This window comes from Pinus tabuliformis, chromosome 5_2, assembly GCF_031772625.1.
Source record: "Pinus tabuliformis cultivar Carrire ecotype Pingquan chromosome 5_2, CPIR1, whole genome shotgun sequence".
Taxonomy (NCBI): Eukaryota; Viridiplantae; Streptophyta; class Pinopsida; order Pinales; family Pinaceae; genus Pinus; species Pinus tabuliformis.
Genome location: NC_142306.1, coordinates 1,049,315,709 through 1,049,459,887, shown reverse-complemented (window position 1 = coordinate 1,049,459,887; position 144,179 = coordinate 1,049,315,709). Strand labels below are relative to the sequence as shown.

Sequence of the window (144,179 nt, the reverse complement as noted above, 5' to 3'; positions counted from 1 at the left end):
TTCCAAGAAATATACTTTTTGAACTGCTTCCAAGAAATTCTTTTGTCTTTAATATTATTTAATTGCTTCCCTACTTAGAAATGAGAGTTGTCTTTAATACGATTTAATTGAAAATGAGATTTGTGTTTCCCTTCAATTGAGAACAACCATAACAACCACAATTAACTCTTAGTGGCCTTATCAAATCCAATGATGAAAAAAGTGAAAAATGTCTTATAAGTTTCATTGTTGATTACTTTTGAAATTGAGATGGAGGGCGGGTGATCACACCTCCCCCCTGTGGAGTGGAGTGATGGAGATGGGCCTATCGCCCTTCCCCTCTCCATACCTCTAAAAATAATGCCTCTTGGGATCTAATTATATATATTTAATATTTTCACTTATAGTTTTTTATTTAAATTTAAATTAATTAGTTTATAATTTTACTGTTGTTAACATTCATATGCTACATTTCACTTTAATTTAGTAAATTTATTCGTTATTTTATTATTAATAATATTTAATATAATAAAATGAAAATTTCAAATCAAATTATCAATTAATTTTATATATGTTTTTATTTTCTTATAATTTCAAATGGAATTTAAAACATTTACGTAATTCTAAATTAATCTCACCTGTATCTTTCGAATGTGCTTATACTTATTAAAATTATTTATATAAAATTGTTTTCCCAAATGTTTTGGCATTAGCTTTCCATCTTTTCGTGCTTAAATAAAACTGGTGTCTGATAAGTTGAACAACAAAATATTTAATAATAAAAATAAAAACTATTTAATAAATTTTAATTTTATATTATTTATTTAGTAAACATTAATTTTATTAAGAAAAAATCATATCAATTATTAGAAAATTAATCATGATATGTCTGGCATGGCTAGATTTTAAAGTTTAAAGTCAACCTAATTCTAAATTAATCTCACCTGTATCTTTCGAATGTGCTTATACTTATTAAAATTATTTATATAAAATTGTTTTCCAAAATGTTTTGGCATTAGCTTTCCATCTTTTCGTGCTTAAATAAAATTGGTGTTTGATAAGTTGAACAACCAAATATTTAATAATAAAAATAAAAAATATTTAATAAATTTTAATTTTATATTATTTATTTAATAAACTTTAATTTTATAAAAAAATTAAAATCATATCCATTATTAGAAATTTAATCTGATGATATGTTTGGCATGGCTGGATTTTAAAGTTTAAAGTCAACCAAGTAAATTAAATAATTTAGAAAGGCATAAATTTGATTTGATTATTTGAAATGATATTTTTAATGATTATTTTACAAGATAAAATACATTTAATAACTAATAAATATTAATAAACAATTTTTTTTTTGAAATTTTTGTTGCGGTTGAACCCAGGAACCCTAGCGACTGTGCCATGGAATCCGGAGTGCCCTCATCTGCACTATACCTCAACCATGGAGGATGGGAGGCAACGAACAGAAACAATGACAGCGAAGAGGTTAAGCCCATCATAGAGTGGGCCAAAGCACGACATCTCCAGTGATTTGCAGCTAAACCAGTTTCTCTGAGCAACAAATACGGCGAGAGGAGGAATGGAGACATCGACAATGCTAGATCTGCTGGCCAATACAATATCGGATCTGAGGCCTTGGACAGTTTGTCCTACACGTACCTTCTCTACAAATCAGAATCTGATAGCGCAAATCCTGAAAGGCTTCTGCATGGACCCGGATTGATCTCTCTCACCACGGAAGGGCATATTAACCACAGAACTGCCAAGGATCCAACAGATCTGGCACACAACAGATAGAACATTCCGCATCAAACCCAGATCTGGAGGCATGTTCACTAAAAGCCTCCTTTCTGCCTTGGAACACAACACGCAGCTCAGATCTGGGGGCATGTAGCTGCCAAGATACCCCTCTGGCCTGAACCACAGACCCAATGCGCAAAAGAAGGCCAAAATGGCAAGCAGAATGGGTGTATAAACCACAGATCTGCCAGGAAACAAATAGATCTTGCGCTCAACAAACAAAACACCTACACCAAGCCCAGATCTGGAGGCCTACTCACATAAACTCTCCTCTCCGCCCTGGATCACAGCCCCACATCATAGATCGGAGTCGTAAATAGAGAGATGCGACGATTGTGCAGGAACAAGCAAACACCCCAACATTGGATCCTGAAGCATTTGCTCCTGATATGCTCGAAGGTAGACAAAGTACCCTCTTTATCAGATCTATGGAAGGGAACACAGTATGCATCAAGATAGGGAGATGGGAGGAGATAAAAACACTCAAACAGAGGATACAAGAAAGGATTGGAATCCCACCCTGCAAACAACTCCTGATCTACACAGGAAAAGTTTTGCAGGAGGAGCGCAAACTAAAAGAATACGACATAGGCAACGACTCAACCATCTGTCTTAGCACAAGACTCTGCGGAGGCTGTTCTGACACAAGCTCAAAAGGACCTATTTCCTTCAAAGATGCAGTAAAAGGGAAGATGGAATCTCAAGCACAAACAGAACAACAAGCTACAACTCCTGGTGTCTACATCATTGAGCAGACAACACATAACTCAACATTAACAATTGTTGTACCCGAGGTAAATGAAATACATGCTAATTATTTATCTAAAGTAGTGATATGCATGTTTAATGGTTTTTGGCCCAAACTAGAAGCCCTTCGTCAATGGATTTACTCCATATGGACAGAAAACTGCGATATCCATCTCTGTTCAAAAGGGTTTTTTATTGTCAAATTCGACACAGTAAATGACAAGGAATATGCATTGAATGAGGGACCGTGGTTCTGGGGTAATGCTGGCCTTTTTATGACATCTTGATTTTGGAATTTGACCCAAACACCATGGTGGTCTCCAAAATGCCCGTGTGGGTAAAGTTATATAACTTACCTCTGCACTTTTGGCACTTCAAAGTATTAGAAGGCATTGGCAATGCTTTGGGGAAATTCATAGAAGTAGACAATGCGCGCCTATCCAAGGATATCTATACATTTTCCAGGATCTGTGTGGAGGTTGATCTCAGTCAAGGATTACCAGATCACATCTTCTTACTCCACAACGAAAAGCAATGGGCCCAGCGAATTGATTATGAAAACACTGCCTTCAGATGCCATGTATGTCGTCAAACTGGTCATCTACAAAGTGCATGACCACAAAACAAAAAAGACAGGAAAAGAAGACAGCCACCAAAGCTGAAAGGATGGCAATTTTTAGCCACATGGGCAAATGACATAGAAGAGGGAAAAAACACAGAAACCACCAACATATTTCAAGAAGCAGAATATCCAGGAAATAATCCAGAACCTAGCAAAAAAAACACTCCACACAACCTACAGAATGAAGAAAATCAGATTGAATATGCAATAGATCCAAAGATAGCCAATCCACAGCAGCAAAGTGAGAAGCGCACCCCAGGGCAAGAAATTGGAGGCAGCAAGCGAGCATACTCTACAGAAAGCTCAGATTCTGAAAAAGAAATCCTGGCTGCCACAAACGAAGCACAAATGACTATTGTAACAACCACGCCCAACAATGATGGTTGGCAGAAAGTGGAAAAAAAGAAAGGTAGGAAAGCATAGATAGACAATAAATTATTTTAGATCTTGTTTCCAATAGGACAAGTTTTGATAAAGCATATGTTGTTTCAGCATCTACAACATGTAATTTTACTCAATATGAATAAAATTACGATTTTTCCATGAGAAAAAAAAAATATTAATAAACATTTATATATAATAAATATTAAATCAACATTTTAAATTACTAAAATTGAATTATTACACCTAACAATATTGTGATATAACATAAGACAAATAATATTATAATATTACTAAAAAATATTATTATGATATTAATAATATATTAATACTACATTCCTATTGTAATTATGTTATGTATTATTAATATTACATGACAATATTATAATGTTATTATATTTATCTTATAGTTTTGTTATTGTGTAATTAATGTTATATAGTAAATTAAAGAAATTGTAATGAAGTGAAAACGACATTTCCTTATTAACTTTATTGTAAGTAACAAGATGAGGTTCAACCAAGGGTAGGGCACGAACTACGTTACACAACCGATATGGCACCATGAGGAGGAGGCAGCTAACTTTATCACAAGTAAAAGTGTGGAGAATGTGGACAAGTTTCATAATCCCAATTATTAACGGGTAAAGGGTAAAGTTTCATAGGTTTCATAAGCCCATCCACATTGTTTATAAATGGCAATGGTTATCTAAAAGATTATGTGTATGAGTCAATCAAATAATTTGTAATTGTAAAATGAGAGTGGAGTTTTGACACCTAAACAAGTTTTAAAATCTTTGATTTCATTCAAAATATATAGGCGTCAAAATATTCTCAAATTATTTATTCATATTTTAATAAAATATTTATATTTTAAAAAATAAAAATTAGGAAAATTTTATTATAAATTTATTTTCAAATTATTTATCCCTATTTTTAATAAAATATTTATATTTAAAAAAATAAAAATTATGAGAATTCTATTATAAAATTGGGCACCCATGGTCTATGATCATAATCATGGGCAAGTTTCAACCATATATGAAGTGATTGTTAAAATGATGAACAAATCAACATAAATATTAGATCTGTGAAACAAATGATAAATATGTAATATAAATATGAGATCTATGAATAATGTGGTAGATTTATAAAATAATATCAGATTTATAAATAATTCAATATATCTCTAAAAGCATGTTAATTCAAAGTCTAGATTTGGAAAATAATCTAAAAGAAATTCACACAACCAAAATGAGCAAGAGCTGTAACTTTTCCATAAAATAAAAACTTACAACCATTAGCTCAACTCCAATCTTCTTTCTTTCTCACCCCACACACAATGTCTAACCAATATTACATATATATAATCTCTCATCGAATAATCTAGAGAAATATTATTGACACAATAGCATGTGCTATGAAAACCATGTGTCCAAAACCGCAAACCCAAAACCAGGGCTCTAAACCTTTTCAACTAGTCATAATATTACATTATGCTTTTATTTTATTTATTTATTTGATCTCACACACAACAATCTCAATCTTGAGACAAAATAAATGTATATCTCTTAGTTACAAATATTCCCCAATCCTCCTTTACCATCTTTGCAACACCTCAACCAGGGTTCTACACATATCCCGCCTATCCCTTGGACAAAGCTTTGTTAACATATGAATTGGATTGTCCTCTATGTTTATTTTCTCCAACTATAGTATCCCTTCATCTAAAACTTCACGGAGCTAATTATATCTAACACCAGTATGCTTTGTTTTGTAGTGAAAAGTGGGTTTTTGGGAAAGATGGAGTGCACTTTGATTGTCATAATTAAATACATATTTTTCTTATTGTAGGCCTAGTTCCTCTACGAACCTCTTCATCCAAATCATTTCCTTACATGAATTAGTCGTTTCCATATACTCATCTTCTCTCGTAGAAAGAGTCGTCAACCTTTACAATCTAGATACCCATGATATCGCAACCCCTGGAAAAGTATAGATGTAACATGTTGTAGATATACTATTATCCATGTCACCTGCGAAATCAATATCTATAAATAATTCCAACAAGATATTAGTACCTTGAAACAAGAAACAATAGTCAGGTGATCCTTTAATATATCTTAAGATCCACTTAACAACATTCAATTATTCCTTGCCTCGGTTTGCAAGAAACCTACTTACTACTCCCATTGAATGTGCAATGTCAAGGTGAGTGCATACCATAATATACATAAGACTTCCCACTGCAGAAAAATATGGAATATTTGACATTTCTTCTTTTTCTTCAGTAATAGTGGGGCATTGTTTAGATGTTATTTTGAAATGAGAAGCAAGTGGTGTACCTACATATTTTGCATTAGCCATATTGAATCATTTCTAATATTTTTCCAAGGTTTTGTTTTTGTGATAGCCATTGTTTCTTCCCTTTTTTGTCACATATAATATGCATTCCCTAAATCTTCCTTGTTGGTCTTAAATTATTCATTGCAAAGGCCTTGCTTAATTCTTCTTTTAACCTGTTAATCGGGATCTTATATTTCCCAACAATCAACATGTCATCAACATATAATAATAAGATAATGAAATCTCCTTTTTCATCTCTTTTAGTGTATACACAATGATCTCCATTTAGGCTTTTAAAATTATGATCAAGCATAAAAGAGTCAAATTTATTATACCATTGATGAGGGGCTTGTTTCGACCCATATAGAATATTCTTCAACCTGTAGACCAAGTTTTCTTTACCTTTTGCAATGAATCCTTCTAGTTACTCCATATATATCTTTTCTTCTAAATCTCCGAGTAGAAATGTTGTCTTGAAATATAATTGCTCCAATTCTAAATCTAGAGTAGCTACAAGACCAAGTACCACTCATATTGATGACATTTTCACAACTGGAGAGAATTTTTTTGTGAAATAAATACCTTCTTCTTGCCCAAAACTTTTAACGCGTCCCTCGGATTTGATTTCTCACTATAACACGTTTCTCCCCTGGTCAACTCCCATACAATGCTCCCACCCCATTGATAATACTGATTACCAATTCAACATCCCCTACATACAACCCCCCCTTATAACATCTAATATCCCTCTGCTACTAGAAGAATTAGCATTATTATTATGTTGCTAAACCTGAACTATGATGAAAGAAAAGTCATGAAATGTGATGACATAATTATATAAATATATGTTTTATTAATAAATAAATAATAAATTGGAAACACTTGCAGATGAGATTCTATATAAGATAACTTTTCCATGAAAATAATTTTAGAAAGAATTCTAGATAAACCGAAATGATGGGAGAGAAAGATCCATTGAATGCTTAGCTGGTGATAAATGATAAGCTGGGTTTGTCATTAAGCATCAGTAGAGATAAAAGCAAGATTTGATGAAAAAGAGCGTAGGCCAGTGGTTCAAAAAACCACAAAAATGGGATGCCGCTAGAGGAAAATCCCACATGGAAGGAAGGCATAAAACTGCTATTGAAAGGATCAAAAAGGGTTGTTGATGTCTTGGCAAATGAATCTCTGCTCGAGGTGAATTGAAGAGAAAAAATTTTAGGGTTGGGAGGAAAAAATGTTTATTTTCAAGTGTGTCTTCTCTGTAGCGCTATTTGTTAGATCGTTATTGTTACTGTTAAGGCTTGTTCTTATTTTTCAACACATTTAGAATCTGTAATGGGATGTGGAAATTGTTATTCACATGATGATTGGAGTTAAGTATGTATTGTGGCTTAAGAATGTTCTAGATCTATTGTAGAATATTTTGGAAAATAATAATTCATGAGGATTATCACAACTATGGTAATCTGCTTTAAATTTAGTACTCTGGATCAATGAATATATTACACTTTTATTAAAAGACTTTGGAATGTATCACGTCGAGATCTATAGACCTCACCCTTGTTATAATATTGCATCATTGAAAATGATATCCTTGTGTTGTTGTAGTTAGATGTTATAACTAAGTAATTTGTAAGGCATTTTAAATGCATTACAAGTACAAAAACTCTAGTCTATAGCATATTTATACCATGTTTTAATTGTAAATAATGGAGAGTATAATGACGCTAGAGTTGTGGTCAGTAAACAGTGAATTATGCATATTGGATGTGGAAAATTTATACTTATGTGCAACCTATAAGCATACTTGGTAGTCACCCTTAGGAGTGTTAATACTTGGTTTCTACAAGCACAATTCAATTAATAACGAAGAAGGTGGTAAAGTACGTAGATGTTGTAAAAATAGGCAGTGACAAAGTAGGTAGATGTTGTCAACATAGGCAGTGACAAAGTAGGTAGATGTTGTCAACATAGGCAGTGACAACTAATATACATATTAAGAATTTTAAAGGGTAGTGGCAAGACATATGGCAATTTAGATAAGACATCTAAAGCACACAGCTAGATCTTATGAATTAATTGATAAGAAGGGAGGTTGTTTCTCAAGCAGGAAATGAAACATAGAAATTAAATTAAGGGTGGGAGCCATTCTGCTCCATTTGCAGCATGTTGTAGGGAAATCCCATTAAATATGAAGAATTTTGAGAAAATAATTCGCATTTCATGAAGTGGATGCACAAAATAACCATAAGCTACAGTATACAATGATTATTCTAATTAAACAAGGTTATAATAAAACACACCAAGAAATTATTGTACAAGGAATTACACCGTGCCAGTGGAATCAGTACAAGGGTAGCACAAAAGAAAAATTACTCAATAATCCAACTATCCTATATGTCATCAAAAATCAATGTTCAATGTAATATTGAAAAGAGCGAGAAAACTAGAAAATAATTGATATGGTGGCCCAGTAAACTAGTGACAGAACAATTTTACTCCAGAACCCATAAACATAACAAAGTTGTAGAAAAATAAAAACTTGGTAAAAAACATTTCCATTAAATAAGTGAAATATATATAGATAACAAGTATGTCGATGACCTCATATCATGCATACATTAGAAAGCTAGGTATATAAACTTAAACGTAGTAATCTCTAGAGAACAAAGTCTACTAAAATTAGCCACCAACCCATAAAAGTTACATTGGCAGTTAATAGAAAGGCTTTTCCAATTAAATACAAGTAGAGAAGAGGTATCTGCTCTCTCTGTGGAGCCACCCAAGGAACAATGTTCTAGGAAAGGTGACCTAGTGTCGTGCATCAATGCAACATATGAAATTCAATAAAAGCTCACATGTATTCCAATATCGAAGTCCCATTGAAGTGGAGGATTTTCAACTGACCTAGAGATTAACACAACAATGTAACCAATTAATAGAAGAATGAAACCCTATGAGTAGAGAAATCAAACCATAGTGAAAAGAGTCTCTAGGTACATGTTGTAACTTATTTTGACACCTGGGAGTTACAAAAAATTTAAAATGAATTTGTCACCTTCCTACAATTTTACGCTTACCTGATAAATTCCTTCCTTTAAATATCCTTTTATCTAACCCTTTCCATTGCTAAACCATGAAGTTTATGAAGTTTTTATAAATGTATCTTAGTTATTTTTAAAAGGTTTTTATTTTAAATCAAATTCAATTTTATAAAATATATATTTTTATAAAATTATAAAATTATTTATTTAAAATATTAAAACTTGGTTTTAAAAAATAACAATACTAATCTCCAAACTATAGAAACCACATTTTATCTTATCCCAAATAAGTAAGTCACAAGTCAAATCGAAAAAAAGTAAAAATGAAATGTATGCCCCCACCCCGCACTTCACTATTAAACCACCCTAATCTTTCATGCCTTGAGATATGTGAAGAATTAACCAATGGTTATCAATGAATTTAGGGGGATTCTTATTAGACTTTTAACCTCCCCCTGAAAACCATTATCCATAATAATTCAAATTTTATAAAACGTGGCATGAGGGAAATTTCATATGTTTATGAAATAAATTTTATACGGATGGGAGGCTGAGTAAAATGTGACTCAGGTCATACATTTAAGTAAATGAATTTACAGGTGAAATTTATACATGATATATTTAAGTAAATGAATTTACAGGTGAAAGTTATACGTGATATATTTATGAAATGAGGTTATAGGTGAAAGCAAAAGGAGGCTAGTAAAAACAAGTTTCTTTACAAAGAATAAAGACTTTTTTTTATATGGTATAAAGAGGAGCATTGCATAGAAAATTTGATTTGGATAAATAATTATCCAAATATTTTACAGGAGTAAAAGGAAAAAGTAAAAAATACTTTATCAACCATGGCAAAACAAACCTGGTTTTTTAAAATCCATGGGGAGGAAATCAATCAATGGTTTTTATAAATATGTTTATGAATCCATTTATTCATCAATATATTAATTCATGACAAAACAACACATGGTTTTCAAAACCATAGGAAGGAAATCAGATGGTTTTATGAAATATGTTTATGAATTTTATTTATTCATAAATATATAAATTCATGGCAAAACAAGACATAGATTTCAAAACAAGACATGGATTTCAAACAATGGATGGATTTACAAGATACAATTATTTGAGGAGATATTTTGAGAATTTCATTTATGAAATTCATGAAAATAGAGAAATATGAAATTCATTTACAAAATATTTGAAAAACATTTATCAAAATATTTTCTTCCAAAATATTTTACGACAATGGTGAAGCATTTTTAAAAAGTGACATAAAATCATTGGTTAATTCAAGCATTGGAAATTCAAAGGACACCTAGAAAAACAAATCAGTCAACCAGATTATAGACATGATTTTAGCATTTGAAGAAGGAGGAATATCAACAATCATTCTTATTCAGATTTAGAGGCAGAGATATCAACATTCAAAGGACACCTAGCAACAAAAGATCAACAAGCTCGGATTAAAGTGCAGTTTTCTAGTAAATAGTTTAAGCAACTCTAGAGTTCAAGGCAAAAGGCTTGCAAACAGTTCAAAGTTTCCAGCAGATAAATTAGAGATATTATTTTATTTTTAGCTATTGTTTAGGATTTTATTCCAGAAATATTGTCACATTTTAGGAGAGATTTATTCTATATATTGTTTCACTTGTAATTTAAAAGGTTTTGTTTTTTATGCCAAAACCCTACCCCTTGGTAAAGATTTTATTATAGAAATCCTAATTGAAGTATTCTAGCTCCAGTTCTTGAAAGAAATTGTGTTTCATGTATGTTTTTCTAGTGTTTTCATACCTTATTTTTGCATGTGTTCAAAGTAACATAGGAGATCTGGGTAAGAATAGATTGAGTGTCAATCTCTTTGACATATCCTGCAAAGTTATAATCATTTATAGATCTTAATTTACTATATTGTTTGTTTTGGTTAATTCCCCTACATCTGTTAAGGGTTACCTTCTGTCATGTTTTGAATGTGTTCGTTTAGCTGTAGAAATATTCTACATGCATCCATTGTATTTTTTTGATTATGTATTCAGTATGACTTCTTAATTATCATTTATTCTCTTTCAAATTATTTAGAAATCATGTTATTATGTCAAATTGGATGTTGGAACTTTCACAAAGGTCTCTGTAAGAGACGGATTTATTCATAAACAGAGACTGGACAATCATAAGGAAACACCAACAATAAATTATAGATCTGACCATTGTGCTCCATAGGTTGTTGTCCAGTGACAGTGAACGACATTAAGTGACATTTGAGGGAATCCCCACTGGTTCAAGGGCCATCTTGAACCTAAAGACCGGTCGATTTGGTTTCTCTATGTAGTTTTGCAGCCAAGAACTACCTACGAGAAACAAGTACAACATTTAGCGTCGATGCCAAAGAACGAAGGGATAAAGAAATTTTTCCCTGGATCCCGATAACGATTAGATCTACTCTTTGCTAGTGAACAAAGACTAGACAATTGATATTGGTTGCATTTCTTTCACTTGGCGACTCCACTTTGTCATATGGTGATTCCACTAGTTTTTGGATTCAACTGGTTCAAAATGATAAGTGCATATCTGGCTGTGATAATAGCATGCAACTGCATGTTTTTCTTCTTCATAGTGATAGTTGCATTCAGTAACATATCTTTCTTCTTTTTGATGATGACCAGAAGTTTCAAACATCAAAAAATGATGCAATTTTATGAGTGTTGGTTGTGGAGTGTGATTATATTCTTTATACATAGGTATCACCACATTGGACCCAAGTTCGTAATGTGGAGGCAACATTGCCTGTAATATTTGTGCTACAAGGGGTGTCCACGTGGGGGTGACAGTGATCTTTAGGAGCCCCCCTAGTGGGGGATCGGGGGTAGTGCGCCCGAAGCTAAAATTAGAAGTAAAATTGTCTTGTAAAATATTGTAATTTTGTAGTCAATCTGGGCCATTCATTAGGTGGATATCTGACAGTAGAAGTTATGTTTAATTTAGGGTTTTTTGCCCTAGAAGGCAACCCCTCACTATATATGAGGGAATTGTATTGCGTCTATGTAGATTTGTATTATGAGCAAGAAAGAGAGAGGATATTGAACGAGAGAGAAGAGGGAATTACAGCGGATCTGTTGTAGGAAGTATCTCTTCAATTTGCTGGATAATATAAAAGGAAGGATTGGTTGTTTCTCCATGGACGTAGCCCAAATTGGGTGAACCAAATATATTTGTGTCTCTCTTATTTGATGTGTTTTCTATGTTTATATTTTTGCAATATATTTTATGTGTTCCATTGCTCTATAATATATAATTTTCTAACATTGAGTTCATATGTAAGTATTTTTTGCTTGTGGAGTTTGAAATTTTTATTGTAAATATGCTTCAAGTTTTTAGTTGTTGGCAAAGTAGTCTGTCAGTAAATCCACTCCTCACTTGGTTACATTGGAAAGAAAATTATACCTAACGGTGTAAAGTTTCAGTTCAGTAAAGGAGTGTGTGCAATAGATCAATGAGTTTGCAGTTTATGAATCAGGTGATTTCAGCAGTGTTAATATACAATAGAACAATTTACTTCAAATTTTCTTCCACAGTTAGTTTGGATTCTAGTTGTAGTATGTAGTTTGGTTTCAAGTGCACTAAGTTGTAGGAGATGGGAAGAAGAACAATGGTTGACTATTTACTCCACTAGCCCAATGGATTTGGTATACTGTTGATTTCTCAAATATATTGGTCCTTAGTATGCAGTAGTTTCAATGATGGAGGTATTTTAGCAAAGGACTAGTACAAATTGTTGGTTACATGTTTCAGATAAGAGTTGCAGATTGCAACATGAACTGTTTCAGTTTGAGCATAACAGGTTTCAGGCCATAGATTGTCGGTTTGATAGTGCAGATGATTAATTTTCTTATCACAGGACACCATGCCTGATGAGTTCAAGGTAGCTGGTCTACTAGGTTCTCTGTGTCCCACAAGGGGAAGCACTCCCCAGTTCGAGCCTATGTTGTAACTTATTTTGACAGCCTTGAAGTTACAATATTTTTAAAAATAATTTGTCAACTTCCTACAATTTTATCCTTACCTTGATAAATTCCTTCCTTTAAATATCATTTCATCTAACCCTTTTCATTGCTAAGCCATGAAGTTTAGGATTTTTTTATAAATGTCTCCGAGTTATTTTTAAAAGGTTGTTATTTTAAATAAAATTCAATTTTATAAAATTTATATTTATATTTATATAAAATTATTTATTTAAAATATTAAAACTTGGTTTAAAAAATAAAAAACCTAATCTCCAAACTATAGAAAACACATTTTATCTTATGCCAAATACATCAAGTCACAAGTCAAATCGAAAAAAGTCAAAATTAAATGTATGCAAGAGGGAAATTTCATATGTTTATGAAATAAATTTTATATGGATGGGAGGCTGAGTAAAATGTGACCGAGGTCATACATTTAAGTAAATGAATTTATAGGTGAAAGTTACAAGTGATGTATTTATGAAATGAGGTTATAGGTGGAAGCAAAAGGAGGGCAGAAAAAACAATTGTTTTACAAAGAATGAAGATGTTTTTTTTCCTACGGTATAAAGATGCGAAATGCATGGAAAATGAGATTTAGATAAATACTTATCCAAATATGGTTTTTAAAATCCATGGGGAGGAAATCAGTCAATGGTTTTTATAAATATGTTTATGAATCCATTTATTCATTAATATATTAATTCATGATAAGACAACACATGGTTTTCAAAACCATAGGAATGAAATTAGTTGATGGTTTTATGAAATATGTTTATGAATCTTGTTTATTCATAAATATATAAATTCAGGGAAAAACAAGACATGGATGTCAAAACAAGACATGGATTTCAAACAATGGATGGATTTACGAGATACCATTATTAGAGGAGATATTTTGAGAATTTCGTTTATGAAATTCATGAAAATAGAGAAATGTGAAATTCATTTACTATTTGAAAAACACTTATCAAAATATTTTTTTTCCAAAATATTTTACGAAAATGGTGAATCATTTTTAAAAAGTGACATAAAATCATTGGTTAATTCAAGCATTGGAAATTCAAAGGACACCTAGCAAAATAGATCAGTCAACTAGATTATAGGCATGCTTTTAGCATTTGAAGAAGGACGAAGATCAACAGTCATTCTTATTTAGATTTAGAGGTAGAGATATCAGCATTCAAAGGACACCTAGCAATAGATGATCAACAAATTGGGATCAAAGTGTAGTTTTCCAACAAACATTTTAAGTAGCTCAAGAGTTCAAGGTAGAAGACTTGCAAACAGTTCAAAGTTTCTAGCAGATAAATTAGAGATATTATTTTATTTTTAGTTATTGTTTGGGATTTTATTCCAGAAATATTGTAACAGTTTAGGAGAGATTTATTCTATATATTGTATCATTTGTAATGTAAAAGGATTGTATTTTGATGCCAAAACCTTGTCGCTTTGTAAAGATTTTATTATAGAAATCCTAATTGAAGTATTCTAGCTCTAGTTCTTGATATAAATTGTGTTTCCTGTATGCTTTTCTAGTGTTTTCATACCTTATTTCTGCACATGTTCAAAGTAACATAGGAGATCTGGTTAACAATAGATTGAGTGTCAATATCTATAAAATCCCTTGCAAAGTAATAATCATTTAAAGATATTAATTAACTATACTGCTTGTTTTGGTTAATTGCTCTACATATTTTAAGTATTTCCCTATGTCATCTTTTGAATGTGTTCTGTATAGATGTAGAAATATTCTACATGCATCCATTGTATTTGGTTTATTAAGTATTCAATATGACTTCTTAATTATCATGTATTCTCTTATATTCTTCTGTCAAATTCTTTAAAAATCGTGTTATTCTGTCAAATTGATGTTGACACTTTGACCAAGGACTGTGAAAGATAGGGATTTATTCATAAAGATAGATTGGACAATCATCAGCAACCACCAACAATAAATTATAGATCTGGCCATTGTGCTTCATAGGTTGTTGTCCAATGACAGTGAACAACATTAAAAAACACCTCGTGACATTTGAGGGAGCCGCCTCTAGTTCAAGGGCCAACTTGAACCTAAAGACTAGTCAAGTTGTTTTCTTGCATAGCTTTGCATCCAAGAACTTCCTATGAGAAACAAGTACAATAGTATCTGTGGTCAGGAAAAAAATAAAGAGCAGAGACACAAAATTAGTGGTGATAATGTTTGCTAGTTAAATAACCACTTAAGAAAATAAGCAGAGATTAAGGGAAAAAATTTACCTGCTCAGTAAAAGGAAAGTGGAGAGTAAGCCCTAGTACCTGTGTCAAATGAGAACATAGCACGCAAGGGAGAGATCTATTCCAAAGTGAAATTTCGCTAACGAAGCCACAAAAAAATTGAATTGTTTACCCGGAGACACCTAATGCAGAATTCATGTCGAATTCGAGAAATTTGGTATAAAGACATTGTAGTAGGGTACTTGTGAACCTGGAAACCCTACAGGCCATAGCAAAAACTTGAACTTTCATCCCTATACATGGAGAAATCAGATTGTTCAGTAAAAAAATAAAGCAACCTACTATAAACCAAAAGGGGATGAGAGACTAGGTAGAGTAAGTGCTTTACTTGAAGCTACCCATTGTGCCTAACACTATGCTACAATGGGAAGAAGCATCCCAAGGAAATGTTGCACCTCCACACAGGGTACACAATTTGAAATTAATCTTTAACATGGGAAGAATAGCAAACTGGATACATAGGTAAACCCTATGAATTGCAGAGATGTGTGTATATGAAATTCGAAGACAGAGGAAAGAGTTACCTGTGAGTGGTAGGTCACGCGAGATGTGGTTGTGGCCATGCTCAATAGAGAACACACAATGAGATGGGAAGGTTACAGGCCTAGTTCTCTCAAAAAATAGGAAAAGGAACTCTACGAACCCTCCAAACCCTGAAAACAATGAAAAAAGTGACAGAATGGGAGTTAGGTTAGGGAAAAATGAGTTTATAGTTTTCATAAACAAATCTAACCGTTGATTCCTTAGAGTTCATTCCCACCATTAAACACAAACTAAGAAATCTTGAGCACATCACATGAACAGCCCCCATCTCATCACGTGAAGAGAGCGATGTGGTAGGATGAGAATCGCATGTTCAGTAACTCCAAGCAGGACAGGAAGAGATCCATCAACGAACGTTAGGTGTAGGGTACATATGGATAAATCATATGACCATGATGGTGCATAAGCATACATAATACAACTATATTCAACCTTTAGAGTGCCATCCTCATAAGAATGACCAAGGTGGCTCTAGGTCCGGGTTAATAATATTTGAAGGGGTTCAAAAATTATAGAGCATATGTAATAATAGTTATTAAGATGTGCCTGAACCACAAAATCAAAATCAACGCATCAAGGTCCTAGCACTAACATGGAGTTATAGGAACACACATGGATCCAAGGTAAAGGTTAGGTAATTATAACAAAATTAAAAATATTCCAGAAACCTAATCCCAAAAATATGTTGTGGTACCCAACTATACACCCATAAAGCATATAGGTCAAGGATATTGTGATCTGAAAAATGTTAGAAGACGATGTTTATTGTAGTGACAGTAGTATAATTATTGCTAGAGATGAGCTTATTTATATCTCACTGATAATGTTGAAGGAAGTAAGTTAGGCTCTATAAATTAAAAAAAATAAAAAAGTAAAAAATAAAAAATAAAAAATAAAATGTTTGTTGTGTTTGTTACTTTCACAATGGGAGATAGGACATATGGTATCATAGCTCATCTTCTCCACTGGGCCTTAACAAACCATCACAAAAATACAAAAAAAATAATAATAAAACTAACAATTGATTTTTCTGTCTAAGTAGAAGGGTAATTAAGCTAGGGACACACTCAATAAGATTGTTGAAGAAACACATGGCATCCCAATAGGGGATGATCTATATGTGGAACTAGGGGAGGGATCTACCCCAACTACTAATCCATTGATGGAAGTCATACAAAATATGCAATGAGAATTATCATATTTAAGATAACAATGAATGTATGATACATGTCAGTGAGGAGCAAGAAAGGATGGTCAGAAGTTTGACAGAAAAATCAAGCCAAAAAATAGTGGAAGCATAGGTATTGAAGGAATCAGGGACAAAACCAGAAAAATTCGACAGTGAAGGGGAGTCAAACATAACTTATCCTTGAAAATCTAAGTGGAAGAGATAGATAGAACTCCAAGGAGAATTATGGAAGATCAAGCCCCCTACTTTTGATGGGGAGAAGGAGGAGTATGTGGAAGCCTGGTTATTGAATATGACCAAGTTTTTAGGTTTATGATTATGAAAGAAATTTGAAAGCCAAAGTAGTTATTTATCAATTACAAGGAAAAGATGCCCTATGGTGGGAAGAGGCGAAGAGTGTACATTTTCTCGAGGAAAAAATAGTATTATGGGATGAATTTTGTAAACAATTTAAGGATTGCTACTTAAGTGAGTGATATTATGATGGTTGTGCCAAAGAGTTTCATGAATTAAGATTAGGACAACTCACCATGGATGAGTTTGTAGAAAAAATTACAAACTTACTAAGATATGTCCCATATCTTAAGGAAGAAAAATCTAAAGTGCAGCAGTTCGTAAAATGCTTTCCTAGAGTTTACAAGGAACATATCGAGTTTGATAACCCAAAAACAATGGATGAGACTATGAGGAAAGAAAGGTCATGCTACCAATAGTTTAAAATCAAGGGGGAATATTCCAAGATTTCGCAGAATAAGGATAGGACGAAGACCAAAATGGGAGGTAGACGACAAAAACCAGGATATCTTAAGAACATTGGTAGGGATCATCAACGGAAAAAGTTTGATAAGGTGAATGTAAATTAGAAAACGCATTCTCAGGCGTGGTCAAAAACCATAGATTTGAATGTTAAAAGAAGAAATGGGGACAAGAAGAAGGGATCACTGAAATTTTGGGGGTGCAGCGAACCTCATTTGTTGAGGGATTGCCCACACAACCCCGACTTTGTGAAAAATATGCAAATTTCCCATGAAGCTACTACAGTGAATGACCTTGCTAGGAGTATTCTGAGAATAAGCACAACCTTGGAGGATAGACAAGCGGAACATCAATCCAGAATGATTGAGCTAGAAGATACTCTCATCAACCAATCTGTTTTTGTTTTAATTGGCATTGGGGCTAGTCTAAGTTATGTTTGACCAAAAATAGTGGAAAAATGTAAACTGAAAACTGAAAAATATAGAACAACTTGGCTAGTGCAATTAGCAATAGGTACCAAGAGAAGAGTCACTAGCCAAGTGAAACAATGCCAAATAAATTTAAATGGTTACTTAACAACAATAGACTTAAATGTACTTCCCCTTGGGTCTTATGATATATTAATTGGAATGGATTGGTTGGAGCAACAAGAAACACTTATAAACTGCCTATCAAAAATAGTGACTTGTGTAAACTAGAAAGGACAAACTCAAACAATTCAAGGTGTGCCAAAACCAATATCAGTTAGGCAAATTACAACCCTGCAAATGAAGAAGAGTGCCCATAAAGGATTTCAAGTATTTATGGTTCATGTAGAAGAAAGTGAATGACAAAGCAAAGAGCTAAAATTGGATATTGTACCAATCATTATGGAATTTCTAGATGTATTTCCGAAGGAAATTCTAATTCTACTACCCCATAGGGATATAGAATTCTCCATAGACTTGGTACTTGGTGCAGCCCTAGTGTCTAGAGCACCTTATAGGATGAGTCCACCAGAGTTATTGGAGTTGAAGATGCAGTTATAGAAGCTGCTAGATAAATGATATATTACACCTAGTGTGTCACCATGGGGAGCACCTATAATTTTCATTAAGAAAAAAAATGACACATTTAAAATGTGCATTGATTATCGTTAGCTAAACAAGCTAACTATCAAAAATAATTATCCCCTACCTAGAATTATTGATTTGTTCAACTATATAAGGGGAGCCACCATATTTTCCAAGATCGATATAAGAACAAGATATCATCAGTGGAGAATTAAAAATGAGGACATCTATAAAACAACATTTCAGACTAGATATGGGCACCAAAAGTTTGTAGTTTTATCGTTTGGTCTTACGAATGCCCCAACAAGTTTCATGTGTTTAATGAGCAGTGTACTCAGTAAATATCTAGATAAATTTTTGCTAGTATTTATTGATGATATTCTCGTATACTTTAAAAATGAACAAGAACATAAGGAACACCTAAAGTTGGTGCAGCAAACCTTAAGGGAAAATACATTGTATTCCAATTTTAGTAAGTGTGAGTTCTATAAAACCATAATACAATATTTGGGGCATGTTGTTTCAAAGGAAGGGTTAGAAGATGATTCAAAATATCTAGCCTATACCGAAATATGTGGTTGTTGTTTGGTCATTCATGGGATTTGATGGATATTACATAGGTTTATTGAAGTATTTTCCAAAATAGCATATCTTATCACCTCTTTACAGGAAAAAAGGGGTAAAATTTGAGTGCATTGCAGAATGACAAAAAAAATTGATCAATTAAAGCACTTACTCACCATAGCTCCTATTTTAAAGCTTAAAAATCTAATAAGGAATTTACAGTCTGTATTGGTGCATGTATGGAAGGTCTAGGAGGAGTTTTATTATAGGGTAATTCTGTAATATCTTATGAATGAAGAAAGTTGAAACACCATGAAAGGAATTATGTTTTATACGATCGAGAGCTAGTTGTTGTTATACATGCCTTAAAAATGCGGAGGCACTATTTATTAGGCAAAAAATACAATTTGATAACAGATCATATCAACTTAAAATATATATTCATCCAGCAAGACCTTAATGCAAGGAAATCTAGATGGAAGGCATTTCTTAGCGAATTTGAGTTCGACATTAAGCACATAAATGGAAAATAAAACAAAATAGTTGATGATTTAATAAGGTGTGCCTACAATTTAATGGAGTTAGTCATTAGTAGTATTAAAACAAGCTTATTGGACCATACTTGAAAAATATGATACTTGATGAGTATCATAAGAAACCATTTGTGGGACATCCGGGATACCAGAAGATGATCACGACATTGAGGAAACATCTCTTCTGGCCAAGGATGAAAAAAGAGGTGGCATAATATTTATCAAATTGTATAAAGTGTCAATGAGTTAAGGTCGAACATGAACACTCTGATGAGCTACGAAATCCACTACCTATTCCTGAATGTTAGTGGGAAATAATATCCTTAGATTTTATTATGGCATTACCACAAACAAAAAAATAGCATGACTCCATTATGATACTAGTGGATACGCTAAGTAAGACAGGCCATTCCATACCATTACAATCCACCTATGGAACAACACAAATTGCTAATATATTTGTGAAAGAAATTTTTCAACTCCATGAAGTACCTAAAATGATAGTATCAAACAAAGATGCCAAATTCACCTCAACCTGTTGGAGGAAATTATTTGGAAACATGGGTACTAAGTTAAATTTTAGCATGACATACCATCCTCAAACAGATGGACAGACTGAAAGGGTCAACCAAATTCTAGAGGATATTCTCAGAATGTATGTTATGGAAAAACATACCAAATGGGAAGTCTTCCTGCATTTAGCATAATTTCGATATAACAACAACTACCAAGCATTTATTAAAATGATCCCTTTGAAGCTTTGTATGTCATAAAATTCCATACACCACTCAGTTGGAGTCAACCAGAGGAAATATTGACTCTTGGGCTATAATTATTGCAGGAAATGGAATAGATTGTTTGGAAATTTTAGCAGAATGTTAAAACAATGCGAGACCGACAAAAGAGTTATGCAGACAGGAAAATAACATGCAAGGAATTTAAATTTAGGGACCATGTTTATTTCAAGGTGAAACCTAGGAAAAGAACTTTGAGTATGGGAACTTTTTCAAAATTAGCTCCACAATTTTGTGGACCATTTGAAATTCTGGATTGAGTCGGGCTTGTAGCTTACCAGTTATCTTTTCCCAGTTACATTAAAGTTCATAATGTCTCTCATGTGCTTTTACTTAAAAAATATGTACATGATTGTACTCACATTATTGATTGGAAAATGCTACAAGTGGAACCCGGAGGTAACTTCCTGGCATAACCACTCTGTATTCTAGATAGGAAAAAGATTTGGCTCCGGAATTGCGTTGTCGCTTGGGTTAAAGTGTAATGGAGGAGTTTTTATCCTGAGGAGGCTACCTAGGAACTTGAAGAAGAAATGCAAAAAAAGTATCCAACATTGTTTTAGTAGATAGGGGTTGAAATATAAACACTTAGGATGGTGTAAATATAAGGGAGGGAGAATTTAATATCCCTCCGCTACTAGAAGTATTAGTATTATTATTGTGTTGCTAAACCTAAACTATGATGATAAAATGTCATGAAATGTGACAAAATAATTATGTGAATAAATGCTTTATTAAGAAATGAATTATAAATTGGAAACACTTGAAAATTAGACACTTGTAGATGAGATTCTATATAAGATAATTTTTCCATGGTAAGAATTCTAGAAATAATTTTGGATAAACTTAATTGATGGGAGAGAAATATCCATTAAGTGCTACTCTAGAGATAAATGTTAAGATGAGATTGGAATAAAGAATCACTAGAGATAAAAGTGAGCTTTTGTGAAAAATAGCCTAGGCCAATGGTCTGAAAAACCACAAAAGAGGGACGCCACTAGAGAAAAAATCCCACATGGAAGGAAGGCATAAAATGCCTATTGCAAGGATCAACAAGCGTTCTTGATTTCTCGGAAAATGAATCTCTGCTCGGCGGTGAACTAAGGAGAAACAGTTCTATGGTTGGTAGGAAACAATGTCTATTCTCAAGTGGGTCTTCTCTGTAGCGCTACTGGTTAGATTGTTATTGTTACTTTTAAGGATTGTTCTTATTTTGCTATGCATTTAGAATCTGTAAAGGCATGTTGAAACTATTATTCACATGATGATTGGAGTTAATTCTGTGTTGTAGCTTAAGAATGTTCTAGGTCTACTGTAGAATATTTTGGAAAATAATAATTCATGAGGATTATCACAACTATGGTAATCTGTGTTAAATTTAGTACTATAGATCGATGAATATATTATACTTAGATTAAAAGACTCTGGAATTTATTATGTCGGGGTCTATGAACCTCACTCTTGTTATAATTTTGAAGCTTTGAAAATAATATCCTTGGGTTGTTGTAGATAGATGTTATACCTAATGAATTTGGAAGGCATGTTGAATAAATTGCAGGCACAGAAGCACTAGTCTATAGTATATTTATACCAAAAAACAAATTATTGTAAATAGTGGGGAGTACACTGATGCTAGAGTTGTGGTCTATAAAAAGTTAATTACGCATACTGGTTGTGAAAAATTGATACTTATGTACAACCTATAAGCCTTCCTCATAGTCACACTTAGGAGTGTTAATCCTTTGTTTCTACAAGCACAATTCAATTAATAATGAAGAAGGTGGTAAAGTAGGTAGATTCCATCAACATAGGTAGTGACAATGTAGGTAGATGTAATCAATATAGGTAGTGACGACTGATATACATATTAAGTATTTTAAAGGGTAGTGGCGAGGCCTGTGGTAGTTTAGATAAGACAGGTAAACCACACACCTAGAGCTTGTGAATTAATTGAGAAGAAGGGATTTTTTTGCTCAAGTAGGAAATGAAACATAACAATTAAATTAAGGGTGGGATCCATTCTGCTCTGGTTCCAATAGGCCGTAGGGAACCCCCATTAGATATGAAGAATTGAGAGAAAATAATTTGCATTTAATGAAATGCATGCACAGAATAACCATAAGCTACAATATACAATGATCACTCTAATTAAAAAAGGTTATAATAAAACACACCCAAAAATGATTGTACACGGAACTATACCGTGCCGGTGGAATCATTATAGGGGTATCATAAAAGAAAAATTACTCAGCAATCTGACTATCCTATATTTCAATCAAAACTCAATGTATAGTGTAATATCAAAAAGAGAGAGAGAACTATAAAATAATTGATATGGTGGCCCAATAAACGAGTGACAAAACAATTTTACTATAGAACCCATATACATAACAGAGTTGTAGAAAAATCAAAACCTAATAAAAACAATTTCCATTAAATAAGTGAAATATATATAGATAATAATTATAATGACAACATCATATCATGCATACATTAGAAAGCCGGGTATATAAACCTAAACACAGTAATCCTGAGAGAACAAAGTCTACTAAAATTAGCTACCAAGCCATAAAAGTTACATTGACAGTTAATAGAAAGGCTTTTCTAATTAAATTAAAGTATAGCAGAGGTATCTACTCTCTCTGTGGAGCCACCGAAGGAACAATGTTCTATGAAAGGCGACTTAGCACCATGCATTAGTGCAATAGAAAAAAATCAATAAAATGTCATAGGTATTCCAATATCAAAGTCCAATTGAGGTGGAGTTTCAACCCACCTAGATATTGACACAACAATGTATTAAGAGAAGAATGAAACCTTCTGAGCAGCGGAATCAAACCATAGTAAAAAAACGTCTCTAGGTACCTATGGTCAAGAAAAAAAAGTAGAGACCCAAAATTAGTGGTGATAACATCTTCTAGTTGAATAACTACTGAAGAAAATAAGAAGAGATTAAGGGCCAAAATTTACCTTCTAAGTAAAACGAAAGTGGAGATTAAGCCCTAGTACCTGTGTCAAGTGAGAACAAAGCATAGAAGGGAGAGTAAATATAAAACCTCTGTTCCACAGTGAAATTTCACTAATGAAGCCACACGAAAAAATGAAATTTTTTCCCTGGAGATGCCCAGTGCATAATGCATGTCGAAATCGAGAAATTTGGTGAAAGGAAATTGGAGTAGGGTACTCACAAAACTGGAAACCCTAGATAGCATAGTAACAATTCAAACTTTCATCACTGTACATGGGGAAACTAGAATGTTAAGTAAAAAAGAAAGAAACATAATATAAACCAAAAAAGGACCAGAGCATAGGCAGAGTAAATGCATTACTTGAAGCTCCTTGTCATGGATAACACTATGCCGCAATGGGAAGAAGCATCCCAAGGAAATTTTGCACTTGCACATAGGCTACCAAATTCAAAATTAATCTTTAACCTCAGAAGAATAGCAAACTGGATACATAGATAAACTCTTTGAATTGAAGAGACACGTGTATATGAAATTTGAAGACAGAGGAAATAGTTATCTGTGAGTAGTAGGTCACGCCAGATGTGGTTGGGGTCATGCCTAATAGACAACACATGATGATCTTAGAAGGTTACAAGCCTAGTTCTCTTAGTAACTAGGGAGTGGAACTTTGTGAACCCTCCAAACCCTAAATGTGACAACAAATGTGACTGAATGAGAGTTAGGTTAGGGAAAAAGGAGTCTAGGGTTTCCATAAACAAATCTGATTTTTGATTCGTCAGAGGGTCATTGCCACAATTAAACACAAACCAAGAAATCCTTAGCGCATCAAATGAACACCCCTCAAACCATCACGTGAAGAGAGTGATGTTTCAGGACGAGACTAGTAGGTTCAGGAACTCCAAGCAAGACAAGAAGAGATCCATTAATGAGCGTTAGGTGCATGGTGCATAGGGATAAACCATACGATCATGATGGTGCATAGACATACATAATACAACTATATTCAACATTTATCTCCCTCTCGTCATAAGAATGACCAAGGTGGGCCTAGTTCTGGGTGAATAATATTTAAGGGGTTCAAAACTTATAACGCATATGTATAAATAGGTATTAAGATGTTCCTAAACCACAAAAATAAAATCAACGCATCAAGGTCCTAGCACTAACATGGAGTTATAGGAACACACATGGAACCAAGGTAAAGGTTAGGAAATCATAACAACATTAAAAATATTCCAGAAACCTAATCCCAAAAATATGTTGTGGTACCCAACTATACACCCATAAAGCATATAGGTCAAGCATATGATGATCTGAAAAATGTTAGAAGAGGGTGTTTATTATAGTGAGGGTAGTATAATTTATGTTAGAGATGAGCTTATTTAGATCTGAATGATAATTTTTAAGGAAGTAAGTTAAACTCTGTCAAAATAATTAATATATATATATATATATATATATATATATATATATATATATATATATATATATATAATATATATATATATATATAGATATAGATATAGATATAGATATATATATATATATATAGATAGTTAAAAAAATTAAAAGAAAAAATGTTGTGTTTGTTGGAAAAATGGTTGGTTGCTTGATTCAGGAGGAACTTTCCACATGAACTTTAGAAGATATTTTTTTTAAATAATTTATTGACATTGTTGATGGAGCAGTATACTTTACAAACAATTCAAAACTCAATCCATCAGGGCTTGGCACCATTAGGCTCAAATTGCTTGGTCTTCTAGACTTTCTTCTTCTTGATGTTCTATACCTCCTGGAGTTGAGGAGAAAATTTTTGTCTTTGGTCCACATCCGCCAGCAAGCACACTCCATTCATATGTTTGATATCAAGGTTGAGGTTAGAAAAGCATCAAATAGTTCACTTGTCATGACGGGGATAGAAGAAGAAATACTTCTAAAGCTACAAGGTACCGCTACTCGTGCACAAAAATTCTCATATAGTTCTTATTATGATGAAGGTACATTTCCATCAAGGCTTTTATGGCATGCTAGATTTGGACACTTGAAATATGATAGCCTTCTCTTGTTGAAGAAAAATCATGTTACCGGTTTACCTACAATTCCTAGGAAATTTAAGTAATGTGATGCTTGTATTCTAGGAAAGCATAAAAAGTAGTCTTTTCATGATTCACATTCCACAGAACATAGAAAACTTGAAATCATTAATTTAGATTTATGTGGCCCAATGCAGGTTGCTTTTGCAAATGGAAATAAATAAATGATGGCATTTATTGATGACTACACCAGAATGTGTTGGGTTTATTTATTGAAGAACAAATATGATTATTTTCAAACATTCAAGAACTTTCATGCATGGATTGAAAATGTTGCACAATCTCATATTGGCTCTATTCGCACCGATAATGGAAAAGAATACACTTCAAATGAATTTTAAAACTATCTTCACCAACATGGGATCAAACATCAAACAATTGTGCCTTACAATCCCCAACATAATGGAGTAGCTAAAATAATGAAGAGGACAATCTTAAATATGGTACATTCCATGATATTTCTCAAGAATACAAAATTGATGTTTTGGGCTAATGTAGTTCTATGTGTTGTGTACGTAAAGAGTATGTGTCCATATAATGCTATTAGAAACAAGACTCCTTATGAAATGTGGTATGGCGACATTCCTTCAGTAAATCACCTCAGGGTCTTTGGTTCCAACTATTATGCCTTGATACCTAAGGAATAAAGAAACAAACTTGGTGCAAGGAGTCGTAAGTGTATTTTCTTGGGGTATTCAAATACCTCCAAAGAATACTGTATCTATGATTAAGTTAATAAGAGGTTTGTTTTTTCCAAGGAAAAAGCATAATTTTCATTAAGAAATTTAAGAAAATTACATGTTGTACGCTAGCATTAGTGCAATGCTTTCACTACTATCAGCAGGAAGTCAATCCAGATGTTATGAGCATTATATTTACATATCTTCCTTCATTAAACTTGAAGGGTCAAAAAAACCAGGTCTGTATTTGCAATGTTAAAGACTATAAAGAAAAAATAGATAGAAAGAAAAGAGCTAGGATGATCATGTTGATCAATCCTGTAGGTGAACCGCCTCTTCGATGAAAGGCCTATGGTAGATCTAGAAAAAGTCTCCATCCATGTACTCCTGAATCACCCACTGTCATGTGGTTAGCTGTGTGGCCTCTTTGGAAAGAAGATCAGCGACTTCATTCCTTTCCCTGTAGATATGAGAGTAGACAAAAGAGTCAAATGGAGATTTCAATTCAATTGCTTCCTCCGCCATTTCTTTGATTGTGTGCAAGTGACAATTATAGATCCCATTTATCCAGTTAATGATGAGTTGAGAGGCTCCAAAAATTTGAAGGTTGTGGCAATGTTTTTCCTTGGTAAAGAGGAGGAGGTGTCTAAGACTCTTTAGTTCCGCAAAGTTGTTTGTGCCTCTCCCTAAGCCCACTTTTATTTTGAAACTCACATACTCGTTTAGGTGTAGAACTGCCCCTCCCCCGTAACCCTCCAGTTGGGTCGAGCCATCGAAGTATGCCCAAGGCTGACCTCTATCTATTATTTCTGGGATTATTGCCCTAGGGGGACGTTGTATCAGATCCTCAGGGATTGAGTTGTAAGTAGCCCAAATGTGATTGTAGACAGCTGCTCCCAAATTTATTTATCCTAGAAGATTTTGTGGTTCCGGACAATCCAAATGCCCCAGCTAATTGTGAGAGATAATTTTTTTAATTTCTGGTTGGCTATGCTAGACCACCAAGTCTTCTAGGCCTCGTTTACATTGTGGCATGTCCAACGAAGAGGAACAGTGAGTGTTGTGGTAATAACTTTCCAGATATCAGCCGAAATAGAGCAATGGAGGAAGAGGTGATCGGTGTCCTCGATCACGACTTCGCATAAGCTGCATCTAGAAGGGCCATGAATATTTCAATTTTTCAAGTTTTGGTCTGTAGGAATTTTATTTGAAAGTATATACCAAAAGAGAATCCGTGCTTTATGAGGGGCTTTCAGCTTCCAAATGGAGCGCCACCACCAACGAATAGTGTTGGTTGCCCAAGATTCCATGATGGTTGCGAATCCAGCCTTTGGAGAGTATATGCTAGTAGGGACCTTGGCGCATATCAACGAATCTTCTTTCGTAGTGATCTCGATGTTTGCCTCCTTCCAGCGCCCCAATGAACCTCAACCACTCCCTGTTCCATTTGTCACTTATGCCCAGTTGCTCAGAAACCCTCCATTGCATAATTGACCTCTCAGTCTGCCCCTCCTCCTTGATGTCGGCTAGATGTGAGAAACTAGCATCCATGAGTTCCTGTCTCATTTCACTTGGAAAAATGTGGGAATTTCCACTTCCTTCCCAGGAATCAGCCCCAATTCTAATTTGGGAGCCGTCCCCCACCTTCCAAGCCAAAAGTGTTGGGGCTGCCCTGTTTAATGATATCAATGGAGTGTAGAAATTTTGAATAATTTAACACATATTCAATGGAGATTATCCTGATCATGTACTATTGTGGAAAACATACACAATACATAAGCTCCTCTACGTTGATCATCAATATAGAAGCATCAATAACAATAAAACATCAAGAGCATTCACACATTAACACAATATGTATCCCAGGGAAAGCATCTTGCTAAAAACCCCAACTTTCTGTATATTAATGATTGAGTCATGTAACATTACACAGCATAATACTTCTCACAAGTATCTCCACCTCTGTTAGACACAATACAACTCATATCTGATCTCCAAATCTCTTCCATGCTTGCCTGCCTCCACTGCTCAATACCTGCTCAAGAACTGATGAGAATGGCTCACCAAACTCGTTTTTCACCTGCAAAATAGTCACTCACACTTTGTTGGACGTGAGCACAAGCTATAATGTGGGCAAATACGTGATCAAACTCATTGGCATACTCAATCCCTTTATTGTGCACGATCTAGTGCACAACTATAGTCACAACTGATAGCAATCTGATTCTCTACCACCTGTCCCTGTTGAACTGAACATGCACTGACATGCAACTGAGTTAACTGATGTATTCATTAGTTGTATTATGAGTTAATAACTTGTGAATTAATTAATGACTAATTCACCCAACTCATCTCTAGTCTATTTGCCAATTAGACTAAATACAACTAGTTTAACAAAGCTAAACTGAACACAACTCCGTCAACTCCACAATCAACTCCACCAAACTCAACTGATTGAGTTCTAACTGAAGTCATGCATGCAACAACTCAACTGACTCATAAGAAAAGCGTATTTCCTTCTAACAGTTGCATGTGCCACCTCTGTAGCTCAAACTGAAGTGCTCCAAGAGAATAAGATTAAGTTTATAGTCCAAATATTATTGTGAGATAATAATATTTGACTTTTCTATTTTTGACAGCCAGTCTAAAAATAGACTTTGATCACTCACATTTTCATCAAAAAGAGAAGTCCATCTATTTTTTCCCAATTTGATCAATCATCGATAAACAGCAACCTGCAATCCATAGACATGATCCATATGTCTAAAAATAGACATAGTCTAAAAAATAGACTTGCGCCAAAAAATAGCATGTGGGCCCACTTAGTGAAGGCGACTCTTTTCACTAAGCTCCATCATCTTGTTGCAATCTCAACACTCCCTCTCGACAAGATATGGATTATTAGCAACCCCTATCCTGCCTCGGTGGTACTCGAATTTGCTCCTGGTGAGAGCCTTCGTCAGAATATGAGCATCCTGATCCTCCGTTGGAATGTACGAAAGTAACATGATCCTCCGTTGCACACAATCTTTGATATGATGGTACCTGATGTCAATATGTTTAGATCTATCATGAAATACAGGATTAGCCGAGAGTTTAATGCAACTCTGGTTATCACAGTAAATCACAGTAGGATCCAAATAAGAACCGAACAAACCAACTAGGATCTTCCTCATCCATATAGCCTCGCATGCAGCCAAACTTGCTGCCATATACTCGGCCTCCGCTGAACTGAGTGCCACGGATCTCTGTTTCCTGCTGTACCAAGAAACTGTTGTCGATCCAATACTGAAGACCCCTCCTGATGTGCTCTTTCTGTCTGTTGGGCTCCCTGCCCAATCTGCATCTATGAAGCCACATAGCTTCACCTCATCCTCCTATCTGTACCACAAACCATATCCCGATGTGCCTCTCAAGTAGCGCAATACACGCTTGCCCGCCTTCTAGAAGAACTTGGTAGGCTTAACCATAGCTTGTGAAAGCTGGTTAACTGCATAGCATATATCAGGTCGTGTATTGACGAAATACATCAGCGACCCCACCAACTGTCGATAAACAGTGGCATCCACTTCTTCTCCCGAAGTGGCATCCTCTTTCCTCCAACCTCCAAGAAGAGGAGTATCAACAGGCTTGCAGCCATGCATGTTGAACTTCTCCAGTATCTCCCGAGCATACTTGCCCTGAGAAACAAACAGTCCACCACTGCGCTGCCATATTTCCAATCCCAGGAAATAGTGAAGGAGGCCCAAATCCTTCATCTCAAACTCTGTAGCAAGATCCTTCTTGCATGACAGTATCAACAGCTCATCACCCGTTAGAAGCAAATCATCAACATACAGTACAATGATAAGCAACTTACCCTCCACCACAATCTGGTATAGGTTCGGATCCGCCTTGCTCTTGGAGAATCCAAGTCCTGTGAAATAGCTGTCTATCCGTGTGTACCAAGCACGTGGTGCTTGCTTCAACCCATACAGCGCTCTCTTGAGCCTGCACACATGCGACTCGCTGCTGAAGACTTCAAAGCCTTCGGGTTGCTCAATGTACACCTCCTCCTCAATGACTCCATTGAGGAACACAGTCTTCACATCCATCTGATGAATGTGCCATCCCATCTGTGCTAAGAGAGCAAGAATCGTCTGTATGGAAGAATACCTTGCGACAGGTGCAAAGGTCTCCTCATAATCGATCCCCTCAATCTGTGAAAAGCCTCGGGCAACAAATCTTGCCTTGTACTTCTCCACACTCCCGTCAGCTGCCTGCTTGACTTTGTAGATCCATCTCGAACCCACCACTGATTTCCCTTCCGGTCTAGGAACAATCTCCCATGCACTGTTTCTGACAATAGAATCATACTCTTCCACCATGGCGTCTACCCATGCGGGATCCTCCACAGCTTCCTCGAAAGAGGATGGCTCAGTCACAACACACTTGCTCATAAGAGCCATGTATCCAGTGTACCGATCAGGTGACTGTCTCTGCCTGCATTGGGCTGTAGGTGGTCCTACAACTTTCTCTGCATCTTGAGCCAGTCGCTCAGCTTCTGTCAAGCGCTTTCGCCCTCTGATGGTTGGCACTGCATGAGTGGTCTCTTCCACTCCATGAACCTCGTCCTGTGGCTGATCCACGTCCTGAAGCTCATCCTTAGGAACTAATAGCTCCTCATCTGCATGCAAGTGTAGCTCCCTCTCAAGCGAACACTTCATGGCTTTCTCCTCCTGAAATTTTATATCCCGTCGCACAACAGTTTTACCACTGTCTGGCAAATACACACGATAGTTGTGGGGCGTATCAGTGTACCCCACAAATATCCCAACCTCTACGGTCAGCTCCAACTTCTTCCTGGCATCCTTCGTCACATGCATGTAAACGTTAGCACCAAAAATCCTCAAATGAGAAAGATCAGGCTTCTTACCAGAGTAAGCCTCCTCGAGTGTACTCATGCCAAGTATCCTATGAGGACAACGGTTCTGCACATAAACTGTTGTATTGCATGCTTCCGCCCAAAAGTGAAGGGGTAGGCCCTGATCATGCAACATTGCCCGTGCAGCACCCACAATCGTTCTGTTCTTCCGCTCAGCTACCCCGTTCTGCTGTGGGTTATGAGGAGCTATGAGCTCTCTACGAATCCCTTCTGCCTTGCAGAAATCCTTGAACTCGTCCGAGATGTATTCACCACCATTATTGCTCCTAAGAGCCTTCACCTTCTTCCCCGACTCCTTCTCGACCAGTGCTTTGAATTCACAGAACTTTGAATATGTCTCGCTCTTCTTCTGCATGAAGAAGATCTAGCACTTACGAGAGAAATAATCAACAAAAATCACATAATACCTGTGTTTTGCTGTCGAAGCAACTGAGAAAGGTCCACACACGTCTGTGTGAATTCTCTCAAGGATCGTCGTGGCGCGACTATCCTTCTCGTGAAAGGTGGCTTTCACAAACTTCCCCAAAGTACACCCCTTGCACTGATCTGACTGCGCAAGTGTGCCTTTAGGAAGCCCTGTAGTGATCTGCTGCAGTATCTTCAAGGCTCCATGGTGAAGGTGACCCAATCTCCTGTGCCACAACTTGCCATCATCCCGGCTCACCAATCCTTCTGCCTTGCCTGCCATTGCTACGCATCCATCTACATGCAACTAATAAAGGTTCCTCACTCGAACCCCTATCTTCTGAGTCTCATCAGTTGTCTTGCTGCGCAAGAAGGCCTTTCCCTCGCTGAAAACAACATCATACCCCTTGTCTTCTAACATCGCCACTGAGATGAGATTCTTCTTCAATCCTGGAACATGCATGACATCCTTCAATACAAATGGTTTACCAGACTCCCTCTCAAAGGAAATGGTACCGATACCGGTCGCACTGTATCTACCATCATCGCCCATCTCGATGTGCACTCCAAGATCCTTGTCCTCCAGATCAGAGAACAAATCTCTATCTCCCGTCATGTGAAAAGACGCACCACTGTCCAAGAACCACACTGATCCCATCACACTTGAAACCAAGCATGCGATCAATGAAAAATCAAGCTCAAACTGAGAAGCTAAGGCCTCTCCCCCTGCAGATCCAGCAGCTTGCTTGTTCTTCTTCTTCTGCGGACAATTTGTGGCATAGTGTCCGTGCTGTTGACAGTGAAAACACTTCACCTTGGACATATCCTGCTTCTTTCCTTTCGCACCAGACTAAGAAGCTTTCTTGTTCTTCCCCTTCTTTGCTTTGGCAGCCAAAGTGTAATTCTCTTCATCAGATACCTTTGATGAAGATCCATTCTCACCTTTATTGTTTCTGAGTTTATCCTTGAGCGCCAGGTCGCTCTTGCTTTGGAATAACATTCGCAATCTGTTGAAAGACATTTCAACAACACTGCTGCAAATTCGAATTCCACCAGCAACCAACTCAACTGCTTCTGATCTAGAATTCGTGAGAACACAATATTTCTCGTATAGAGATTGACTGTATGGGCATTCACCGGATATCTCACCTTCCAAAGGAAGTATGAATCCAGAGGCTACCTGGCCCGATTACAGACTCTGCCTGAAGAAATGGAATGTAAACACTTCCTGAATAGTAGATCTGATGATCAACAGCTCCGATACCATGTAGAAATTTTGAATAATTTAACACATATTCAATGGAGATTATCCTGATCATGTACTATTGCGGAAAACATACACAATACATAAGCTCCTCTACGTTGATCATCAATATAGCAGCATCAATAACAATAAAACATCAAGAGCATTCACACATTAACACAGTATGTATCCCGGGGAAATCATCTTGCTAAAAACCCCAACTATCTGTATATTAATGATTGAGTCATGTAACATTACACAGCATAATACTTCTCACAAGTATCTCCACCTCTGTTACACACAATACAGCTCAGATCTGATCTCCAAATCTCTTCCACTGCTTGCCTGCCTCCACTGCTCAATACCTGCTCAAGAACTGATGAGAATGGCTCACCAAACTCGTTTTTCACCTGCAAAATAGTCACTCACACTTTGTTGGACGTGAGCACAAGCTATAATGTGGGCAAATACGTGAGCAAACTCATTGGCATACTCAATCCCTTTATTGTGCAAGATCTGGTGCACAACTATAGTCACAACTGATAGCAATCTGATTCTCTACCACCTGTCCCTGTTGAACTGAACATGCACTGACATGCAACTGAGTTAACTGATGTATTCATTAGTTGTATTATGAGTTAATAACTTGTGAATTAATTAATGACTAATTCACCCAACTCATCTCTAGTCTATTTGCCAATTAGACTAAATACAACTAGTTTAACAAAGCTAAACTGAACACAACTCCATCAACTCCACAATCAACTCCACCAAACTCAACTGATTGAGTTCTAACTGAAGTCATGCATGAAACAACTCAACTGACTCATAAGAAAAGCGTATTTCCTTCTGACAGCTGCATGTGCCACCTCTGTAGCTCAAACTGAAGTGCTCCAAGAGAATAAGATTAAGTTTATAGTCCAAATATTATTGTGAGATAATAATATTTGACTTTTCTATTTTTGACAGCCAGTCTAAAAATAGACTTTGATCACTCACACTTTCATCAAAAATAGAAGTCCATCTATTTTTTCCCAACTTGATCAATCATCCATAAACAGCAACCTGCAATCCATAGACATGATCCATATGTCTAAAAATAGACATAGTCTAAAAAATAGACTTGCGCCAAAAAATAGCCTGCGGGCCCACTTAGTGAAGGTGACTCTTTTCACTAAGCTCCATCATCTTGTTGCAATCTCAACATGGAGTGTGTGATGGCCTTCCAGATGTTTGAGACCCCCATGTGGCTGTGGCAGGGGCTATGAATCCAATTTGAAATCATTTGTGGAAAAATGTACTTATTATAAATCACATCCTTCCAGAGGCTGCTCGAGGTAATGATTTGCCAACCCAATTTTGCTCCTAGGGCCTTTGCAAAGTCCTGGGGTTCCTTAAGACCCCAGCCTCCCCATTTCTTGGGTTTTGCTATCCTCTCCCAATTGACCCAAGTGAAAGTTTTACCTACTGTTTGGCCCCGCCAAAGGAATTTGCAACAGATCTGCTTGATTTTGCGATGAATGCCTTTTGGGATCTAGGCCAGGGACATCCAGTAGACTGGAATAGCCTCAAGGATGGATTTGATGAGGGTGAGTCTGCCTACCCTAGAGATCCACTTCTGCTACCAGATGTTTATTCGGGCTTCAATTTTTACAAGCATCCATGCCCAATCTACAATGCGGTACGCATTTGGCTTAATTTTGAAGCCCGGTTACTTCAGACCATCCTCCAGCTCCTGTCTTATGAACCCGAAGTGTTGGGAGGAAAATATTTGTTCATTTGGGAGACAGGAGCTCAAATTTATTGTTGATTTGTCAAAATTCAGCTCCATTCTTGTAGCTTTATAAAAGAGAGGTAAAATTGACTTGAAACCAGAGGTATCCCTAAAGGATCCATTTAGAAAAATTAGAACATCATCAACAAAAAGAAGGTGAGAAATAATGGTCATGTCATTGATTTCCACTCCTCCCAGAGTGCCATTTATTCTTGTTGATTTTATGAGTCTACTGAGCCCTTCCATAATCAGAAGAAATAGCATTGGAGAGAGAGAGTAGCCCTATCTGAGTCCTCTTTCAGCATGGGAGAAGTTGGAATCTTCCCCGTTGATTAGGACATTGAAGAAAATAGAAGTGAAACAACTCCCCATCCACTTGATGAATTGGTGAGGGAATCCAATGTTTGTGAGCATGAGCTGAAGATAAGTCCAATTAACTCTGTCAAATGCCTTGGATAAGTCGATCTTGAGGATGGCTTCTTTTTTTTGATAGAGTTTTGATGGAATGGAGCATTTCTTAGGCGGTGCCTATAGCCTCCTGGATATGGCGGTGTCTTAGGAAGGTAAATTGTTCCTTTGAGATCATCCTAGAGAGGATTAGCTAAATGCGGAGGGCGATTATCTTGGAGGTAATCATGTAAGTGCAATTGCAGAGGGAGATGGGTCTGAAGTCATCAAAATATTGAGGCTTGTCCACCTTGGAGTGAGGGCAATGAAGGTGGACTTTAAGGCTTCCGACATATTTCCCAAAGTTTTGCAATATTTGGCGGCTAGAAGGAGGTCCTGACCAATAAGCTCAAGGAAGGTGATGTAAAATTCGATGGGCCAGCCATCCGGCCTAGAAGTCCTATCTTTACCAAGACTTTTTAGGGTTGTCTCCAACTCCTCCAGTGTTATGGGCAGATTCAGCATCTCCCTTTCTTCTTGCTCAACAAATCGAGGGACCGCCTCTGCTACCCGAAGGATTTCCGCTATGTTTGCATCTCTTGGGCTCTTGTAGATGTTCGAGAAATGTCGAACCCCCAAATCCGCAAGTTGTGTGAAGGTGTTGGCCTCTCTCCCATGCTGGTCCTTTAGCGCCCAAATTGTGTTGACTCCTCTCCTGCCTCTGGCATATTGTTGAAAGAACTTTGTGTTTTCATCTCCAGGTTTTAGCCAAATAGCTCTACTCTTTAGGCACCAAGTCTCTTCAGCTCTTCTTAGGAGTTTAATCTTTTCTTTCTCTAGGTTAATGAGCTAGTCCTTAGTGTGAAGAGAAGCATAACTGGTCAGCCCCAATGATTCCAGCCGAGCAAGTTCTACCTCAATCTTGACTAGTTTCTCCTCATCTTTTTGTTTCCTTGCCTTAACCCAAGCTATTTTTTTTCCTTTGAGACAATTGAGGTTGTTTGAAATGACTAAAGTTGGAGACAACCCAGCTTCCATGCTGTAGAGGGTCCAATTTTCTTTAAAAAAATCCTATAAACCTTCCTCGCCTATCCATGCAGCATTGAATTTGAAGGGGGAGCCTAGCTTCCTAGTTGCATCTTTAATTTCCAGGAAAATCGAGGAGTGGTCATAACAACCCCCAGAACCAACCCAATGCCTAATTCAGGAAAGATAGTTTAGAAGGGGCAACTTGATGAGGAATCTTTCTAAACGATGAGCTAGGGAATTCTCCCCTATTCTGTGATTCCTACAAGTAGGCATTTTGCGGGCAGAATCTATGCTTATGAGGTCGTTGTCATCCAACATTTTCTCAAAAAATCCCATTAGGACATCGGATTGAGCCCTGTGCCCCCAAGATTCTGCAAGCCCCAGGGAGAAGTTGAGGTCTCCCCGAATGATTAGGTTCTCAGATTGCATAAAGTCTACCTGTAACAGGCTTTCCCAAAAAGGCTCTCTGTGATGGCAGGGATCGTAAATATTAAAGATCCTCAGAGTGATGTTCAGTGAGTTTGAAATAATGTCGGCTCCCAGGAAGCCCTTCCCTCCCCAGACATTAGTGATCCTGATAGAGGATTTGTTGAAGTCTAGAGCTATTCCTCCCAAGCGCCCTTTCGCATCCAGAAAGAAAAACTCCCAGTCGGGCAGAAAGGGTTTTATGGTTTTGAGAACTGAGGGGCCATATCCTAGAGTTTCTTGAAGCATTAGGATGTCCAATCTTTTAGCCTGACACAATCTTTTCAACACCAACTTTTTATCAGGGCTGGCTAAACCCCTACAATTGAAGGATAGGCCTTTCATGGGTTCATTGTAGAAGGTTTCCCCTTTGCTCTAAGGACCTGATCTATGGGAGTTTGAATACCAGAGGCCACCTCAAGGCTGGCTCTTTTGATAGCTTTAGAGATGTGGAATTGCCTTCCCCAAGGTGCTTTAGGGGGGAGAGGTGGGATTGGGTCCTCCTCCAATCCGAAGGCATGGAGGGAGGGAGGGATGGAACGTAGGTTATAATGGTGGGAGGATCCGGAAGTTGAATCCCCAGGGGGCACCCGGGGCTGGATAATTTGGCTGGTAGAGCAGGGAGTGTTTAAGATGGGATTGGGTGTGGAGACCACCGAGCAGCGTGCTTGGCTCGTCTTGGGCAGGGGGGAATCTATGTTCGAATTTGCATGCAAAGAATCAAAAATAGAAATTATACAATCAGTTGAAATATGAGGGTGAGAGAGAGAGGTGGTACCCATGAAACCCATGCCTTCTTTGGAGCGTACCCTGGTGATCGGAGCCTCTGAGTTCTAGTTTTCCGACTCTGGAGGAGCTAAAGGAGCTGAAGGCTGCCCATGTGGTCCTTTCGGTAGTCTAGATTGAAGGGGCGTGATCTCCGCCATTCCCATATCCGTCTGAGTATTAGCCGCAGCGAAACTTCTCGGGGGGTTTGGCCTTAACCCTGTGACCAGAGGGAAAGACTTGTAGAGGTGACCAACTTCGTGGCATCTCCTGCATCTAAACGGAATGCCCTCGTAGTCCAATTCCTGCCAGCGGATAGTGGATCCCAACTGAAATCGATAGCTTTCCACCAAACCATCTCTAGTGTCCAAGTAAACAAGGATGCGGGCCATTGCTAGAATTCCAGTGTCCATGTATGATCTGTCATGGTCTAGGTAAGTGCCAAGGTCGTCCCCGATGATTCTAAAAATTTCCTCAGACCAGAATTGCAATGGGAGACTTGGCAGCCGAACCCATATTGGCCCTGCACCAATGCTCTCCTTCTCCGGGTCGAAGAGTGTTGTCCATTGCTTGAGAAGCACGGGAGTCATCTCTAGGTTCCAGTATCGAGTCAATACCCAATTCACATCGTCCGACTCATAGAAAATTAGCGCAAACCATCTGCTTGACATTGCCAAAACCATGGGGAGCTGCTCTAGGACATTCCCCCAGACTTCCATAGTCCAGCATTTCAGGAGGCCCGGTGTGTAGTTCCTTCCACAAACACATCCCACTAGGACTGTTCTTTCTGTTAGGACAGCTTTTTCCATGCCAATGCCTTCTCCAGAAACTAACATCCCACCCCTTTCCCTTGTATTGGAGAGCTTGGACTGCTTGCCCTCCTTCGCCTTCAGATCTTGGATAGCTGTGTGGCGACTTTTTGATCTTGCCAGGCTGTCTTCCGAGTCTGAGTCCCTAGGTTCTTCCCTTTCCAGCTTGTTGTTCACCAAGCCCTTGAAAAATCCCGAAGGCTGCACCTTATTTCTTGGGTCGTAATGCGCATAGGCATCCTAATAGGGTTCGAGCTTACTGGGTAAGGTGTTTATAGTTCCATGGACAACGTTTGACTGAATATGGTTAAACCCTAGATCTTCAGAAGAAGAGGCCGTGAAACCCTCCCCATTCTGTAGTCCCTCAGTTTGCGGTTGTTTTCCACTCCAGGCAAGAAGGTCTGACGGTGACGGAATGGAGAGGAAGGGGGAAATGGTGCCTTCTACAAGGCTAATAAAGCCCTCCGTAATTGCCACGGTCGGTTGGGCGATGTCCAAACCTTGCAGTGAGACTTCCATGTCTTCCAACCCAGTGTCATTTTGGTTAACCTGTTCATCCGGTGTAGGGGCAATAGCTGGTTTAACACCCTCTTGGGTTTGCAGATGGGAAGCCACAAAAATCTCAGTTTCGGAGTAGTTGCCTGAGGTGTAGTCAACGAGCTCCTCCTCATAACCCTCCTCCATCCTAGACATTTGCAATAAACTAAGGGGTGTGGGTCAAGAACCGCGAACCAACGAACCCAGGTAACCGTTGCGGGTAGAGCACTTGCCACCAATCTTTTAAGCAGTGACAGGTATCGCCCAGGTAACCAGCTGCCTTATGTTAAGGATGCACAAACCCACAACTCAGTCGATGGCAGAGAGTAAAGGGACCGGAATTCTGACCGGGTAACTGCAAGACTTGTGATGGTAAACTAAATGACAGCCTTTGGTTACTGACACCTCCTGCACCTTGTGTCAATGGGAACCCCGTGACAGTTTCGCCAAAGCTTCATTGATGCTAATCTCACACAAACTTGTAACCTAGCGTTGAGTGAGGGAGAGTAGTGTCAAAACCAAACCCGACTTCGAGTCCCTTGCCCTTCGCTATTGCTCGAGACTTTTCATTCTTACAAACCTACGAGTAGCTTCTATATACCAACAAAAACATTTATTTAGTCACTTCTTTAAGAAGTTTGTTGTATCTAGAGATGTCATATTTCTTGAATCTTCCAAGGTTGACAATGTTGTTGAGCGGAAGCTTGATCGGTTGGATAGATTCAGACATGAAAGGTCATTTTCATTAGGGAATTTTGAGGTCTAAAATGGGTCTCCTAAGAAAATGTACAGCCAAAATAAAATTTATAAGAACCAATAGGGTTCAATATGATGATTTCAACCATGGGGGATGATTCACCATTTTTGGAGTAAAAAAGTAAAAATATTAAAAAATAATAAAATAATAAAACTACTTTTTCAACTCATGTTTTCAACTTATCTCCATAAGATTTTACTCACATTTCGAGCACGAGTACTTGTTGGATGAAAATTTTAATTCTTCATCCAAAGTACCCATGTTCCATACTTTTGATGGACCCCGCCACACGAAAAATGAGAAATACATGAAAAAATGTGATTGCAATCACTTTTTTCATATATTTTTCATTTTTTGTGTTGTACGATCAATCAAACGTATGCAACATGGGTACTCCTTGGATGAGGAATCAAATTCCACATCCAACGAGTTTTTCCACTTGAAATGTGAGTCAACCCATAGCGAGATAAGTTGAAAATATGAGTTGAAAAATTAGTTTTCTCTTTTTTCCCTCTAGAATTTGAGGATGTAATCTAATATTATTTTATTATTTCCACTATTATTTTATAATTTCCTTAGGAGGCCCATTTTAGACCTCAAAATTCCCCTAATGAATAATTTGATAATCAGATTCCACATCTTGAAGGGGGGATTTGTATACTGGATCAATTTGTGGAATATTCTTCTGAAGCACTCTATCGCCCACATGAATATCCCGCCACTGATGACAATTTGAGTCATGTTATGGATTGGGAGACTCAATCTTGATTCAGTCCCATCTTAGTCAACTAAGAATCTTGGGCCATTTTAGAATGGTCCTCCAAAATGGCTGACAAAGACACTTGAAAGTGTTCATCCTTACGAGGTTGGAAAGACAAGAATAATAAATTCAACTAGAAAAAATGGAGGTGATGTAGATTATTCTTATTCACTTGTTGATATGGATGTTTCTTATGATTGTGAACTAAATTTGTCAATAGATTTTGAACCAACTTCCTTCAAAGAAGCCTCTTCTCATGATGAATGGAAAGAAGCGATGCATAAAGAGTATGATGCCTTGATAAAGAATGGCACTTGGAATCTAGTTGATCCTTCATTGGGAATCAAACCAACTGGTTGCAAGTGGGCCTACAAGAACAAGTATAAAGTTGATGACTCACTTGACAAGCACAAAGCCAGGTTTGTGGAAAATGATTTTGCATAAAAGGAAGCGGTCAGTTATGAGGATACTTTTACCTGCATAGAAAAATGGGTTACCATCTAGACATGCTTTGCCTTGGCAGCTCAGAATGGTTGGAACGGCCATCAAATGGATGTAAAAACTACTTTATTTAATGGATATCTGAGAGAGAATGTTTTTATGTCCCAACCAGAAGGATTTGTTGTGAAGCGCCAAGAAGTATGCAACCTTGTGAAATCCTTTTATGGCCTCAAGCAAGCACCGTGTTGGGTTGTGTTATATTATTTCCACAAGTTTGGACCCTATATTAGGTGGGTGGACCTACCTATGGTTTTTTGCATGGTTTTCGCACATGGTTTTGGGCACGATGTTTTTCAGTCCATGGTATTTTGTAGATCTAGTCAAGGGAACTACAGTTATGTTATAATACAGGGTTAATGGATTGGGGTTTATCAATGCTTCAGCATGTATATATATGTATTGTAACATTGAAAGGAACATAACGAAAAATCAATCTAGTAGTCCCAGTTTTGGGATTGAGGGGAAAATCTCTATGTATATTTTTTTATGTGTTATGCTCTCGCTATTTTTTATTTTCTGTTGTTAGAATTCGTATGCAAGTAATTTCTATACGGGGTTAAAACCTACATTTGGTATCAGAGCTATTTTGGCTTCAAGGGGACGCCTTTGCTGCTGAGGGGTTTTTCTCGAGCCTATGTTAGACCTTGTTCTGTGGGAGATCTATGGGATTGATTCTAGTGGAGAAAGAAGATGGCGAGCAGAGGAAAGATAGAGATGGGGAATTTAATGGTCATAGCTCTGATTTGTGGAAACCCAAGACGGAGGATCTTCTAGTGGACAAAGATCAATGGATCGTGGTAGATCCAGGTACTAAACTAACAGGAGTGTCCGATGAAGAGTGGGAAAAGTTGGATCGAAAGGAAAAGAGCACAAAACGGTTGTGTGTGTCAGATTTTGTGTTGCTGAATGTATCAGGGGAACCTACAATGAAGTCTTTGTGGGACAAATTAGGGATTTTGTACCAATCTAAGTATCTGGTGAATAAACTGTTCCTACAGAAAACATTGTATAACCTGAGGACGAAAGATGGAGACTCAATGAAAAAGCATATGAACACATTTAATACTGTGGTAAGCCAGTTATTGTTTTTTGATATTAAAATATCATATGAAGATAAGTGCATTATTTTGTTGTGTTCTCTAACAGATTCGTGGGATGGTCTGGTTATTGCAATAGGTAGCAATGCAACTGCATTGCAGTTTGTTGAAATAGTCTTATCCTTGCTAACAGAGGAGATGAGATGGAAAAATATGGAGAGCCAGAATGGTGATTCCTTGTCTGTACGAGGATGATCCCAGAATAGAAACAAAATAAGTCATCGAGTGGTAGATCTAAATCTAGAGGGAGATCTAAATCTCTAGGAAAACCTGTAAAGGTGTGTTGGCAATGCGGAAAGTAAGGGAACTACAAAAGGGACTCTAAATCTAAAGCTCCCGAGAAATGAAAGGGATCTGATGATGCTCCTTCGACAGAGGTGAAAACCACCTCAGATGAAGGTAGGGATGTGTACTTGGCTTCTTCTTCAAGTACACATATAGATCATGAGGCATGGTTGATTGACTTAGGTGCATCCTTTCACTTCACTCCCCATAGAGAGTGGTTCTGCGAGTATCATTGGTCGTGAAAAATTCAAGTTGAAGTTGCAAGGTGGAAGGATTAGAACACTTCTGGGTGTTCTTCATATTCTTGCATTGGCCAGAAATCTGATTTTTGTAAGCAAGCTGGATGATGCAGGTTTAAAAACAATTTTTGAGAAAGATACCTGCAAGATGGTTCGGAAAGAACTGGTATTGATGCGGGGAGTTTGGATTGGAACTCTGTACAAGCTACAAGGTAGAACTATTGTTGATGGGTGCAACAGTTTTGTGGTTCCTAAAAGTGGAGCAAAAAATCTAGTGGTCTATGGAGAAAAGACCATGCTATGGCATCAAAGGCTTGGACATATTGGAGAGAAGGGCCATCAAATACTTCATGGTAAATGTATGGTATAAGGTATGACTAATAGCTCTCGATTTTGATTTCTGTGAAAATTGTGTATATGGGAACCAGAATCGGGTGAGTTTCCCCTCTGGTGGTAAGAGGGCCAAATAGATATTAAAGCTTGTGCACAGTGATGTGTTTGGACCTGTGTCGGTTCCATCACTAGGTAAGTTTGTGTACTATGTATCATTTATAGATGACTTCTCAAGGAATTCATGGATATATTTCCTCAAGAAAAAATTTGATGTCTTTGACAAGTTTAAAGAATTTATAGCTTTGGTGGAAAACCAAACAGAGAAGAAGATAAAGGCGTTGAGGATAGATAACGGTGGAGAATTTTGCAAGAAGGAATTTGAAGGGTTATATAAGAAGCATGGTATAGTACAGTAGAATACTACTCCATACACACCTCAAAAAAATTGAGTTGCAGAAAGAATGAACAAGACATTGATGGAAAGGGCAAGAAGCATGCTCAGTGGTGTTAGGTTAGGACAGGAATTCTAGGCAGAGGCGGTGGAGACTGCATGTTACTTGGTCAAGAGATCACCTTCATCAGCGTTGGAGGATAAGACTCCACAAGAGGTATGGATTGGTAAGAAACTCCCTCTTTCACATCTGAGGGTATTTGGATGTGATGCATATGTACATGTTCCAAAGGAGAAAATAACAAAGCTGGATAGTAAATTTGAAAAGTGCATCTTTATTAGGTATAAGGATGGTTTAAAAGGCTATAAGATTTGGAACCCAGTAATAAGGAAGGTTGTGTACATTTAAGATATGGTGTTTAGAGAGGTGAAAGATGTTATTAAACATGAAGTCCCATCAAAGGAGCTTGACAATATAGAGTTTGAGCTAAAGGAGGAAGAATCAGACTCTACAGCAGAAGAGGAATCAGAAGATGAAGAGCCACAAACTATGGTTGTGAGAAGATCAGTTTGAGAAAGAAGGCAACCAGAAAGGTATAGTCCATCTGGTTTCTGTTCAAATTTTTCTTTATCTATTACTGATTATGATCCCATAACTTTGAAGGAAGCAGTAAATTCAGAGAATGGCAAACTTTGGAAAGAGGCCATGGTTGATGAAATGGCATCTTTGCACAAAAATGAGGCTTGGGATCTGGTGGAGTTGTCGGCTAGAAGGAAACCCATTGGTAGCAAATGGGTGTTCAAGAAGAAGACGAATGCAGAAGGAAAGGTGGAGAAATATAAAGCTCGGTTGGTAGAAAAGGTTATTCCCAGGTGCCGGTAATTGATTTTGGTGATATTTTTTCTCCTATTTCCAAGGTAGCTGCGATTAGATTACGTTTATCTGTTGCTGCTACTTTTTATTTTGAGGTAGAACATATGGATGTGAAGACAACATTTCTTCACGAGGATCTGGAAGAGGATATCTACATGAAGCAACCTGAAGGATTTGCAGTGAAGGGTAAGAAAGAACTGGTATGCAAGTTAAAAAATTATTTGTATGGGTTAAAATAGTCACCAAGGATGTGGTATCAGAAATTTGATACATTTATATGTGGACTTGGCTTCACGAGAAGCAAAGAATATCACTATGTCTATTTTAAATTAATTGGTGACTGTGTTATTTATCTAGTCTTGTATGTGGATGATATGTTGCTGGTTGGAAATTGCAAAGAAATTATCCAAGATTTGAAGACCCAATTGTCCTCCAATTTGACATGAAAGATCTTGGTGCTGCAAACTATATTTTGGGCATGGAAATTCAGAGAGGTCAGGCAAAGGGGAAGCTCTAGTTAAACCAGATAAAGTATGTCGAGACAATACTATAGAGGTTTAATATGCTGGATAGTAAACTGGTGAAGGTTCCTATTCCTGTAGGTGTAAAGTTATCTACTAAACAGTTTCCCAAGATATAAGAAGTTGAAGAGGACATGTATCTTGTTTCATATGCAAGTGCAGTCGGTAGCCTGATGTATGCGATGCTCTATACTAGACTAGACATTGCACATGCAATGGGAGTATTAGCGGGTTTATTTCAAAACCAGGGAAGGAGCATTGGACAGTACTGAAGCGGGTTTTTAAGTATTTGCGTGGCACTAGTGATTATGGTTTTTACTACCAAGGAAGACTAGGATTGGACAGAGTTTTGGATATCCGTGGCTTTGTTGATGTAGACTGTGTTGGATATCTAGATCAGAGAAGATCTACAAGTGGGTATGTGTTTAGCCTATTTGCAGGTGCAGTCAGCTGGATGAGTAAGAAACAATTTGTAGTGGCACTATTACCTATAGAGGTAGAATACATGGTAGCCAGTCATGCAAGCAAGGAAGCATTTTGGTTGCATAGATTGTGTTCAAGTATGGGGTTAGTATAGGGAGCTATAAGTATAGACTGTGACAGCGAAAGTGCAATTTTCTTTGCAAAGAACCCTGCTTAACATTCAAAGATGAATCACATTGATGTTCAATATCACTTTGCGAAGGATATGATAGAAGACAAAAATATGTTGCTAGTAAAGGTGGACACTTTGAAGAATATTGCAGATGCATTGAAAAAATCTGTGAGCTCTGAGAAGTTCTCTTAGTGTAGAGAAACAATGGAAATTGCGGGGCTAGATCAATGACTAAGCTCTCTTGTGCCCCCCTGTAGAAAGACAACCATGAGTGGGAGAATGTTGGGTTGTGTTATGCAGTGGGGATCACCTTACCGATCTTTGCCCCAAGATTCAAGACACTCAGCGCTTGTTAGCTCAGCAAGGTTCTTCTAGTTCCGAGGCTATGCTTAACAACCCTTTTCTCCAAGGGAAACAATTTTTTGCTAGCTCTAATGATAGTGTTGGATGTTGGATTGTGTTATATTCTTTCCACGACTAGATCCCCTAGTTCAACCAGGGGGTTAGAGGGGGGGCGGACCTACCTATGGTTTTGTGCATGGTTTTCGCACATGGTTTTGGGTGCGATGGTTTTCGGTCCATGGTATTTTGTAGATCCAGTCAAGGGAACTACAATTATGTTCTAATCTAGGGTTAATGGATTGGGGCTTATGGATGCTTAGGCATGTATATATATGTATTGTAACAATGAAAGGAACATAATGAAAATTCAATCTGGTAGTCCTAGTTTTGGGATCTAGGGGAAAATATATGTGTATATTTGTTTTATGTGTTATGATCTTGCTATTGTTTATTTTCAATTGTTAGAATTCGTATGTAAGTAATCTTTGTACGGGGTTAAAACCTACACACCGCAACCCTAGTATGAAAAGTTAACTTAGCATCTTCTGAAACTCAACTTTAAACATTATGATCTTGGTGATGCATCTTTGTTTGTCAATATAGTTGGAAAAAAAATTGTATATCATGTGGTGTATGTAGATGATCTTTTGATGACAAGGAACGATGAGAGTGACATTGCATCCATAAAGAAGGAATTGAGGAAATGTTTTGAAATGATTCAATTAGGCTATGTTCACTACTATATTGGTATTGAAGTGACTCAACATCTGAAGTTTATATTCCTATCTTAGAAGAAGTACATTGGAGATCTATTGAATAGGTTTGGCAATGGCTAAGTGTAATCCATTTACTTGTTCAATGGAACATAACTTGAAGCTCACATAAGGAAAATAATTTGAGGATGAAAAAAAGTGTAAAGGGCTTGTAGGAAGTATCACCTACTCGAGTACTACCAGACACGACATTTCATTTATTTTTTGAATCCTCTCCAGGTTTATGCAAAATCCTTGTTGGGGACATTGACCTACTACAAAAAGAGTTCTAAATTACTTGAAGGGAACTCAAGAGTTTGGACTCAAGTATACATAGGTGGGAAACTTCAGCTTGATTGGATACTCTGATTCCGACTTTGATGGAGATAAATAAATGAGGGTATATCCTTTAGGTTATGCTATGAGTCTTGGATCAAGAGTTGTCTCTGCGAGGTCACACAAATAATCAGTTCCAACGGATTCCACAATAGAGGAAAAAAATGTGTGGCAGCAGCTGAAGCAACAGAGGAAATTGGGTGGCTCGGGGAAAATTATGGAAGATTTGCAAGTGAAACAAGTGCATTCAACTTCGCTCATGATTGAAAACACTTATGCAATAAAGTTTTCCAAGAACTTAAAGTTCCATGATTGAATGAAATACATCAATACAAAATACCATATGTTTCAACATCATGTTGATCCCATGACAATCCATCTACGCCATTGTTCCACAAATGAGAAGATTGCAAACATCTTCACCAAAGCTCTTGGAGGAGAAAAGTTAGAAATATTTAGAATGATTCTTGGACTCACCAATATCCCTTCAGATTAAGGGGGGGAATGTTGAAACCTAATCTTTGGGATTAGAAAATTTATGTAAATAATGTAAACATAAAATAAGGAGGTTAGGAATATGAAGAGACAATGGGAGGTGAAGCCCAAGAGTGTCTCCCTCCATGTGTATATTCATGAGAAATATTAATGCAAAATCTTAATTTTCATTGTGGAGTTACCTCCTGGACTGACACTTTTGGCCCTTCAACTAAATCTCATGGCTTATTAACATGTAGGGATTTTAGCTCTTCCTACATAGCTTTTTTCCATTTGATGTTGTCTTGTTCTTCACATGCTTCCTGAAAATAAGTAGGTTCACTTTCATCAGTCGATAAAATATATTCTGAGGGAGAATACCTTTGTGAAGGCTTATGAGGCCTGGTACACTTGTGAATTCATGATTTTTGTGGTGGAATTTCTTCCAATGGTTTTTGATTAATTTTTTTGTCTTTGTGTACTTCTCCTTGTTGTTCCTCACTTTCATTTTGATACGATGGTTGCTCATTATATTTTGATGTGTCTTCTCGTAATGGTGGTTTATTTTCTTATTATTCTGGAATTTCAACAATTCTTCTCTCCTCCACATCCTTGTCATTAGTTTTAAAAAACAAATTATTCATTAAAAATAACGTCTTTGATTCTAATAACTCTCTTTTTCAAAGGATCCCATAACCAGTAACCTAATTCATTAACATCATATCCTAAGAAAATTCATTTTAAGGACTTTTCATCCAACTTGGATCTGTGTTCTTTAGGAATATTCACATATTTTTTTCCCCTTTATCAAATAAGCCCCCTTTTTTTAATTAAAGAATTAAATTAAAAAAACCTCATACACAACTCTCGTATAGAATTAGCAGATTCGAGAGAAAATACTCTAAACGTAGATCCGCAGGGTAGTCGATTAACGCTCATCAACTTTGACTGTGAGTGGTCCAACACTCTAAGCATACACAGGACACCAGACTCCAACAATCTTTCTGGCCTCATCCACCAGCAAAACTTACCAGATCAGGTCATCAATCACTTGACGGCCTTAGAACGATGCTATCCTCCTCATGTGGCTCAACCTCCTTAAGTGCATGCAGTGAACACTCCTCCACATAAAAGAGCACAAATGTTTGGAGTGACAACCAAGCAGTGAACTGTTAGACGCTGGTCAAGAATAAGCTATCAATTGTTGGAAAGAGAGAAATCGATGTTGTATGAAGAACAAAGCAGCAGATAGATGTTTCAAGGTGAAACCACAGCTAAAACAGATCGAACCCGCCATAATCTCCAAACTATAGCCGCCATAATCGTTGGTAAAAGAGGGTTTCCAGCCTTAAGCCACTACAGTGATGAGCTTAGTCAATAAGCGTAGAGGCTTCCTGCGTGAAGGATCAATCGAGATCTTCTACACAATATTTGTTCTGTGTGGAGGCACCACAGAACACATACAAAAACAGCAAAGGATCTCTGTGTCCTCGCAGGCTGCTCCACTCAAGCACTTAGGCCACTCCACCACTTCCGTTGCAAATATCACATATGCAAGCTATGAAAGCACCTCCTCACAACAAACAGACTGACACTCCTCTTCCCAGGCGCCCCCATGTCTTCCGCATGTTCAGATCCAGTTCCGAGGCATGGAGTACTTCCACATGTTCAGATCCAGCTGCCAAGGTGCATCCACAATCACGGCCAACACATCCACATCCACTGTGTGTCCTTCTCCACAAAGCACAAAAACCTCCTAAAACCTTAAATCGCAGAGGTTTCTAGTGAAAATAGCATCATTTGACTGAACTCGGAGCACCGCCCTGCGCCCTCTTCACATGTAGCAAAAAACCTCCTCTTCAGCAGTGTCTACGGCGTGTGTTGACTGTAGTATAGCCGCGCCAACGAGAAATATGAAAACCCGTAAGGCAAGAATGTATCAGCGCGACTATGGCACTGGATCCCACACTGATCGATGCCAAATTTCCTTTAAAAATCACGCCTCCTAGATCTGCCACCCAGGCACATAGATATTCCTCTCGGCCTTCACTATAACTCCTCCATGTAGGGTTACAATCATTCCTCAACCATGTAGCTCCGATACCATGTCAAAATTAGTAGAATCAAATTTATTGAATTAAATCTGGGCAGCTCACATGTGTGGAACACCACCTGGAGATTGCCTCTGCAGAAAATGCTCTGTCATTACAATCATTACATGAGAAATATATAATTTACACACAATTAGGGAAGTTGAAACAACACCCTAGAAATCAGGAACAAACTCCTAATCTAAGGTTCAGTTGAATCGTCACTCCATTAATACATTTCATCATTAATCTCAATAGTGGGCTGATTTAATATTATATGCAACTCATTTAAATGTTCAACTACTAGACTCCCTTCCTTCATTTTGAGATTAAACAATCTTTTCATTAAAAATAATTTGTTGACTGTTGTATCTCCTTCATATAAGTCATGAATTTTTTTCCATAAATATTTAGTTGTTTTTTCTTGAGAAACATGGAAATATACTACATCTACCAAATATTGCCTAATAGTGGCAATTGCTTTTCGATCTAGCTTCTCCCAATCTTCATTGGTCATGGATGAGGGTTTCTTTGATTTACCCTCAATCACGAGGTGAAGATATTTCAATGTCAAAATATCTTCCATTTTTTACCTCCATATAGTGAAATTCACCCCTCTAAGTTTCTCAATACTTATGAGTGATTCCATTCTAGCCACCTGTAAATAAATCCTACACAAACCAAATCTCCAACAAGAACCTTGCTCTGATACCACTTGTTAAAATAACCAACAAATTATTTAGCAACATAAATATCCGATTTTTATAAAATGTGGTAGATATGTAAGATAAATATGAGATCTATGATTAATGTGGCAAATTTATAAAATAAATTTCTGATTTGTAAATAATGAAACAGATCTCTAAAATAATATTAATTCAAAACCGAGATCTGAAAAATAATCTAAAATAAATTCACACAACCAAAATGAACAATAGATTTACATGGAAAAACCTACAGGAAAAACGACAAGGAATGATCTGTAGCTTTTCCATTAAATAAAACTTATAATCATAAGCTCAACTGCAACCTTTTTGCCTTCTCACCCCACACACAATGTCTAACCAGTGTTACAAATATATAATCTCCCTTCGAATAATCTAGAGAAATATTATTGGCACAATACCATGTGTTATGAAAACCATGGGTCCAAAACCACGAACCCAAAACCACAGATCTAAACATTTTCTAGAATCTTCAAGAAGACATAATTTTACCTTATGCTTTTATTTTATTTATTTATTTGGTCTCACAAAAAACAATCATTTCCATCTATATTTAATTATTAATATTCCAAACACTAGGGAAAATGTGGAAATGGGAATCTCAGGGTGAACCTGGAGTGGAGATGAACATAGAGAATGGAACATGGTCCACATCAATAAAATAAAGTATTAGTAGGAGTGAACTCTCCAAAGCTTCTGGCGAGCATCACTCATCAAATCTTATAGGCTAATTAGTGCAAGAATTCAACAATGGCTAGAAATGAACACAAACAAAGTTTTAACATGGAATCTTAGGGATTAATTGCCATGGATGGCTTTATTGATCTCAAAGGTATGCCCATTCTCAGATCCAAAACTGGAAGAGGGAAGGCTTGTTCCTTCATCGTTGGTAAGCTTATGCAATGCAATGGTTTGTTTCACTTACATGGTTTATTCTCATCAATAATTAAATAAATACCAGTATGTTTTTATTTTCATTCAATACAAATTTCATATGAAATTGTTGAGATATTAATCTCATTGTCTGCAAGATGTCATAGTCAGTTCAATTTTTAGTTCATTTTATTCGAGCTTCACTCCGGTCATTTATTGTTGATGTCTCCAATGTAATTCTATTCAACTGATTTTGAATATTGAGAAGAGTTGTTCGTTGCATTCTATATTTTTGTTCATTCTCTGTTTATTTTTTCCTTTGTATTCTTTGTCATGGTATCAGAGCCCAAAATTGCATAAGACTCGAGAGGGAGCAGTATGTCATTAGAACTGATGACGCAAATGTTATGGAGAAGCTGGAGAAGCAAGTGAATTAAAAATAATAATAATAATAATAATTTAAGTGACGAAAGTGATTGAAATCTTTGCTTAACTTTGATGATAGTTGCAAAATTACAAAACTAAACAAAATTGCATTACAACACAACTAATCCACATTGAAAATTGTGTTGAACAGTTAACATGGGAAGTTGTTGTTTTCTACGTACTTGGAAAAAGAAATGAAATGAAATTATATGATATTTGAAGGTCCATGAGACTAAAAATAGTTTATGAGACCGTTAGTTCCCTGTTTTTTTCTTTTTGGAATTCATTCCTTTTCCAATTCAAATTGATGATGAGCTGACCCAACCTTCCAACAATCCCCTCGCTAAAAAGACAATGCCAAGAAATTGATGCTAACATGTTCTCATAACTTTCTCTGATGTGTTTAAATGCATCACATTCCAAAATGAAATGCTTTTCCGATTCCACAGCCCCAGACGTGAAAAATGTACACACCCATTCTTCCCAAACTTCTTTAGGCCTTTTCCACCGTCTTGTTTCACACCGAAGTTGATGTGAGTTCGTCCTTAATTGAGTAATAAGAACCTTTGCCCTCCACGAAATGTTAGCTCCAATGAACTCTTTTTGTTGTAAATCACACGTAGGGTTGAATTCCTCAATGTAATATTTCTTCTTTCTACCCAACTCTTTTCCCCACACCTTTTTACGAAATTTGTCCATAACAAAATCCTTTAGCTCCTTGTTATTTGTGGGACAGGCATTGAGGTAGATATTCCATTTTTGCATCCATGTGTAGTTTTGTTTCATCCATGTTTTCTTTCTTTCATTGATGCCTTCATTGAAGATAACATTAGGCCATCTACCTACTCTTATTTGTTCAATTATTTTTAGGTATCTTATGAGCCGCACCATAGAAATTTCTTCAATGGAATTTGATCTTGTTTCACTCAACATTATCTCATAAGGTACCGAACTTTTTATTTTGAACTTGCTCATGATCAAGCATTTTTGGATTTTCTCAATTTGTTTCCATTTTGAGACGAGATTGCCGCTAACCCACAATTCACACCCATATAGCATCACTGGACAAACTAGGAGTCCAAAAAGCACTTTAATCGTTTTCCAATCCCATAACTCTACCTCTCCACATTTGTTTTGAAGAGCATATAATGCTTTCCACCCTCCTAAAATTCTCTTCTTTCTGCAGTCCCCCCAATTGAGTTTGTTGTTTAATTCAATCCCAAGGTACTTGTACTCATTTACTTCTTCAAGAATGTTGTCTTCAAAGTAGAAAGTATGTTGGATCTACTTCCTTTTATTAGAAAAAATCATTATTTTGGTTTTGCTAGTATTGACTTGCATCCCCACTTCTCTACAAAAATGCTTAAGGGCATATAAGTACATTTGCAATCCATGGGCCGATTTAGAAATCAATACAATATCATCAACATATAAAAGAAGCTTTATCACAAACTCCCACAACCAAACACCATCTCCACCTTCCAGATTTAGCCACTCTTCCAATTTATCAATATATAGACCAAAAAGAGTGGGGGATAGAGGGCAACCTTGCTTGACTCCAATGTCGCTTCTAAAGCTTTCTCAAATACCTACTGAGGTTCTAATTTTGACTTTTACTTCTTCATAAAGTCTATGGATAATGACTCTATAATGCACATGAATTTCAAGTTCTTCCATTCTACGCCACAACTTATACCTAGGGACTGTGTCAAATGCTTTTTTGAAGTCAACAAAGCAGCAAAATACTTCTCCTTTGTCCTCCCAAACCTTTTCAACAATTTGTCTCAACATGATGCCATGATCCACTATAGAATTTTTCGGCCTAAAACCCGCTTGTCCTCTTGCCCTCTTTTCTTTTACTTCTACCCACTTGCTAATTCTGTCTTCTACCATGTTGTTGAAAAGCTTTGCAAACAAAGGATTGATCATAATTGTTCTATATTTGAATGGATTATTAATGTCTCCACTTTTAAAAAGGAGTATTGCTAGGCTAGTTGTCCAGTCTCTTGGGAATTCTTGCTGAATGATGTTGTTGAATATTTTCATGATGTGTGGTCCAAGAACGTTCTTTCCCCATTTTAGATACTCTGCTTGAAGTTCAACCAAGTCCTTTGCCTTTCCTATTTACAGCTTCTTAATTCCATTCTCCACCTCTTGTAATGTGAAGAGCTTTGAATTTGTGTTGATCTTAGGGGGGACTCCACCTCATATTCTTTCTCATAGAGTTGCCTTGCATATTCCAACCACTGATTGACTGTAATATTATTTTCAATTTGCTTCTTCCTTGGTTGCAGTTCCTACCAGAAAAGCTTGGATTATTCTTGCTTAAATATATTAACTCTTATCTCCTTGTTTGCATGACCTCATCTTTTTTCCTTTTTAGTATCTGCTTATATAAATTTACATTCATCTTCTCTTTTCCTATCCTTTTCAAGGTTCTCCTTGCCATTTTTCATACCTCATCAAACCAGGCATTTACAGGAAAACAATTTGATTCTCATTTCCTATTTTTTTCTCTTTTGAACTTCTCAAGTGCACTTAGGATTATATTTGTTATCTCATGGTTGTTGAAGCATTTGAAACCAGTTTTCTCCTTTTGAATTAATCTCTCTAACGTTGTCTTGAAGATAGTACCATTTTCTTGTGTTAAATAATTTTGCCCCTTGATAGTGATTGTCGAGAGCATTGGGTTTTCCTCCTGTGTTGCCTTTCTTCTAACCATGATAACCTTATAAAAATTGGGTTATGGTCTGATTTTAAGTCCCAAATATGCTATCCAATACTAACTTCATATATCTTTTCTATTAAGCTTTGTGAACACATCACATAGTCAACGACACTTGCCCCATTGTATGTGTTGCAAGTGAAGTTCCCAGACCTTTTCCATCTATCTAGACCATTGCAAATAATTAAGTTGAAAGCCCCACACAGTGTAAGCAACTCATCTCCAAAATGATTGCTAACTTTGTCATCTTCTAAACACCTCACCCATTGGGGATTCTCCTCTTCAGTGAGCCAAATAGGATTGTTATCCTCTTTGCAACAAAGGATGCTAGCTTGATTATTTGTTGTTCTAGCATTGAAATCTCCCACTAAAAGAACTTCTCCCTGCTGAGAGTATATGGCAGTATCTTGTTTTAAAGTTGCATATGGATCCTTGCTGTCAAGCCCCTTATTTTTGTAAGTTTTTGATACATGAGGGGCAAAATAGCATGTTGCAATTCTTATGTGATTCTCATTCTGTGATATTTTCAACCATAAATATTGTTTATTTGCATCTTCTTCAATTAACTGAATGTGACGGTCTTCTTTTTATCTCACTAAAACTAGTATTCCCCCATACCCTTTACCATTTTCTGCTACCTTGTTCCAAACTTCCAACTTCAAATAACTGTCAAACACAAGAGTTTTGCAACCATCATGCTCATGGCTTTCCATGAGACAGATTATGTCTCTACCTTCCGCAATAGGCACTAACCCAAGTCCCCTCCTCCAAGGGTAACCTCTACAATTCCAAAAAACTAAACTTAGGTAGACCTGGGTAGGATTTGACTCCTACGCAGTTTCGCACATAAGACTCAAATTTGAGTCTTCACCCCTTTTTGTCCATGCTACTCTTGTTGTTTTCGTCTCTATTATTGAATTCTCTGCTTTTTCTTTACTTTCAGCTTGATGCCCTGATTTTCCTGGAGGCCCAAACACTGTAATAATGGCTTTCTCATTGTACAACCATGCCCTTTTCCCTTCATTTCTTGTTGTTCTAATTTTCTCCACCTCATCCCTTCTCTCCTCTTGTTGTGTTTTGGTTAAATATTCATCGACGAAGAAGTATGAGCCTTTCAAGAGTTTATTTTTGCCCAAAATCTATTGTTTTTATTGTACGTTTGCCATGGTGACTTTTATGGGTCGAGGCCTCTCTTCACATATCCTCCCATCCCTTCTTGCTTGGCAAATTTTCCCTTTCCAATGTAGTTTCTCTTTCAAAAAGTCTCTTGTCAAATTGAGAGTACTTTCATGCTTCCCATAATCTCTCATTCCCCTGATAATAAAGTTTGTTTTTATGTCTTGTCTTTCTTTTTGTTCTATTTCTTTTGCTCTGTGATCACTTGCATCTTCTTCTTCCTCTATCCTTATGTAACCATTAGCGTCTTCAACTCTAGCTTTGATTTCTTTTGGACTATCTTTCCCACTGTTCATTTTTTCCTTCTCTTTGGAAATGTTTGTTTTTTTGTTGGAAATGTTTCTACCTGAGTTTGTTTAGAAATTATCACATCTATGTTTGTTGTTATTACTTCTTTCGTGTTTTTCCATTCTTGTTTTCCCGTCTCTAGAGCCTCTTGTAACATTGTTACCTTCTCTTTTAAAATTATATTGCCTTCCATTAGACATTGGTTTGCAACTGTGATCTCTGAAATTTTGTGGTCTCTTTCCTGTTCTTTGGCTTCCAAATTCTTCAGCCTTGTTCTGACCTTCATCAGTTCTTGGACATATAGATCTGATGACCAAGTAAGAGGTGTAGATGTGGGACTGTAAATGATTGATTCTTCCTTATTTTTGTTTCTCTTATTTATTTTCTTTCTCTTCTTCTTGATCTTGATCGGTTTTCTTCTCATTTGTCCCCATTTAAGGTGAGCAATCCTACATCATAAAATGCCCACATATTTCTTTGCGTTTACGCAAATCCACCTTCCTGTTTTGTCTGTTGAAGTAATTTTGACTTGACCCAAATGATTTGTTTCCACAAAATCTGAAATTTCCTTGCTCTTTATGCCTTGGCTCTTTTGAGCATTTTCCATGTTCTGAATGTTTACTTATTTAGAAGTTAACTGCCTCACTGCTCTGTGCTCAAGCTACCTCTGCTTCTGTGCTCACGAAACCCTGTTCATGAGCTTCTTGTTCATGCTGCCTATCCACTGTGCTCACAAAACCCTATCCTCTGCTTGCCCGCCTATTCACGCTACATGTTACCTGTGTTCATGCTGCCTGCATGTTCACGCCTGCCTGAGATGTCACCCTGTAATAAACCAATCATTACCCCCCATTACCCCTGGAAAACATCTATGCCAGATATGGATAGTGTCCCATGTATAATCAACCCATTTCATCCCTACATCACATAGATCTGCATCAACCAACCCCACACGGAAATTAGTTCGACCCCATGTATCTACTTTATATGCTGGTAAGAAAATGAATTATATTATATGAATGTTTCACCATGAAATTGGTTGGAATGAATGTTCATAATTGGATTTCAGTGCACTGTAAAATTGGAGCACGAATATCAAATTGGATCATGGGGTCAACATCAAATTTGGATAAAAAATTTGAATTGTTTGTAAATAGAATTTCCAATTATACTTTTGGGACCACCAATCATAATTTGGAAGCACATGTTATTTTACAAAGGTTAAACAAAGAATCAAATTTAAAGTTCCTTTTAAAAAGGCATTTATTTGAAAAGAAAAAAAATGGGTTTCATTTAATTTTTTTTTAAATGTTTTTATCAAATAAAAAAGTCAAGGGTTTTATTTTTAAAAAAGTGACTTTACTATATTGTATTAAAACAAAAGGGAAATACATTTAGAAAAATATTTTTTATTTTTATTTTTGAAAGGGATATTATAAAAAAAGGGTGCACATAAGCATTTGAAAAAATGGTTTCTTCGAGCACTTTGCCACAAACCCTGATAAGAATGAAAACATTTTTGCAAGCCTAAGATTGTTGGGATACCTTGCAAAATAGTTATGTAGAGACTACCCAAGAACAATTAGTAGCTATGAATAATAACCATAGGAATGCCATTGTAGAACTCAGAAATAAGGAGCACAAAGCGAAATGTTGGATACAAAACTCATTCGCTGACTCTATCTTCGACAAGATAACCAATGAATAAACATAAAAATCAGCTTGGGATATTTTGAAAGTTGTGTATCAAGGTAATGATACAGTGAAGACTATTAAATTGTACACATTGAGAGTTGAATTTGAAACCCTGAAGATCACTGACACAAAGAATGTGGACCAGTTCATGATTAGAGTCATGGGAAAAGTCAATAAGATCAAACTCATGGGTGAAACCATTGCATACCAGAAGATTGTTGAAAAATTCCTTTGAAGCCTACCCAAGAAATATGACATGGTTGTAACAACCATTCTGGAATCTAAATATTTTACAATTTTATCAATAGAACAATTGACTAGATCACTTTGGGCACATGAAACGACTTAACGAGGAAGAATATTTCATGGAACAAGCTTTCAAATCACAACCCTCTCTTGGCAGAGATAGAGGTAGAGGATATAAATGCAAAAACAAGCAAGGCAGAGGAAAATTAGAACATCACCATGCAAAATATCGATGGAGAATTTCATGAAACCAAGCACATAAAAGAAGAACATGGATAAAATCGAATGTCCAATATTATTACTACAAGAAATTTTGGAATTATGAATGTGAGTGAAAAAGTAAATAGTCAAATCAACAAAGAGGTAGTGTCCATCTCTCCAACAATGAAGGATAATCCTCTGAAATAATGTTTCTTTCTTTCCATCTTTCTCAAGATAGTCACAACGAGGACCTTTGATTACTAAATAGTGGTTGCAACAATCATATGACAGGTAACAAAAATATACTTTCTTGCATTGATTCTTTCATATCATTTGAAATTACTCTTGGAGACTATTACCATATTAAAGCTGAAGGGAAAGGTACATTCCCTTCTTACCAAATAGAATCAACAAAAATGAATACGTGATGTTTATTATGTTCCACGTCTAAAGAATAACCTCATTAGTGTAGGACAATTGATGGAACATGGTTATGATGTAATATTCCAAGGGAGACATGTTAGATCTATGACAAACCACCCAATTGAAGGTTAATAACGAAGGTTGAAAAATCGAAGAATAGGATATTTACATCGACTCTTAGAAGTCAAAATATATCACATTATTTTTCCCACAATGTGTCAAGAATTGGTGAGTATCGACTACAATATCATAGGTATGGGAATATTCCCCTAAAGAGTCTAAGTCTGCTTCAGAAACATTCTATGGTCATTGGTCTCCCTGTTAGAATGAAAAAAATTGTAATTGTGAAATTTGGGTTCTATCCAAGCATAAAAGAGATAGATTTCCCACATCTTCCTCTAGAGAAAAATAACCTTTAGATCTTGTCCATACGAATTTAATTGACCTAATGTAGAAATAATCCATTGGTGGTAGCATTTATTTTTTGACGTCATTGATGATTATAGTAGGCAAATTCAAAGAGTTTAAAGTAGAAGAAGAAATATAGAGTGGAAAGCATTTGAAAGTAATCAGATCTGACCAAGGAGGAGAAGACAAGTCTAATGACTTCAAATCTATTTTTCAACAACAAGGAATCATCATGCATAACACAGCAAGATATACTCCACAACATTATGGAGTGGCAGAAAGGAAACACCAGACAATCATTAATATGGCTAGATGTATGCTTCGTGAGAAGAAATTATCAAATGATTATTTGGATGAAGCAATTTCAAATTCATTTTATGTTCTCCACAGATCTCCAAGAAGCATTGTCCAAGATACAATACCTCAAGATGCATGGGATGGTAAAAAGGTAAATGTATCTCATTTTAGAATTTTTGGATCAGTAGCATTTGCACATGTTCCTGAGTAGCTAAGGAATAAGCTTGATGATAGGAATGAAAGATGTATTTTCGTAGGCTATAGTGAGCAGTCAAAGGCCTATAGACTTTAAAATCAAATTACCAATAATTTTTTTTTAAATAGAGGTTAAATTTTTTGAAAATAAATCTCGATCTGATGATATTGATGAAGCTTTAAATTAGCCTCTTTATCCACCACAACTACGAATATTGTAGGTTGAAGAAGATTCATACCACTCTGAAAATGGTACCTCTTCTAACAATTAATCCACTATTGATTCAACATCATCATAATACAATAAGAAAACAAGAAGCATCAAAGAAATATGTGAGAAGGAGCATGATTTTAATAAACACAATATATATGCCTTTCATTCATCTCAACCAACCCATTTTGAAGAAACATTTAAAGAAAAAAATGGATAGATGCAATGAACCAAGAAATTGCTACCATAAAGCATAACCAGACTTGGGAATTAGTTGATCTCCCAAGAGACAAAACCAAAATTGGTGTAAAATGGGTATATAAGAACAAGCTAAATGAAAAAGGAGAAATTGAGAAACATAAGGCAGGGATAGTTACCAGAGGATTTTCACAACAGTTTGGTGTCGAATATGGTGAAACCTTTCCTCCTGTAGCAAGGTTAGACACTGTCAGAACTATTTTATCCATGACAACTCAACACAAATGGAATGTTTATCAACTTGATGTAAAATCTGCCTTCTTAAATAATATGTGGCAGGAAGAAGTTTATGTAGAGCAGCCTCCTGGTTTTTAGGTTCTAGGATTGGAGCATAAGGTATACAGATTGAAGAAAGCTTTGTATGCTTTGAAACAAGCTCCAGTATCTTGGTACAATCGCATGGACATTTGTCTCATTAAAAGTGTTTTTTGCATAAGTAACTATGATCCAACTTTGTATACCAAAACTCATGAAGGTAAAATTCTCATTATATGTCTTTACGTTAGAATACTTTGAAGAAGCAATGCGGATAGAGTTTGATATGACTAATATAGGGGTCACGAACTAAGTCTTAGGAATTGAAATTCACCAATATGCTAATGGGGGGGGGTGGTGCGCGACAGAGGGGGAATATCTAAAAAAATTAAATGTCATAAGAAAAGAGGAGAACACGAAGTAAAAAAAACTACAAAGAAACTTTTTTTATTCAAATAGAGAATAATTGTAAAAGCTACAATATGGTGGACAACATGTCCTTTTACAAAATGTGACTTGTTACTTATAGCTTTTTTTTGTTACAATACCACAAGTAAATTTCATGGGAAGGTATATACCATGGATGAACGAATACCATGGGTGGATGTCACTTACAATACTATGGGTAAATTCCATGGGTGGATAAATTTCATGAGAGGATGATTACCATGGGTAGATTCCACTTACAATACCATGGATAAATACCACGGGAGGATGAATGACATGGGTAGATGATACTTACAATACCATGTATAAATACCATTGGTGAATGAATATCATGGGTGCATGCCACTTACAATACCATGGGTAAATTCCATGGGTGGATAAATACCATGGATGGATGAATACCATGGGTAAATTCTATGGGTGGATGAATTCCATGGGTAGATGTCATTTTCCATTCAGATCATTCCTCCCTCCTTAAGAAGAAATGGTCCCCCATTGCAAGAAGTTCCCCCATGAGAAGCCTTTTTTGAATATGAAGAGCCACTTAAGAGAAGGGTTTTGTGTGGTTAACACATAACCATGATGAATGAAGATCTGAGGATAAAGATACCCTATAATTCTTATGACCAACTGTGATACTAATAGTGTGTGACCTAGAAAATAGACTTCGATGAAGTGTGGGTTTGTGGATGACCCATAACCGTGAGAAACAAAGATCTGAAGACAGAGATACCATGTAATGCGTGTGACCAACCGTGATAATAAGAGTGTGTGACCTAGAAAATGGACTTCAATGACAAGGTTTTTGTGCGGTTGACCCATAACCTTGGTTTTGTAGGTGACCCATAACCGTGATTCTTGTCAATCTACTTGGTAAAAGTGTGGTGGCTTGTATGGTAGAGTCTCCTATCCAATGAGATGTTGTAAAGGCTTATTTCACATTGTCGACCTCTTGCGGAAACTTTGTTGATAACTTCTTCTACAGATGATGGAATCAAATTCTGTAAAAGATCCAATAGAGGTATTGAAGATATATTTCTATTGATATAAGACCTTTAAACTTTTATGACCTATGGATTAAGAAAATGATTCCAGAAACTCATGGTATGCATGACTGGGCAACTTTCCAGACATGTGTAACTTCAATTGCTCATATCTCCCAAATCAGGAAACGAAATCAAATTCCGTAAAAACCCCATTTGAGCTAATAAAATACTTTCAAATGAGTTATTTTTAACCTTATAAAATGCTTTGTGGAGGTCATAGTACTTCCATAAATGTTATTAAATTTGAAACTGAAATAGCTTCAAACCCTCATTCCCATGGAGCCGTAACCTGAATTTGATACCACTGATCCAGATCTTGGGGGGGAGGCCTCCAAGATCTAAAAAATTGAAATGTCATAATAAAATAGGAGAAAATGCAGTAAACAAAACCACAATTTTTTTTTATTCAAATAGAGAATAATTATAAAAGCTACATTGTGGTGGACAATCTATCCTTTTATAAAATCTGACTTGTTATTTATGGCTCTTTTTTTTGTTACAACATCATAGGTAAATTCCATGGGAGGCTAAATACCATGGGTGAATGAATACCATGGGTGAATTAATACCATGTGTGGATGTAACTTACAATATCATGGGTAATTCGATGGGTGGATAAATACCATGAGAGGATGAATAGCATGGGTAGATGCCACTTACAATACCATGGATAAATACCATGGGAGGATGAATACCATGGGTAGATTACACTTACAATACCATGGATAAATACCATGGGTGAATGAATACCATGGGTGCATGCCACTTACAATACCATGGGTAAATTCCATGGGTGGATGAAAACCATGGGTAAATTTTATGGGTGGATGAATAACATGGGTGGATGTCATTTTCCATTCAGATCAAAAAAATTTGTTTGTCAACAAAAATATGCGACTAAAAACATCCAAAAGTTATGAATGAGAAATTGCAAACCCACCAATACACAAATTTGTCAAGGCACTAAGATGAGCATACAATATGTAACACCACTAGTTGATTCCATATTGTATAAAAGTCTAGTTGGTAGTCTGTTATTTCTCACTACAGCTAGACATGATATCATGTTTGCAGCAATTTCAATCTCCAGGTTTATGCAGTTAGCCAAGATTTATCATTGGAAGGATGCAAAATGGATCTTAAGATATATTGCAAGGACCCTAGACTATGGTTTTCTCTACACACATTTTACGGATAACTCACTTTCAGGTTATACATGCAACAATTATGCAAGAAATTTAGATGATCACAAAAGCACCTCAGGGTATGTTTTTCATCTTGTAACCAATATTATTTCATGGGCATCCAAGAAACAACCAATCATTTCAATATCTTCAGACCAAGCGGAATATGTAGTTGCCACTTGAACAACTTGTCAAGTAGTGTGGCTCAAAAGGCTATTGGAATATATTTCAAATGTTTAGAAGGAACCAACCAAGATTTACTGTGATAACAAATTTGCAATTTATTTATCAAAAAATCATGTCTATCACAAAAAGAGCAATCAGATTGACACATGTTTTCATTTCATCTTTGAGATTGTCAACGATGGAGACATATTACTTACTTTTTGTGGTTCAGAAGATAAACTTGTAGATATTTTGACAAAGCCTTTGGGAAAAAATGTATTATAATTTCAAAGAGAGGGACTGAGCATTGTAATTGCCACTACTTGTAACAGCTGAGATTAGGAGGGTGTGTTGAGATATTAATCTCACTATCTGCTAGGTTTCATAATTGTCTGCTAGGTTTCATAGTCCGTTCAGTTTAGTCGAGTTTCACTCCAGTCATTTATTGTTGTTGTCTCCAATGTAATTACATTTAACTAATTTTGAATATTGAGAGGAGTTATTCTCGCAATTCCCAATTTGTGTTCATTCTCTCTTTATTTTTTCCTTTTCATTCTTTTTAGAATTGAGTCTTATGTGATTGATTCCTTAATCTCAATTTGTAATAACTAGTGATATTAGTTTGATAGAAATTAGAAATGGTGATTAAATTTTGTTGGGATTAATTTGTAACGAGTGATGGATGATGTTGTTTAAACATGATATCCTATGAGGTCTTCGAAAGGATGGCTTACTATCATATTACCTCCAATTTAGTGAATTACCTAAAATCTAAGTTGCATGAAGATATTGTGAGCTCAACATCCAATGTCTCTAACTTGTTTGGTATAGTTTGTATCACCACTCTCATCGACACATATATTGCAGAAACTCAGTGAGGATGCTATCATACATTTACAATGTTTATATTTGTTTATTTTATGGTATGCAACTCATCTCTCTACTTTCTTCCATAGTTTTCCTTAACTAAACACATTCTCCTTTCTTCTGGTCATGATATTTGGATTAAATAAGTTTTCCTTATAGGAATATTTTCATCTTGTGTCTAAAATTTCCATGGGAAGGGACGTTCGTTGAATACATCACAATTGCCTTTTATTTTCATTGTAAATATGGGGAGAATAAACGGGATAATGGCGAAGGTGACGACCAAAAAAATGCATATTTCAAACCGAATGGGGCAAGAGAGGGATGGAGGTGGGTGACAGTGATGAGGAAAACATGGATATTTCAAATAAGATGTCGAAGAGAGGGATGGAAATGGGGAATATAATTTATACTTCAAACAGAGAGAAAATAGAGTGAAGAGGAGGAAGATAATATACATATTTCAAATTATGATTAAGCAAAGAGAGAGGGCGAGCAGCTGAGATGTACACAATGATTCTATTTTCGCTATTTCTTGAGATCAAAATTAATCACTCTATGCTTTTTAATTGGATATGATAAAATATTAGTAAAATATGTTCCATAGCCATCATAGGGAAGGATTATCCCCATAGTCTAATGAGGCCACAATTTCCCAGGGAAACAATGGAAATTATAGCATGTTTTTAAGAAAATTCGACATAATTGTTTTGAAATGAGGATTGCAACTGTTAAGCTGATTTTGGGTGAGCCGAGGGATTTTATGGTGTTGAATCCATTTCCACCATAAAAGAACTATTTGAACTATAATACCCCTATGTTTCTATGTCATATTTTATTTTGTTTTAGATTGAAATTTTTTAGATGTGATGGTTAGGAAATCGTGATGGTTTTGATTTGAAATGAACAATAAAGTATGATGATGTAATAAGTGAATTTTATTAATGAAAAGGAAATATGGAAATTTCTTGGGAAATAAACACTTGAGTTAAGAGATTCTTGCACAGATTTGGAAATCATTATTGGTGGATAAGATCAAGACAATCTTCCATTAAATAACTCCTAAAATTTCCCTACAGGTTGATTAATAAGATTTAATCTAACAGGAGAGAAAATCTATTAAATGACTCAGTTGTAGAAAAACATCAAGGGTGAAAAAGAACTGTCGCAGAGAAAAGCAGGATTTAAAGAAAAATGAGGAAACACCTTTTTCAGAAAAAAATAAAAATATAAATAAATAAATAAAAATAAATAAATAATAAAATAAAATAAAAAAATAATAATAAATTTTTTTTTAAATAAATTAAAATAAAAATAAAATAAAATAAACAAAGCATAGGACATTGGGTTGGTAGACCCATGAAAACCAGGATTCTCTTAAGGAAAAATATTCTAGGGAAGTAATCTATAAAATACATTACCTAGAATCACAAGAAGTTGTTGATTCTCTGGAAACAATATTTCAACTTGGGGGAAACTAGAGGACACAATTCAAGGTTGGGAGGAAAGTGGATTTCCAAAGTGCAGTTCCAGTTTATAAATACAGTTAGAAAATTCTAGAGAATTATTGAATGTTGGTTGTATGAAAATAATTATGAGCGTGTTGCCTATTTTGTATTTGTAAGGGTAGGATTAATAATATTCATCATATGTTCTAGTAGATCTATGATAAAATATTAGTAAAATATGTTCTCATTTCATCTTTGAGATTGTCAACGATGGAGACATATTACTTACTTTTTGTGGTTCAGAAGATAAACTTGTAGATATTTTCACAAAGCCTTTGGGAAAAAATGTATTATAATTTCAAAGAGAGGGACTGAGCATTGTAATTGCCACTACTTGTAACAGCTGAGATTAGGAGGGTGTGTTGAGATATTAATCTCACTATCTGCTAGGTTTCATAATTGTCTGCTAGGTTTCATAGTCCGTTCAGTTTAGTCGAGTTTCACTCCAGTCATTTATTGTTGTTGTCTCCAATGTAATTATATTTAACTAATTTTGAATATTGAGAGGAGTTATTCTCGCAATTCCCAATTTGTGTTCATTCTCTCTTTATTTTTTCCTTTTCATTCTTTTTAGAATTGAGTCTTATGTGATTGATTCCTTAATCTCAATTTGTAATAACTAGTGATATTAGTTTGATAGAAATTAGAAATGGTGATTAAATTTTGTTGGGATTAATTTGTAACGAGTGATGGATGATGTTGTTTAAACATGATATCCTATGAGGTCTTCGAAAGGATGGCTTACTATCATATTACCTCCAATTTAGTGAATTACCTAAAATCTAAGTTGCATGAAGATATTGTGAGCTCAACATCCAATGTCTCTAACTTGTTTGGTATAGTTTGTATCACCACTCTCATCGACGCATATATTGCAGAAACTCAGTGAGGATGCTATCATACATTTACAATGTTTATATTTGTTTATTTTATGGTATGCAACTCATCTCTCTACTTTCTTCCATAGTTTTCCTTAACTAAACACATTCTCCTTTCTTCTGGTCATGATATTTGGATTAAATAAGTTTTCCTTATAGGAATATTTTCATCTTGTGTCTAAAATTTCCATGGGAAGGGACGTTCGTTGAATACATCACAATTGCCTTTTATTTTCATTGTAAATATGGGGAGAATAAACGGGATAATAGCGAAGGTGACGACCAAAAAAATGCATATTTCAAACCAAATGGGGCAAGAGAGGGATGGAGGTGGGTGACAGTGATAAGATGTCGAAGAGAGGGATGGAAATGGGGAATATAATTTATACTTCAAACAGAGAGAAAATAGAGTGAAGAGGAGGAAGATAATATACATATTTCAAATTATGATTAAGCAAAGAGAGAGGGCGAGCAGCTGAGATGTACACAATGATTCTATTTTCGCTATTTCTTGAGATCAAAATTAATCACTCTATGCTTTTTAATTGGATATGATAAAATATTAGTAAAATATGTTCCATAGCCATCATAGGGAAGGATTATCCCCATAGTCTAATGAGGCCACAATTTCCCAGGGAAACAATGGAAATTATAGCATGTTTTTAAGAATATTCGACATAATTGTTTTGAAATGAGGATTGCAACTGTTAAGCTGATTTTGGGTGAGCCGAAGGATTTTATGGTGTTGAATCCATTTCCACCATAAAAGAACTATTCGAACTATAATACCCCTATGTTTCTATGTCATATTTTATTTTGTTTTAGATTGAAACTTTTTAGATGTGATGGTTAGGAAACCGTGATGGTTTTGATTTGAAATGAACAATAAAGTATGATGATGTAATAAGTGAATTTTATTAATGAAAAGGAAATCTGGAAATTTCTTGGGAAATAAACACTTGAGTTAAGAGATTCTTGCAGAGATTTGGAAATCATTATTGGTGGATAAGATCAAGACAATCTTCCATTAAATAACTCCTAAAATTTCCCTACAGGTTGATTAATAAGATTTAATCTAACAGGAGAGAAAATCTATTAAATGACTCAGTTGTAGAAAAACATCAAGTAAGGGTGAAAAAGCACTGTCGCAGAGAAAAGCAGGATTTAAAGAAAAATGAGGAAACACCTTATTCAGAAAAAAATAAAAATAAAAATAAATATAAATATAAATAAATAAATAATAAAATAAAATAAATAAATAATAAAATAAAATAAAAATTAAAAAAAATAATAATAAAAGAAATTTTAAATAAATTAAAATAAAAATAAAATAAAATAAACAAAGCATAGGACATTGGGTTGGTAGACCCATGAAAACCAGGATTCTGTTAAGGAAAAATATTCTAGGGAAGTAATCTATAAAATACATTACCTAGAATCACAAGAAGTTGTTGATTCTCTGGAAACAATATCTCAACTTGAGGGAAACTAGAGGACACAATTCAAGGTTGGGAGGAAAGTGGATTTCCAAAGTGCAGTTCCAGTTTATAAATACAGTTAGAAAATTCTAGAGAATTATTGAATGTTGGTTGTATGAAAATAATTATGAGCGTGTTGCCTATTTTGTATTTGTAAGGGTAGGATTAATAATATTCATCATATGTTCTAGTAGATCTATATTTTTTTATATCATATTGGTTATTGGAACGACTGTGCATGGAAAAATGGAAGTGGTTGTGTAATTAAGTGGAATTTCATGTGGATAGAAAATGAATTAGTACATTATAAATCTATGGAAATATTACTTGTTTATGAATGCATAGTCGAGCGTGTTTTAATCTAAAGAAATTTGAGTAGATAAAATAGCATAAGAGAGTAAATTTTACTATTATCGGAAGCTCATATCTTAGTTTGTTGGTATGGAGAACAAATTTTAATTCTAACGATTACTGAATATCTATGCGCGAATAAGTCAAAATGGCGTATAGTTCAATATACATAATTTTCTCTTTGATGGAGTAGGATACGATAAGAAAAGGGAGGGATCTTTCATTTTCATTAACTAGGATCACCAAATGAAGTAGTTAAATTACCACTTGATACTTAGGGTATTTATGGAGGTATTTCCCCATGCACGATTGATACAATTAATGTCCAAAGTCGCCAAAAGCAAATCAAGAGAAAGCCACCTCACAGAGAAATATATTGTGGAAAATTCGATTTCCAATTTCGAGTTTTTGAGTGACCATAAGCTCTGCAATTTTGGGGAATTATTGAATTTGTACATTCCGAAGGTTAGTTCTAGAATCATCATTTTGGATGCTCACTAGAGAAAAATAAAGTTAAAGTTATTCAATTACCAGTATTGGTATACTCAACCAAAACAAACTAATAATATATAGTAAGAGGGATTTGAAAAAGAAAATAGTTTAATAAATTCGACGGGAAAGGAAAATGTATTAGTGGTGACAAAGTTACAAGTTCATTAAGGTAGATATTAGTGACTTGAAAGAGGAACGTGTTTCCCTCAAGTATCTGACAGATATTTTAGGAAAGAAAATTTCCAGGATTGACATAATGGTTTAAGCAAGGAAGAGAAATTATTTCACTACCAACGTTGACACCAGTATCAAACAAATTTATAGATGGGCGAAACATAGATTCGAAGCAAAGAGAGACTCTGCGTAGAAAAATTGCCGAACAAAATAAAAATAAACATTGATACAGAAACTGCCTAGATGGAGAATTTCCATACTATATATATAAATAAAAACACCTCAACTAGTTATAAAAGACTGGGGACAAGACTATAAACATTCAATATTCAACATAGATAAATGAGTCTATCAAATTTACTATTCATTACTTGTGTACATCTACAGGAAGAAAAGGGTATATTTCATAATAGTGGTAGTAAAAACCCTTTCCAAGTTGAATTCAAAATCTACAGGAATTTCATCCACAAGCCACTACTATAACCATTATCTAAACAAAACGGGAACATAGAAGAAAACTCTGCAGTCACATAATAATATTTACATAGGAATAAATAATTCATAACATCTAAAAATAACGAAATACATATATCGATATAACCATTGTAAGGAAAGGAAATATGCGAATACATATCATGGAAGGAAATAAGTCGACTGAGTCTTTCTCGTGGGAAGACCTGAGTCAAGTTTAGTTGGAGGTGCAAATGCCTCATAAATATATGCACACATTTCATAAATTAAACCAACCTCAATATCAACAAATGGTTCTAGTTCCTAAGCCTTTGGTTAGCCTAAAAGGAACACAAAAATAAGGGGGGAAACCAGTAACGAACCCTAGCAAGGAAGAATTACACTGAATATGAAAATGAACCCTATTATGTATTATGCGTGAACCACTCCTTCAAGAACAAAAGATTATATGAGAAAAATGACCAAGGCACGATTAAGAGCGGTTAGCCAATGGAAGAAAACATTTCTATCCACTATTTAAACTTTAAATGGGAAAACCCTTGAACATACTTACAAGTGTTGGAGTTACCTGCAACAGTGGAACCCAGAATTAGTGCAATCCCTATTGGACAAATAGACTAACATAATGGAGTATAAATTTGTTAAAAAACCTCTAAATCAATATGGATTACTTGTTGGAGTTACCTGCAACAGTGGAACCCAGAATTAGTGCAATCCCTATTGGACAAATAGACTAACATAATGGAGTATAAATTTGTTAAAAAACCTCTAAATCAATATGGATTACTTGTTGAAGGGAAATTTTTTGTTGATAACACATTCATTTCCCTGGAAAGTGCATCATAGAGAGGAAATATAAATATTCAATTATAACTTCTCTATAATGCCAGAAGATACCAAGAATGTATACAAGAAATTACATGAATAATCTTAATAATAAAAAAACCAGAGTACCGGTGCCATGTCGAATCAACATAAGGAAAACACACTCTAGGAGGATCACCCATTTTCTACATAACGAAACAAGGTTAGAAATATCAAAACTCAAGAAGATAACAAATTATAATTGGTGTCCCTGAAAAGAAAAAGAAATCTCTATAAACCAATATAGAAATCCTTCCAAGCAGAGATATGACAGGTAAGGGACTTATTGAGATAGAACCGAGAAATGGTGTCAAGATAATATTAGTGGAATGGTAATCGAGAGGAAAAAATCCAATTGGTCCCTACCTGGCATGGAGAAGGAAGAAACCCTAGTGAGTATCTCAATGCAGAAAAAACCAGAAATTATAAAGAATTTGAAACTAGATATAGTGAAACAATTTACCTACATCAATGAGAGGTGGAATCGCAGATGACTTGGTGGATGCCACAACAATGTGAAGGGAAACAAGTTGTTAGTGTTCCTTTTCCTACCACCATGGTGTTACAGGAGCTAAACATTGTAGAGGTAGAGATGGAAACTTCTCCAATGTAGCAGATTACCCAACTTATCGCTAGAGTAAAAGAGGAGGATTCATACCTATCATCGGATTGAATACGAATCAAATATGACCATAGATGAGTGGAGGGTATACCACGCCATGTGAAATTCACATGGGCCTCGCATATGTGGCACAAAACCATTTGGGCACAAGGGCCAAGGTCAAATCCACAAACATTCTAGTAGTTAACCACGTAGAGGAAATAAATTTTTCTAAGCGCTAAAAATGAAAAGAGGGTTCGCATATAAATATGGTCATACAATAATAACATGATAGTGAAAACTTCTTTTAAAAAACTTAGCACAAATGAGAACATGCTCTCTCATAAATCATAATTAGAATACCAAGGTGGAAAGAAACATCAAGCGCCCAACCAAATAAAATAATTTGTATTAATGTTCATGCATCACTATGTATGCCAAGGTCATAGGTCTTAACACTAGCAAATGGGACCTTTCCCTAATTATAGTAAAGAAAATGGCATGACCTGTAGACCCTACCTCGTCCTAACCCTATACTTTGGATATCGCACTGGAATAGGTTGGGCATGACTCTCTCTGTAGACTAGGGTGAAGGGAGTGTAGGTGAAAGGTCTGATAGAGCAGGTGGTATACATGTAAGGGGTAAGGTAAAGGGTGGTTCATAGATGTCGTACCCTATTCAGTGATATTCCCCGAAAGAATACTTCCATCTACGAGCTTTACTCAGATGTGAGTCCTTCCGGAAGCAGTGTCAAACGAAGAAGCCCAAAAAGCATTAGCTCTCCCTGAAAAGGAAGGACAAGCAGATGCTGTTCTGCTGCTTGCTATGTGAAAGCTGCCTACACCTCCGTTGCTGCTGGTTGTGCAGCTGCTTTCATCATTGCAAAATTTATCAACACCATTGTTATATATAACTAATCAAAGTAGGATATAAGGTATTCTTGTAAACTAAGAAAGTGATTTATTGTGCCAGGAGATAGAAATCAACAAGGGAAGAAATGGTAGCTTTTGAGAAAAACATATAAGTGAAGTGGAAATCTTGTTTATATGAGAATACTATTAAAAAAAAAATACCTAAGTAGAGGACTACTACAAATGGTATTAGAGCCTCAATTTGAACACTGGGCTTGGAGAGGACCATCATAATAAAATTAATTAAGGGTAAAAGTGTAAACATGAAATAATGATAACCGGTTGTGTTATTTATAAGGTACGTGAGTGAAGCAGGCCACAATCGAATGGCAACGAAGTACCCACCAGCCATTACAGTTAGTGAAGAATTATACATTGAGTTAGGTAATGGAAGTACCCCACAAACCTCTCAATTTATGGATATTATCAGAAAACTCCAATAAGAGTTGGCGCACCTTAGGAGTAGTAATGAACCCCTGCTTAAATCTAGTGAAGAGAAGGAAAAAATGATTAGGAATCTGAAAGAAAATTCTAGTTACAAAACAATTGAACATGACGTGCCAAAAGGAAACAATGTTGAGATGGAATCAAAGAAGTTTGAAAGCAGAGGTGATTCTGATAAGACTTACTCAAAACTGTAGAAGAGAAAAAGGAGAATGGAACTGCAAGGGGAATTTTGAAAGATAAAACCCACTACTTTTGATGGGAAAAGGAGGAGGATCCAGAGACTTGGCTTCTCAACATGACGAAGTATTTTCAAGTCTATGAGTATGATAGTAATCTAAATCCCAGATTGTCCATTTAGCATTGCAAGGTAGAGCTGCTCTCCACTGGGAAGAGGCCAAAAGTGTTCATACTGTGGAGGAAAAATTGGTTTCATCGAAGGAATTCCAGAAACAATTTAGAGCTTGATATTTGAATGAAAGACACTACAATGATCATGCGAAGGGATTTTTTGAGTTAAGGTTTGGGAAGCTAATAATGGACGAATTTGTGAAACAATTTACCAATTTTCTGCAATATGTTCCTTATATTAAAGATGAGAAAGCTAATGTACAATGATTATTGAAATGTTTACTAGCCCCTTACAAAGAAAGAATTGAGTTCGATAATATGAACATAATGAATGAGGTAGTAAGAAAAGTAAAATTGTGCTACCAAAAGTTCAAGAATAGAGGTGACAGTTTTAAAAACTGGCAAAGTAAAGACAGAAATAAGATTGTAATGAGTACAAAAAGAAATAAACCATATTAGCATAAGAATTTTGGAAAGGACCATGAGTGAAAGAAATTCAGCAAGGGAAATTTCAGTAAGCCAGCACAATCTTACACTGGGTCAAAACCCATGGAACTGAACAAAAAAAAGAGAAGTGCGGTCAAGGAGAGAAAATCGATGAAGTCTTGGGGTTGTGGCAAACCACACTTATTAAGGGATTTCCCACATAATCCGTGATCTATTCAGAATACTCAAGTGGTCCACGAAGCAGCCACTGTGAATGATGTTACTAGAAATATTCCCAAGATAAGTGTTGCACTAGAACACAGATAGGTTGAGCATAAATCTACCATGATTGAGATTTAAGTTACCATTTTAAACCAATCTATTTCTATTTTAATTGATCCAGGGGCTATATTAAGTTACATTAGTCCTCAAATTGTGGAAAAATGTGAATTAAAATCTTAAAAATTCAAGAATCCATGTTTGGTATAGTTAGTAACTAGTACCAAAAGAATGGTAACAAGTTAAATAAGAGGGTGCCTCATAAACTTAAATGGCTATTCCATAGAAGTAAATTTAAAAATTATTCCTTTAGGGTCCTACAATGTGTTAATAGGCATGGATTGGTTGGAGAAGAAATGAGTGATTATAAATTGTTTAGAGAAAACAGTAAGTTGTATGAGTCAAGATGGGAAAATTCAGATGATTAAAGGTATACCAAAGGAAATATCAATTAGAAAAATATCAGCCTTGCAATTGAAAAGGTGTGTAAGGAAAGTATGTCAGTTATACATGGTGCAAGTGGAAACCAATAAACAATAAACAAAAAAATAATATTTAGAGACTCTGTCTGTCATCAACGAATTCCAAGATGTTTTCCCAGAGGAAATCCTAGGTTTAACTCCCCACAAAGACAGATTCTCCTTCAATCTAGTACCAGGTGCCACCCTAGTGTCTATAGCTCCTTATCAAATGAGTACACTAGAATTAATAGAACTAAAGATGCAGTTACATGAACTATTAGATAAGGGTTACATTAGACCCAATGTCTCACCTTGTTTGGGGGGGGGGGGGGGGGTGGTGGGTTGTTGTAACATTTGTCAAGAAAAAATAGGGCACATTTAGAATGTACATTGATTATCACCAATTGAATAAGCTAATTGTAAAAAATAAATACCCATTGCCCTGTTTTGATGAACTGTTTGATCAAGTGAAGAGATAAAATATATTTTGAAAGATTGACTTAAGGACCGAATATCATTAGCTATGGATAAAAGATGCATATGTTAACAAGACAACTTTTAGAACTAGATATGGTCACTACGAGTTCATAGTTCTACCCTTTAGTCTCACTAACACACCAATAACTTTTATGTGTTTAATGAACAATGTACTTCATAAGTACCTTGATAAATTTGTACTAGTGTTTATAGATGATATCTTAGTGTATTCCAAGAATGAAGAAGAGCACAAAGAACATCTGAAATTGGTACTACAAACTTTAAGAGAACATCAGTTGTATGCAAAACTTAGTAAATGTGAGTTTTATAATGACAAAATACAATATTTGGGTCACATCATTTCAAAAGAGGGACTGTCTATTTATCCTGAGAAGGTTAGGGCTATATTAAATTGGCCCATACCTAAATATGTGTGAGCTATCAGTGCCATTATCGGAATCACCAGATATTATCAAAGATTTATAGAAGGTTTCTCTAAATTGGCTTATCATATCACCTCTTTACAGAAAAGGGAACAAATTTTGAGTGGACATCCAAATGTCAGGAAATATCTGAAAAACTAAAATAATTACTGACAAAAGATCCTATACCAAAAATTGCAGAGCCAAACAAGGAATTTATTGATTACACTAATGCTTGTTTGGAAGGCCTTGGGGGAATTTTAATGCAGGAGAATGTTGTAGAAGCCTATGAGTCTAGGAAATTGAGACCACACGAAAGGAATTATGATGTCTATTATTTAGAGTTGCATGAATTAATACATGCCTTAAAGATGTGGAGAAACTACTTGTTAGGAAAAAAAATTACTCTGGTAACACATCATATCAGCTTGAAATACTTTTTCAGCCAACCAGATTTAAATTCTAGATAGGCAAGATGGTTGGCTTTCCTTAGTGAGTTTGAATTTGATATAAACACATAAAAGGAAAGGAAAATAAAATAGTAGATGCCTTAAGTAGGCATGCACATGCTTCAATGGGAATATTTGTTAGAAGTGTTGGGATAGGGTCCCTAGGGTTAGTTTTGGGGTTAGTTTAACACAATTTGGTAGAAGTTTTGTAAAGAATGTAAAGTCTCTGGGAAATGTGGATGTGGAGCGCACAGCTAGATAGAAGTCAAAGGGGTTTGAGCCCCTTGTTTGGGTAAATAATAGGTCAGTTATGAGACTCACCCATGGTCCACGGACCGTGGTATTGTATTGGAAAAAGCTATATATAGTTGAGTCATAGCGAGCCTAGAATAAGTAGTTAATAACTTTGAAGGAAGATTGTTGTTTTGGGCCAGTACTAAGGTAGGAAAGCTTTGTTTCATGTACTTAGGTGAAAGGGGAAGGCTCCTGCAATTGAGTGCGCAGGGCGAAGAAGTATGTAAATTGAACGTTGGAACTGAATAAAGACAGATTTTGGAGAAATACTTTGCATCTGAGTATTATTGTGAATTATGTTTATGTTATGTTTTGTTGCTTAATAATGTGTTTTCTATGAAATAATGTGTAAATGTTGCGCAAATATATTGAAACTATAATATTTATGCATGAATTAAGTGATTATATGTTTTCACGAAGATAATTGTTGAATCTACTATGATTTCTGACGAATTGGATAGATCTGCGAAGGCAGATCTAGGGTTATTAATTAGTGCACAAAAGTAGATAGAATTCTTCTTTAGGGTCTATAAAGCCTTATCGTAGACCTTCGCGAAGGTCTAGAATCCATTTTCTTAGAGTTACAGTAGCGAGCCCTAGAAGAATACTGATCTGCGCAAAGGCAGATCTGAGCTACAAGAGCTTAAGATCACTTATCACACTGTCTCTAGATGCAGAAACCTGGTTCTAGCAACCCCCCAATACTGCTTCGGGTGAAACTATAGCCTACGTTATGCAGGTTGTTGCCAAAACGACCAGCAGTTAGGGTTTTGTTGGTTGTCACAAATAACTTTGAACTTCGATCATGCCCCCTTAAGCCAACAAATGGTTCGGTTTCCGAGACCGAGATCTATCTAAGAGATGTGTGATAAATGGTTCCCTACAAAGAAAGAGATTGACAAGTGGATTGATCAAAATGTGCATGTGTTCATGGCTCAAGACAATAGGTGCCCTAAATTGTCTAAGGAGCAATGGTTGTATAGATTTTTGTACACAAACGAGTCTGACGCGTTATTTTGTTTCTTCCCTAAAGAACTACACGAGTGGTTGTCTAAATTGGGTGATAGTAAAGGGACATGGAGACTTAACGGTCCTATAGTGTCGATTCTTGAGTTGGTACGACATCTAGAAGAATCAAAAAGAAATATTGTGCTTGTTGTGGATCACTTAATTGATCACACATTGGGAAGCTTTGTGACTTATTAAAGACTGTGATTAAAATGATGTTATGTGAAAAGAGGGTTATGCAGTTACCTTGATGTTTGGGGCTATGTGAAGTAGGATATTCTTTAGAAGAAACAGAGGATCCGGCCTAGAATATAGTCCACTCATTGAACCCCCTTCAAGTGACGATGAAGGGACGATGCTAACTACATCGCGAAGTGTAGTTTAGTTAATTATGCAAGGTATTCCGACAATAACTCATTTGTTCACTCCACCTCCACGTCCACCCCCACCTCATACACCTACACCTTCACCCCCCCTCCCCCCCCACCTCCATTTCCACCATTCAACTTGGCTAACACGATGAAGATGCCGATTTTTAAAGGAACAAGGAGAGAAGATCCATAATATTTTTGGTTTGTCACAGGAGTTGTTTGGACAACACACCAGATTACATATGATAATATTAAGAAAGTGTAGTTAGTTACAGCCTTACAGGATCGTGCATTAACATGGTATATCAAGTATTGCACAGATAAAACGAACGCGACGCTGGCAGATACTCAGCTAGCTCTGAACAGGAGTTTGGTAAACCTAAGTCAGAGGCACAGTCGGTAATTGAATTTAAGGAAATCCGACAGAAGATAGATGAGACACCTTGGGACTTTTATTAGAGGTTGAAGTGCTTGATTAAGTAGGCTAATATGGTAATCACAGATTCCTAGCATCGCGACTGGTTTATAGTGTCACTCTTGCCACATTTAAGAGTACCTCTGTCACAATAAAAGATAGCAATGCAAGCGAAATACTTGGAGATCGCGATGAGGTTGGATGCCTCACCTATACAGGATATGAACCTAGGAGTGCAACATATTCATTCGTAGCTGGAAAGCCTGCACTTAGATTTCCAGAGCTTGAAGAAAGGAAAGGAAGCTTAGCCAGAGGTGTGCATTGACGTCTGGTGTCTGAAGTGCAAGAACCATGGACATGATAAGGATCATTGCCTGGTATATAAGAACTATATTATAGGGGGAGGGCTTGTTCCCTTGAAACCAAAGAATAATGTTGGGACGAGTGCGGTAGCCACACTATGGTGCGCTATTTGTCAGGTTACACGATATCATGCTACTGATAACTGCCATTTATTGCAAAACTTGTACAGACCCCTGAGCAGTTGTTTTGCAATTTATGTATGTTTGTAGGACATGATGAATTCCATTGTAGGCATTATGAGATGGTGATGGATAAAACCCCTACCTACAGGATGCAGGTAGAGAACCAGCCTCAGGACCAAGGTGCACGAGCAATGCGCGGAGCATTCCATGGCTGAGGAAGAGGAAGAGGTGGTGGACTAGATCGAGGGTGTGGGTAGGTAATCTGCTATAACTGTGGCAAAGCGGAGGACTTCGTGCGATATTGTACAAATCCCATGCATCCATCATGTCAGTATTTTTGACAAGTTGACCATTTCATAGAGGAATGTCCAGTACTTATGGAAAAGATGCAAGAAAAGAAGGTGCAGCCTATGCAGAACATTCAAATGATGAGGGTTAAGCCCCACGAGGAATATCAGAGCATAAATATTATACTGAGAAGTGGCATGGCGACTAGTGTAGATAAAGGTAAGCATCTTGAGGAAGACGGATGGGTGCACAAGGCTGCTAAGAAAGAAGTGGATTTTGATCTTAATCATGCTAAAGAAAACTTCACGGCAACCAGAAAGAACTTCCCTAAGGCCTCTACCTCAGGGAGTCATGAGAAAATTCCAGAGACTAGTGCGACACAAGAAGTAGATCCTTCAGTACTAGCTACTTTTCTGAAGACTTGTATGAAGCTTCTGCACGATCAGAAAGTAGTAGAAGGGTTGCAAGAGTTAATAGACAAGTGCGCTAATAAGGAAAAGAATCCTACTGAACAACGCACAGTAAGAAAGATTGGTAAGCATAAGACGCGAACGAGGCGCGAGATGAGGCTAACCGCGCAGATAGGCGAATATGAAATGGACTAGGTAATCTTGGATCTAGGGTCTAATGAAAATGTCCTACCTAAGCATACGTGGGAAAGGATGGGGAGACTTGTGCTACAGTGGTCTCCTATTCAGTTGCGCATGGAAAATCAATAGAAGATTATTCCAATGGGGCACTTATATGGTGTGACGGGGAACATTCAAGGTGTGAGCGTGTTAGTTGACTTTGAGATCATTGAAATAGTGGATAATAGTAACCCATAACCCGCGCTACTAGAGATTGAAAGGGATATTGATATGAACCAGGTAATCAACTTGAAGAAGTAGAAGATGACATTTGAGAAGAAGTCGCTGAGGGTTGTAGTACCACTAGACCCTACAGAAGGAGTGCATGATATTGAACCTGTTCATGACTAGGTAGAAAGTGATGATGGTCTGGATCAGATATGCAAGATAACAACGCGAGATGAGGACTGAATCAATCCTACAGCCGATGGATGAATTGCATGGGACAGGGATAGTTCCTACAGCTTAGATTTGGATGACGAGTGTTGAAAATAGCAACAAGAAATGCTAAATATAGAAGTTCTAAATTTAGTAATGCTATAAATAGCATTTCGGGATACCTTCCTATTTTAGTTAGTCCCTAAACTAAAATAGAGTAGTAAAATTCGAATTTGATCTTAGCATTTGTTTGTAAAATAATTAATTAATTCACCATGAGTTAATTAGTTTTAGAAAATCGAACATGAAGTCTATGTGGGGACATGCAACAGTTTCTCCATTAATTGAGGAATTTATCCATCAGTTAAAGAGATAAGGATGAGTTGTAAATTGAGTTGTAATTAGTTGGCTCAGTTAACTGAGTCAAGTCCAGTTAGTTTAATTCAAACAGTTTGTTGAATTAATTGTGAGTTCAGTTAGTTAATGCATGCATGCATGTAACTGCTGCACTTTAGATAACTGAATATTCTCTCATAAATAACTCATGCATCTCAGTTCAAACAGAGACCCAGTTGAGATCAGATGGAGGGATAGTGTACTATCAGTTTCTAAAATATTCCATTGTGAATATCCCTTGCATGTAGAAGGAATTCTTTCCTTGAGGATTACGCAATTACTTCTTCAAGTTTTGTGAGTGTGATGAGGCCAATTCACACACGTGGCATCACTGGACCCCAACAAAAACTGCGCAAGGAAATAGGAGGCTTGGATGGCTTGAGGAGGACATATACAATGTCTATTCACTCTATGAGCTATATTGTTTGATTGCAGAGAGAGCAGGATAGCTTGAGAGCTGATTCTTTTTGTAACTTGAACAAGATTTCCACTTGTATGATAATACAAAGATTGGGGTTTTAGGCTAAGGCTTTCCCCGAGTTATTTCTTCTATGTTATGTGTGATTGATTTCTCATTCTTAGTTATATGTGTTCTCATTGATCATGCTCAAATTGATTAAGCTTCTGCAAAGTTTATTGTAGAAGTAGATCTTGTATTTTGCTTTAATCTATTGCATAATCTGTTGATCTACAGTGGGAATTTCTACAAAGAGCTTGAACACTGACATAATCGGTTATATGAAGTATCTACACTCTGTTGCAATATGATGACCAAGTCGCTGCAGTGTGTCTCGACTAAGGTAAGAAATATTCCGCATTATGATGGTTTGACTGATGTGGAGCTATTTTTGGATGAATTTGAAACAGAAGTACCAAAAGAGTGTTGATTCCAGGCACTAGAATTGGCACTGCGCTACACCTGCTCGTTGTGGGGTATGCACAAGGAGAACTTTTTTGGATGGAAAGAATATAGAAGAATGATGAAGTTAATGTTTGGGTATGCTAATACTAGGATGACATAAAAATATAGTGGGAAGGATGATCCGTGTGATCATTTGGCACGATGGACTAAGGCCTAGGGAACAGAACCACAACCAGAATGGGTGCACATTTTTTGTCACACCTTAGATACCATCCCAATGAACTAGTATCTAGAGACAGAACTTCGCCATGGAACAGCTGAGTTATACATCTTAAGGGAGAGTTTTCTATTAACTTTTAGCTTTGAGGATGGGTTTGAGAGCATTGATGAGGCACTCCAAGAGATAAAAGCAGCTATATTCAAAACGCCAAAGGAACCGGTAGAATGGGCTCATCCAAATTGGAGTACATAGTTGTGCCATGTGTTGGAATGTTACAATGTGACTATTTAAGAAGAAAAAGATGATCTGCGGAATATTACCATTCCAAAAACAAAAGGACAATGCAAAGTCTAAGGACCGAAGGTGGCGAACCCGGATGTATCAAAACCTTTCAAAACTCGACAATTAAACATTCTCTCTGAAGAAGAGCCTAAGTTCGCTAAGAACGGGGACTATTGGGATGAAGATATGGTTAATAAGGTAGATGAGATGTTGTGCGAGTACCAGGATTTATTCCCAACGAAGCTTTCATATTTGAAAGGAATCATCAGTGATTTAGGTGTTATGAATATCACATTGAAGCTATATGTGAATCTCATTTAGCAGAGGCCTTATTGGCTAAATCCCAGATATAAAGAGAAGGTTCACCAAAAACTGGATAAGATGCTAGACGTCGGTATCATTGAACTAGTCAAGGAATCAAATTGGGTAAGTCGAATGGTGGTCCAAGAAAAGAAACGAAAAGGCAAGATTTGTATATGCGTAGATCTAAGAAATTTGAATGATGCATGCGTGCATGATCCGTTTCCAACACCGTTTACTAACAAAGTTTTAGAGAATGTTTGTGGAGAGGAGGCGTATTCATTCACTGATGGATTTTTGGGATATCATCAAATAAAGATCATGCCAGAAGATTGAAGAACAACAACCACGACTGAATGGGGTTTCTTTCAATATACAGTTATGCCATTCAGATTGAAGAATGCGCTTGCAATATTTTCCCGAGTTGTGATCGCCACATTCAAAGAGTTTATTGATAAATTCTCGGAGGTGTATTTTGACGATTAGACTATGTTGTTGAGATTTTCTGTTTGTAATGAAATAGGAAAAAATCTCAGCTGGTGACAACAATAGGAATTCAGGTCCTAGATTAACTCCAGGTTGTTGGGAGGGAGTTAATGCCTCCTATATTTGATGTGAGGGAATTAATGAGGCTGTTAGATTCTCTAGGCTATATAACAGGCAACCATTCGGATGTTTGCTAAGAGAGTGTGAGGATTTCTTGATGTAATCTCCAATTTGATTAATAAATTCCTGATGCCTATGTTTGGTGGACGTAGCCCAGATTGGTTGGGTGAACCACGTTAAAAATTGTCTCCTATGTGCCTTATTGTTCTGTTGTGTTAATTCTGTGTTTATTTAATTTGCTGTGCACCTGTACCAACAATTGGTATCAGAGCATGTTGGACGAGCGCACTGCTGAAGGTGGAGCGCTGGAGACGTGGATTGTTCTGTGTGTGGATGGCTGGAGCTGTAACGCTGGGGCGTTTGGTGCTTGTTGTTCTTTTGCGTGGAGCTGTATATTGCTAAAGCGAACCTGCCACATTGCGTTGTGTAAAGACTGGAGTGGCTGTCGTGAGACTGGAGCAGAGGTTCAAGCCTCGGTCGATCGGCGCAGTGAAGGAGTGGCACCCAACCAGCGTGCTGTTGGTGCGTTTGACTGGATCGGCGTGGCACGTTGGCACGTTGCTGGAGGAGCTACGGCGTTGATTCATATTTAACACGGTGGGTATATGTATTGAAAACGGTTAGCCAACGGATGTGATATATATTGGGACTGCGTATGTTGTTTTTTAAAAGCCAACGGTTTTGATATATTGGTACTGCGCGTGTTTTTTAAAAAAAGGCCCGAATGTCATTTATATGAAATAGCCCCTGCGTGTGTTTTGTTTTTTAAAATGACCGAATGCCATTCATATAAATTGTCTCTGCGCGGTGTTTTTTAATTGCCAGAATGCCATGAAATCGTTTCAGTAAATGATTTGGTTAGTGAGACAGTCGGATTCGGGTTAATATCAGGTAGTCCAGATCTGTCAAGAGAGGTTAACTGTCGCCTAATTTGTCACAGTGGGTTGTCTTTCTCTGCATATATAAAGGAATCTCCTCCTGCACAGATTGACTGAATTACATAAGTTTGCAATGTGAATTCCCTGTGGATATGTTTCGGTCGTGACTCAGATCTGTTAATTCGGAAACCCACGTTCAGTATAAAGGTATTAAAACTATATGGTACAGAATTTGCACAAATAAAATGAAAGTGTTTCTTTGTTTAAAAAATAAAAAATAAAGAAAAGTAATATAAGTGCAAAGGGCAGTTTTGTTTTAAAGGCAAAGGTACAAAGACATAGGCAGACTATTTTTATTTTTTTTTGTGAAGGGAAGATATTTTGTTTTAAAGGCATAGGCAATTTTTTTTTTTTAATTGCTGGTATTTAAACGTTAGTTTTGGAGATTACTGTGTTTTTTTGCTGATACAAGATGGACAAAACACAAAGTGCCCGGTTTGAAATTGAGAAATTTAATGGCAAGAATAATTTTGAGATCTGGAAGGTGAAGATGCACGATCTGCTGGTTCAACAAGGTGTGGCGAAAGCACTGTTGGGGAAAAACAAAAGGCCTCCTTCCATGACGGAGGATGATTGGGATGAGATGGACGATAGAGCTCTGAGCGCAATTCAGTTGTGTCTGGCGGACGATGTTCTATTCAACATTGTGTCAGAGAAAACCGCCGCAGGCTTGTGGTCGAAGCTTGAGAAGCTCTATATGACGAAATCTTTGACAAATCGGATTCTCCTGAAACGGCAGCTTTACGGTTTGCGGATGAAAGAAGGTACCTCAATTGCTGATCACCTGAATGTTTTTAATACCTTATTGGTGCAATTAGACAGTCTAGATGTGAAATTTGATTCAGAGGATAAGGCAATAACTCTATTATGTTCATTGCCCGAATCCTGGGATCACTTTGTTACTTCCATAAGCTTTAGTACATCAGATATCCTTGAGTTTGACGATGTTGTTGGAGCCTTGTTGGCTGAGGAGACGAGGAAGAGGTCGAATGCAGACACCTCTACATCAGAGGTAATGATGGCCAGAGGTCGCTCAAGAGAGAGACACTCCGGGGGAAAGCATAGCGACTCTCGCTCAAAATCCAAAGGAAAGAAGCCAAAGGTGAAGTGCTGGCATTGTGGCAAGGCTGGACATCTGAAAAAGGATTGCTGGAAGCGAAAGCAGGCTGCTAAAGAAGGCTCTTCGATAGAACAGAAGGAAGCCAACACCACGGATACAGGTTCAATATCAGGTTCAGGTATGAGTGATGAGGTATTGTCAGTTAATGTTTCAAAACATGATCAACATTAGTTGTTATATTCCGGGGCATCTAACCACATGTGTATTCATAAAGATTGGTTTAAAACATATAAATCAATTGATGATGGTGTTGTGTACATGGGTAATGATGTAACATGTAATATTGTGGGAATTGGGAGCATACAACTGCAAATGTTTGATGGGACAACAAAAATATTAACTGATGTGAGGCATGTACCAGATTTAAGGAAAAATTTGATTTCATTAGCAGCACTTGATTCAAATGGATATAAAACTGTAATTCAAGGTGGAGTTATGAAAATCTATAAAGGTATCTTACTAGTGATGAAAGCTAAGAAAGTAAGAAATCTATTTCAGTTAGAAGGTAGAACTGGGTCAAATCATGTGTCTGTGTCTGAACATGACAGTAGTTCCATTCACTTATGGCATCAAAGATTGGGGCATATGAGTGAAAGAGGATTGAAAATTTTGGCTGACCGAAAGTTACTTCCTAATCTAAGATCTGGAAAATTGGATTTCTGTAAACATTGTCTGTTTGGTAAACAAAGTAAACAAAAGTTTAAAACAGGCAAACATACTAGTAAAGGGATACTTGATTATATTCATTCAGATGTTTGGGGTCCAGCCCCTACAGCGTCGTATGGTGGCTCGTCGTATTTTGTGTCGTTTATTGATGACTTTTCTCGGAAAGTATGGGTCTACATGTTGAAAAAGAAGTCTGATGTTTTTACAGTTTTCAAGCAGTTTAGAGCATTGGTAGAAAACAGCACTGGTAGAACTATAAAATGTTTAAGAACTGACAATGGTGGTGAGTTTTCCTCCAAGGAGTTTGACAGCTATTGCAAGGATGCAGGGATCGAGAGACATAAGACCACGGTTTATACTCCTCAGCAAAATGGAGTTGTTGAACGCATGAACAGGACTCTTCTAGAGAGAGCCAGGTGTATGCTGAGTAACGCCGGGTTGCAAAAGGAGTTGTGGATGGAAGCGGTGGCAACAGCTTGTTATGTGATAAACCGATCTCCATCAACGGCGATAGGCTGCAAGGTTCCACAAGAGGTATGGACAGGACACCCTTGTGACTATTCTAAACTCAGAGTGTTTGGTTGTGATGCATATGCTCTAGTGCCTAAACATCAGCGAACTAAATTAGATCTGAAATCGAAAAGGTATATCTTTGTTGGGTATGGTGATGGAACAAAGGGATTTAGATTGTGGGATCCTACTACCCGCAAAATCATCATCAACAGAGATGTAAAGTTTAATGAATCCTCTCTTGTACAGTTAGATGTAGATAGAAGATTGAAACAAGATGATGTATCTGATTTCCAACATATTCAGTTTGACAGCATTTCTAATGATAGTCATAACGACCATAGTTCAGATTCTAGTCATGAACAGGTTTCAGAATCAGATTATGAACAGGGTTCAGATGGAGGACACAAACAGGTCTCAGATGGCGATCATGAAGAAATTCCTACAGTTGATAGACAGCCAATTGTGGAAGCACCAGAAACATTCTTAAGGAGGTCTACAAGGATCAAACGCCCTCCGAGAAGGTATGATGATCATGTTACTTCAGTTGCTTTGATCGCTAATGATGATGAACCTTTGTGTTATCAGGAAGCTGTAGAAGGTTCAAATAGTGACAAATGGAAAGCAGCCATGAAGGAAGAAATGATGGCCTTAGATAAGAATGGTACGTGGGATCTGGTTGAACTTCCCAAATGCAGGAAAACTGTGTGATGTAAGTGGGTGTACAAGCTGAAACGAGGTGTGAATGATACGGAAGACAGGTACAAAGCCCGACTGGTTGCAAAAGGGTTTTCTCAGAAAGCTGGTATTGACTTTCATGAGATTTTTTCACCAGTGGTTAAAATTGTTTCAATTAGAATTGTGTTAGCATTAGTGGCTTTGTTTGATTTGGAGTTGCAACAGTTAGATGTTAAGACTGCATTTCTACATGGTGATTTAGATGAGGAAATATATATGGAACAACCGGAAGGGTTTGTTCAGCATCGCAATACGAAATTTGTCTGCAGGCTCAAGAAGTCATTATATGGCCTGAAGCAGTCGCCTCGGCAGTGGTATAAGAAGTTTGATTCTTTCATGTTGAGTCAGAAATATGTAAGAAGTGAATATGATCATTGTGTTTATTTTAAGCAGTTGAATAATGGCATATTCATTATCTTGGTATTGTATGTTGACGATATGCTTTTAGCAAGCAAAAGCATTGAAGAAATCAACAGGTTGAAGACTCAGATGGCAAGGACGTTTGATATGAAAGATCTAGGAGCGGCAAGACAGATTTTGGGCATGGAGATTTTCAGAGACAGGAGCAATGGTAAGCTATGGCTATCACAACAAAAGTATATTGAGAAAATACTTTTGAGGTTTGGTATGGATAATGTGAAGCCTGTGTCAGTCCCTTTAGCTTCCCATTTTAAGCTTTCTTCGATTTTATGTCCTAATACAGATGAAGAAAAGGATTATATGTCTCGAATTCCTTATGCCAATGTAGTAGGATGTTTGATGTATGCGATGGTTTGTACTCGACCAGATATTTCACATGCAGTTGGGGTTGTCAGCAGGTACATGTCAAATCCGGGTAAAGAACACTGGTCAGTAGTGAAATGGGTGCTTCGGTACTTGAGAGGCACAAGTAGTTATTGTATTTCTTACAATAAGAGTAGTGAATTTGTTTGCGGATATGTTGATTCCGATTTTGCAGGTGATTTGGATAAGAGAAGATCAACTTCAGGGTACGTCTTTACTCTTGCAGGTGGAGCTATAAGCTGGATGTCAAAGCTACAGAACATTGTTGCTTTATCCACTACTGAAGCAGAATACATTTCTGCTTCGCATGCTTGCAAAGAGGCGGTTTGGTTGAAAGGTTTGCTTAGTGAGTTTGGTAGGTTACAGGACAACATCAGGTTACTTTGTGATAGTCAAAGTGCAATACATTTGGCTAAGAATCCGGCCTATCATAGTAAATCAAAGCATATTCCAATCAAGTACCATTTTGTAAGACAGGTTATCACTGAAAGGGGAGTTTCTCTTGAAAAGGTGCATACAAAGGAGAACTGTGCAGACATGTTCACGAAACCAGTTTTGTTGGAGAAGCTACGCTGGTGTTTGGCTTCTCTTGGCTTGCAGAAAAGATAAAATAATAATAACAGGGCATCAGGCGAATTGTTGTCAAGGTGGAGATTGTTGAGATTTTCTGTTTGTAATGAAATAGGAAAAAATCTCAGCTGGTGACAACAATAGGAATTCAGGTCCTAGATTAACTCCAGGTTGTTGGGAGGGAGTTAATGCCTCCTATATTTGATGTGAGGGAATTAATGAGGCTGTTAGATTCTCTAGGCTATATAACAGGCAACCATTCGGATGTTTGCTAAGAGAGTGTGAGGATTTCTTGATGTAATCTCCAATTTGATTAATAAATTCCTGATGCCTATGTTTGGTGGACGTAGCCCAGATTGGTTGGGTGAACCACATTAAAAATTGTCTCCTATGTGCCTTATTGTTCTGCTGTGTTAATTCTGTGTTTATTTAATTTGCTGTGCACCTATACCAACATATGTTTGGATTAGCGAAGTGCCATGTTGTGAGTTTGTGCCTTATGTTGGATACATGTCAAAGTTATCAAATCGCGCTAAACTTGAACAAGTGCATATTATGTGTGCCTTTTGGAATTTTGCTTGGCCATATTATATATAAGCAAGGATTGATGGTGGACCCTATGAAGATCGTTATAATTGTCAATTTGGATGCTCCTAGGAATGTAAAACAACTGCATGTGACATTGGGGCACACTAGACATTACCAGAAGTTTAACAAGGCATATGCTTAGGTAACAGTGCCAATGGAGAAATTATTATAGAAAGATGCGATGTTTTGCTGGGATGATGATTTTTGGCGCAGTATGGATGTCTTGAAGCAAAAGATGGTGACAATACCTATTTTGGTATTTCCATATGGGAGGAAGGAGTTCCATGTGCATATAGATGCGTCTTGCATTGCACTAAGAGCAATATTAACACAAGAAGGTGAGAGAGAGATTGATTATCCGATAGCTTTCGCAAGCAGAAAGTTATCCAAAGCTAAAACGAATTACTCCACTATAGAGGGCAAAGGTTTGGAAATGGTCTACCTACTACAAAAGTTCAGGCATTATTTTTTGGGTGGTCATTTTAAAATGTACATAGATCACTCCACGCTGAAGTATCTAGTCAATAAGCCTGTGTTGGGGGGGAAGATATGTCGATGGTTACTATTGTTCCAGGGATATGACTTTGAAGTGATTGAGAAGCCTAGATGGTTGAATGCAGGCCCAGACGATCTATCAAGGATTGAAACATGTGATGAACCAAGTAGCTTGGAGGAAGGATTTCTAGATTCACAACTCTTAGCGGTGTGTGTCGCGGACGATCATTTTACCAATATCATTCAATTTTTAACAACGGGAACAACTCCAAAAGGTAATTCCACTCAATAGAAGAAGGAGTTAGTAGTTTGCGCTACGAATATTTGAGTGATTGCGGGTCATTTGTATAAGATGGGAACGAATGAGATATTGCGAAGGTATGTTCCGTAGTTTGAATGCGCTAAAATCCTCGTTGAAGCCCATGGAGGAGTGGTAGGAGTTCACTATGCAAGGAAAGTGACCGCGCAGAAGAGTTTTCATGCTAGGTTATGGTGGCCGACATTACACAAGTATTCTAAGGCATGTTGCAAGGCATGTGATATGAGCCAACGGATGGGGAAGCCGTCGCGAAGGGATGAACTACCTTTAAATCCTCAAGTCTCATTGTAGGCATTTGATAATTGGGCCATTGACTTTATAGGTCCAATACAACCACCAAGAAAGAAGACAGGCATGCAGTATATCATTAATACAATTAAGTATTTAACCAGGTGGGTAGAAGCGCCGCGAGTGAATGATTGTACAACAACCACTGCTACAAACTTTTTGTTTGAATATGTCATAACGATGTTTATATGCCCTAAGGTATTCATGAGCAATAGGGGTACACATTTATTGAATCAAACGATCAACGCCATGCTTGAGGAATTCCAGGTGTATCATTAAAAGAGCACGCCCTATCACCCACAGGCGAATGGAACGGTGGAAGATTTTAACAAGATTTTGGAACATGCATTGACGAAGGTCTGCAACGCACAGAGTAATGACTGGGACATGCGTGTACCTATTTTTTTATGGGCTTATAGGATGACCTACAAGAAGTTGACAAGGCAAACATCATTTAGACTGGTCTATGGGATTGAAGTAGTAATGCCTATGGAGTATATTTTCTCACGTTTACATATTGGATCATTGACAGAGATGGAAGATTGCGAGACCTTGGAGGAACAACCCGCGAAGATCATGGAGTTACAAGAAGACCGCTTTCTTGCAAGATTTCACCAGCAAGTGAAAAAGGAACGTGAGAAGGCATGGCATGATCAACATATTAAGCTGCACACATTTAAGATAGATGATTTAGTGTTGTTATATGACAACAAGTTCACGAAATTTCCAGGAAAGTTTCAAATGCACTGGTTAGGGCCATATGTTATTAAGGAAATCACGGATGGTGGTGCAGATCAGCTCGCGAAGCTGAATCAGGAACCATTCCGTGGAAAAGTGAATGGAAGTAGGTTGAAGTTGTACACAGGGGATCCTACCCCTACGCAATGACTATATGGAAGTAGGACAGTCTTAGTAATCCATTCAACTACAAGGGATTGCAGGACTATAAACTATGCTACTCGATGAAGTGAAAAATCTGGCAGGGAGGTTGCATGATGGAAGACAAGAGTGCGACATGTGAAACTGCGCTGGATGGGTTGTGCCATGGAGGATGTTACCATGTAGATGGGTCCAAAAGTAGTCATTTGAGTTACTATTCATGATTTGATGGCCAAACTTCAGTTAGGAGGAGTGGGTAGGCACCATTTATGGCAAAAATATTTGGCAATATGTTGCCAAAGATACATTTATGATCAGAAACTGGGGAGAATGGTCAAATTTGAATTGAAATCCCCCTATAAATTGAGCATGTTGGTCCGTCGAAGAATACTTTGCATTCTTAGAGTTGTCTGGGCAATTTGCTATTCGAGGCTTATGAGTCATCAATTCTGGGAGGATTTTGTGTCAAGCCCAACATTTGTAGCCTTACCTAAGTGGAACCAAAAGGTCATTCTCCAGCAAATGACTGCTACAAACCCCGCAGAAGCTGTGAATTCTAAAACTGCCATCTCTGACGGGGCAACCCCTGAGATATCAAGTATGGAAGCTACAACCATTGTGCCTACGGTGTCGAGGTTGCCTAGGCCGAAGCAATCAGCTACAAAGGATAAGCAGAAGAAACCTATGTCAGTGAGACATTAACCAAGGAAGAATCCGGAGGTATGACAAAAGGAGAAAAAAGATAAAAAGTCAGAGAAAGTGGATGATTTAGAGGAGGAAGAATTCCAAGGTGTGGAGGAATTAGATGATGAGGAGGTCAAGCTGATGACACAGCTCCCAGAGTATATCCCTCCACAAAAAGGAAAAGCCAAAGTTACGAAAGACTCGAATTCAAGGGAGTTTACAATCTCGACACCCCTGTCACGAGAACAGGTGGAATTTGATGGAACAACCTTACTGCGCATTCTAGTGCTGAAAATTGAGGATCGGGATCTTGCGGTGCATGAGAGATTCCTGCATTTGGCTACTAGAAAGTATATGAAGAAGATCTATTATGAAGAGACAGGAGTTACGTGGTTGGAACGCATGAAATGGTCAGAGGTGTTGAGCGGGATGGGTTGTTGCACATGCTCTGCATGCTGAATTTTCATAGATCAATAATCAACACATTGTGTGTACGCCAGCTCCTCATGCTAGTTCATGATGGGTGCCTATGGCTTGGGGAGCCCATCCTGATTGCATATATGTTAATTCATCGGATCAAAAAGCTGCCCTACAAGGTGGTGAACCTTGCCAAGGAGTTTGGAGGGAAAAGTGGAGAGAAAGAGTTAGCAGATAAGATAAAGGCTGAATATGGTCTCATTAAGAAGTCACGCGAATATTCTATTCGATCCATTCAAGACTAGGCGGTGTAGTTCACCACCTAGATTCTTGCAGGAAAAATCATGAGGAAATTTCCCGAGGACGAAGTTTCAACACTGGTAGTATCATTTGCTTCCTAGTGCGGGAAGGGAGTTCAATACAACTGGGCAAAGTATCTGTGCAGGGAGTTCCTCACAAACTACCGTGAACCTCAGGAGGACAGCAGGCCCTTCCACTATGCATGGCTTTTGCTGTCTATTGTTTTAGTAGCTTGGTGATTGTCGGAGGATAGTCAGTTTCCACCGCATCCGGAAGATTTACCAGAGGCACCGAAGTTTTCTTCGTTGTGGGCAACAAAGGATCTAGAGAAAATTAAGGAGTAAAAAAAATTTCTGGATTTTGAAGGAGATGGACCTAAGGACTGTTATTAGTCAGTTGGAAAGGTTGTCCCCAACCTTGTTTGAGCAATTGACGACCTTCACGGAGTTTAAGGCTGATTTCCATAACGTCTCAATTAGGGCGCGAAAGGACCCAAAGCACATATGGCACAAGCTACCATACTTAGTATCTGCAACTGATGTGCAAGAGATTGTGGGCAGTTGGCCAGCGGAGTGATGCGAACCCACGGAGCTAGGGGTAGGTAGTAGTAAGGGTGCTAAGAGCTCTGTTGCACAGTCGACCACTTCACTGAAGCAAAAAGAGGTAGCACAGAAGGTAGCGCGGGCCCTTGCTCAGCAAAAAACGAAATAAGCCACTAACAAGGAAGCTGTGGAAAAAGAACGCACTGTGAAGGAACGCGTTGAGAAAGAGTTCCCTGTAAAAGAGCATGCTCAGAAGGAACGCATGGATACCAAAGAAGTTGAAGAATTAGCTTCACAGCATACAGATGAGAAGGAACTATCAGGGTAGGAAGGAGGTGGTGGAGAGGAGCAGAGCACTTCGTTCATAGTAAAGAAGCATGGAAAGGAGTAGAATGTTGGGTTCTGAAAGAAGCATAAATCTAAAAAACAGATGCACATTGACCCGGTGGTCCTTACAGAAGGGGATCTCGATGAGATCAGAGACAAAGTCAAAGATACCATAACATAGTTGTGGCACCAGTTCGAGCACCAATATATGCAGATGCTATGGAGCGTCCAGAAGGATCTGCATGAGCTGCAGATCCAGACCAGCAGAATTTAGACGAGCGTTGGGTAAGTGAATGGGGTGCAAGCGAACCTGGTGAGAGGGAGCGGGACAATCGTAGAGCTGGAATGAACTCTGGACCTCAGAGTCATACCTTTACCAGAAGGATTTTTTCACGCGGAGTTAGAGGAGGACAATGCTGTGCTAGGTATAGTGAAGGAAATGGGAGTAAACTCTGCTGCACTGCTGCTTCAGACCCTCCATGCATTGTATCAAGGTGTTTCAGATGAGTTAAGGATTAGAGAGCAGCGCACCCTTGCAGTCATAAGTGAGTTCAAGGTAAATAAAGGACAAATGTTGGTGGAGAAATCTCATCCGCTAAAAGAAAAGGAGGAACTAAAAACATGAAGTCAGAGTCTAGAGACAACAATCGAGCAGGCATGCAAGACAATTCTTGAGTTGAACACTTTGAAGGATGTTGCAGCTACCACAAAAGTCATAAAATTAGCTGCTATGATCCACGCATCAAAGGATGAGATAGGTTGGGTTACTTTTCATTTTCAAATGAAAATATTATAACTGCAGCTGAAGTTGCAACCAACTACTACGCCATAGGTTCGGGAACAATGCAGAGCAGCGATCAAAGAAAATATGGGCACATTAGATACCGTAGTCATAGACTATGTCATGATGTTTGATCAAGCCATGGAGTTGTGGAAGAACTTGCAGGAGGACCCAAACTTGTAGAGGTTGAACACAGATGTCAGAGAGACATAGCGCAAGTATGATGAAGTTCGATCGACTGCATGCACTTTGGCACCAGTGCAACGCCTCGCAAAGTTGTAGGAAGACAAGCAACTGCAAGCACAGATGAAAGAACTACAGAGAAAAGAGGCCCTTCTAAATGCCATATTACAACCGTGGATAGAGGAAGCCTGTCATCTTACTCTATCGCTTCACGAAAAGTTAAAGGTATTGTAGCAGACAAAAAGAGCAATGTTCCTAGTAGTCGAAGGCCTGACGACAAAGAAGTTGGTAGAGGAAGTGCAGCAGGGCGCACTACAGAGTGTTGCTAATATCACAACATTACAGGTTGAGCTAGGTGGTCTCCATAGTAATATTAAGGCACCAGCTGAGTGACTCAAGGCCAAGTCACCATATTTGTGTTGGGGGCCTATTGGGATAGAGTCCCTAGTGTCAGTTTTGGGGTTATTTTAACCCAATTTTGTAAAAGTTTTGTAAAGAATGTAAAGTCTTCACAAAATGTGGATCAAGAGCATGCAGCTAGATAAGAGTCAAAGGGGTTTTAGCCCCTTGTTTGGGTAAATAATAGGTCAGTTTTGAGACTCACCCATGGTCCGTGGACCATGGTATTGTATTGGAAAAATCTATATATAGTTGAGTCATAGCGAGTCTAGAAGAAGTAGTTAATAACTTTGAAGGAAGATTTTTGTTTTGGGCAAGTGCTAAGGCAGGAAAGCTCTGTTTCCTATACTTAGGCGAAAGGGGAAGGCTCCTACAACTGAGTGCACAAGAGGCCTTGGTAAGTCCGCAGCTGAGTGCGCAGACCCCTCCAGCTGAGTGTGCAGGTTAGAGAAGTCTATAAATTAAACATTGGAACCAAATAAAGACAAATTTTGGAGAATACTTTGCATATGAGTATTATTGTGGATTCTGTTTATGTTATGTTTTGTCGCTTAATAATGTTTTTTCTATGAAATAATGTGTAAATGTTGCACGAATCTATTGAATCTGTAATATTTATGCATGAATTAAGTGATTATCTGTTTTCGCGAAGATAATTGTTGAATCTACTATGGTTTCTGACAAATTGTATAGATTTTCGCAAAGGCAGATCTTGGGTTATTAATTAGTGAGTGAAAGTAGATAGACTGCTTCCTTAGGGTCTATAAAGCCTGATCACAAACCTTCACAAAGGTCTAGAAGTTGTTTTCTTAGAGTTGCAGTAGCGAGCCCTAGAAGGATATCGATCTGTGCAAAGCCAGATATGAGCTACAAGAGCTTAAGACCACTTATCACATTGTCTATAGATGCAAAAACCTGGTTCTATCATCACCCAATACTGCTTCGAGTGAGATTGTAGCCTACGCTATGCAGGTTGTTACCGAAACAACTAGCAGTTATGGTTTTGTTGGTTGGCGCAAACAACTCTAAACCTGGGTCAGGCCCCATTAAACCAAAAATAAGTATTAGTAAAAATTTTGTAGAATATATTAAAAAATCAAAACAACAAGATTATAGATACCTGGAAATTCAACAAAAATTGCAGCAAACGAAAATTCGGGGATATGTTGAAAATTTTGAAAAATTGCTAACTTACATAAATAGATTGTATGTTCCTAACATGAGTACTTTAAAACAAAGGATGCTTGATGAATATCACAAGAAACCATATGCAGGCCATCCTAGATATCAAAAGATGATAGCAATATTAAGGAAATAATTATTTTGGCCAGGCATGAAAAGGGAGGTGGAAGAATACTTAGCAAAATGTATAGAATGTCAATAGGTAAAGGTGGAACACCAACACCCTGCTGGATTTTTGAACCCACTTCCCATTCATGAATGGAAATGGGAAGTGATTTCATTGGATTTTATTACAGGATTACCAAGGACAAAACGACAACATGACTCCATCATGGTGGTGGTGGACACTTTGAGTAAAGAAGCACATTTTATACCGATACAGTCTACTTATGGAATAACACAAATTGCCAATATCTTCATGAAGGAAACTTTTCAACTACATGGAGTACCGAAGATGGTAGTGTCAAAGAAAGATGCTAAGTTTACCTCCAAGTTTTGGAAAGCTATGTTTGGGGGCATGGGAACTCAATTAAATTTCAGCAATGCCTATCACCCTCAAACAGATGGTCATATAGAAAGGACCAATTATATCTTAGAGGATATGTTACGAATGTATGTCATGGACACACCTACTAAATGGGAATATTTTCCGCATTTAGCAGAATTTTCATACAACAATAGCTACCAAATTTAAATAAAAATGGGTCCTTTTGAAGCTTTGTATGGAAGAAAATGGAATACACCACTTAGTTGGAGTGAACTGGAAGATAGATTGATATTAGGACTAGATGCTTTGCAGGAAATGGAACAGGTAGTCCGCAAGATTCGATAGAACATCAAAATTTCACAAGACAAGCAGAAAAGTTATGCGGATAAGAAAAGAATCCATAAAGAATTTAAGATTGGAGACCATGTTTACTTAAGAGTAAAATCAAGGAAAAATGCCTTCAGAACCGGGGCTTGTGCAAAATTGGCACCATGATTTTGTGGAACTTTTGAAATCTTGGATAGAATTTGTTTAGTGGCATATCAACTAGCTTTACCGACCCATATTAAAGTTCAGAATGTTTTTCATGTGTCTTTATTAAAAAAAAATATCCATGGTAATTCTCATATAATTGATTGGAATTTGATACAGGGAGAACCCGAAGGAGATTTCCTATCGGAGCCACTTTGCATGTTATATCAGAAAGAGATCTTGCTCCAAAATCAAGCTGTCGCTTAGGTTAAGGTACAATGGAGGCACTTTACACCCAAGGAGGCAACTTGGGAGCGGGAGGATACAGTGAAGGAAACTTATCTAGCATTTTCTAGGAATGAAGTAGAGGAACAATAGACACCAAGGACGGTGTAACAATAAAATGGGGGGAAGAAGTAATGCCCCTCTGTTTCTATATCATATTTTTTTCTATTTTAGATTGAACTATTTTTATATGTGATGCTTAGGAAACCATGATGGTTTTGATTTTAAATGAACAATAAAGTGTGGTGATGTAATAAGTCAATTTTATTAGTGAAAAGGAAATTTGGAAATTACTTTGGAAAGAGACACTTGAGTTAAAATATTCCTGCCAAGATTCGGAAACCAGTATCAATGGATAAGATCAAGATTATCTTCCCTTAAATAACTCCTAAAAAATCCCTAGGGGTTGATTAATAAGATTTAATATGACGGGAGAGAAAATCTATTAAATCACTCAGTTGCAAAAAAATATTAAGGGTGAATAAGGCACTGCGAGAGAGAAAAGCGAGCTTTAAAGAGAAGGGAGGAATACCTTTTTTTTTTTTTTTTAAAACAAATCCTAGGTCAGTGGGTTGGGAGACCCATGAAAAGTGGGACGCTCCTAAGGAAAAATATGATAGCACAGTAATGTATAAAATACATTACCTAGAATTACAAGAATTTTTAATTCTCTACAAAGCATATCTCATCTCGAGGGGAACTCGACGACTAAGTTCAAGGTTTGGAGGAAAGCGAACCACCCAAGTGCAGTTCCACTTTATAAATATGCTTAGAAAATTCTTGAGAATTATTAAATGTTGGTTGTATGAAAATAATTATGAGCGCATTGTCTATTTTCTAGTCTTGAGAGTGGGATTGATAATATTCGTCATCTGTTTTAGTAGATGTATATTTTTTTTTATGTTGTATTGTTTACTGGAATGACTGTGCATGGAAAAAGGGAAGTGGTTGTGTAATTAAGTGGAATTCTATGTGGATAGAAAATGAATAAGTACAGTATAAATCTATGGAAATTTAACTTTTTTATGAGTGCATACATTAGCGAGTTTTAATCCAATGAAATTTGAGCAGATGAAACAACGTAAGAGAGTAAATTTAACTGTTACTGGAAGCTCTTATCTTATATTGTTTTTTTTTTTTTTCTAAATAAGTCTAAGATCTATTACTGTAACAAAATGATACAAGGAGGCTCTGGCCTCTGCAGTGCTTAGCCAAGGTTCTGTTAGGTAAACTTGACTCACGATAGAGTCAAAGTTGACCAGGTTAAACAGTGATGGTTTTGGGGCACATGGTATTGTGCACGCATAGTATTCTGCCCGTGGTATTATATGTAATGGAGCTTATAAAAGGCTGGAAGGACTTCATTGTAATGCAAGACCTGGAGGTGAGCGGTGAAGGCTCACTTGGTCGGATTGGACAGGGTTTTGGCCAATGCTAATGAGATCTTATTAGGATGGGTTTTTCCTCGATTTGGGGTTTTTCCGAATAAAATTTTGTGTTTATGTGTTTATGGTTGTTGCTGGTTATTTTTATATTTATTCCTCTCAGTAATTATTTATGTTATGTAGTAAATTTCTTAACAACTGGTATCAGAGCCAGATATTGGCTTCAAAGGGATTCTTTGATGCCAGGGGTTTATAGTGTCTGATGAGATCAATGCAGCCTTTTTACAGATCTAGGTCTGAAAATAATGGTGGAACAATTGTACGTGGAAGAACCTCAAGGAGAATGTGCAGAAGATAGTGTTGTAACTTCCAGGGATCGCAGTGCATTTATGATATTTACCGGTTTGGAACATGTTGACGAATTGTTCGGGATTCATGCGGCTATTTAAAGAAGGTTGAGAGATACCCTTGGTAATATTAAAATTCAAGGCTGATTTTTTTCGGAGCTTTTTTCGTAGGGAATCGATAAGGGATATTTCCTGTGTGTTCTATGCCATGTTGAAAGATGGAGTAGGCTTGGGCTGCATACAGGTCAACAGAAGAAAATTGTTCATGCGGCTTCGAAAATTGTTCTTTTTCTGCGACGTGAGGCCACCAGTAATGGAATCTAGGAGGTTATCGTCGGGCTCACAGTTGGAGTGTTATGCTCTTAACCTGCAAGATGATACCGGAATACAGAATATGCAAAGAAATGTACCCATAACATAGAATAATGAGAAACAACAGAAAGTATTTTATTATTCAGAAAGCAATTTCCACTTGCCTCTTCGAGGGGGCAACCTCCAATAGAGCAAAGCTCGATTACAAAATAAGACACGATGCTCCTCGCAGGGATTCTCTATCCTTTATATATGACTCATACATGCAATACCATGGATCAATACCATGGTTCTTATTAATACCATCTATCTAATACCATGGCCCATTTGCAACTAACTGTGGTCCCGTCATTAATTGCGGGTTAACCACTTACAATTATTAATATGGGCTTTATTGACTCCTTACTTAACTATAACTATGACTCGATCCTACTACATGAATAAGGGGGTTAGGGTGGGACCCTAACATGCCCTCCCCCTTAAGAATAGCCTTGTCCTCAAGGCTGAAGCTGCGGAAACTGCTGAAGAATAGTGGCTGGTTCCCAGGTTGCATCTTCTGGAGAGGTGTCTTTCCACTTGACGAGGACTTCCCTGATCATGCGGCCACGCAGGTGCCGTTCTCGTGTGTCTAGGACCTGTTCAAGTTGGAGCCAGATTGACCCTTCTTCATCCAATTTAGGTAGACTGGTTGGAATTCTGAAATTGTTCCCAATCGCTTTCTTGAGGCATGAGACATGGAAAACTGGATGGATTTTTGCAGTGGGTGGCAAAGCTAGCTTGTAGGCCACTTCTCCAATGCGCTGAAGTACTTGATATGGTCCGTATAATTTTGGAGATAGTTTATGACAGCCCTTGTCTTTGAGTAAAGTTTTCTTATATGGTTGCAACCTCAAAAATACCTGATCCCCTTCTTGAAATTGGCGCTCTGAGCGATGCTGATCTACCTGTTGCTTCATGTGGTTTTGAGCTTGATGAAGATTCTCTCTAAGATGGGCGAGCATGGTTGTGCGGTTTTGTAGGAGTTGATCCACTGCTTGTACCTTGGAGCACCCCTTGATATAAGAAGTAGGGGAAGGAGGGAGTTGACCATAAACAGCTTCATAGGGAGTCACTTTGGTGGTGGCATGATAGTTGGTGTTATACCACCATTCAGCTAGAGGCAACCATTGTACCCATAGATGTTGCTTTTCTGAAGTGAAACACCTAAGGTAGGTTTCCAGACATTTGTTGACGGCCTCAATTTGACCATCTATTTGTGGATGATAGGAAGTACTGAGTTGTAGTTAGGTGCCTTGTAACCTGAAGAGTTCTTGCCAAAATTTACTGGTGAAGATCGGGTCACGATCAGACACAATAGAAGTGGGCATGCCATGCAATTTGAAGATCTGATCCATGAAAGATTGAGCGACCAAAGTCAGTGTAAACAGGTGGGGTAGGGAGCAGAAATGAGCATACTTAGAAAGTCAGTCCACAACCACCATGATGACTGACTTGTTTCCTGACTTTGGAAGACCTGTAATGAAATCCATAGAAACCTCCGTCCATATAGATGCCGGGATGGGCAACGGTTGTAATGTGCCTGGTGCTTTGACTGTCTCCCCTTTGTGGCATTGACAGACATCGCATTCCGCTACAAAAGTAAGGATGTTCTTTTTCATTCCTGTCCAAAAAAATGATATTCTAGTGCGAGCATATGTCTTCTGAAAACCTGAATGTCCTGCAGTGGGGGATGAGTGCAATTCTGCCAAAATGCGGCTTTTGAGGGTGGATGTTGGTGATATTACGACTCTGTCCTTGTAGCGAAGAATCTCATCCTGCCACGAGTAGCCCTTGGTGGAATTTGGATCCACCTGCAATTGAGTAATGATTTGGGAGAGCCCGGGATGTGAAAACTATTCCCTACGAGCCTCTTCAATCCATTATGGAATGGGAAGGGAAATTGCGAGCAGGGTACTTTCCTCCTCAAATTAGCGAGATAATGCATCTGCTACACTATTTTCGTGCCCTTTCTTGTAAATGATCTCATAATCATATCCCAGCATTTTAGCGAGACATTTATTTTGTTGTGGGGAGGATAGGCGTTGCTCCAAAAAATATTTAAGACTGTGATGGTTTGTGCGGATTTGGAAACGTCGCCCCAGTAAGTAAGGTCTCCAGGTATCTACTACATGTAAGATGGCCATCATTTCCTTCTCATAGGTAGATTGTCCCAGATTCCTCCCACTTAGTTGTTGGCTTGTGAAGGCCAAGGGTCGACCTTCCTGCATTAAGACCGCCCCAATACCCGTACCCGAAGCATCACATTCAATGACAAAAGATTTGGTGAAATCAAGTAGTGCTAAGACTGGAGTGGAACACATGGCATTTTTGAGAGCTGTAAATGCCTGTTGTGCATCATCATTCCAGAAGAATGAATTTTTCTTGAGGAGTTGAGTGAGGGGCTTTGCAATGCGACCATAATTGCAAACAAATTTGCGATAATAGCCTGTGAGACCCAAAAATCCTCTCAGGCTCTTCAATGTCTTAGGTTGAGGCCAATCCTGCATTGCCTGGATCTTTTTGGGGTCCACCTTGACACCTTCACACCCCACAATGTGGCCCAAATACTTAACTTCTTCCATGCCAAAAGAACATTTGGACATCTTAACAAATAATTTATGCTTGCGGAGCAGTTGCAAGAGTAGATCTACATGCTGAAGATGTGCGGCCCAAGTGCAACTATAGATGAGGATGTCATCGAAGAAGACAAGGACAAATTTCCTGAGATATGGTTTGAGAAGGTGGTTCATAAGGCTCTGAAAAGTAGATGGGGCATTACAAAGACCGAATGGCATTACCAGGGACTCATAATGGCCTTCATGAGTTATGAAAGCAGTCTTTGGAATGTCAACTTCCTTCATGCGAATTTGGTTGTAGCCTGAGCGAAGATCCAACTTAGTGAAGAATTGAGCCCCATTGAGTTCATCCAGCAAATCATCAACAACCGGGATGGGAAATTTATCTTTGACTGTCAACTTATTGAGGGCCCTGAACTCTGGACACATCCGCCATTCCCCATCTTTCTTGAGCACCATGACCATCGGTGATGAATAAGGACTAATGCTGGGACGAATGACACTTGCTTCCAAAAGTTCCTTGATTATTTTTTCTATTTCATTCTTTTGGGTGAATGGATATCTGTATGGGCACACATTTGGTGGTTGGGCCCCTGGAACCAAGGTGATGCTATGATCATGTTCCCCTCGCGAGGGTGGAAGCTCATGAGGCTTGTCAAAGACTAACAGATGGTTATTTAAAATCTGTTGCATCTCAGGATGAATCGGTAGAGAATTGGGTTTGACGGCCTGGATGGCATTAAATTGAGTGATAACTCCATGATGGCCCTTTTTTAGCAATTTTTCCATCCTATGTGAGCTGATGATAGAGGGAGCTCCCGCCTAGAGTCCACGGAGGGTATGTGTGGAGTTGTTCTGCTTAAAGCTCATATATAACTCCTGAAAATCCATTGTGATTGGCCCAAGAGTGCGAAGCCATTCAACACCAAGGAAAATGTCGCACCCTCCCATGTGTATGGAAAACATGTGGGTCTTCAACTGATAATCCCCCATTTGAAGTTTGACATTTTCACAGCGGCATTCACATTTCATTATTTCCCCATCCGCAATTTGGACTTGGAAGTTAGAAACTGCTCGTACAAAACAATGCACTGCTTCCACAACTTTTTGATGGATGAAATTATGTGTACTTCCACTATCAATCAAGACTACTACTGGGCGATGTTTAATAAAACCTCTGATTTTGAGAGTTTGAGGTGAAGAAATCTCTACCAAAGCATGCAACGAAATAACTGGTTCATCAGGGACATTGTCCTTCTGGTTGTCCTCCTCTACCTCCTCTAGTTCCTCAAGTGGTGGGGCTTCCTCCGATGAGTTGTAATCAATGGCATCAATTTGAAAAAATCTAGGCTCCTTGCATTTATGACCTGGGGAGTATTTTTCATCACAGTAGTAACATAATCCCTATTTTCTTCTTTCGGCCATTTCTGCAGGTGACACCTTTTGTACCTTAAGTGTTTGAGTCGTGCTGTGATCCTGTGGGGGGCGACCCTTAGCGGTGAAATTTGGGCAAATGGATTGGGCTGCTAACGCACGTTCCACGTTACGAGCTACCTTGCAAGCCTCCGACCATGTGGGAGGGTGGTGTAGTCGGACGTTGGCTTGTATGGCCTCTTTAAGACCGCTGATAAAACATTCCGTGTAGAACGCATTTGAGAGATCCCTAGTGCAGAAAGCTAAGGCTTCAAAGGCTATAACATATTCATCCACTGTGCTAGTCTGTCGAAGCTCAGTGAGACAACCCAAAAAAGAAGATTCCTGGTCAAAGCGCTCTGTAAGAGATTTTTTGAAGGTGGCCCAAGTCATAAAACTTCCATTGCAACGTTGATGCCATTCCCACCATTGCCATCTTTCAGTGTCTAAGTACATGCTCCCCACCATAAGCTGAGTCTCATTATCTAAGATGTTATTCAGATTGAAATACTGCTCCATTTGTGCTATCCATGCGGCCGGGTGAGTACCATCAAATTTATGCATATCCATCTTGGGAGGTCGCGGACAGGATTGTTGGTGGGTGCCCCAAAGGTGAAGAGAGCGGCTAGACTCACCCTCACTGTGTCCATTGCCAATATACGCCTCCTCGCGGGCTTCCTCCTTGCCTTTAGAGAGTGTGTCAGTTAGTATGTCAAGCTGGGCTTGGATGGCTTGCAAGGATTTTTCAAGTTTGTCGATCTTCTCATTGGCCATAGTTTGAGCTCTAGTTTCTACCATGCACCGATCCTATGTACTTGAAATTTGGGACCGCCCAAATTTTTTTCACTAACAATTGAATGGTACCACCTTGCTCAGCTCGTCATCCTGATTCTTATGGGCTAGATCACCAATAAGCGCCCCAGGGGTTCTCTCAGATCTGGTGGATCTGAGAGATCTGAATGGTTGATCGGATAGCTCTGAGCGGCAACACTGACTGCTACTGCGGATCTGATGGATCAAAAAGGTTGGTCTGCTAACTCGGAACTATGGGACTTATGTCTGCTGCTACTGCAACCCCACTTGCGAGATCTGATCTGGCAGAGATTATGCATGATCCCAAGATAGAAAAGGGAACTATGGTCTCGAGGAGTGTCAGGTGCTACAGATCGCAATATACATAAGGGTCTGATAGTAGTACTCGGCCCAATGTTTCAGGGCTCTAACTAAGGAGGATCAACCGTACCCTTAGCCGTACAACCCGACTACCCTATCGTACGGGCGAGTAATCTCTCCGAGTGCTGTTCTCAGTGTACTGTAGCAGCAAGATGGCCGACGGTTTATCTATGGCGAGGTTTCAAAGGAGCTAGGGGGCTTCCGATATACCCAGAGGGTACTTGGAAGACAGTCCGTGCGCAGTTCTGTCTAATGCGCTACTACTCGAAGGGGTACCCACAGGGGTTACAAGGGAGTCCAACAAGCATGACCACCTCTTGTATTTCCTGCATGCATGCCTCCCCAAATCCGTAGGTTTATGCGCTCAACGATAGATCCTGTGGTTTAAAGACGCCGGAACATGTCTCTAGCCAAAAAAAAAAATTTGCTAAGAAATGGAGATCCCACTGGCCCTGGAAAGAGCTCTGATACCACTTGTCATGCTCTTAACCTGCAAGACGAAACCGGAATACAGAATATGCAAAGAAATATACCTAGAACATAGAATATTGAGAAACAACAGCAAGTATTTTATTATTCAGAAAGCAATGTTCACTTGCCTCTTTGAGGGGGCAATTGTGTGAAGGATTATTGTATGAACAAGCATATGGCTTGTGGAGTGTTCTCCTTCCTTAAGGAGTGAATGTATGGTGTTGCCCTACCTTAAGGGTTTGATCAATAAAGAATCATTTCATATTATTTCTGTGTTTATTTGCATTATCTTATATTTTCATATCAGATCTATAGTATTTCCAGGTTAGATCTATAACAAGTGGTATCAGAGCTATAACAAGTTGGATCAGATCTATAACATGGAGTGGTTTGATAGAAGTTTTTTAGCAAATCAAATTGAGAGAGGATGGATCAGAATCACAGCAGCAATAAACAAAAAAAATAAAATTAATGAAGTCAAAATTATTGCATGTGAATGGGCATACTACTGTAAGACCTTGTAAGGCATGTGTACCCCTCGGTGATCACCGGTAAAATCTGGGTTAGACCTAGGTGATAGGGGGGATGTCAGGGTAACAATACCCTGGGTAAAAACTCTAAGGGTGTGAGGGCTAGAGTGAGCGGGATTGTCTCACTTAGCGGGTTTGGCTAGAGTTAGTCAAGGAACCCCAAGTCAAGTTTAAGGGGGGAATTGTTAGGTAAACTTGACTCACGATAGAGTCAAAGTTGACCGGGTTAAACAGTGATGGTTTTGGGGCACATGGTATTGTGCACCCATAGTATTATGCCTGTGGTATTATATGTAATGGAGCTTATAAAAGGCTGGAAGGACTTCATTGTAATGCAAGACCTGGAGGTGAGCGGTGAAGGCTCACTTGGTCGGATTGGCCAGGGTTTTGGCCAATGCTAATGAGATCTTATTAGGATGGGTTTTTCCTCAATTTGGGGTTTTTCCGGATAAAATTTTTTGTTTATGGTTGTTGCTGGTTATTTTTATATTTATTCCTCTCAGTAATTATTTATGTTATGCAGTAAATTTCTTAACAGGTTCATGGCATATTGCAACAAAAAAAATGTAGGCTGCCCAGAAGTGGGAAACCAGTCCAATCCAAAATAAATTTGATGCCCTTGTAGTGGAAACCAACATGAAAACATAGAGAAATATTCTATTGAATTCAGTTTCAAAATTAACTATTTTTCTCGAAAATGCAAAAGTAAACACATAGACTTGGTTGCTTGGAACCTGAAACTTGGAGACGCGTGTTGATTTAGGTGTCATTTGGTGCTGACGGGTGTTCTTCAAGAATTAGACACTTGTAGTCATCGAATTCATCCTCATTTTTCGGCATCTCACCCGTGTCTTTCTTCGCCAAAGTTTCTCGATTTTGCTCCACTACAGAAGGCTCGCCCTGTGTAGTATCTCTCTTCTTCGTTGCATGAGTGGGACGTCCTTCTTCACTGGAAGGCTCCTCCTGAAACGTTACTATAATGGTGGCCATGATAATAGGTCGAATCAGAGAGCAATGGTAAGTGAATTGAGCATAATGGTTGGATTGCTAGAGCTGGAAGGGAGAACAGTATCTAAAGGGCAGGTTTGCGAGGGCGGGGAATGAGCAGCACGAGTGCGGCCTCTGCCACTACGTGTAACAGGATAATGAGTTGAGATGTCATTTGACGAGGGGAAAGAGGAGTCAAAGACCGTTGAGGGCGAAGAACAGAGCAGTCTGCCTCTGCTACTACCCCTCCTGCTACGCATTTGTTGGCGCAATCGAGGCATAATGGCATGGGGAGGAAGTGATTGCTTGTAAGAAGTCATCACTGAGCGGAAATTAGAGGCAAAAGGCTTAGAGGCAAGAGTCAGGTTGCATATTAGGCTCTGAGAGTAATGGTTGCCCTTTCCAAATTCTATGTAGTGCATCGCCTGCCTATTGCAGTGTGGGTGCTTGGCTCCACTACAGCCAGGGGGCACTTGCAATTTAGAGGCAAAGGAGCAGAAACAGAGGAAGTGGGCCAGATATAACTTGAGATCTCCATGATGCAGAGCTGAGGCAGGATGGCGCTGGTGAATTGGTTCGAGTGCCACATTAAATGGCATTTACGAATGTTGTGAGACGGGTTTATTACTCTGTGTGCGAGCTTATGGGTGGCCATGTGGTGATGCCACTTGTCAGCCCGTTCCTCTGCCATCATTTCATGCTTTGTGTACACCCGTATCTGGGATCTTATCCTATATTGTTGGTATGGAGAACAAATTTTAATTCTAATGGCTTCTAAATATCTATGCATTCGTAAGTCGAAATGGTGTATAGTTCGATATACATAATTTTCCCTTTGACAAAGTAGGATACACTAAGCAAAGGGAGGGATCTTTCATTTTCATAAAGGATTAATCTTTAACTAGGATTACAAAATGAAGTAGGTAAATTACAACTTGATACTTAGGATATTTTTGGAGGTATCTTCCTGTACACGACTGATACAGTTAATTTCCAGAGTCGAAAAAAGCGAGTTAAAAAAAACTCACAAAGAAATATACTATGGAAAATTTGATTTCTAATTTATAGTTACTAAGTGACAGTGAGCTCTACAATTTTGGGGAATTATTGAGTCTCTACATTCTAAAGGTTAGTTCTAGCAGCATTGTTTCATATGCTCGCCAAAGAATAATAAATTTATTAATAAACTTAATAAATTACTAGTATTTCTATACTCAACCAAAACAAACTAAAAATTTATAGTAAGAGGTCTTTGAAAAAGAAAATAGCTTATCATAAAAATTATTAAGCCCTCGAATAAATTTGGATGAGAAAGGAAAATCATGCAATAGTGGTTAAATAGTTATAAGTTCGTTAAGGTAGATATAAGAGACTTGAAAGAGGAACATGTTTCCCTTAAGTATCTGACGAAGATTTTAGGAAAGAAAGTTTCCAATATTGACATAAGGGTCTATGCAAGGCAGAAAAAATATCTCACTACCACCGTTGGCACTAGTATCAAACGAAGTTATAGATGGGTGAAACATAGATTCGAAACAAAGAGAGACTCTGCATAGAAAAATTTTAGAACAAGATAAAAACAAACATTGATACAAAAACTGCCGAGATGGAGAATTTCCATAATAGATACATAAATACAAACTCCTCAACTAATTATAGAAGACTATACACTTTCAATATTCAACATAGAAAAATGGGTCTATGAGATTTACTATTCATTACCTATGTACATCTACAGGAAGAAAAGGGTAAATTTCATAATAGTAGCAGTAAAAACCCATTCGAGGTTGAATTCAAAATCTATACGAATTTCATCCACAAGCCACTACTATAACCATTATCTAAACAGAATGGGAATAGGGAAGAAAAAATTACAGTCACATAATAAGCCTTACACAGGAATAAATAATTCAAAACACCTAGAAATAATGAAATATATATATCCATATAACCATTGTAAGGAAAGGAAATATGAGAATACATATCGTGGAAGGAAATAAGTCAATCGAGTCTTTCTTGTGGGAAGACTTGAGTCAAGCTTAGTTGGAGCTGGAAACCTCTCTTAAATATATGCACAAATTTCATAAATTAAAACAACCTCAATACCAACAAATGGTTCTAGTTCCTAAGCTTGTGGTCAAGCTGGAAGGAACGTAAAAAAAAAGAGAGGGGAAACCAGTAATGACCCCAAGAAAGGAATAATTACACCGACTACAAAAATGAACTCCATTATCTCTTATGCGTGAACCACTCCTTTGAGACGCAGAGATGATATGAGAAAATCGACCTCGGTGTGAGTAAGAGCGGTTAGCCAGTGGAAGACAACGTTTTTATCCACTATTGAAAAGCTAAATTGAAAGACCCCTAAACTTAGGTGTGTTGGATTTACTTGCAATAGTGGAACCTGGGATTAGTGCAATCCCAGTTGGAGAAATAGACTAAAATAATGGTGTAGAAAATTGTTAAAAAAAACTCTAAATCGATTTGGATTATCTGCTGAAGTATAATTTTCTGCTAATAACACATTCTTTTACTTTTAAAGTGCAACATAGAGAGGAAATATAAATATTCGATTATGATTTCTCTATAACGTCGGAAGATACCAAGAATGTATACACAAAATTAGATGAATAATCTTAACAAAACAAAAACAAAGTATTGGTGCCACGTGGAGTTGACATAAGGAAAATGTGCTCTGGGAGGATCACCCATTTTTTGCATGACGAAACAGGGTTAGAAATATCAAAACTCGAGAAGACAACAATTTATAATTTGTGTCCCTGAAAAGAAAAAGAAATCTCAAGAAACCACTATAGAAGTCTTTGCAAGGACAGCCATGAGAGGTGAGGGCCTTACCGAGATAGAACTGAGAAATGGGTTCAAGCCAATCTTAGTGGAATTGCAATCGAGATGAAAAAATCCATTTGGTTCCATACCTGGGATAGATGAGGAAGAAACCCTAGTGAGTATCTCAACATAAAACAAACGAGACATTATAAATAATTTGAAACTAGCTATAATGAAACAATTTACCTGCATTAGTGAGAGGTGGAAGGTAGATGGCCTAGGGGATGCCACAACAATGTGAAGGGAAACCAGTTGTTACTTTTCCCTCTCCTACCACGGCAGCATTGCAGGAGCTCGACACCGTGGAGATAGAGATGGAAACTTCTCGAATGCAGCGAATTACCCACCATATCACTAGGGTAAAAGAGGAGGATTCATACCTGTCATTGGATCGAATACAAACCAAAGCTGAGTGTAGATGAGTTGAGGGTATAGTAGGCCATGTGAAAGTTACATGGGCCTAGCATATGTGGCACAAAACCATTCAAGCGCAAGGGCCAAGGTCAAATCCACAAACGTTCCAGTAGCTAGCTAAGTAGAGGAAATACATTTTTCTTGAGCACTAAAACTGAAAAGAGAGGATTCGCATCTTCAATGGTCATACATGAATAACATTTAGTGAAAAATTCTTTTGAAAAACTTAACACAAATAAGACCATGCTCTGTGATAAATCACAATTAGAATACCAAGGTGGAAAGAAACATCAAACACCCAACAAAATAAAATAATTTGTATTAATGTTCATGCATTACTATGTATGCCAAGGTCATAATTATTAACACTAGCAAATGAGACCTTTCCCTCATCATAGTAAATAAAATGGCATGACGTGTAGACCCTACCTCTTCCTAACCCTATACTTGGGATATCCCACAGTAAGTAATATGACCAAAAGTTATCAATACCATTGTTATATATAACTAACCAAAGTAGGCTGTAAGGTATTATTGTAACTAAGAAAGTGATTTAATGTGCAAGAAGATAGAAATCAACTAGGTAAGAAATGGTAAGTTTTTACCCAACATTATAAGGGAAGTGGAAACCTTGTTTATATAAGAATAGTATAAATATTAAATATATATAGATATAGATATAAAATGTGAGTAGAAGACCGTTACCCGAACACTCCCAAAATTACATTTCATAAAAAATTGTTACCTGATTTAAAGAAAATTTAGCTATCGCAGGGAAATTAGAGCCTAGTGTAAGGCTAGTTACACTGTGCTTTATTTATCTAAAAGATTCTATAATTTCATTTTTATTTTATTCACTCAATGACATTCCACAACAATCCATTTCAGCTAACCCCTTAGTGTCCAAGATCACTTATGTGGTTATCTGTAGTTGTATTTGATAGGGGATGGTGATTTTGACATTGGCTATTACACTATGATCTCTGAGACTGTCAGAATGATAACCATACTCCAACTTTTGTGAGAAAGCCTCCACGTTTCAGGTTGGGATTTTCTGCTTTGCTTTGTACGTTCTTACTGTGGGCACTCGCAGTACAAAGCCCAACATCTCTACAATCGGTGCAGATCAATTCCATGAATTTGATCCCAAGGAGAAGTTTCAAAAATCCTCCTTCTTCAATTAGTGGATATTTAGTGTGTTTTTGGGAATGCTATTTGTAGATAGTTTTCTAATATACATCCAAGACAGTATGGGATTCCGTTTAGGTTATGCAATTCCCATGGTGAGATTGATTATAAGTGTCATAATATTCTTAATAGGCACTCGATTCGTAAATGGAAAATTGATGTGCCATAAGATCCCACCAAACTTTAGGAGGTTGACCCGAAGACTAGGTTGCAAAAGCCAGATTCCCCATTTCTCATACTCCCGTTTTGAGGTGAGTTCAAGCATGAGTAATTTTCATTCTCAGTTTTTATTAATTTTCCAAGTTATGATTTAAAGTAGACAAAACACGGGTTTCGTTAAAAGAAAAGGAAATACAGAAACCAAGAAACTACGCACAGTGGAAACCTATATAAAAGAATTATTAAATTTGTCAAAAATGTTAAATTTTGATCAACTTTGGCATAAAACCTAAAACCTAGTGCGTTTAGACTTGTACACGCTCAAATTCAATTTTAGTGCACATTGATTTGTATATGAACGAGAAAACATATTTATTTATATATTTTTTTTTCAGAAAGAAAATCATGATATTATATTGAGGATATATATACAAGATATTCAGATAGTTCTGTATGAGATTGAAAACTCATGAATACTACCGATAAGCAACATAGCACATCATGTAAAACAGATTACCATCATGCTGTATGTTTATATGATCAAATCCCAAAGGACAAAAACCATTGTATCATTCAGCGGATTGGAAGATAAAGAGCAGAGATGGAAGAGAGAACATATTTGGCAGAGATAGAAGAATCCTCAAAAATGTTTAGGTTCCTCCACTTCCAAAAAGACCATAAAGTAATGGGAAAAATAGGCCGAAGAGTGTTTTGTCGTCCCCACCAGGCAAACGCTGGAGCAGGAACCCAGATGCCCGGAACGCGCGTCCTCCATGAACCGAAAAGACCATCCAGCAGTAAAAGCCAGGAGTGGAAGAGGATGGGATGACGGCCGGCTTAAGAAACAGGAAGCTTGTGGCAAAAAGAGCAGCAGGAGATACGGCCAGAGCGCAGGTAGAAAGCTAGCTTGAGTCAGAGATTCAGATGGGCATAATCTTGCTCAGAGCGAGGAGACCATGTGCCATTCTCGGCATGAGTTCCTCGGCGGGATGGAAAAGTTTAGAGTGCTGAGACCATGGTGGACGTTCTTTGCACAGAGAAAAAAACCATATTTATTTATTTATATACTTATAGAGCTAGCTCTGACAAAAGTCGAAAAGTGTATAAACTAAATTTGGAATCCATTTAAATACTTTTACTTTTACTTGACTTCGGCACACCAACGCACAGAGACACGAATATGAAATCTATTTCACATTCTTCATAGCATGGTTAGAATTATTGACCCATTAAATCCGATTGGGTGATTTTACTTTTGGTTGACATGGACATTTAGGCTTGTATATCATCAACAAATTTCACAATAATCAATATTTTATGCCAATATGCTGGATGTTGAGGCAAGAGCTAATTAGCGTGTTATATGGCATTAAATGCCTCTACGGTGGCTGGTTACATGCATATTTGATAATCAATATTTTATATCAAGACGTTGGATGTTGAGGCAAGAGCTAACATGCATATTGGATAATCAATATTTTATATCAAGACGTTGGATGTTGAGGCAAGAGCTAACCAGCCTGCCATACGGCATTAAATGCCTCTACGATGGCTGGTCACATGCATACTCGGTAATCAATATTTTATATCAAGACGCTGGATGTTAGGCAAGAGCTAGCCAGCCTGCCATAGGGCATTAAATGCCTCTACGGTCATTGGTTACATGCATACTCGATATCCGGATTTGACGTAAATGAAATGGCATGCCCATACTTCCATAGCGCATGCCATTTCCTTTATGTCAAATCCGGATATGCATGTAACCAGCCACTGTAGAGGCATTTAATGCCCTATGGCAGCTGGCTAGCTCTTGCCGGATGTTGAGACCTTTTCGCAATATATAATTGCCAGCGTAATATTATATAATGCCATGATATGTGGTTAGGTTTTAAATGCCATGATATGTGGTTAGGTTTTAAAACGTTTTTAGTTATAATTTATAAGGTTCTAATATTTTTAAATTTAGTTTAAAAGTAGAAAAAATATATATATAATAATTTTAAATGGTAAATTAAAAAAAATTAAAAAATAAAATAAAATTTATTTATATTTTCAAAATTATAATTTAACCCGAACATTACCACCTCGCCAAAAATTGTACGATTGTCGGAAGATTAAAAAAAACGAAAGGCCCAACAACCAATGAATATAGTTCCCTTCTGTGGCAATGGGGGCAAGTTAGAAGTCAAGGTTACTCACCTTATCTATCTTCCATTATTACTATTCCACAATTAAAGAGTCATTTCATTCTGGAAACTATTTCGTCCTTCATAGGGTGGAACCATAAAGATATAACAATATCTTTTATAATTGTGATATCAACAAAAGAAAGATTAGAGGGTTATAATGACGACTTGCTAATGATTGAACGTGTTTTCAGATAAGTGTATGACATAAGGTTCGAAGAGGTTGACTCTGCGTTGGTTACAAGTCAAAATTTCCTAGACCTTAGAAATAAGATCGGATGAGGGCATCCTACAATAACCGATAGAACAAATCTAAGTAGAGAGGCTCAACAATCACTCTTTTCATCCCTATTTTTGGAAGAGCTGGAGAGGGGTTTGACATTTTTCCTCTGATTTCTTCAAATTTAAATAGCATTACTGTCACCAGCATCTTTACTATTAGAAACTTCAATAATAATAGTGCCATTTTTCATCTTACATGTTATTAGTGTCAGTGTTGTATATGCCAATTTGATTATTATTATGTTATAACATAGATGAAATGCAATTACCTTTACGTATTCATTCAAATGAAATAAATTATTTTTCTATCCATATTCATACAAATTAATTTTTCCAAAGCTTCACTTCAATATTATTAATTCTAATTTTCTTTTTTCGACCTTGCAAATTTTTGGACAAAGCATCAACAAATGATTGTTCAACCAGTAGATGGAAACCATGTCCTGTAACCCAAGTAGAAGAAACCAAGTTGATGCTCAAAATGCTTCCAGTTTGGATCGTTTTGTTCATACCAGGCACCTTGCTTACACATGTAAGAACACTATTCGTAAGGCAAGGAACAACACTCAATAGACATATGGGTCCTCACTTTCAAATCCTTGCAAGCTCACTGCAACATTTTTCACTTTGTCAATGTTGGTATCCATTATAGTCTACGACAAAGTGTTAGTAAGGATCATTCGAAGATTCACAAGAAACCACAGAGGCATCACAATCCTGCAGAAGATGGGTATTGGCATCTTCCTCAACATGGTATGCATGGCAGTGGCCTCCTTAATTGATGTGAAACGGATTAATATTGTGAAAGCTCTAGTGTTGTGAAACGGATCAGTGTTGTGAAAGACAGAGAAGACAAAACAAATAATTCACACACAAATCACACGAGTTGCAACTCTTCTATTGATCACATAAAACGTGATACTTACAATGAACCTGGTGAAGGGTATTTAACATTTTCCAACTAGCGACTTGCCTAAAATATCTTGACATGCAACCACACACTAAAATTCGTCTATCACTTAACTCGACTTGATTCAACACTCAAATACTCAACCCTCAACACTCAATTAATTGACTCTCTAAGTTTAGCCAACTCCTCATGCAGGAGTAATTATGTTATTTTAACACCCCCCCTTAATTATGATTTCTAAACTAAAACATAACTCATGACAACTCAAACATGCATGTTGGTTTATGTCTCAGCTAGGTTTACAACACCCAAGTTTCTCCTATGAAACTCAAACACATCTTGTGCTAATGACTTAGTAAATATATCAGCCAATTGATCACTAGATTTACAAGGCTTCAAGTGAACTTCTCCATTGCTCACAAGTTCTCTAATAAAGTGATATCTAGTATCAATATGCTTGCTCTTTTGATGAAACACAATATTCTTGGATAGTGCAATCGTTGAGGTGTTGTCATAGTATATTTTTGGTTATCCTTGTTGTTTCTAGTTCAGTCCATCAAATACTCTTCTTAACCACACTGCTTGACATAATGCTGATGTTGTTGCTACATATTTTTCTCCTATCGACCAAAGTGTCACAGTGGGTTGCTTCTTAGATGCCCATGAAATCACACCTGAACCAAGATGGAACACAAAACCTGAAGTGTTCTTCCTATCATCCAAACTGCTGCAAAATCACTATTTGTGTATCCAATTAAATCCTTTTTTTATGTGCTTGCAAACATTATGCCACAATCTATAGTTCTTGCTATGTATCTCAGAATTCTTTTTCACGTACTCCAATGTGTGTCTTTTGGAGTTTCCATAAATCTGGAAATGAAACTCACTCCTTGCATGATAAATAGTCTTGTAGCTATGAGATACATGAGTCTGCCAACCAATCTTTTAAATAGAGTTGGATCGACATGTAATCCTTCATCATCCTTCCTTAACTTTGTACCTATTGCAATTGATGTAGGGACAGGTTTGCAATTTTCCATCATGAATCTTTTCAACAAATCTTTAGCATATTTGTTTTTACAAATAAAAATTCCTTTTTCTGATTGCTCAACTTCTATGTGAAGAAAAAATTTCATAAGACCAAGATCTGTCATCTTAGATTCTTTCATCATGGATGCTTTAAATTCGTCTATCTCAAAATCACCTGTAAAAATCATGTCATCAACATATAAGCAAACAAACAAAATTTGTCCATGCTCATTTACCTTTGTGTACAAGGTAGGTGATGAGCCTCGTCATTGGGTAATTATATGGGCCTCAATTCACCTCCTAGCTTAGTCAAACCAAATTTTCTCACAACTTATTACATGTTTTTATTATATTTTTTTTAATGAGATGAGTTAAATTGAGATATTATTCCTAGTGGACTAATCTGCATTGAATGCAGGTTCGAAAGAGACAATTAAGGAATTTTGGCAAAGACTAAGGTTTGAAACTCGAAAGGGACAAGGGAGAGAGATTGTAGGAGGTAAATCCTCCTCATTTACTCCTTCCCCATTTGAATATTCCTTCATTAATCCCACCAGCTCGGAGTGCAAGCAGCCAAGCCATGAAGATTAGAAGGCAACCAAGCAAGTGATAGACAAGGAGTAGTTCATCTCGAGTTTGGGAGCCGAGCCTCCCTAAACTTAAGGAATTCGTTGGAGACTTTAGTTGTATAAGTAGAGAGGCCTAGAGCCTCAGGATTCGAATTTTGGTTGTAAAACTCTAGCTTCGAGCTCCAGACTTGTGGAAGACTTTTTGATGTATTTTTTTGTTTTGGCAATAAGAATGAGTTTGTTCTTGATTTAGTACTGAGTTAACTCAAAGAACTGAAGCTCTTGGGTTAGGGCCCAACCCTAGCAGTAAAGGCTCCTCTTCTTGTCTCTTTATGCTTAGCTTAGTTTCATAGATTCATAGTTAAACTGTTGCTAGAAGTATTTCATTACAAGTAGTGTAGATTTGATTAATTGTTTATTAGTTTGCTTCCATTTGTGCCTTACTTCAGTAGCAGGCTAGAAGGGATAAAAGAGGCTCCACAAAGCTGTCAATAAGTGTCTTGGCCTCACTTCTTCTTTCTGGGATCATGATTTGAAGAAAATACCCTTACGTAACCAAAAAGACAGATTTCCATTTCCTTCATGATATTTAGAATTTGTTGTACTTAAGCTAGCATTTGATCAATTTTGCCAAGTAGGATTTCATTTCCATCTCTTCTATGTTAATTCTTGTAGTAGATCTCATCCATGACTCCATGTTATTCAGCAATTTCTTCATGCATAAGGTAGACAGTTAGTTCATTAAATATTGCTTTTATAGTCCATGAGAATTCTTCTTATTTACATGACTTTTTGGAAATTACACATGTTTGATGCAGAGTAGGCACTTCAAAAGTAGACAGAGATCTCATAGCAAGCAACCACCTTCCAACTTCATTCACCCATAGGCATTTCTCATTTTTATCAAAACCTTCACCAATTTCATCATTTTACATAGAAATTTCCTCAAGCATTTTGAGCGAATCCAACCATCTCCTAAACTTGGTTTGGGTTCTGAGTGATCCTAGGCCTCTCCTCACTCCATTCCAGCCATCAACCACCTTCCCTAAGCTTTCCATCACCTCCAACACCCATCGTTTTTTTCACAACTGCATCCTGTACAAATACAGGGAATCCTATAGGTTTCTAGTACATCTTGTAGGTTTTCCTGTAGTGGCTTGTTTTGAGGCCGATTTGAGGGAAAACCTCTAGGAAGCCTCCCAAGGTCACCCAAGGGTCCTCCAAACCTTCCATCCATATCCTGAACCTTCCATCCATCCATCAGCACCCCTAAACCACCTGCCACATCACCAAGAGAGATTAGTTTTCACATTTGACTTTTCATGAAAAGCATAAAAAGACAAAACATATTTCTTACAGTCCTTTACATGCATAGCAGTTGTGTTTGATTTTCTTAGCTTGATCATGTTAATTTAGCATCATTGCAAAGCATAGCTTTTAGCAATTAATTAGGAAATGATATGCCCTAGCATTGAATTTTAGTCTCTCACTATTGTAGTATATCAACTCTCTCTTAGAGTATATTTCTCTTTTTTTCATCAAGGATCCAAGCTTCTTCTGAATCCATAGAAGTCTGGATGGCAAACCCTAGTGGTCTCTTGCCAGCTGAACAGTGACAAAAGGCAGAACCATCACTTCTACTTGTGTACACAGCACTGTCACCTCCAAGTTTGTACGAACCCCGGGTTGATAAAGTAAAGTTGGTAGCTCCACGAGTTGCAACATTCTTGCTGCAATATTGGTGCTCATCAGTAGGTTCAATCTTACTTCTGCAAAATCCATTATTAATCATGTAGCTGTCAATTTTGCTATAGCAAGCTCTAGTCACTTGCTTCAGTCCATAGATCACTTTCTTCAACTTGTAAACTTTATCTTCATTACCTTCAACTTCATATCATGGAGGTTGCTGCACATAAATTTATTCGTCTATAATTCCATTCAAGAAGGCCAATTTAACATCCATTTGATATAATTTCCACTTGTTCTGAGTTTTTGTGGCTATAACTTCTCTTACATTATCCAATATGGCTACGCGAGAATCCTTTTGCTACAATTCTAGCTTTAAATTTGTCAATTTCACCTTTCTCATTCAACTTTGTCTTGTACACCCACTTTACACCAATGAGATTTTTGTCTTTTGGCAAATCAACCGAATCCCACGTATCATTTTTTTCAATAGCTTCAATTTCTTCATCCATGTCTTGCACCCAATTTTCATCTTTGATTACTTCTTTAAACAAAGAAGGTTGGAATGACAACAATGAAAAATTTGTTATTCAAATCATCATAAATATCTTTCAAACTTCTTATCTTTCTCTTACCATTTCTTGATTCATCACCTGATTAGTTGTAAGGAGAATCTTGATATGTTGATATGTTTGAAGATCCATGCTTCTATGAAAATCTTGGAGTCCTTGTTGGCGTGTCTGTGTTTCGTGTCTTCATGTGTGATTCTTTCTGCTCCTTTTTTGCTACATCATCTTCTTCCATCAGTGGCACTTGTGCATCAACTGTTTTGTCTACAGTTCCATACCATGACTCTTGTTCTTTGAACACAACATCTCTACTAATTATGCTCTTATTTGTGAGAGGGTTATACAATTTGTATGCTTTTGATTGATCACTTTAACTAGTAAATATGTATTTTTCACTTTTATCGTCCAATTTGCCTCTTCACTCCTTAGGCATGTGTGCATAAGCTACACATCTAAATACTCTAAGATGAGATACGCTACAATACATACCTAACCATGATTGTTATGGTACTCTGTTCATCACACTCTTTGTAGGAGATCTGTAACACATGCAACTACTTCTTCCTAATACTCATTTGACAAGCTTCTGCCTTTCAACATGCTTCTTACCATGTTCATAATTGTCCTATTATTTCTATCTACTACGCTATTTTGCTGTGGTGTGTACTTAGTTGAAAACCATCTTCTGATTCCATGTTGTTTGCAGTAATCATGGAATGCCTTTGAGTCATATTCTCCACCACAATCTGACCTCAGTACCTTTATCTATCGATCACTTAGGTTCTCTGCTAAGGCTTTGAATTCCTTGAACTTTGAAAAAGTTTCAGACTTCTGTTTCAAGAAGTAAACCTAAGCATTTCTGCTATAATCATAAATGAAAGTGATGAAGTAACAACTTCCACCAATCGACTGTGTCCTCATAGGTCCACACAAGTTTGTATGCACTAGCTCAAGAGGTTTCTTTGCTCGGTATGCAACTCCTTTTGGAAAACTTTCACAGTGTTGCTTTCCCAATATGCAACACTCACAAGTATTAGAAGGTTCTTTGATGATAGGTAATCCTCTAACCATCTGTTTTTGCTGCAACAATTTTAAACTAGAAAAATGCAAGTGTCCAAACCGAAAGTTTCATAACCAATAATCATTAGAACATGCAACTGTAAAAGAAATGACCTAATCATTGTAATTAATAACTAGAGGAAAGAGTATTTTCCTCATCATCTGCACCTTTTCTATTAGTTTCTTGCTTGGAGGCTTGTCATATATAACACATTCTTGACCTTGAAAGATAACTTTGTATCCTTTCTGTGTCAATTGACCAACACTTATCAAATTATGTTTGAGACTAGGAACATACTATACCTCTGAGATTGTCTTCAGCTCCCCCTCCTTGGTTAGAATGTTGACCACTCCTTTGCCATCTACTTCCACAGTCTTGTCAGTCCCCAACCTTACCTCTATTTTGATAGATTGATTGAAATTTGCAACCAAATTCTTGTTGCCTATCGTGTGGTTACTGAACCACTGTCTAACAACCACACACTATCAAAAGGTTCATGCATGGTATGGCAAGGTAGGAACATGGATTTAGTACTCTCTACAGTGACATTAGCTCTTTGGTTCCCTTAATCAACTTTCTTCTTCCTGCAATCACAAGCATAATGACCAATTTTATTGCAATAATAACATCTCACCTTTGATATGTCAAATCTTTGATTATTGTTGAAGCTTCTGTAGTTGCTTCCACTTTCATGTTCATGCTCTTCTCGTCCATCTCTCTGACCACCATATCTTCCACTTTGCCTTCTGCCTCTCGATCTACTTCTGCCTCGACCTCTGTCTCTTTAAATAAAAACCTAACTTTTGAAAGAGGTCTCTAAAGTGGAATCCTTATTTCTATCTATCCTTGCCTCATGCGATAGAAGTGATCCCATCAACTCATCAACTGTCAATAATGCCAAATCCTTGGCTTCTTCTATGGCTGCTACCACAACATCAAATTCGGTAGACAAAGATCTGAGGACCTTCTCAATCATTGTTTGATCTTTAATTTCTTCACCATAAATCCTTAACTGATGTATCATAGTTATGACCCGATTCAGGAAAGAAACGATGTCCTTTATTTCCTTCATCTACAGACTTTCAAAATCTCTCCTAGTATTTTGCAACTTAACAATATTGAATTTGGCCATACCTGTATAGTTTGTCGCCAAAGTATCCCATGCTATTTTTGCTGAAGACTTGATCATAATCTTCTGGAACACTCCTTGCTCCACTTTCTGTTGGATAATTTGCAACACTTGTGCATTCTTCTTTTTGTCTGTCTTCCATCGCTCTCTCTTTGCATTAGTGAGAGTTTGTGTTTCTGCTTCATTCTTAGGTTCTGAAAACCCAAACTGGACATAATCCCAAACATCATGTGCCTGCAACGTGGTCACCATCTTAATGGCCCACACATCATAATCATGTGAGAGAATTAGGACTAGAAATATGAGAAATCCATCTTTCTCCAAAGATTTCTCTTTAAAAAACCCTAAATTTCTCTTTTTATAAACGTTTTCAAAAATACCCTTTTCAATAAAACCCTAAGTTTTTATTTTATAAAAAATCCTTAAAAAACCTTTTGCAAAACACCGTTCTTGAAAATCTCTTAATTATTTTTTATATATAAAGAAAACTTAAAAAAAAAAAAAAAAACACAAAAAACTTCATATAACTTGAAAAAAAAAACAAAACAACGTTATGTTAAGCCTTCACGTGAACCTCATAATTTTTTTTTTTTTTATGAAAAACAATAATCGTCAAATCCCACGTGAGTTTTAAATTCGTTGACTTCGCAATTTACGTATGTATGGTTTATTAACGCTTCCGTTGCGGTGATGGAAATCGTGCTAACGCCTTCAACGATGACTATCCTCTGCGTTAGTCCACTAATACTACAAAAACGAAAGGGACCCGCGTGCATGAAGATCGGTGTAAGTCTACCACGAGTGCGTTATAGCACTGAACATGAGAAAAAAAACATTTCTCCTCTCACACTGACGGTTGCTAATCTGTTCTCCGTATTTCTTTGTAATTTCGTTCTGATACCAATTATCAATTTGTTTGTTTGTTGGAAAGACAGAGAAGACAAAATAAATAATTCATACATGAACAATTTGTTTGTTTGTTGGAAAGACAGAGAAGACAAAATAAATAATTCATACATGAATCTCAAGAGGTGTGTCTCTTTTATTGATGACATAAAACTTTATACTTACAATGAACCGATGAAAATTATTTAACCTTTTCCAACTAAGGACTTGCTTAATATTTCTTGGCATGCAACTACACACTAAAAGTTGTCTATCACTTAACTCAACTTCACTCAACACCCAAATTCTCAACCCTCAAAGGTCAGCTAACTGACTCTTTAAATTTAGCCAACTCCTGAATAATTATCTTATTTTAACAATAAACACATTATTCATAAGGCAAGGAATAACACTCAACAAACATATGGGTCCTCACTTTCAACAAACATATGGGTCCTCACTTTCAAATCCCTGTAGGCTCGCTAGCAACATTTTTGACTTTGAAAATGGTGGTATCCATTATAGTCTATGGCAAAGTGTTAGTAAGGATCATTCGAAGATTCACAAGAAACCCCAAAGGCATCACGATCATGCAGAGGACGGTTATTGGCATCTTCCTCAACATGGTATGCATGACAGTGGCCTCCTCAATCGATGTGAAATGAATCAGTGTTGTGAAAGCTCACGGTTTTGAAGGCGACAGGAAAGCAGTATCCCCACTCACTGTTTTCATTTTACCCTTTCTTGAGTCAACAAAGTTAGAATTATTTGGTGATCAAGCCCCAGAGAGCATGTAGAGCATAGGAACTGCATTATATGCTAGTACATTATGGATGGGCGGTCTCTTGAATACTTTCCTTTTGAAAGTTACAACTAATATCAGTGGAAGAAAAGGCCACACCAGCTGTGTTTTAAGCAATCTGAATGTATCTCGCTTTTACTACTATTATGCCTTCATAGCTATTCTAAGCTTTGTAAATTTTATATTCTTCCTAGTTGTCTCTCGGTCGTATGTTTACAAGAAGGAAACCAACGAAGCATTTAGCAACCACAACCATGTCCATCCAGGGGCAGTAATAGTGGAACTTCATGAGCTGCCTGCGGATATCAAAGGTGCAACTGTTGAAGATAATGCTTAATTGAATCAGAAAAAAATTATGTTAGTATAGATTATGGGTGAGTAAATCAGTAGGAAGTCAGAATTGGACTCAGATAATTAGTTGAAATTAGAATTAGATGACAATAGTCTAATTAGTTGAAATTAGAATTAGATGACAATCTCCATAGTTGTTGATCCTTCCAGGCTGGAACTATAAAAGCCACTGGTTGTATGGCGCAGGAATCTATGATATATATCTATAGAACAATAATATTATATGGGTCTCACGGTGATCATTATGTTTGAAAATTACAATCTTTTGAACATGCAAGATTTTTTCTAATGTCAATGTGATTCCAATGTCATGTTTGTCTAGTCTTTATTTTGTTATGTTTGATTCCATTCCTGTGACGATGAAATTGAATTTAGTAAACCGTTGGACACTTTCGGGCAATCACACTTGCAGAGCATGCTTGTCTAGACAGGAATGATAGTGGTTTCTTTTTAAATGGAATATGGTTGTCGTTTAAAGTAAAAAGGAAGCTTATGTTTATGCTCAGAATGATGTCCTCGTATGGCTATAGGTGGGCCTTTTAAGCCTCAAAGGAGTTCAAAGCAGCTCATCAAATAATATAGAAATTAATATATTTTGCATGCATGATTTTATAGTATTTGGATGAACATTTTTATTTCTATTGCAGATTGTGTAATCTTCGTAGTTGATCAATAAAGTTTCGAAATATTTCCAAATCTGCAGTGACTAGGTTATTGAGATAGGGTTTTATACAAGAATGCCAACCGTTCTCCAGCTTATGCGAGAAGGCTTCAACTCCTCACGTTGGAATTTTCTACTTTGCTTTATACGTTCTTGCTCTGGACACATGTGGTACAAGATGCACATCAATTTGATGAATTTGATCCCAAAGAGAAGCTTCATAAGGCCTCTTTCTTGAATTGGTGGATATTAAGAGTGTTTTTGGGAATGGTGGAGTGTTTTTGGGAATGGTGGTTGTATACATTTTTCATTCATTTATTATTATTATTATGGTGTGGGATTCGCTTTGTGTTATGCGATCTCCATGGTGGGATTTGATGATATTTGTCATATTATTGTGCATTGGAATGTGTGTGCGCAAAATTCTAGCACGAGAAGTCCAATGTCAAAGCCTGGAAAAACTTTAAGTATTGAAATGATTTAAGGGATCTGACTGCACATTAGCTTTCCATTTACTAGCTGTTGTAACAATTACCTGCGCTTTTAATTGAAGGATTGATCAGAGTACAACACAACGTACATAACTCAAGTCTCAAACCCGCAGCTTCGGCTGCCAACAAAAAATTACTCATAACAATGAAATCTCAAAGCAACTGCTACATTTGCATACAACTACTCGGACTCTGCTAACAGAGTATACCTCTCGCTTCCATGCTTCATCTACATTTATACGAAAATTGAGTCGGTTACATATATTTAAAAATAAGTTTTGCCTCTTCGAGTTCCAATGAATCCAGAGAGCGTTGCCCCTTTGAAAATCAATAGGACATGGCGTTGTCGCCTCTTCGACGTTGGACATATCATGGCGGTGAGCGGTGGTGATGCGACATGAATAATTATTTTCAACACTCATCCTTAATTACGACTGGAAACTTAGCCATGACTTAACATAAATTAAACATGCCTATTGATCTAAGTCTCAAGTAGGCTTACAATGACTGAAAAAATTGACGCCAACTCTTCGGCTGGATTTCTTTTTCCTTTTCTTCCAGATCATGTATCCTCTGAACTATTTCATCTTTGTCTTTTTGTTGTGAGCTCCAAATTTCAGTTTCTGCATTTGTTGTTGCATCTCGTCCATCGTTATATCTTTATTTATCATAAAAACATAAAAAAACATTTCAGGGTGTCCATGGATATCCTTTACGTCTTCAAAAATTTGTTTGCATGTGGACTGCTACCACTTTTCATCTTCTATAGTTTGTTCTTCACCATCAATCTTCTGATTATCAATTTGCTGCAACATAAGTTTATAATATAATTTTATCACTTTAGGACTCCAATACATGAAAATTTCATTGACATTTTCATCATCCATGTTGTCTTCAACATTCATTGCTGCAACTTCTATACAAGGATCATCAACACATGGTGTTTCAAGCCATGCTTCAAGGAAATTTAATTCTTCTTCAAATTTTGTTGTTTCATCTCAATTGTTTCTAACATCTGCAAACACAAAATCAATGTTAATTTTATATGAAAAAACATTTTTAGAACCATATTGGTTTTGTTCATTCTGCTCTGCAATGTGATCTTTCTCCTCTTGCGCTTCCTTCTCTATCTCTATCGTGTCTTTCTTTTTTGCATCATAATATTCATTTTCCACTTCTTTACCAACCTCTACAGCTGCAAACAGGTTGCCTTCCACTTGGTTTCCATACACAAGTGAGATTGTCTCACCAAATAACATCGTATCAATAAGACGTTTTTGTTGCATCATATGCAACCACTCATCACTAGTGAATTGTTCTTTATCAAAGTTAACATCATAAATTTCAATTGCTAGATCCACTAAATCAATTTCTTCTCCATTGATAGCATTATCTATGCCAAAAGCAGCGTTTCCTGATAACACATCATCAACATTATGATCCACTTTCAAGTGAGATGCACCAAACTCTTCATCTTTCTGTAAATTCACTGCTATAGATCCATCTTCATTCTCACCTTCGAGAACTGCTACAATAGGCTGAACAACACTACTATCTTCGACTTGATTACTCCCCCTTGCACCAAAATTCGTTTCAAGAATATCCCAAGCCTCCTTTGTCGTCTTTGCATCTGCAATGAGGGGAAGAATGTTGTCATCTACACATTCTTTTATCCATTTTAATGTCAAGGCATTTTTTTCCTTTTGACTTCCAATTCTTTCAAATACATGTCAAACAACTCTAGTTGTTTCTTTGACTTTCTTAGCCCCTTGGATTTTCCAATAAGAACATTACAAGTCTGAAGCACTTTAATTCAATGATTTCGGCTAAAAACTTTAGGTCAATAGATAATTTGCTCTCAAACGAATTGCAAAACAACATTACAAATATACTGACATACGTTTAGCAGCATATACAATGACATATAATTTTTGGACACTATTGAGAAATAAAATGATAATGCTCCACACCTTAATGTGTGCCACAGTTCTACGGTGAAAAAGCTCAAATCACCATGATTAGCTCAAGATTCATCACAACTTCATATTCAATTGACGCGTGAATGCTTCACAACAGTTGATGCTCAAGTTACTATATCTCACTCAGGCGCCATGCTTGGAATAAAAAGTTTGAAACCTTGCAGAATATGACTACGCCTTTTTATTCACTGGATTTCTATCCAGTCTTTGCTTCAAGAATTCAAATATTTAACATATATCTCCTAAACCTATCATTATTTCACATAGCATAATTCGAATGAAATGGTTTCAATAGAACCCACGTAGCATGCCACTCGGTCAAGTACATGTTATGTCATTGTGGGATTAGGATGCACTGAATCAGGAAGCTTATACACTATAATGAATCTAGTCTCCCTCTACCAACAAATCAAGTCTTGCAAATATCACATGAAAGTATCAACTAGAGTGACCAAAGGTAAGTCACCCTCTCTTCTCTTCTGGACTCACTTCATGCGGGAAAGCTCTACATAGCACAATTCACTAGTTGTCGCCTCAATTTTCAACATATACAACAATTTTCCGCTCTATAGCAGCTTGTGCACTTATACAACAACTCACACAAGTTAAAATGGAAAATAATATGCCTCAACATTTTTTCTCCTTGATATGGCCAAAGCTCTACAGGCTCAAGGCAATACACAATGATTCTAGCTTATGACAGCAACTAATATGGCGACTGACCCTATCTTTGAGCAGCGGTATAGGCTAATGATGCCTTCAACCAAATAATAGACAACAAAAACTTTATCTCCAATTTTTTGTCTTGATTCACAATGATAGAGGACGAGTGTAACACGGCTTGACTCCAAAATGACAATTATGGTGGGGCTACAACCCTTTCCCTATCAATGTGTAGTGAAAGAAAGGATTTATGTGATGGATGAGTACCTTGATATAGGAGAAAAGGTCTCCTCAAATTCAATCCCCTTCATCTAAGAGTACCCCTTGGCCACAAATATGGTCATGCAGTTTTCTATGCTTCCGTCTGCTACCTACTTCACCCTGAAGATCCATCTCGAACCCATAATTGATTTATCTGTTGGTCTTGGGACCACCTCCCAAACACTATTCTTCACAATGGATTTGTACTCCTCCTCCATTGCATCAACCCGTACTAGTTTCTCTAATGCTTCCTCGGAAGAGGATGGCTCAGTCTCTACTAGCTTAGTCATAAGAGCCATGTATCCAATGTGCCGATCTGGTGACCTTCTCTGCCTACGCTGATTTGGAGCACCCACATTCTCCCTTGCGCCTTGCACAAGTCTCTTGGATTCTCTGGTTCTCTTCTTTCTTATTGATTCGTTGTCTCCACTCTCTTCTCCTCACCTTGTGGCTTCTCCACAAGATCCTGAGGCTCCTCCTTTGGATCTAAAATCTCCTCTCTGGTGGGATCTGAAGCTCCCTCTCAAGAGAGTATTACATGGCTTTGTCTTCATTAAATTTGACATCCCATCGCACATCTCTCATTATCAGGGATGGAAAATACGCATGGTAGTTGTGGAGAGTTTCTATGTAACCCACAAATACCCCCGGCTTTATTGTTGGCTCTAGCTTCTTCCTTGATTCTTTGGAGACATGGAATTAGACAAAGGCTCCAAATATCCTAATGTGTGACACATTTGGCTTTCTCCCTGAGAAAGCATCGTTTGGTGTGATCATGCCAGGAATTCGATGAGGACTCCTATTTTGCAAATAGACCCTTGTGTTGCATGCTTTAACCCACAAGTTCAAAGGTAGGGTTTGGTCATGCAACATCACTTGTGTTGCTCCCAAAATGCTCCAGTTCTTCCTCTCAACCACCCCATTATGTTGTGGGTTTTCGGGTTTTGTCAACTCTCGTTGAATGCCTTGTTTTACACATAAAGTTTTAAACTGATTCGACATGTACTCACCTCCATTATCTCTCCCAATATCCATCACCTTCTTTCCCGTTTGTTTCTCCACCAATGCCTTGAACTCTAAGATCTTGGAGAATGTCTCATCCTTCTTCCACATGAATAAAATCCAGCACTTTCGTGAGTAGTCATCAATAAAGATGACAAAATACTTGTACCTAGCAGTGGAGGCTGCTAAGAGAGGTCTACAAACATCAAAGTGGATCCTTTTAAGGACTTCATGTGCTCTATTGTCTCGATCATGGAAAGTGGATTTTGTGTATTTCCCCAAGGTACACCCTTTTCATGTGTCCTAATTCTTTAGCACTCCTTTGGGGAGGCCTGTGGTAATCTGTAGCATGATCTTCAAAGCTCCATGATGCAAATGGCCAAGTCTTATATGCCAAAGTTCATCGACATTGTGGTTATGCACCTTCTCTGCCTTTGTGCGCAATGCAACACAGTCCTCCACATCTATCTTGTAGAGGTTCTTCAAATGAAACCTAATCTACTTCACTTGTCCCATGGAAATCTGTCTTAGGAGTGCATTTCCTTTGCTGAAGATCACATCGTAGACACGATCTTCTGAAACTACATTGGAGACAAGATTCTTCTTTAGAATCGAAACAAACATCACATCCTTGAGCCTAAGGGGGGAGATTTAATCCCTCTAAACGGTGATTGTACCAATCTCGATCACACTGTACCTTCAATCATCTACCATCTCGATGTGAATATGGAGATCCTTCTCCTCCAAATCACTGAAAAAAATCTATACTCCTCGTCATATGGAATGAGGCATTGTTGTCGAGGTACCACATGCTCCCCATCACTTTGTAGGCCATGCATGCAATGAGAGAAAAATCAAGCTCAAACAATGAAGCCAAGAATTCACCCGTTGCTCCACCTATGGTATCCTTGCTTGCCTTATTATGTGGAAACTTCGTGGCATAGTGCCCGAATTCAGGATAGTGAAAGAACTTGATTATGGACAAGTCTATTTTCTTGCCCCTTTGACTAGATTCTGCTTTGGATTGGGATTTCTTCTCTTTCCCTTTCTTTTCCTTTCCAGCCAAGGCACATTTCTCCTCATCCTCAGCCTTGGATGAATTCATGTCTCCAGTAATCCACCTTATTTCCTCCTTTAACAAATCAGACCATAGACATTCCCAATTTGGTAGTTTCTTCCTCTCATTTGTCGAATCTTGGTAGTTGTGCCAACTCTTGGGAAGACCTAAAAGGGCTAGTCTCACCAAATCATCCTCTGTTATCATAACACCAACTTGACCAAGTTCATCACGACATTGTGTGAATATGCTCAGGTACTGTGGAATGGTCTCATTCCTTTGTATCTTGATATTTCAAAATTTAAGTGTCAACTTCTTGTGGTCACTATTATTCTAGAACAAATCTGGTAGTGCTTTCCACATTGCATACGGAGTCTCTTTCCCATGTATATTTTAGACACCAATATGATTCTCCTCACCTTGGCTACACACTTATTTCATTCTGCCAGACCTCTAGCATTAGATGTGGCTCGTTTCATAATATCATTATCAATGAATTCCTTCAACCCATTATCCTCCAATACTACCTCCATGCAGTCCTTTCAACATAATTTGAGCTTCCCTCAAGGGAATACTCGAGCCTTAGTTCATTGAAATCCATCTTCTCAGTCTTGAAGAAAAATTGCAACAATGATCTGCAAATTCAAATCTCCTGCAATGACAACTTCGAAATCTTAGCTCTACAGTGATTCTAGCTCTGATACCATGTAGAAATTAATGTGTAGATTCAATATTTCTCATGAAATTTACTAAATCACAAGACTTAAAGCTACTCTATTGATTTACGGAAGTTAATTCACTATCTAGAACAATAATCATAGACATGCAAAAGGAAACATCACACATGCACAAAGATCTATCTAGGGGAAAGAAATTTCTCAAAACCCCTTACTATCTATATTGCATTAATAAAAAAATAGAGAAGAAATGCATATGCTTGTGTAAGCTTGAGGACACCCTGTAATTGTATAGTCTATCCCTCTACCTCACTAACTAACTCTGGCCAACACTTAGCCAATTTTCAAGCCCTCCAAGCTCATATTTCATTGCATTGTTCCTTTGGGAAATTTCCCTTATTTCTTAGGAATTTCACACCATGGAATTGCAAAATTACCTTAGGTCCTTCCTCTGACTGCATGCACAACCTGCACACATTGGAATATTCTACAGATGATAGTACACTACCTTGGAATATCCATCTCAACTGGGTAACCCGAGTTATTTGCATGCAACAATTATTTTGGTCTAATTGATCAGTTAACTGGTTGATCATTAAGTGTGGTTGAAGTTCCACTTCCACAACTTGACCTCCACTAGTTCTTCTGACAGTTAGAACTAGTTAAATTGATAATAACTCAAATTAACTGAAACAGATTGCTACAAATTAATAATCAATCATGTTGAACTAAACTCAAGCTTCCCCAACTCAAATTAACTGAGTTAACTGAGTGACAAGTGCCATGTCACCTCAGTTAACTACCTCCAAGTATTTTTTTGAAATAGAAATTCAAATTTTCTCTAATTTGACCAAGGAAAATCCAAACTGATATTTTCTTACTACATTTTCAACATTGAAATGAGTTGCCAACAAAGGAGGTCATCACAATTTAGCGTTTTTCCAACATTTTCACTCCCTTACATCAAGAGAACATCTCACCCAAGACAAGCCATAACCATTAGAATGATTAAGGGATCTATATTAGTATCAAAACATCATTTGCACCATCAGGCCCTTTTATTATCCACACAACTATATCACGACTCAAAGATGCATTCACCAAAGAATAATGAGGGACATCATTCATATAAAGGAAACAAGAATTTTTAAAATGGGTTGCACATGTTAGTGTCGGTATCTTCATCCCTCCGTCAGTGATTAAATTCTCTTGTTGAATTTCATGTTAGGTGTCTCACTCGGTCAGCTACATTCCATTAGGGTTATGGATCATCTGACGGTAGTGGCTTATTATACATTTTCCCTCATGTTCCTTACCTGCTAGCCTATTTTCATTCATCTAGATCATCTACAGTCATTTTTTGTCTTTAAAGTTTGCAAAAGTCATTTTTAGGGTTTTGGGTCTCATTAGGTCTAGGGTTTCATCAAAAAGGTCTTCAAAATGCTCAATAATGGTCAGCAGGCGCATGAGGAGGTCAAACAAAGTTTCAACAACAATAAATTCGATAATCACATGCTCCGTGATTGATTTTTCCTCAAAACCCTGTTTTGAGGAAAAACAGAGTTTTTATGCTTTTATGTATAAATTTGATGTAAGTTCAGATTTTTAATATGTAACAACTTCAGTGGCAACTCCATCCCTTGCAAGGCAAACAAAAAGTCAAAGCATTCAGTTCATCAAAGGCAAAAATAAAGCAAATTGCCCAAAAAACAGAGTTTTAGAAGCAAGTCAAAGGCAAATATTACAAAGTGGGTTTTTATAAGTGAAAAATTAAAATCCTATGTATATAAACTATTTCTCATGTTTAAAGACTTCATTTGCATCCAAAGGAGAAGGAGTGAAAAAGAGAAAGGTCGTGTTGAAGCCAAAGAGCAAAAATCGCAGCAACTTTGGCAAGTTTCAGTGGCATGGCGCATTAGGTCGTGGGCGCAGCGCATTGGGCCGCACTCTTCAGTGTAAAAATTACACAGGCACAACACATTGAAGTGGCACGGCGCACAAGGTTTGGAAGCCGATTTCATCCACAACCACCTCCCAAACTACCAAATTTGCTCAAACCTCAGTTGTTCAAGTAAGTCAAACATTCCTCCATGATCCTCCATGATCAGTGAATGAGTTTACCTTGGTGTTTATGGTGATCTAATGAGAAAAATTCAAAACCCTACCTCCTTGCATTTTTTTTCAAAAACAATTGCATAGGGTTTGCAAATTGTATTTCTTGCTGCTAATTCCACTCCTAGCCATCTCTCACTCCTTTACTCCTTCATTCCTTCATTCATTTTCTCCCTCTCATTGCATTTTCATCTACCCACTCCCTAAACCCCATATCCCTAAATTATTAATCCCAAATCCCTAACTCCCACTATCCCAAAACCCAGTTAAAAATTCCCAAACCCTAATTGTTGTCCCAAAAGCCTAAACACTATTCCCTAAACCTTTCTATTCCCCAAAATCCTGTCAACAACATTCCCAAAACCCTTCATACACTTTCCCTCCATAGTCCCTCATACATTCTCATCCTTGGCAGCAAAAACCTAAAGACGCCATAAATCTCTTCATACTCATCTAGAAAACTCAAACATTGGCAAACATGGAGTCAGACCCTTCCCATGACCGAGATGAGGAGAGACTCAGTGATTCTTCTAGAGAAATGCATGAACCAAGGAGACCTCACAAAGGTGTTAAACATATACGAGAGGAGCCTACTTCACTTGCTGAGCTGCTGGCCTATCCTCTTGCTATCACATGCTTTCAACACCAATCTTGTTATCAGTTCTGTGAGATGGTAGAGAGAGTCCAGTACCATCATGAGTTGGCCAGATTGTTTGTGCTCCATCTTCATAATGGCCAAGTCACTCTAGCAGGTGTGACATTCACCTTGACACCGGAGACTATTTCTCAAGCAACTGGCATTCCAAATGTCGATGAACAGTGAAATAAAAGGCAACAGATTGATAGAGAGAATTATGAGCCTTACATCAAGGCTGGTTATCAGAGACATCTTAGTAGAGTTTTTCCCTTCAGGTATCTGAAGGACACATATGCTCCCTTGATGAAACTCATAATTAAATATTTCAGCTATGAGGGCCAGTTTTCTCGCCTGTATGCCTATCACATCAGATTGTTGATGCACTTCACTAGGGTGAGAATGATGAATCTCCCCTATTTTATTTGTCGGAACATTGAGAAGATGACCACCTTAGTGCACAGGAAGCCTCCTCAGTAGCAGTATAACAGCATATATCATTTTGCACTAATCAAAATTGTGGTCTTGCATCAGCTTGGTTTACAGAACATCTCATGGGAGGATTTCATTTCACATGAGGTCTTCACAGGTCCTCAAGTACCCCCAGCAGCTTTTCATGAGACAGGAGGACCTTCACATTAGCAGGAGATTCATGAGACACAAACTGCTAGTGTGCGAGTGTTTGTCACCTACCAAAAGGGCACTAGAAGGTTGTTTGCAGCAGCAAAGCGAGTACTATCTCCACCCGGGGTGGAATGGGTCTCACTTCCTCCGTCAGCAGAACAGGTACAGGACAAGGGCAAGCAACCCTTGCATGATGAGGGACCTTCAGGAGGTCAAGAGGCAGATTTCATTCTCATTCAGGATGAGGACACTGATGGGCTCACAAAGCTCAAGGCTTAAAGAAATCATTCGGGAGCAGCAAGAGGACATTCAGCATTTGTCTCTCAACCTGGAAAGAGCCAAATGGATAATCAAATATCTGGAGCAAAGAAACAAACAGCTAGAGGATCAGCAAACCATTATGGAGCTACAAAACATATGAGAAAACCGGCAAGCTGCGAAGAGGAGGAAAGTCAAGCTAACATCACTTGAACAAGAAATTGATGCTGATCGTGAGTCTTGGCTTGAGAGGGAAAATATCCACTTGGAAAAGTTGCTAGAGAAGGCCAATAGAGAGAAAAAGATGTTGAGGCACATGGCCTACCACTACTTGGCGAGAAACAAAGGGTGCAAAGCAAGAATCAAGAACTTGAAGGCCAAGTTGAAGAAAGCATCAAGGAAGCAAAAAGAGCAAGATAAACTCCAGATCTTGGCTGAGGCTTCCGTGGCCCAACACAACACTTAATGAAGGACACTCAGCCCAAATTTCAAGAAATTTGGGACAGTTTTTTGCAATTTTGAAATTTTTGGCCTAAAAAACAGGTTTTTCTGCCTGATGCGCCACGCCACCTGGCGTGCGCTTTTGCTAAGGACCTCTTTCTGAGGAAAACTCAGCATTTTCAGATTTGGCATGGAAAAATATGAATGCCCATAAATGGCCAAGAAATTTTGATAGGTTTTGAGCTTCCAAAAAGGTCAAAAACACCTCAAAAATGACCTTTCTGCCCCTTTTTGGACACACAGGAAGCAGTGTTGGGAGAACTCAGTTTTGGAGGGGAAAATTGAGTCCAAATTCAGAAATTCTACCTGTTTTGGAAAGTAAACAGGTAGACATTTCCAAAAAGCCTACTTGGAGAAAATTTGGTGCACGAGAAGGCCTCCAAAATCAGCTGCAAAAAGGCGCTACGCATAGGGAAATCAGCGCGATGCATAGGGTGAAATTTGCTCATTTTGGCCAAAAAAACTCTGTTTTTCGCCTAGTTTCTTCACAGTTTGAATTTTATCTTTCTAATTGTCAAACTCATGATGTAATTTAATGTGACTCGATGGATTTTGATGTAATTATGCTAAATTTTCACTCATAGAGGTAGATTCATCCATGAAAAGGTAGTTTGCAACTAAATGAATCAGTTCTCTAGTTTTTAGAGGCAAGCTGTTCCATTGCCTACTTTTTAGTTCTTAGTTTAGAATTTGTTGGAACAGCTCCTAAACTTATGAGCTCGAACCCTAGTGGCTAGGATGAGTTGTTGGTTGCCTATATCTTGTAATTTTTCAGTCATTAGCAAAGGTTGGACTTTTGGGAAAGCTTGGAGCTTTATTGTATACTCATTTCAGCAGTTTGGCTAAGGAATAGACCAGGGTTTGCAGCACTTTATGGGATTCTTGTGGCATCTTGATTTGGTATTGTGTTTCCTTCTGTAACTGCAAGTTTACATGTGTCTTATGTATGCCATCATCTCTCTTTGTTTCATCTTAACTAAATCAAACAAGGATAAAGGTAGAATTCATTGATTTGCAGTGCTCTACCTAGGGTTTGTTTAGCTATTTATGTTTTCAGCCATTTGAAAAGGATCCCTGAGGCTTTCATGCCCTCTTCAACTCCTCACTAGTCTAAAAGCTCTCCATCTCACTCAGTTTGAAGTACCAAACCATTTTCCTACCTCACCCCATAGAGATCTCTGCAAAACTGAGCCTCATTCCCCGGACCCAAATCTGCCTTTCACATTTGAGCCAACAAAACATCATCAAATTTAATCAAACTCTTCTGAACACATACCTAGCCTAAAATTAGGTTTTACATCAGTCATCTCAAGCCTCATTGATCATAGTTTCCTGAGATTGACAAAGAGAGAGCCCTCTCCCGACCTGGTAGGGCTAGCTACCAGGTTAAGCGTGGTTTGATGTTACCCTAGATCCTACCTTTCTCAGCCTGAGCTAGATTTAGGCCCTCACAGCACATTCATTGGACAAAACAACAAGAGATTTTCCAAAACTCCTTTTATATTAAGCTTGTCAGTCATTACATCACATAACGAAAGACTTGCGAATCCATTCAACATAGATACTACACTAGATCTAATATTACATAGAGTAAAACTTCTGTGCAAATGGAGATCCTACGGGTAACTACTAGCAGCATCGAAAAACCACACAACTTAGACATTCTACATACGGAGAAAAATGGCATCCTGATTTGTTCCTTTGTATATTCTTTTATAGACTCACTCGCTTGATTTGGTATTCGTAGGGGTTTCTTGATCCCACCATTGATTTGGTCCTCTTTGATGAAATCCTGGTGATGTTTCCCTTTTTCCTGTTGATCCTTTAAAAATTAACCCCTCTTTCTTTTTTTGCTGGTGTGCTTCCCTGTTTTCTGGGTGCATAGATCCCAATCTTTAATTCTCTGTTGCATTTAGGTTTCTAGTGACTTGCTTCTGATGGATTTGACCATTTATCCTCTGTAACTGTTGTTTTCTATTTTTTTCCAAAACAAAGGACCCAACAATCCATTTTCTTGTTTCACTAACAACTTTGACTTTTTGGACTTCCTCTTTTCATTCGGCTATTTCCTAAGGGATAAGGACTATGTTTATGAATATGCTCAATTCTTTCAATTTGGAAACTTTGTGAAGAATATTTAGCTTCATTTCAACTAATTCCATCTTTATGCAAACTAGATATTTCTTACCTTTGGTTCATTACCATTTTTTGTAATTTCAATTTCCTTGCGATTTCAATTTCTATTTTTTTTTTTGTAGAATACTTATGCCTTAGTTTAAAAGAAATTGTGAGTTATCTCATCAACGAAATTTTAAGAATCCATGCTTACCATAATGTGTAGAAACCTTAGTGACACTTACTAATTTTCAATGCCAACTATAAAATGTGTGGAAATATTTTTGAATATATATTAAATTTTTAATCATTTTATATAATTTCTAGAAAAAAAAAAATAGTTTTTTTAACTGAAATGATTTTATCCTATGCAATTTAGGAGAATCTTCTTTTGAAAAATAAAGAAAAGGAAAATTTATTCAAATGGTAAAACTTAATCCCTAAAGTTTTCCTGGGTGGCATTTTAGCTAACTATGATAATATTTAGAACTCATTTTTGTGTTCATGCTTGAGCTCAAGAAGCTAGTTCATTTTTCATGATTATTAATTATATGTCAAAAATAGTTTCAAGAATGGTGAAAAATAATTAATTTTCATTAAATTCCTTACTTCTAAGTTCAACATTTATATTATTTCAATGTAACTGTCTTCCATGATAAATACAACAACATGATACCAACATTCAAGCATAGAGAGGGATCCAATATCTTGATATATAATATTTTCATAATTTAAAATGTATTTAGGTTAGTTGTAATGTCACTCAACTCAATAAAACTAAAATATCAAAGCTTATGAAAATAGAGATATGTTAAAAAGAAACTTTGGTTACTGTTAAAAAAATTATATTCACATTGAACAATATTATTATGTAATTGGATCATTAATATAATATTTTTATGTGTAAATATGATATCCCTGTTTATATATATATATATATATATATATATATATATATATATATATATATATATATATATATATATATATATATATATATATATGATGATGATGATGGTTACCATCCACTGAGACCAAATTGGTCTATCGGACCTATAATTTTGTCTGGCTCCTCGTCTTTCTTGGCAAGATTGGTGTTGTAGCTTTCTTTTTTTTCTCTACGGTCTTCCAACTTTCTTTATCTTGCATCTCCTTCATCTCTTTTGATTCTTGGGACATTGGTGTCTTAGCTTCACGATCTATTGTGTTCGTCCTTTTGAAGATAGTCGGAGAAGAAGTTTGGTCTAGGAGATCTGATTTGCCGTTAAATGGAGATTTATTTTGTGTGGTATTCGAACCCTCATAACTTGAGGGGTTGTCGAGTTCACTCTTTTGTTGTTGGGCGGGGCTTTCCCCCTGCTTGTCTTGAGAGTTGTTTATTTCTTGCCCGATTTCTTGTGATTCAGAGTTTTCTCGAGAGTATTCTTCTTTGATGACAATGTAGTGTTCCTTTTGTGCTCCTTCCCACCATGTAGATCTGTGGTGATTTTTTCTTGCAGAATTTTTCTGGGAGGCTTTTGGGCAATTTTTTGCTAGGTGGCTTGTCTCAAAGCAGGACCAACATCTGAAGAGGACACTTTCATAATCGAGTTTCTGGTTCCACATATAGTCTTTACTTGTTAGGTGTATTTCAGTTGGGAATCCGATGCTGAAGTCCATTTCCACACAGATGCGTGCATAGGTGGTTCTAGCATATTCCTCTGTCTCTGGGCACCTGCAGTAAAATTTCCCAATTGCATTTCCAATGGCTTTTAGCGAAGAGAAATTCCAGAGATGCAAGGGTAGGTTTGGCAATCTCACCCAAATTGGTGCTGAGGTTATGACTATTGTTGAGGGATCGAATGATGGGTTCCATGGCCTCATGAATAGGCCTAATTTTTCCCAAAACCAAGGGCCGGAATCTAGAATACATTGTCTACTTTCAGGGTTTTCAAAATCTACTATAAAGAAACCCCTAGCACAAGGGTAGATATTAATTGCATCAAGAATTAGAGGCTTCCATACCTCCGCGATCCAACTGTGGAGAGCTATCAGCCGCGGCCAGAAACCATTGAATCGGAAAATTAGGGCACTTTCAGAGAATTTCAAAGCCTCATCGAGTGAGGCCTGGACCACCTGAACAGTGGGAGCTAGGGCTTCAGTGATGATATGGGCAGGAGCTTGCCCCGACGGAACTGAGCCAGCAGCTATTTTCGCAAATCCAGGAGCCATCTGGAGAATGCTCTCCTGCCCGCAGATCTAACCACAAAAGGTCCAATCGAGTTGCAGATCTAACCGCAGAAGGAATCGACAGACCTGTGCGTAATCAAATCTGGAGAGCTGCAGATCTTCTTTGGGCGACCTTGGAGCCCTATTATCCTTGTCAAGCCTGGCGTTCAATTGTAAGGACCAGCATCTGGCATGTAAAGCCTGAGATTTTGCAAAGCACGGGAGTGCTCCTCTTCTACGGTTCCTCCGTAGCACAGATTCCACTATGCACCTGCAGATCTCCACGCACGCAGGAATCGACAGACCAACGTCCTCCACCACATTGCCGATCTGAGGCACGCTTCCGTTGCAGGTCTTCAACCGCCAGTAGCCACGATCGGAGGGTGCAACTCGGCTCAGCTCCGGCCTCCACACAAGCTCTCAGTGCGTTACCCTGGCCTTCGATACATCGGCGACGAGAATGACAGGCCATGATTCTCTCAACGGCCCACAGCTCTACCAGAAAAGCGAGAGCCGCAGATGTGGACGATGACGAGCCGCAGAGCATATAAAGAGCCGCAGATCTGCCAAAAATAAAAAGAAAATCAATGCTAGGTCTGATGATGAAACTGTTCCCTTCATTCCACGTAACAGGCTCTCGGTGCGTTACCCTGGCCTTCGATACACTACCAAAAAAGCGAGAGCCGCTCTATATCTCAATAGAGCCGCAGATCTAGAGTCTTTGCCGCATATCTGGAGAGCTGCAGAGCCGCAGATCTGGACGACGACGAGCCGCAGAGCCTCTGGACAACGATGAGTGGAGAGCTGCAGAGCCGCAGATCTGGACGACGACGAGCCGCAGAGCAGAGCCGCATATATGTTATATATATAGATAACATATTTTCTATTATGTAGACCAATGGGAGTCTCAATGAACATCATCAGCATCATCATCATGTCCAAATATCACTTTTATCTATATATAGATATGTTAATTTAGACTTATATTTAGATAACATACAATTGTATTTCATTTTTGTAATATGGCTATATTTATATTACATAGATAAATTACAATCCACAATAATTGAGCTTTGCTAAAATGAAACCCAACCCCCAACCATAAGTTCAACCTACAATAAAAAAAGACCCACAAAACTTGAGGTGGTTTTATATCATAGCCACCTATTACATATAATTGTCTATATGAGAAACCATGTCAGTAAAGGAAAAAGTAACCGCAAGCATAACAACTTAAACATACAATAAGGGCATGAACATGAAAACTTATCAAGCTGGCCCATGAGGCGAACATGCCTAGGGAGAGGCCTATTCATATTCCTTGTTGCATAACATGTAGCTTTCACCTCAATTCTCGATGGTTACTAGATTGGAATTTTCGCCCTTTGAGGTAGTTGTGCCCATCAACGCAATCAGTTCCTCCTCCTTCTTGGACCCATTACAGTAAATTTTGAAACTTATACCAAGGACGACCTTGGAAAGAATAATAAATTTGGCCTTGAGTCTCCTAAGTTAAGAAGCAAATTTAGACATAGACTTAAGAGAAGATTGACTTTGCTTATCCAAAATCGCTACAAGTGAGGCCTTTGCTATCTAGTAGAACTCCATAGTGCGAAACATCTTGGTATCCTTAGATCTTGAGAACAATGTATTGTCCACCTTGTCTTGGAATCCAACCATGCCTATTCACTTGAGGTGTTCTGGTGTTTTTATTTGACAAAGTCTATCAAGTCACTAACATTAGTTTTAGTATAAGAAGTGATAAACTAGATGTATTTTTTTCTAGCTAAGAGATCACCCACTCAAACTTGTGGCTTGAGAGCATTGAGGAGCACCATTAGAAGACCTTATATCTCCCTTATTATAAATAATGTCCATCTTGCTAGAATTAGTGGTATCAACACCATCCATCGCAATAATATTGCAAAAGTAGAGAAAATTAAATCAAAGGTGCTCAAGATAGGGCGTAAAGAAATATGAACGGAATGCTAGGAATAGAGTGTAGAAACCAAAACCACTTTAGAACAACTAGAGCTTAAATATACTCCAACTAGAGCATAGAGGCTGGACGTTGGGCAAGAGAACAAATGACATAACTACAAACCCAAAGCAAAGAGCCCAACCAAAATCAAATATAATATATAGGGGTATATTGCGCTAGTAGTCCACAGGGAAACCCAAGGAGGATTCCAAAGATCGAAGGTCCCAAAAATAGAAACACTAATAAATTTGACCAAAGAGAAAAGAGGACTTAAGACTAACAAGAGATTATAACTTGCCCATAAAAACCAAAAGGCCCACTTGCTTGTTTCATGACAATAATACATGACACTGCAACAATAAGATAATCTCAAGTGAAAGTGCTTAAGCAAGCCTTCCTTTTTACCATCATCTCACATCTTTCATGTAATGTTTACACATGACCCTTCATGATAACCAAAGACAAGGATGAATGAATAAAGCATCATTCATTAAACAAATCATTGGACCCGTTGTGTAACGCCCTGGCGAGTCGGGCAGGGCGTGCACGACATTTCTGCACGAAGGAGACTTGACCCGCGGGCAAACCGGGCTGGGCGACCCGTGCACGGTGACCCGGCGGGCGGGTGAGCGAGATTGTGGTTGGGCGGAACGGCGACCGGGGCGACGAGTTGGGCGCGGGCGTGCCTACCCAATGGGCAAACAAACACGGAAATGTGGTGAACGGGCGGGCGACCGGGTGAGCGACCCGCTGGCGGCCCGTGCACGACGGGAGGGCGCCCCAGGCGCACGACCCGTGCACGACACGAACAGACAGCAGGTTCGGGCAGGTAGAAACCGGGAGCAGACAGAGCTGCGGGCGGGCAAGACGAACCGCGGGCGAACTGCACCCGGGTGAGGCTACCCGGACTGGCGAACGAAGCAGTTAAGGACAGAACCGGCAGGTCGACCCGAGGGCGACCCGCACCAAACGGGTGGGCGACCCAAGGGCGAACCATAGCCGGACATGGGCGCGAGCTGAAACATGAGCGCGAGCTGGAACATGGGCACGAGCAGACATGGACACGGGACAAAAGTTAGACGTGCGGACATGGACAAACGAAGGGCGACCGAGCGGGCACCCCTCCGGGCGACGACGGACAAGGCACGGCAGCAAGGCACAACGGAACAGTGGACGGACGAGCGCAGTGGCACGTGCGGTGAACGACGAAGCAGGCAGTGCGACGGAGGGACAAACGCAGTATATGCGCGAGCTCATACAGAAATAATGCGAAGGGGAAAAGGCCGAAAGTTTATAAGGGCAGGGTCGCCCTTGCCTTGAGGCAAGGGCCGACCTGCCCATAAAAGATAAATTCGGGGCTTTGTTGCATAAATGAGGGGTCGGCTTAAAGTTAGAAGCCCCTCGAATAGATGAGCTGGGCAGCTATATATAGACGATGAGCTCATTCGATAAAGGCATCAAGCAAGTCTTCGAGTTCGATCTTCTACATTCACATAAGGTGAAAGTCTGGTTATGCGCACATCTCTTGCGTAGCAAGAGAAGGTGCGAACTTTACTGAACAGCTGGTGTAGACGGTGCGGCGTTACACGGTATTCTTGCAGATCAGCTGGTGTGGTTTGGCACGGTGGTTCGGTGTTGTGCGCAGGCCGAGTTGACTGCGGTTCTGGCACACGGTAACCTAACGATGCGCAGGTCGTATTGGCTGCGATTTGAAGTATCGGGTAGTGCGTAAAGAGCGCAGGCCGAGTTGGGGAACAGTGACCCAGGTAGGCACGTTCCGCCATAGGCACGGGCGCATGTTTGTAAGGGCGTCGGCCCATTTCTTTATATTGGTTAAGTGTGGCCGTGAGTCAGTCCGGCACACGATTGTATAACTTGGTATTTGGTGAAGTGTGGCCGCGAGTCAGTCCGGCACACGATTGTATCACTCGGTATTTGGTTAAGTGCAGTCCGTGGTTAAGCCCGGCGCACGAATTGTATAAATTGAACAGTTTATAATAAACGGTTGGGCGAACTCGCTGGGAGTTGCCCCTCCCATATTACATTGGTGTAATTGTTGTTATTATTGCAGTTTTGTCATATGAATTATTATCATGAATGTTGATGAATGATTATGATGGTTGATGAATGTTAATGCACTTTAAGAAATAAAGTTAAGTGTTTTATGGTTAAGGCGTAGTCCATAAACGTGCATTCGATCAAGAGTGGGCGTTCGGTGGTGCCGCGCTCCGCCCAATAAAAGAAAAAAAGATTGGGGGCGTGACAGGTGGTATCAGAGCTCGGTCAGCGAGCTGGTGTTGAAACATTTGGAACTTGGACAGAGTTGTCTCGGTTGAAATTGAAGGTGAATCTGCTTGTTCTAAAACAGGCGATCCGGTAAAATGTCTCTCTTGGAACAATTGGGTTATGCGACTATGGAGGAATTCGAGAAGGAGGTGCTTGAAGAAACAGAGAAGCTAAGGCAGGAGTACATGAGTTGTGGCAAGAGGTTGTCAGAAACGAAGGGTGCTCTCCGTGCCTTGGTGGAAAAGGGAGCTTCGGACTTGGATGAAGACGAAGCCCGTCGACTTTCACATGAAGGACTCTTAATAGAAGCAGAATTCAAGGAACTAAGAATAAGGCATGCAATGAACAAGAAAAAGAGAGATTGCTTGATCCTTGAAAGGCGTCTCGAAGTCTTGAAAGAAGAAATCAAGCTTGGAGAGAAACGAAAGGAAGAAATCAAGGAGAGAATCTCACAAGTTCAAGAGGATTTAGTAGTGGAAATCTCTTCCACCGGTGAACTTCTCGATGAGGCTACAAACGAGGCTGACCTAAGTGCTACCTCTAAGGTAGGAATTGAAGTGGAAGACGAAGGGAGAGATTCGGAAGAACATGGGTTAGAGTATGTTCAGATGAAGCTCGGTGAAACTAATGTTCTTGCTATGATCGATAGCGGGGCTTCACATAATTTCATGAGTAGAAGTACTGCAAGGAGACTTGGACTGAAGGTTGTACCTATAAAGGCACAAATAAAGACAGTTAATTCTCCTCCAACAAACGTTTTTGGTATGGCTGAAGGAGTAATAATCACTCTTGGTGCGTGGACCGGGAAGGTGGACTTTACCATAGTAAGAATTGATGATTATAAGGCCGTATTGGGGATGGAGTTCATGAAGCAATACGAGGTCATGATCGTACCACACTTAAGGAAGCTTTTTATTTATGAGGGTCAGGAAGACATACCCATTGGTGTTCCAACCATTGGTATGATGAGGCTTGACCGTAAGGAGGACAAGCAGTTGCTTATTGATGATGCAAGGCTTGTGGAACAACCCTTGGTTGTTGAAACACTTTCAGATAGTGACTTGGGTTTGCCAAGAAGACTAGAAGAAGTGGGGAGCGACATTAATGAAGAACCGAGTATCCAGAAGGAAGGTCGGGAGACATGTCGACAAAGAGCAAGGAATAAGGATCCTGATAGAGAAGTGGAGCTGATTGATAAAGGGGAACCTCCAGGTTCTCCTCGTACATCTTCTTAGAGGACAAAAGAAGGTGGGCTCATTGTTGGCTGTTCAAGGCAATGAGCCCTCACTTGGTGATTGAGCAGGTATGTAGTCATGCAGCAGAAAATGGGGGTTCCCATAGATCTAGGCATGGGACCGTGAGGTGTTGGCGTGAGGTTGACACTTGTTTATGTGCATGGGCACGTGAAGCAGATTGGTGGAGGCGGACCTATATGGGTTGATGGTTACCTTGTATGAGGGAGCCTACATCATAGCAGAGATCAGCCATGGCGGTGGTTGATGTGTTGTCGGGACGACAACGTCTTCGGGTGGAGGAGAGTGTAACGCCCTGGCGAGTCGGGCAGGGCGTGCACGACATTTCTGCACGAAGGAGACTTGACCCGCGGGCAAACCGGGCCGGGCGACCCGTGCACGGTGACCCGGCGGGCGGGTGAGCGAGATTGTGGTTGGGCGGAACGGCGACCGGGGCGACGAGTTGGGCGCGGGCGCGCCTACCCAACGGGAAAACAAACACGGAAATGTGGTGAACGGGCGGGCGACCGGGTGAGCGACCCGCGGGCGACCCGTGCACGACGGGCGGGCGCCCTGGGCGCACGACCCGTGCACGACACGAACAGGTAGCAGGTTCGGGCAGGCAGAAACCGGGAGCAGACAGAGCTGCGGGCGGGCAAGACGAACCGCGGGCGAACTGCACCCGGGTGAGGCTACCCGGACTGGCGAACGAAGCGGTTAAGGACAGAACCGGCAGGTCGACCCGAGGGCGACCCGCACCAAACGGGCGGGCGACCCAAGGGCGAACCATACCCGGACATGGGCGCGAGCTGAAACATGAGCGCGAGCTGGAACATGGGCACGAGCAGACATGGACACGGGACAAAAGTTAGACGTGCGGACATGGACAAACGAAGGGCGACCGAGCAGGCGCCCCTCCGGGCGACGACGGACAAGGCACGACAGCAAGGCACAACGGAACAGTGGACGGACGAGCGCAGTGGCACGTGCGGTGAACGACGGAGCAGGCAGTGCGACGGAGGGACAGACGCAGTATATGCGCGAGCTCATACAGAAATAATGCGAAGGGGAAAAGGCCGAAAGTTTATAAGGGCGGGGTCGCCCTTGCCTTAAGGCAAGGGCCGACCTGCCCATAAAAGATAAATTCGGGGCTTTGTCGCATAAATGAGGGGTCGACTTAAAGTTAGAAGCCCCTCGAATGGATGAGCTGGGCAGCTATATATAGACGATGAGCTCATTTGATAAAGGCATCAAGCAAGTCTTGGAGTTCGATCTTCTACATTCGCATAAGGTGAAAGTCTGGTTATGCGCACATCTCTTGCGTAGCAAGAGAAGGTGCGAACTTTACCGAACAGCTGGTGTAGACGGTGCGGCGTTACACGGTATTCTTGCAAATCGGCTAGTGTGGTTTGGCACGGTGGTTCGGTGTTGTGCGCAGGCCGAGTTGACTGCGGTTCTGGCACACGATAACCTAACGGTGCGCAGGTCGTATTGGCTGCGATTTGAAGTATCGGGTAGTGCGTAAAGAGCGCAGGCCGAGTTGGGGAACAGTGACCCGGGTAGGCACGTTCCGCCATAGGCACGGGCGCACGTTTGTAAGGGCGTCGGCCCATTTCTTTATATTGGTTAAGTGTGGCCGTGAGTCAGTCCGGCACACGATTGTATAACTTGGTATTTGGTGAAGTGTGGCCGCGAGTCAGTCCGGCACACGATTGTATCACTTGGTATTTGGTTAAGTGCAGTCCGTGGTTAAGCCCGGCGCACGAATTGTATAAATTGAACAGTTTATAATAAACGGTTGGGCGAACTCGCTAGGAGTTGCCCCTCCCATATTACATTGGTGTAATTGTTGTTATTATTGCAGTTTTGTCATATGAATTATTATCATGAATGTTGATGAATGATTATGATGGTTGATGAATGTTAATGCACTTTAAGAAATAAAGTGAAGTGTTTTATGGTTAAGGCATAGTCCATAAACGTGCATTCGATCAAGAGTGGGCGTTCAGTGGTGCCGCGCTCCACCCAATAAAAGAAAAAAAGATTGGGGGCGTGACACGTTGCATGGCCTAAACACATCCAAACACCCCATCCAAAAAGATGTATTACTAATATTATATATACTTGTAATTGTTATTGTTATTTATAATTATATTAAAAATGTAAATATAACTATTTATTATTATATAAATATAAACTTCATCAATTATTGAATAATATATAATTTAAATAGATTATATTATAAATTATTATTTAGCTAAAATCTCCGAATATAATGGAGAAATTTATTTTTTTTATTCACGTGTAGTTAGTGAAAGTCTGGACAAAACACTTGTTTTTAAAATCTGCATTTTCCATGAAGATACTTTAATGCTCGATAATAATTACGCGTAGTAGGTAGTGTGTTATATGTGAACTACTTTGGTGTGACCTTGTAATCCCGTGAACCTAAGACTTTCTCTTCGTGAAGCTGTACGATTGTAAATGAATAATGATTTCGTGATAGTTTGGTTTGAACTTGGGGCCTTATAATTTTAAATAACTCTAGCCTACGACATTCTCATTGTCCCGAGAATTCAAATACTGTATATGGTCTCATGAAGGCACCTTTGAACTACCTTCAAAATTTGATAGGTGGGGCCCTTTCAGCTACCTTCATAATTTGATAGGTGGGGCCTAATAAGCTTTGAATTTAAGAGTTATAATATCATGGTGAGCAATAAGGATTTGAATTTAAGAATTGTAACTTTAGTTATAATATTACGGTGAGTAATAAGGGTTTGAATTTAAGAATCGTAACATTTAATTATAATATTACGGTGAGTAATAAGGATTTAGTTGGGTTAGGTTTCCCCTTACACCAAAATAAATTTGTAGGCATTAATAAATTTTTAAATTATTATTATTATTTTTTAAGTGATTTTATAGTGGATTTTCAAGGATTTAGTTGTGTTAGGTTTCCCATTACATCAAAATTTGTAATTATTAAATTTTTAAACTATTATTATTATTTTTTTAAGTGATTCCATGGTGGATCTTCAAGTGGCGGTTAGTTCATATGATCAATTCCCAACGAGGTAAGTGTGAAAATCCAACACTCTCTCTCAAATGCAAATCAAGGAATTGAACTTGGGCCAAGGCTCTCATACCACGTTAGGTTTTCCATTACACCAAAACCCGCAGGCATTAGTAAATTTCCAAACCATTAGCATTACCTTTTCAAGTGGTCCCAGGGTGGATCACATACTGGCGGTTAGTCCACGTGATCGATTCCTAACAAGGTCGGTGTGAAGATCCAACAATTTGGCATATGTGTTTTTGGAACGCAAGTATTCAAGTCATTTCATGTTGTTTAAAGTTTAATGCTCTCTTTTGAAATGTCATGTGTTCCTCCTCCAATGCAAGGTATCTTGTCAAGAAAACCATCAATTTTTACATATCC

The 144,179-nt window shown here is 37.9% G+C and overlaps 1 pseudogene; it reads left to right on the top strand.

The window, feature by feature from the left end:
* The first annotated feature begins 50,536 nt into the window (after positions 1 to 50,536).
* On the top strand, positions 50,537 to 119,981 carry LOC149162839 (protein NRT1/ PTR FAMILY 5.2-like; annotated as a pseudogene).
* The last annotated feature ends 24,198 nt before the right edge of the window (positions 119,982 to 144,179 follow it).